The sequence below is a fragment of the Adiantum capillus-veneris genome, chromosome 7 (genome assembly GCF_014529385.1).
Source record: "Adiantum capillus-veneris isolate H3 chromosome 7, ASM1452938v2, whole genome shotgun sequence".
Lineage (NCBI taxonomy): Eukaryota > Viridiplantae > Streptophyta > Polypodiopsida > Polypodiales > Pteridaceae > Adiantum > Adiantum capillus-veneris.
Window position 1 is genome coordinate 81,890,168 of NC_140937.1, and position 144,179 is coordinate 82,034,346.

A 144,179-nucleotide genomic window follows, 5' to 3' on the forward strand; every position below is an offset into this window, starting at 1 on the left:
TACAAAAATGAATCAAAGACTTAGTCGTTTTTGTGCTAATCCTTGCCCTTTGCCTAAAGCCAGTTGTCTTTTGGACTGATATGTTCTTTTGTGTATAAGAACTAGTTTAAAAACAACAGCACACATGTCCTAAACACAAGGTTATCCCAACTTGCTGGGTAACTAGGAGTGGCTTTGGAGATTTTTTTGTCTAAAGGCTTGGATTGACCCATTGTCGTTATTTCCTTATTAGGTTGACAGGTGTTAGGAGGTCTTTCCTTTAGATTGGATTCCTGCTCATAGCTAATGTATTCTTTGACTTTTCTGGTTTCAAGATGCAGGTCAATCGATAAGTACTTACCGTTTTTCGTGTTGGCATCCCATACGCGGGCCATTTGTCCATATGACTGATACTTGGTGCAGTGAGGAGGTTCGATGAAGGAACATTTTACCTTTTAAACGAACTAATCTTGGTTGGACGTTTCGTTCGAGGACTATCCATTGAAACCAGTAAAAGCATGGAATACTTGTAGGACTAATCATGAACAACATCTATACTATTTTCTACTGGCTAACAATGCCTTAAAACTCCATCTGGAATATAATTCTCTTTGTTAACATTGTCACTTATCATTGAGTATGGTGCCTGTAGGGCGGACACACACACACACACACGCGCGCACACTTGGTCACTTTATCCGAATATGAATGCTTCACCCAGCTACACACTTACACCTGAGCTATTGATATAGCTAATGATTTTTTATGGGGGACTACCTTGAGCCTATATCTTGCAAAAATGTAAGTGAAAATGATGAGTATATTGTAGCTTTTCTTTTGGGCTAGTACCCTTCCTACAATAGCTTGGCTTAAGCTGTGGGTGTCGACTTGACTTGGTTTAATCACACTAGTGCATTTTTGTGTAACTTAACTTTTATCCTAGAATGTCTTGGCTATCCCTCAACTATATCAGAAGATACTACCAGTTGGCCTCGAATATTGTACCGGTATACACTAGGTGGAACTCGCTATACTTGACCCTTTGAGCCATTTGGTTTGGTGGGAATTCACCCTTTGATTACTTAATGAAATATGACTAGGTGGTGTGGATTCATACCCCTAAAAGCTTACTTAATGGGTTTTTAACCCTAGAACGTAGGGGTACACACTCTTAAAACATGGTTCTCTTCTCGAGCGTGAAATGAATGCATTGCAGCTCACCATCCCTATCTATTGCACTGCATCGCCCCCTATTCTCACTCTCTCTATCTCCCCTGCACCTTGGCCATAGTTACAGGCTAGCGTAGTAATGGTGTGGCACCGCCTGATCACCTACATACGGTGTAGATTTTACGGGCCAAGCTTGCAAGTAGTGCTATTGATATTCAGCTGATGGGGTTTCTATATCAAGGTGAGGGTGGCTCATCCCCCTCACTTAGCCTTGCTTTACATTTGTGTGGGTATCATAGAAAGATAGAGTAAGCTCTGTGTTTCCTTGCCAACTTTACTGTTATGCCTCGAATTTTAGTGCGTGGTGGGTGTCACTACTTCATGCACTTAAACATTACCACCTTGGTGATAACTGAGCAAGGCTCTTCTTCTCAAGTTGGTAAAACGTTTGCACTCTATCGTAATTGGTTTATTTTCAAGGTTTTGAGCTATAGCATTTATTTTATATTACTGATGGTTTTTATAAAAAGCCCCATTACTCTGAGCAGGCTGTCAACAAAAAATTTCTTTTTAAAACGGGTTTTGTCCAACCTCTTCCATGAGATTGATTGAGCAATATGTTAGCTTCTTCTCATTGGTTCTGATTAAATGATTGTTTTTTATCGATTGTTGGCCCCATTTTACTGCTCTTTCTAATCAAATACCGTGCATATGTAGGGCATATCGTTGTTACCACTCATGCATGATAACACTTAATTTACCTTGGGTTAGGTTAGCCTCCTTGAAAAACATGACATGGTTGGTCCCGGAGATTGGTTGGCTTGGTAGGCCTAAATACTCTGTGCATATTTTTTTGACTGGTCATACTCGTGGTTGTTAGGATGAAACTTAAACCTGATTCTTCCACTACCCACTTGATGTTGTTTTCAATAAGGTTATAAATCTCAGTTATCTTTTAGTACTGCACTTACTGTGACCTGGGGTTTGATGTTTTGATATACCCTGTCTCAGTGGTTCTGAATAAGAAAAAAAAATTGATATATTTTTCTCTCAAAATATGTTGATTGATTACGAGTTTGGAATGTTTCACCTGGTATCTAGCTTACCTAGCTTACTTATTGCATACCTCAGGGAACGACTATTTCATAACCTACCTTGGGATGGGCTCACTATAGGAGTCCACAAGGAGTATTGGGAACTAGCATTAGTATTGTTGTTTTTAGAAGGAGTGATGACCTTCAGATCACAAATTAAAACAAAATAAAAGGAATTTAAAATTGAAACACTTTACACTTGAATCAGGAGGGATAATGGCCTTCTGATACAAAACAAGTACAAGCTTCATATCAATTGATTTGAGATGGATATGTTCATCTGTGGTTTTCTGTTCTGAGACTGGATACTTGCTAATATTTAACACTACATGGATGGTAGGTATAAGTTAAAAAGGTTTTTAGTAGGACATGGATAACAACTTATAGGTTTGTTGACACCTGCAATACGTATTCAAAGCTGACAAATCTGTTGTCTTGTTTATATGGATGCAGGTGAGGACTCTATCTTTACTTAAGATCTTTTTGTCTTTGCTGCTTTCTGTCACCGTCAAACTTGGCCTCTGTCAGTTTAATATCTGTTGGTCTTAATTTTTATGTACAAATCACTAGAATGATACTTCATTCTCACTATGATGTACAAAAATGAATCAAAGACTGAGCCATTTTTGTGCTAATCCTTGTCCTTTGTCTAAAGCCAGCTGTATTTTGAACTGATATGTTCTTTTGTGTATAAGTATTAGTTTAAAAACAGCAACACACACACACACACACACACACACACACACACACACACACACACACACACAAATCATTTTTTTTTCAAAGCCTTGAAAAGGCGAAGGCTTATCTCACAACAAAGTTTCGTTATCAGCAACCGTTAGATAGTAGGTGGACCGCACCATTGGTTGGGCACCAAATACCGTGGTCAACTAGATTTAGAAATACCAAGTGCCAAGGAGGTGGACTATCACAGGAGCACTCAATAGCACTAGGTGGTCGACCAATAGTAGCACTAGGTGCCAAGGAGGTAGATATTGCTGGCCGTGAGCAAGCAATAGCACCAAGTGGGCTAGTAGTAGCACCACATACGAAGGAGCACGTGACAAATTGGGACGTGGGTGAGTAAAGCGATGAACTAGGAGCGCAGGTGATGAATCAAGCACATGTGAGAGTAGGTGAAAACCAGGAGTGAGGGTCGAGAGCTGCCTGCGAAGGAGAAATGGATTCAGACACCAACCGAAAGAGACGGTGATGAAGACCGGGGGGGGGGGCAACAAAGCAGTGGGGAGAGAGGCCATTAGAGTCGATGATGGCACGTGGAGAGAGAGAGAGAGAGAGAGAGAGAGAGAGAGAGAGAGAGAGAGAGAGAGAGAGAGAGAGAGAGAGAGAGAGAGAGAGTATAGAAAGAGTGAGGAGGGAACAAGTGAGGCAGTAACTACCCCCTCCTCCCCACCATTGCATTGCCTTGGTCTCCACTCCCACCTTGATGCATAAGGGCCTCCCTCCCCTGCATTGCCTTGGCCTCCATTTCCACCTCCAATCCCTCTCCTCCTACCACGTTTTGTAGATAGACTCTCATTTTTCACATATAGAAAAAATCCTAGAGCTCCTTTGCCCTGCCCATGTCGATGGACATTGCTTGCAATGAGTGTAGTCCAAGAGGCAACCTCTCTAATCAAAGGCTCGTCAATGACTTGTGCACTGGCAAGTCCCATCACATATCAACCAAGCTATTGCCTAGGTGTGGGCCATGATTAAGCCGAAGAAACTACCCCCTCCTCCCCATGACTGCATTGCGTTGGCCTCCACTCTCACCTCCTAGATGCATCACATTGCACAAGCCACTAGAAGGCACCTTCTATCACAAAAATTAATATTGTCCTCTTGTGGATGGGTGCAAAACCTTCTTTATTACTTTAGAGCTTTTATCTTTTTCTGCACGATGCTATTCTCTATGCACGATGTATCCTACAATCGATGCACTCTAAGAAATAACAATTAAAATCCACATGCCAAGAATTGGGGCCTTCAAAGGCTACCCAGTGTAGCCCCAAGATATTCCAAAATAGAACATTCTACAATTAAATCAGTGACTCCACATTTCATGAAAAGAGAATAGGCTGCCTTACCCATGTTGGGACATGCTCTACAAAAATTTGCATCCCAAAAGGCATTTCTGGCCAAGAAATCTTGAAGAACATTGTTCACCCCACACTTACCATTGCATTTTCAAATCATGGAGCACAACATATCCTCCAAGTGACAACAATCAAAACCTTGCCAAGCACTTTTCGTGTGTGCATGTGTTCAACCATGCTAGCTTCTTACTTCTTACATAATGCCACTAGCCTTCAAAACTAGCTTCTTACTTCTTACATAATGCCACTAGCCTTCAAAACTAGTTTCTGCATGAAGGGTTCAACTACCTTCAAGGTGTAAGCATATATGGTTGCACTCTGCAAGGGACCATCATTTTGCATCCATTGAAAACACTACAAAGCTTCTTAGCTCCTCCAACGTCAGTAGACATACCTTGTAATAGGTGCAATAAAAAAGATGACACCCCCTAACTCATCATAATTGGCATACAAATCAAAGCATAGCCAAGCACAATGCATACATTTTTTCAATAGGGCAAAAACAAACCTGAGCTAATGAGCCCTAGCCATGTTGGACACAGGCAAAGCACTACCAAGCATGAAATTTTTTCCATTCTCTCCCCGTGTGTGTGTGTGTGTGTGTGTGTGTGTGTGTGTGTGTGTGTGTGTGTGTGTGTGTGTGAGAGAGAGAGAGAGAGAGAGAGAGAGAGAGAGATTTGATTTGGTATTAACGTCCGTGGGGGGCCAGAAATGACCCATGGGACCTCAAAGTGATACATAGTCTCCCCTCACGGGGCTGTATGGTGTGGTGTCTGTTATTCTCTTTTTGTGTTCCTATGAGTGTCTTTTGATGCTCAAGTATGCGAGTGAGGTATGTTCCGAGAGTTGTAGGGGAGGTCTGTTTTGGATAATAGGTCCGCAAAGGTAGAGCAACCGCTTAGAAGTGGTTGAAAATTAGCCCGGATGTGAGCGTATTCTAGGCATTCCAATGTCACATGTGCTTCATCTTCGAGAGCTTGCATTGTACATGATGTGCATGTCCGTTTAGAAGCATCAATTTTCAGCCAGCCCTCTGTTTCTATTTTGAGCATATGTGACCTTGTGCGCATCAAAGAGATGGCTCTTCGTGCCATGTGGGGCATGGGTGTTCGTATGTGGGCCTGGGCTTCCATTGGGTTTGTGCTATAGCCTTCCCAATACTTTGTGTTGACATGCTTGCAATAGTATTCAAATTTCGAGCGGTGTTGCGTTGTCTTCCACTTGGTGTGGAGGCTATTTAGTAATGCAATTTCAAAATTCAGCATGTGTTCTCCCTCCTTGCCCTCCTCAATAAGCATTTCCACATATGCCTCTACATTCCATTTAACGAACCATTTCTTAATGTCCTGTATGAGGCTCGATGACAAAAATTTGCTTTTTTTTTTTGTCTTTTGCGGCGCACATCCGGTTTCCCATGCAATGCTGGGAAAAGGCCATGCCGGGATGTGCACAAAATGGAAAAAAATTGTCATACTTGGCATTGTTTTGTCTTTGTCCAACATGGGTAGGGCTCAAAAGTTTTAGTTTGTGTTTCAACAATTCATTCCGGGTTACTATATAGGGTCATGCTTGGCAATGCTTTGAGTTTTTTGTGTAGTGGTTATTGTGTACACGAATGTTTAAGTTTATTGTGTACATGAATGTTTACAAAGCATGCCTAAAGGCAAAAAAAAGGATGCTCTCTCTCTCTCTCTCTCTCTCACACACACACACACACACACACACAAAATCCAATTTTTTTGGTTCCAGAGGCTTACCTCATAGCACATGTATCCATTGGAGCACTAGTAGCAACACCAGGCGATTGACCGATAGAAGTATCAACATGTGCTAAGGAGGTGGACCACCCCTTGAGCGTGGACAATAGCACTAGGTTCTCGACTAACAGTAGTAGCACCACACCAGGTAGGTGATGAACCGACAACAAGTATTGAGAGTGGTGAAGAAGGTGGACCATGCCATGAGTGGGCAAGAGTACCAAATTGTCAATCAATAGTAGCAGCATCATCAAGTGAGAGCATTTGATGAACTAGGAGAAAGAGTCAAGGGTGGCGAAGACGTAGGGGTGGGGATTGGGGAAACAGAGTAACAAGGAGAGTCAGTGATGGCAGGTGGCAATAGAGTAGCGGGGAGGACTAAGTAATACCTATATTTAATGCGGGGCCAAGTAATGGGATCGATGACGCGAAAGTTCACGCACGGAGATCGAAAAGATCGCAACCGTAGATGTCTACTCAAAAACTAAACCTGGACACGCACTAAACCTGGACTGCTCAAAAACTAAACCTGGACAGGCGCTAAACCTGGACAACGTGGCCAATGCACCCCGAACTCACAATATTACAACGTCAAAACAGTTTGGGATACACAATGAGCGCGTGGGTGAGGTGGTTAGCCCGTTTGACCCTAAACGCGGACCCCCGAGGTCACGTGTTCAAATCGTGCCGGTGTGCCTCGTTTTTCGCGCTGGCCAAGTTTAGCGCCCCACGTTTTTTCGGCGGCGCGCCTTGTTTTTCATGCTGGCCAAGTTTAGTGTGCCTCGAGATCCCGCCCTCAACCCCGACCGTCGATCCGATTACTTTGCATAGGTGTTACTTAGTGTCAAGGCGGGGAGAGGGAGTGACACGAGAGAGAGAGAGAGAGAGAGAGAGAGAGAGAGAGAGAGAGAGAGAGAGAGAGAGAGAGAGAGAGAGAGGCATTAACTATCCCTAGTCCTCCCATCATTGCCTTGGTGTCCACTCCCACTGCTAGTCCCTCTCCTCTCATTGCATGCCCACTCCTAAGGCCATGGCCTCCTTGCATTACCTTGGCCCCCATTCCCATTTGGAGTCCCTCTCCTCCTGCCATGTTGCACAAGCCACTGTAGAGTGCTTTAGAAGTATAAAGATTAAGATAGAGATGAGAAGAGATAGAATAGAGTAGAGTTTATTATCATCCACAGGGGGACAAATATGACCAATGGGACTAGAAAGAACGTAGAATATGTATTTCCTTCCTCATGTGAAGGAAGGGATAGCTGTAGGGACTCATAAATCTATGTGTCTAGGAGAGAGGCAACTCTCGATGGCGTAGTTTGTGGGATGATATGAAATCTCTAGTTTTAGGGGGGTAGTGGTGACAAGGAGCAAGTGAAGTGGTCTTGTAAAGGAGATATCAAAGGCTGCACATATGTGTGCATACTCCGGGAAAATCATCAATGTATGCTCCTCATTTTCCACAAATGTCATCTTGCATACTTGACCCGGGGAGGTCACTTTTGAAAATGTAACCTTATCATGTGAGTTCAATAGAGGGGTGTTTAATTCTCTTTAAGCTTACAAAAAATATTCATAGAAGGGATTTTCTTTTACAATTTCCACCAAAAAAAATTGAGAGAAAAATGTCTATAAAATTCATAGTAAGGGCTTTTTAAAAAGGACCTTGAACGCACATTATACAATAGTATAACATAGAGTGACCTCCTCGAGATACTTGACATCTCTTGAAATCTCAGGGCATCACATTCCATGCACTCGTCTCAATTGCCAATGTGTGTGACTAAGTACGGAGGCGAGCAATACCAATCGTGATGTACATGAAAGCAGATTTGCTACTTATCTGTGTATGCTTCTTTTGTCACATAGTGCTCCTTGCATGTCGGGTTGATGTGTGTACAATTGTATTCCAATTTGCTCCCTTTTGACATACCTACTTAATTTCCGTGTCAAGATAAGCATCTACTCCCCATATCTGAAACCATTTGCGTATATTGGGTACCCATCCCGAAGAAAGCACCTTGATTTTCTTTGTCTTTTGTAGGTGTATACTAGCTTCCCATGCTTTCTTGGGTAGTATGTCCTTTGTCAATTGGTACACTTGAGTGACATATAGGAGGAGTCGAGTCAAAACATATATCTCTGTAGGTCTACATCCATTCTCTAGGAGGAAAAGTATGCACATTGTGGTAGCCTTCACTCCCAAATGGTGGCATATGAATGCCTTTTGTAACTTCTCAATGTCATCCCTTGTGGATGGTGAAATGATACCCCCATACCTCTATCCAGAAAGTACTGTTTGTATTACATAGGTATCAAAGATCATGCATCTCACTTTCCAATACTTAGTCTTAGTACACTTGAAGTCATTCTCAAAGTTGTAATACTTGCCTTCCCCATAGCCTCGTCGAATGGCGCATGTATGCCATCATGATTAGCGGGTATGTGCACCATCTGTACGGGTTGATTCTTATAGCATACCATTGGTGGTACTTGGCAGGGGCTTTGTGTGGACAGCCATGAGCTTTCTTTTTTCTACATTCAATGTGAGACCCCTCTCGCTACAAAAGCATTGACAAAACACATAAATTGTTGCATGTGTTTTGTCCTATAAGTGAAGAGCACTACATCGAAGGAGTATAGCATGAGTAGCATGGAAAACATACCAATGTGTGGGTGCAACACAATTTCCTCTCTCATTGCGTCAAGTAGTAATTCTTCCAATCTTATCAATGCATAAATCGAACATACTAGGAGAGAGCATACAATCTTGCTTGATGCCCATATTACTCTCAAAGGCTTGTGATAGCTCAATTTTTTCATTTGAGCTGTCACAATACCTTGTCATATACTCTGTATACCCCCAGGTGTAGATCATCTGGGACTCCTATTCTTACATGCACTTGCCATAGCCTTGCTCTAGGTATTGTGTCAAAAGCTTTCATGAAGTCCACAAAGTAGCAAAAAGGGTAGAAAACCATAAGCACAAGATGTTGTATGATGTGTAACATAGATTCCCTTGTCTCTTCATACGTCCATTGAAGCATTTCCTCAGTGATATGTATGGTATCACTAGCTTTCTCATTTTCAATCTTGGCTAAAGCTACCCCCCATTGTCTCTAGAGTGAGATATCCTCTAAGTCGTTCTGTGTGCAGCTCGCGTTCTATGTCTTTTGCTCCTTTATGCATGTAAAGATGAGAATAAGAGAGCATATCATCCGTTGTGAAATCTGTTTTACATTCTTTCATTTTTCTTGCAATGCTCTCCATGCTTTCCTAGGGTGTTCATATAAAGGTTGTCGACCAGCACTAGGTTGTTGACTAGCTTCATCACCACCACCACCACCACCACCACCACCACCACCACCACCACCACCACCAGGTGAAATCAAGTGACAAACCAAGAGTGTGGGTTGAGGATGGAGGGCAATAGAGCAGTGGTGGAGAGTCGGCAATGGTGGGTGGCAACACAGAAATGAGAGAGAGAGAGAGAGAGAGAGAGAGAGAGAGAGAGAGAGATTAACTACCGCCTCCTCCCCATAATTTCCTTGGTCTCCATTCCCACTACTAGTCCCTCTCTTGCCATGTGCCCACTACTAGGGCCTTGGCCTCCTTACATTGCCTTGGCCAACATTTCCACTCTGAGTCCCTCTCCTCCTACCACATGGCACAAGCCACTACAAGGTGCTTTAGAAGTATAGATAAGAGAAGATAGAGATGTTCATTTGGTGTCCATTACTAGACTAGTAGGATCAAGAAACCCCTCCCTACATAAGCAATGCTAATCTTGCTCTAGATATATGATGAGACTTTAATGTTCTCTTCATCAACTACTTGAACCTCCACATATTTTTTAAACACCAATTTTTGAAAGACTTTCCTTTCTATACTTACCAAAAGGACTCACTGACTTGGCCTCATGAAGACCAAATTCTCCCAAATTATTTAGGTTCTTGGTCTAGTTCTTGTCCCTTTGCTCGATGTTGTCCTCACCTTGGATGTTCACCGTCAATCGGCGATCCCACAAGTGACTCCGATCATAGGCATATTGGGCCACATGCCTAAATGAAAGGGCATGAAAGCCCAAACATGAGAGGATAAAGTTATTATTATCCTTGGTGCACTCTTCACCCCATACCCACCCAGTGCATGATATCCAACACTCTCATTTTGGTATGGGATGGATCTATCTATAGATATTCATATCATAATTGTATTCCCTAAGCATATAGCTAACGTCATACCCTTAAAGTTAGAGCTCCATCCTACAATCACTCACATACTCATGTATTACTTCTACCTTCCAGCATATGTTATACCTTTTATGTTGTTTCAAGAGAGCTATAGGGCATATAAATGTACATTTATCTACCTCATTAGCCGATTCCTCCCATAGAAGACGTTAGTAAAGCTTTCTATACACTCTCTCTCTCTCTCTCTCTCTCTTCCCCCCCCCCCCCCCCCCCCCCCCCCCTAACTCCCAAGATTCTAGGGTTGCCTTTGCATATACATATCTAAATACCATTGCTAGCACAATGGTGTATCTAACTTTCTTGGTAGCATCGCAACATTGGTGACGACAATGTTATATGAGTGAAAGATGCCACGTTGCTTGTAAATTTTTTGATGATTGATTCGAAAATGCTTTGGTGTTGAGGGGTAACAAGGACCCTTTGGATAGAATAGAAGAGGAGACGATTGCAATATAACCTTACCATCAACTTGGGTTTTGGCTTTGCATGGTTGAGAGAGTATCGATTGATTGAGAGTGGTTGGGCATGGGTATGCATGTTCATGAATTAAACAAGATAGAAGTAGGGGAAATGGTAGAATTTGCCAAGAGATAGCCTCTCAGATGTTTTTTGGATGAGTATGCAACAAGCTAAACAGTGTACTGGGAATGATTCTTGGATAGAGCTTTAATTAGTGGGAAGATCCACTCGATTGAGTTAAAATGAAAAGTCTAAAAAAATTTGTGAAAGGCAATGAAGTGAAGATCAAAGAAGTCACTTAAGATTAAAGGAGGTAGGTAGAAGTGGGTAGAGTCATGATGATGGATTGCTTATTGTTGGAAGAGACTTTACTCTTATGCAATGGAAGTTCAAGCATCAACATACCTAAGCTGTCTACTAGATAAAAGCCCCTTGGCCATGTCTTTAAGGGCAAATGAGTTTGACCACTAGGATTTACAACAAAATCTACTAGGCTTTTTATAACTGTAATTGGGAATGTGAGCACTAAACATAAGGCTACATGAGTAAGTGAGTGTGTGTGTACTTTGCAAAGACAACATGCTTGTATTTAAGGCACATACACGCTTACTTATGGGGAAACTTTTGTTACATGTTCACCTTACTAGTAAGTTTTCCTTTTTCTTTTTGTGGCAACACTCACAATTTGTGAGTGTATTGTATTAAGCATAGCATGAAATTACAAAACAACCTCAAGCTCCGGCCAAGCCTTGAGGTGTTGAAGATTACAAGTTGGATTTCTATCGCTTCTCATTGAGGCTTATTGTCGTTGGCTTAACGAAGAAGGTGAAATGTAGTCCTAGGCTTTATTTATTGCAAGTTTACAATATAGCATGGGTGGCCCTAAACCAATCTTCCGAGTCTTGCTTGCGTCCAAGTGTATAAATCACCAATCTTCTTTCTTGTATAATCTCTCTGAAGCTTGCCACATCTAAATTTCCTTCAAACACGCGGCGTTCCTCGCGTGCCATATATGATGGAAGAAGAAGTACCTAATAGTCTGAGTGCAAATGAGAAGAGCAAGACTTCCCAACTACGTAAGTGTTTCTATCTTAGATGCACTCGAGACACAAATAATTTTTACCATGGTAGTTTGGGGAGTGCAACACTTTAGGGGTCCTCTCTCTCTCTCTCTCCCTCTCTCTCTCTACACACACACACACATGCACATATTTATACACAAACACACACACACACACACACACACACATATGGTGCATATTATAAAATTGTCTCATAGGCCACTTTAGCATTCCATATCCCCCCCTTCTCCCTCTCCCTCCCTCCCTCCCTCCCTCTCTCCCTCTCTCTCTCTCTCTCTCTCACACACACACACACACACACACACACACACACACACACACACACACACAATTTGAGAGCTTGTAGCAAAGTTTTTGTGTCATCGGGATCTCACGCTGGCTTCAAGAAAAGATGGGTTCAACTTAGCCCAGGACTTGTTCACACAAGGAGAGATCCTTCTTCAATTTCTTGTGAAAGAAGGAAACAAAACCCTTATACCTTTAGAAGTTTCAGCGATTTTTAAAAAGGTATTTATGTTGAAAAATCTCTAAAAAATGGTAAGTTCCTTTTCAAATCTTGATGAAAAGGGTTCCCATAGTTGTTTTTCTAACTTGCATGTGTTCTAACTAGTGCACAATTGGTAGCCAGTTGGGCTTGCCGTTCGAGGCCTATGCAATGTGTTTCAAAGGCAGTTAGTTTGTTGCTCTCTCTCTCTCTCTCTCTCTCTCTCACACACACACACACACACACACACACACACACACACACACACACACACACACACAAGCATCTAGGTCCTTGTGACTTCCTTACACACATGCTCTCCTCCCCCGTCTCCCTCTCTCTCTCTCTCTCTCTCTCTCTCTCTCTCACACACACACACACACACACACACACACACACACACATTGTGCAACTAGGCCCTCGTAAGCTTCTCGCAAGTTCTTGACCTTGTTTGGTCATGTGCCAAATGCTCTCCATGGGGTCGATCAAATCAAGCACATTTTTACTAAATTAACGTGCCCCCCCCCCCCCCCCCCCCCCCCCCCCCCCCTTTCCCAACTGCTATGCACACACAACTATGAACATACATAAATTCATCATTATTATATATATATTAAGCAATGGTGAGGCGTCATTTTCTCATCGATCGTTTCAGACGGGTCACACACTCGTACATCTATAATATAATAAAAGGGGGAGAGATTCCCACCCCCTCCTCGGAAACATGACGAATCCTCCTCACTCCAACCATCTCCAATGGTGTGGCTTGCAACTGAGCGCGCGCAATGAGAGAGACAAAGACAGCACGAGAGAAGAGTTCAAGGTCTTTCAACACCAAGTGGATCAACTTGACTCCACAAGAGAAGCATCACTCTCTCTCTCTCTCTCTCTCTCTTTCTCTCTCTCTCTCTCTCTCACACACACACACACACACACACACCCCTTTATAGAGTCGCGAAGAGAACCTTGACTCGACAACGAAAAGGAAATATCAACTATTGACATTTTTGGGGAGGATTAACAAAAGATTAAAGACTACGTGCGTACTGGGCATGTGCCAAGACCTTCAATGAAACCCAAAATGTTTTGCCTATAATTGACTATTAACTAAGCTCTGGCGAAGGTGGATCTGTGAGAGAGGCCCGCCACCTTCGGCTTGCTGGCTATGGCCTCCTGATCACCCACTTTCGCTATTCGATCTTCACCATTTCTACAGGTATCTCCTCCTTCTCTTCCCTTTCCATCATTCTTTGCATGCATTTTCGCCCAAAATGATTTGATTTACTTGAATTAGCATCTCTGTTTCTTCCGAATTGCTGATTTAATCTTTCTTTTTTATTGAATTGTTCCACTTTTGCGTCAATTGAATCCCTTTTTTGCTAAGCAAGGAAATATTGGGTTCTCTTGTCTCTGCTTAATTCTTTTTTCTGATGTCGAAATTCTTTATGCCAATCATCATTTTGCAAAGCTACCCAATTTGTCTATGTATGTATCCAACAGCACAATTGCTCACATATGCATACAAAAAACTGCATGAATAGAATGCATTTATAGTATTCTTAAATGAATGCACACATGCATACAAAAACCTGCATGAATAGAATGCACTCATAGTATTCTTAAATGCGCACACATATGTGATATTTTCCCTTTCTTCATTTGAAATTGACAAATACATTCATAGAATTGTCACATGTCCACACATATCTGCTATTTGCCATTCTTCACTTAAAATACATACATAGTATGCGCACACACATGTGCTATTTGCAAATTTTTCATCTGAAATTGAAGAAATACAGTCACAGTATTCTTAAATCGCATATGTGATATTTTCAATTTCTTAATTCATGTTTTTTGCTATTTCTTCATCACGTCAATGGTGTTGCAGGATCAAAACATTGTTCTCTGTGCAGGACGGAAGTCAAGCTCAAGTTATTAAACACAATGGGCAGTGTTGCTTATAATCTGCTTCTGTGTTTGGCATGCTTCTTGATTGTGACTCCTTATGTGGAGGCACGCTTTGTAGTGGAAATGAATAGTTTGAGTGTAACGTCTCCAGAGGACCTTAAGGGAACATACACCAGTGCCATTGGCAACTTTGGTGTGCCCGACTATGGTGGTACGTTGGCTGGGACAGTTGCATACTCCAAGGATAACTCTGCGGCTTGCAGTGAGTTTGGTTCCACTGATAAGTTCAAGTCCAAACTAGGTGGCCTACCTACAATTGTTGTGGTGGATAGAGGCGGTAAGTCTGTTTAAGAAACATGGCATCAGTGTTTGTTGGAACCATACACAATTCATTTCTATGAATTTTATTTTTTTAAACTGGTTTTACACTATTTTTCTCAAAATCTACCAGGGTTTTTTTCCTTTTCACCTTGCTCTTAACTGACATTTTTGAATGCAAAGTGCCATGATTGAAAGCTGAGACACTTTTTTGTACATTGCATGGCATTCTACTTTTCAAGGGCATCATTGTTTCACAGATAGATAAAAAAATTCTTGCATTTCTTGCAAAATCAGCACGTGTCTGCCTGCTGTTCATGTTTATGACTTTAGTTTGTAGCTCAAATACATGGTATAGAGAAGGGATGCCCCTTGCACTTGGAGAAAGGCTTCTCAAATACATGGTATAGACAAGGGCTGCCCCTGCTAGCATGAGGCACACTTGTCTCAACTCTGAGAGGCCTGATACTTAGAAGCTTTTTGGTATACAAGGATACAAATGCTGTGCAGTGTGTTACCAAATGAGTTGAAACATAGGTGAAAGTATGAAAGGGAGGATCATGCCCATTGATGTTGCATTCTTTTGTGGCTAATGGTAGCATTGCTCTTTACCTAATGGAGTCTGATAGAAATTATCAAAGTGTTTGGGTTAATGATAATTTAGTTAATACATGATCTTGCATTAAGGATAATCAGTAAATGTAAAAAGTCACAATGGCCTAGGGCCTTAAGCTCTTTATTAACAAGTGTTCTGTTTTTGCAGACTGCTATTTTGCTCTGAAAGTTTGGAATGCTCAGAAGGCAGGAGCAGCAGCAGTTCTTGTTGCTGATGACAGAGATGAGCCACTTATTACAATGGACTCTCCGACAGAAGATACGGCTGCAGCTGACTATCTGGAGAACATCACAATTCCATCTGCATTGATTGAGAAGTCTCTGGGAGACAAGCTGAAGACAACAGTAGGCGACGGCAAGGTGGTTAGTTTGAAGCTAGACTGGAGGGAATCCGTCCCTCATCCAGACGAAAGAGTGGAATATGAATTCTGGACTAATAGTAATGATGAATGTGGCCCAAAGTGTCAAGCACAGATTGAGTTTGTGAAAAGCTTTAAGGGAGCAGCACAGATTTTGGAGAAGGGGGGCTATACGCTTTTCACCCCTCATTACATCACATGGTACTGCCCGGAGGCATTCATTACAAGTAGGCAATGTAAGTCACAGTGTATCAATCAGGGCCGGTATTGTGCTCCAGATCCAGAGCAAGATTTCGACCAGGGCTATGATGGCAAAGATGTTGTGTTAGAAAATCTGCGAGAGATTTGTGTGCATAAAGTTGCTAATGAAACCCTGGCAAGGCCTTGGCTGTGGTGGGATTATGTAACAGATTTTCAAATCAGATGCCCAATGTCAGCGAAGAAATATAATCAGGAGTGTGCGGAGGAAGTCATTTCATCACTTGGTAACCTCATCTGATCAGTTGCCAATTGATTGAAGACACGGGTTTTTCACTTGAATGAGAGAGGATGGAGTTTTGACACATATTTTCTGCATGTATCTGCAGGCCTTGATGCAAAGAAGATTCGTGAGTGCATGGGTGATTCAGAGACCGATTCCGAGAACAAGATACTGAAGGGGGAGCAAGAAGCACAGGTATTTTGATCAAATTTTTGTGCCTGTTCATCTACCAAAGGCTATCTTTATCTTTTTGGTGTCTAAAGGAATGCTTGTTAATATTCCTTTTAATTTCTTCTTGGCGTTAAGATTGGCCAAGGTTCAAGGGGAGATGTAACAATGTTGCCAACCCTTATCGTAAACAATGTTCAATATCGAGGTATGAGGATATTAATCTTTGCACTGAAAACACTTCGCCAGTTGGCTCGACCTAATGCAATGTTTGTAAATGCAGGTAAGTTAGACAGGGGGGCAGTTTTGAAGGCCATTTGTTCAGGGTTTGAAGAAAAAACGGAGCCACCAGTTTGCCTTTCTCCAGGTTTCTTGGAATTATAATTCCTGCTGATTGGTTGGTTTAAGTTCTCTTTGATTTAACGGAGATGGTCGTCTCCTCAGAGATGGAAACAAATGAATGCTTGACCAACAATGGTGGATGCTGGGAGGATGTGAAGGCAAACATAACAGCCTGCAAGGTAGCATTCGATATCAATCTGGGATTGTTGCTGAACTTGTATAAGTATTCAGGCTAGTTTTCTAAACTATTTCCAAATTTGCAGGATACTTTCAGGGGACGTGTTTGTGAGTGTCCTTTGGTGAATGGTGTGCAGTTTCAAGGAGATGGATACACTTCTTGTGAGGGTAGGATGTTCTAGAAAGTTTGCAGTTGCAATGTGTGCAAAGTCTATCAAATGTGAGAACCTAACATAGGCAAAGAAAGGACGCTGTTCTGAGAATTGTAAGTTTAAAGGGCAGGCATGTACTGTGTATCAAGCAGAATCTGGTTGTATCCAGCAACCTCATGATTTGGGCTTTGGATACATTTATAGTATTCAAAATATGTTACTAAGATATTAGCAAAGGAGAGGAGAGTATTCATCTAGATACTAGGCCACCTGATTTTCAGGTTAAACAAGGGGTTGTTTGTAGGGGTCAATCGCTTGTTTGTTTTTGCTAATAGCTAAAAATTGACACGTTGCATGCAACACTTGCACGTGTATGTGTGCGACTGTGTGCATGTGGGTGTATGCTTATGGCTTTTAACGTTTATGTCTTGTCATATGGGATACTAGGGCACCATGATTTTTCTTTTGGAACTCATCACAATCGACTATCGGTTTTTTTTTTTCCATCCAGCTAATGGACAAGGTCGATGCAAAATTCACAATGGAGGATGTTGGCAGGAGACAAAAGACAGCAAAACATTTTCAGCATGCTCAGTAAGTAATAGCCTTTGTTGCAAAGCTGGTAATGCCCTTCAAGTGGCAGTCTTGTTGTTATTGTTACTGATCTACTCTTTGATCAGGACTCAAAAGCGACAGGATGTGAGTGTCCAGCAGGCTTCAAAGGCGATGGTGTGAGTAAGTGTGAAGGTGAGATTTCTGTTAATGAAAAAAGGCTTTTTTGCATCTGGATCACGCAGACTTCTGAACAATGAATTGAATGCAGACATTGATGAATGCCAGTCAAAGACTGCTTGCCAATGTTCAGAGTGCAATTGCAAGAATACTTGGGGTAGTTATGACTGCGAATGCTCAGGCGATCTTTTGTACATACGGGAGAACGATGTCTGTATAAGTAAGAAGTTCATTTTTTCTTAGCATTGATGCTGTTCTTAGTGTTAAGATTCATTGTATGTTTAGCTGTCAGCAGGAGCTGAATTCAATGTATCTCCCCTTCTTTGTTTGTTGACAGGCAAGAAAGGTGGCACAGCAAGAGTAGGATGGGTTGTTTCAATGATAGTTCTTTTGGGCATAGCACTTGTTGCAGCTGGTGGCTATCTTGTATACAAGTACAGATTGCGGGTATGTAGAACAGTTTTTTTGTTCCCACATGAAATTTTCCACTTTCATGTATTGCAAATGTGCTTGTAAACTCATCCTTTGATTTTTGCTTTTCTATGTTCAGTCTTACATGGACTCTGAGATTCGAGCAATCATGGCACAGTATATGCCGCTAGACAGTCAGAACGAAGTCCATCATCACTTGAACGAGGAAACTTAGCATGGTACTCCCCCTCTTCTCTCTGAAAAAGTATCATTTATGAAACATGCATCTTGAGGGCACGTTTCTCCAGATAAAATATAGTAGAATGCCTATTATATCAGAGGGGTCATCCCAACTAATGATATAGTACATACCAGGTCAAAACCAAGTGAAAACCTTTCAGATGGGCCTTACATATACAGCGCTATGGATACAAGAGGCGGAAAATTCTCCTCATGCTGTGCCCTCAGCACAGCAAGAGGCTGTCTCATGAATATCAAGAGGACAAACTGTGGGTAAGCCCTTAGGCTCTGAAGATGAAGGTGGTGCTCTAGCTGAACAAGAGGAAATGTTTGAACAAGATGGAAGTGCAGCTTTGCGGCATGAAACATGGTGCATCTTACAGGCCATATGGCCTCGCCGATGTGGCAGGTTGGATGCTGAGTTGCTTTTGGGCGTTAGTATCGAAACCAGTCGACTTCTGAGCTTTTGGGGGGGCGCAAGCTTTTAGAAGCAGTTGAGTTTCATAGCTTTTAGCACATGTAAAAGCAAGAGGCCAAGAGCCTATAAATTAGTGGGTGGGGGAGTTCTTGTTTTAACTCAGGTTTTGGAGGAGTGCTCCTCATGGGAATTGTATTTGAGAAGATCATTATAAAGAAATACTGCCAAGGCGCCTAGTCGAGGGACTAGTGCATCCGGGAGTGGAACTCACCACTTTGCATCTCATCTCAAGTGTGAAGTTCTCTTGAAGTGTTGCAGATTTTCTGTCAGCACGCTGTTTCTTTAAGGAGGGTTTTGGCTCTATAGCTAGGGTAATGGATTATTGTCAAAAACTGATGATGTGGCATGTTTCTCACCAGACACGCTATTAGAGCCAACCTGGCAGGCCAAGTCCAAGCGTAGCTGCCCGTAAATCGCGGCACGACCATGGGGGCTGTACGATCTGATTATGCAGCAGCAGCCTACGGACTGGCTGATGTGGCTCATTTTATGCAAAAACTCGTCCACATCCTTCTCGAGTCTCGGCCAATAGAAATAACGCTCCACCCCCTTCAAGGTGGTATCGAAGCTGCGGTGACCCGTAAACGGTGGACAGTGGCACTCTGTCAAGACCTCTTCCCTCAAAGGCTGTGTGACACACAACATCGTTTTCTTCATCAAGTAGCCATCCCGTATGGAATACCCTGGAACTGTCTCCCCATTCTGAATCTGAGTAAAAATGTCGGTAAAGTCAGGATCTGCGGTGTAGTAGTCAACCATATCCTCGAAGCTTCTATGATGGATCATGGAAATAGCCAAGACGAGGGGCTTCTTAAACAATGCATCTGCCACTAAATTTTTTTGTCCTTGAACATGGACAATCTGGAAGTGAAACTGTGACAATGTAACAGACTTGGACACTCCAAGTCAAGAATCAATCGCGACAGCACCAAATAACCACTTCAATACAATTCACAGATCACAATAGATCTGCACTGGCCCTGCGGAGTTCCGTGCCTAGAGATATTGGCCCCAAAGACTGGCGCCCCTTTCGGTATTTCTTTATGTATTAAATCAATGTCAAAGAGCGGTTAGGGTTTCACTCTCAGACTCTGCGTCCAGATGCGTGAGCCCTAAACCGTGTATATAAAAGATTACAAGGGATGCCCAAAAGCAGAGCCCCAAAAGCTTTCAGTTCAAAAGCAGTTTCTCTCTCTCTCTCTCAATGAGAGCAAAATAAAGCAATTATGCCTTTCTCTTCCAAAGCGTAGCCAAAAGCTGGGATTTGCGTCGCTCAAATTTTATTTTTATTTTTTCGTTTTATTTTTTTCCACCTCCGTGATTTCCGAAAATATCCGTACATTGCTGCCGCGTGGCATGGCCGCCTGCTTTTAGGGTTTCCAGCCATTTTAGGGTTTCAGCCAGCAGTTAGGATTAGGGTTTCTAGAAATTAGGGTTTGTAGGAATTTTAGGGTTTTTGGCAGAAATTAGGGTTTCTGCTGTCGGTAGCCACGTCATCACTTTGTGACATACCCCCCTCTTGAAAGCATTGTAATCGACGGCGATTATGCCTGCAAAACCGACAAAAGCCATAAACCGTCTTAGCAGACACTGACTGTTAGTACCTACGTACTAGGAACACACATCTAGCACATGTACCAAATCAACAGTCACATCACACGACATCACGGGACATCACTAGACATCACTGGACATCACATGACATTCAACATTCATTCGGATCTTAGACCATGATTTATCGCAATGTAGCTAGCAATCACATCTAGGTCTAATCGGGACTCATCGATGTCCGATTGACTAACCCCTATTGCAACCATGTCTATTCGAGATCAATCAGACCAAAATGCTGCAGTCATTTCGTGCATCAGTTCCTGCACTTAAAAGAAGTCAAGAATAAATCAGTATCATAATCAGGAATTCCATTTCATAAAGTCATCCAGCAGAATACTGTCAGCTCTCAGTATCCCTGAAGCTCAAAGAGACATCAGTGACTTTAGTATCAAAATCAAGGAATCTGTTGACAAAGGAGTGGAGTGACTCCCCTCTTGTGCATCCCACTGCACTAGATCTCTGGCCAAGCTGAATTTCTGGGTTCCGTTTGGAGTAGACTATGCTAAACCAAAGCATCGAGGTAAAGTTTCACAATCCGAGGAGTATCTGCTAGGTCCTCCTCCTCCATCCGCTTCGCATCCAATGCAGGATAGTTCTTGAACTTAACCAAGAACCGCCTTCGGACTTTACCTTTAGTCTTCGTATCCTTATGTGCCAAAATCTGTCAAGGATCTCCTCGTTTTCTTCCACTTCGGGTTGCTCATCAGGCTCCCCATCATCAGGCACATCACCCTTAAAAGGTTTCAAGAGACCCACATGGAATGCATTGTCAATCCTCCAAGTATCTGGCAGTTTCAATCGGAAGGAGACATCATTTATCTTTTCAGTAATGTGGAAAGGGCCGTAGTATTGCATACTAAGCTTTGGAAAAAGCCTCTTCTTTCCCTTTTTCTTTCTTAGGCGTGCCTTCTCAAAACGTAAGAGCACCCAATCATCCTCCTTCAATTTCAAGTCGCGACGATGGCGATCCGCTGCCTTTTTCTGTCGTTCTTGAGACTTCTGCAAAGTCTCGTGAACCTTGGCAAAAGCCGTATCCAAATCTCGCGAATATTCATCCGCTTCAAATATCTAATCTTTCGTGCTCAGGAAGGATGGAACCTTCGCAACACTCAAATGGCGTCTTCCCCGTCGAAGAGTGTATCTTGTTATTGTAGGCAAATTCCACCAAAGGTAAGTTCTTTTTCTATTGAGTCTTCTGATCCGAGATACAAGACTTCAATAAATCTAAAACCACTGAATTGGCAATCTCAAATTGCCCGTCAGTCTGCAAGTGGAACGATGTCGAGAACTGCAACCGCGTGCCAATGTTCTCCCAAATTGCCTTCCAAAACAAACTCATAAATCTGGGGTCTCTGTCAGAGACAGTCGTCTCAGACGTGCCGTGTAATCGAAAAATCATCGTGATCATTCTGTGTTCTCGGGAGATCAAAAATGAAATCCATTGCAATACTTTCCCAGGGGTGGGTGGGTATGGGTAAAGGCTGTAACAATCCCTGTGCCTTATGCTTGTCAAACTTGACCTTTTGGCATACTGCGCACAAACTCTTCCACATCCTTTTTGAGTCTCGGCCAAAAGAAATATCTCTACCCCTTTCATGGTGGTAGCAATGCTGCGGTGACCCGTAAAAAGTTGGACAGTGGCATTCAGTCATAACCTTTTCCCTCAATGGCTGTGTAACGCACAACATGGTTTTTCTCATCAAGTAGCCTTCGCGAAGGGAGTATCCTGCTACTGTCTCCCCATCCTGTATCCGTGTGAAAATATCTGCAAAATCTGTATCTGTGGCATACTGGTCGACCATATCCTCGAAGCTCCTATGATGTTTCGCGGAAAAAGCCTGAATCAACGGCTTCCGAGACAAAGCATCTGCCACCAAATTCGTCTGTCCCTGCACATGGACAATCTGGAAGTGAAACTGTGACAAGATGTTCGCCCACCTCATCTGCTTTTCTGAAAGCTGCTTTTGTGACAAGTAGTAGCGCAAACTCTGATGGTCTGTATAGGCAGTAAAATCCGCTCCGAGTAGGTAATGCCACCACTGAGTAAGAGCATGGATAAACGCCAAAAGCTCTTTCTTATAAATCTGTGCTGTCATCTCCGGCCCAGAGAACAATCGGCTCTCATAAGCAATGACATGGCCTTCTTGCATCAAGAACGCACCCAGACTACGACCACAAGCATCACAATATACTTCAAATGACTTCTGCAAGTCCGGCAAAGTCAAATCTGGTCCTGTAGTCAATTTCTTAATCAATGTCTGAAAGGCAGTCACCTCTGTGGATCCCCACGAGAAAGGGACTCCTTTCTGTATCAAGATATGCAAAGGGGAAGCAATCTCTGCAAACTTTCGTACGAACCGCCTGTAGTACGAAGACATTCTTCAAATCGGGCCAATCACGTATAGTCTCTATCTTGGCCACTTGCACTCCTGCTGCTAAGACAGTGCCCCAAAAAGTCTCTGAAGCAGATGATCTCTGTGTTCTGCCTCATTCTTGGAGAAACAATGATATCATCAAAGAAAGTGCCAACAAATAGCCTGTACTCTCGAAAAATCCGTCCATCATCCGGTTAAATGTCGCAGGAGCATTGGTTAAGCCAAGGGGCATCACCAAAAACTCAAATAATCCAAAAAAGTAGTCCAGAAGGCTGTCTTGTAGACGTCTCCCCTCGCGATTCGAATTTGATGATATCTACTCTTCAGATCAATCCTGCTAAAGCACGAGGATCCGTGTAACTTGTCGAGCATATCATCGATCCTAGGAATCGGAAGTCTGTTCTTGATGGTGATTTTGTTGAGAGCTCTATAATTGATGCACATTGTCCAAGATCGGTCTTTCTTCAAATCTAGCAACAGTGGAGAGCAGTACGGTGAAGTACTAGGCTGGACAAGACCCTTTTCCAAGAGGTCTTTCACTTGGTTCATAATCTTTTCAATCTGTACTTGGCTCACACAGTAAGGTGGCCGGTTCGGTGACGTGCTTCCAGGTATCGAGTCAATGGTCTGATCTTCAGGCCCTCTAAAAAGCAATCGGCATGAGTGTGGATGAAACCGGCCCGTAGGGCGGTAGGCGTTGGCTTTCACCCGAAATTCTTTACTTTATACACACACACAGAGCACTTTGCAAAGAGAACCTGCGACGGGAGTTAACACTTGAATACACACACGGCTCGGTAGCTAAAATGCTCCGAGCAGACACCGACAACTTGTAGGCCCCAAAATTGGCGCCCCTTTCGGTATTTCTTTATTCTTTAGGAGGGTAAATTACAAGGTAAGGTCCTGGGAATCCTTCACGTGTATCCACCTAGATACCATTTGATTTGGCCAAATTTCGGCAGCATAACAGCCCCAAAACTTGCGCGAAACCAATTCCCCTGCTGGAACTCGCTTGCACTGTCGTATACCCTCTGATTCCTGTCCAAAAACAGTAAATTCAGCATGCTGTATTTACTGGTTTTTGCCCTGTTTTCAGCCCCAAACAGTCCCCTAACTGTCCTTTGCCAGTGGGGCACGATTCCCAATGATCCTGGCGTCCGTATGGCTGAAAAACAGTAAATATACAGCGCATACACAGCGCTGATTTTGCACCTGTATGGTGAGGTTATGACCCTCACCAGTGCCTGCTTTGGAGCAGCAGCTAGCTACCCCTGTTCCTGCTCAAGGAGGCTCTTGCCTCAACACAAAAGCATGAACCCACACAACTGTACATCAGTCAAATGAGGAGCCCTCTTGTGGGGCATCACATAACTGCACGTAGGGGAGAGAGAGAGCAGTGTGTAGTGTGCAGGGCATCACTCCTAGCACCACACTGTACATGAGAGGGAAAGGAAGCACTCCATAGCTCTTAACCTGTGACAGGTTGCAAATGAAGCCTCTCCCTTCTCTAAATTCAGCGCCAATTCTTCTGCAAGAGGAAAGTGCATGAAAAGTTGACACTTGGCGCATTTACAAGCATTTGCCCGTTTCGGGCTCGCCGCTTAAAAATATCCTGACCGGTTGCCCAGTTGACTTCGCGGCAGAGTTGTAAAATGTTCCCCTAGTCATACCGGAGGTAATGACGCGAACACATTTCACGGCCCAAAATAGCAGTTCCCTAAATTTTAGGAGATGCTTCCGTTGGGCTCCCACTGGTCTTCTGACCATCTATCCTCATTGGGACCGCATCCAAAAATGCAATGTGGCCAACTGTCGGATACTTTTTGTTGGTAGTCCCACCTTGACTTTACGCCTCAATTGAGTTCACTTCCTAGTATCCACCAACTTGCTAAGTGCGACGGGGGGACCTATATGATCTTGCTCTGAGCCGTACGAATTCCAGTGCCGACCACTTCCCGTCTGTGGGTGAATCTACCGTTCACATTGGCCATACAATGTCCGACCGTTTGCTACTTCAAAAAGAGGGTCTTAAACAAATAAAATAAACCCCATTGGAAAGAAACCAACAACCAAGGTTAGCAGTTGCCACATCTCTGTGACATGGTTAATAACTGCCACGTCCTCGTGACATACCCCCCTCTTGAAATCGCAAACGCCCTCGATTGCAATCCATAAATACACGCCACTGATGATCTTGTGCTATCAACACTCTTTTATCATCGCATGTATCCGCAAGAAAGGTCGTAACATACATAGATACAAATGACTTAATGAGGCCTTCATACTTTTGCCATTTCCATCTATGGCACTGAATTCATATGTACATTTGATGTACTAGCTCTATCATTACCCCTCCTTTGCACACGTTGGGTTGGGGCATAAGTAGGCTGTAACCCAAAGGCTTCAAGGTAGAGCTGCAATACATTTGGTGACTCTGACAGTTCATGCTCTTATCCACTTTGCATCCATAGGTGGATAGTTCTTGAACTTCACCAAATAACGTCTTGCAACTTGTCCTTAAACTTTTCTGTCCTTATGTGCCAAAACTTGCTCAGGTACCAGGATCTCATCAAGTTCCTCAACTTCTGGCTGATCCTCAACTGGCATATCTTCTGGCACATCACCCACGAAGGGTCTTAGAAGACTCACGTGAAACGCATTATGAATCTTCCACGCATCAGGCAATTTCAGCCTGTAAGCCACATCGCTGATCTTGTCAAGCACTTGAAAAGGCCCATAGTAACGCATGCTGAGCGTAGGAAACAGCCGTTCCTTGCCCTTCATCTTCTTTAACCTTGCCTTTTCGAACCTTAAGGGAACCCAATCACCAGGTGATAGTAGCAATTCACGACGGTGACGATCAGCAGCCTTTTTCTGTTTTGCCTGAGTCTTCTCCAAGGCAACTTTAATCTTCTTATACATCTCATCCATGTTCTCAACATATCGATCTGCCTCAAAGATCTTGTCCTTTGTGTGCAAAATGGGAGGAACCTTTTTGCCGCCTTCAACAATGTCAAAAGGTGCTTTGCCAGTAGACGAATGCACCGTATTATTGTACGCATACTCAAGCATAGGCAAATATTGTTCCCACTTGCCTTTATTATCTGACACAGCATTTCAGTAGATCTAAGACAGTAGAATTGGCCTCTTCTGACTGTCCATCAGTTTGTGGATGAAACGAAGACGAGAACTTGAGCGTAGTACCCATGTTCTCAAACAATCCTCTCCAAAACAAACTGGTCATGCGAGGATCACGATCACTGATAATCGATTGTGGCATACCATGGTACTTAAACACATTGTACATGAACAAGCGTGCCATCTGATCAGATTTTATCTTCTTCCTGACAGGGATAAAATGGGCCTGCTTGCTGAACCTGCAGATAATGGTCCATATACCATCATTCCCTGTTGGTGTCCTTGGAAGATCAAAGATAAAGTCCATAGCAATGCTTTCCCATGGCTTATCCGGAATCGGCAGTGGTTGTAACAACCCTGGTGCCTTTTGCCTGTCAAACTTGACCTTTTGGCAAACTATGCATGCTCGCACAAAGGCATCCACATCTCTCCTCAAGGTAGGCCAATAGAAGAACGTCTCTACCGCTTTAACTGTTGCATCAATGCCACGATGCCCTGCATACGGTGGGACATGACTCTCTTCCATGACCTTATGTCGCAGTGGCCTAGTGACACAAAGTCTGCCATGCATCATCATAAAACCATCTCTGAGGAGGTAGTGCTCATGATGTTGCCCCTCTTGTAACTGTTCAAAGATCCTTGCAAAATCTTCATCAGCAATATACTGTTCCTTCATGTCATCTAATTCATGATGATAAGGAATTGACACAGCTGAAATTTGTGGCTTTCTTGATAACGCATCAGCCACAACATTCTTCTTACCTTCCACATGCATAATCTGGAAGTGGAACATGGAAAGAATGTTTGCCCATCGCATATGCTTTTCGGATAACTTTGACAGTGTCAAGAAGTATCGCAAGGTCTGATGATCTGTTTGGACAACAAAATCAGCACCTAAGAGGTAGTGCTTCCAGCTAGAAAGCGCATGAATCACGGCCAAGAGCTCTTTCTCATAGACTTGCATAGTCCTCTCTGGCCCTTGCAAAATTCGGCTTTCATAGGCTACTACCCGTCCATCTTGCATTAGCACTGCTTCGATGCTACTGCCACACGCGTCACACTGGACCACAGATGACTTCCTGAGATCTTGCAAAACAATAACTGGATCTGAAGTCAACTTTTCCTTTAAGAGACTAAAAGCTGAAATCTCTTTATGGGTCCATCTGAAAGTGACCTCTTTCTTTTGCAATGCGTGAAGAGGCGATGCTATCTCTGCAAAATTTCTGATAAACCTTCTATAGTAGGAACACAATCCCAAGAAGCTTCTGACATCGTGCACAGTCTTCAAGTCTGGCCATGTCTTGATAGCTTCGACCTTTGCGGGATCCATTCTAACACCATCCTTTGAGACTATGTGGCCCAGAAAGTGGATCTCTTCGAGGAAGAATTCACTTTTCTTAGGATTGACAAGTAACCTGTGATTGCGCAGCTCTTCGAACACAATGGTCAAGTGACGCCTATGCTCCTCTTCATTCTTCGAATACACAATCATGTCATCGAAGAATGTTCCAACAAACTGTTGATGCGAGCGGAAAATCCGGTCCATCATTCTGTTGAACGTGGCAGGAGCATTTGTTAGCCCAAACGGCATCACTAGAAACTCATAAAGACCAAATGTCGTTCTAAACGCAGTCTTGTGCACATCCTCTGGGCTTATACGAATCTGATGGTACCCACTCTTAAGGTCTATCCTGCTGAAAATTGCAGCACCCTCTAAACGATCGAGAATATCATCAATGCGAGGAATAGGAAACCTATTCTTGATGGTATTCTTATTCAACGCACGGTAATCAATACACATGCGTCATGAGCCATCCTTCTTCTGCACTAGGAGCACTGGGGAGCAAAAAGGTGAAGAACTAGGTTGGATTAGCCCCTTCTCTAATAACTCCTCAATTTGGCCCATAATCTCTTTCTGCTGCGCCGCACTAACCCTGTAGGGAGGTTTATTTGGTGGGCTACACCCTGGCACCAAATCTATCCGATGGTCCTCAGGTCTCTCTGGCGGCAATTGCGACGGTAATGAATCAGAAAAACAGTCACTAAACTTTTGCAAAAATGCTGACCTTTCTTTATCTAACACAGATAAATTTGACTGATCCCTATCTGAGACATCACGTGCAAAAATCAAGTACACAGAAAGATGATTCTTTATTACAGAAGTGATAGCAGAAGCAGATACAATAGGGACTGACTCTCCTTTAAGCTTTACATCCAAGATGTGAGTTTTGCCCCTATGCTGTACAGTGATCTTTTTGTTGTAGGCATCCAAGACTCCATGCACTCGGAACATCCACGGGATCCCCAACAAGGCGTCACAACCTTCCAGCGGCATGATGTAAAACTCTTCAGTGTCCACATACGACTGAATATGCAGACGCAGTTTTCCAATGATGGGAGTAACACACTCTGAGTGGCCAGGACATGCCAACCCTGCCTTTGCGGTGTACCCCATCTCTTCAGCTCTGATGCCCAGCTTCATAGCTAACTCTGGTGAGATAAAGTTGGCTTTGGCACCTGGATCAAAGAAGATGAGTGCCGTCTGATCCCTAACTTTACCCCATGCCCTGCATAACTCACTGGCATCTGTGCTGGGCCTGTCACCCACCATGTCTGGCACTAAACCTGCCGTGGGTTTAGGCTTCTTGCCTTTTTGGTCTTCTTTATCCTCTGAGTCAGCTGGCCTTTTCCTTTGTGGACAATTGATAGAAATATGACCAGGCTGCTCGCATATAAAGCATTTGTTCTCAGCCATTAGGACCTTCTTTTCCTCGAGCGACTTGCGCACAAAAGGCTTCCTTTTCTGTTTCTTTGCCTGCGCTCGAGAAGTCCCAGCTGAATCCTTGTCTTTGGTGGCCTGTTTTGACCCCTGTGACGCATCAGGAGCCGTTTTCACAAAGGGCTTCTTCACTGAATTTTTCTTTTGCTGCCCTCCTTTATCACTGCTTGGAAATCCACTGTCCTCTCCTTTCAATAGGGCAAGACCAGTGTTCGCAACTTCCATAAGCTGAGTAAGGGTAGCCACTCTGTTCTTTGTACAGTAATCACGAAGCCCTTTAGGCAGCCCACAACAGTACTTCTCTATCTGCTCTGTCAGTGGCACAAATCTGTAGGAGGTCACTGAGAGTAACGCTTTACAAAACCTCCTATTGTACTCCAGCAAGCTCTTGCACGAAGCTGAAGTAAGCTGGTGCCAATCTGTTAGGACATCGGCTTCAAATTCATTTGATAGCCAAGCAGATGCAAACATTTTCTTGAAGTAAACCCAAGTGGCGGGTGCTTGTCCTTGCATTAACAATGTCGTCCACCATGTAAGCGCATTGTCCTTTAAGAAAGTGGCAGCTTTCCTGACCTTCGAGGCCTCTGTAAAATTCCCTCCCGCATAAGCTGTATCAAACTGCTGGAGGAAAGTGAGGGCCTTTGTCTTATCCTCGAAACCACTGAAGGTACTGAACTTTACTGTTGCACCACCTTCTTTGTAAGCCTTCGGCTTCTCTAGTGCCCCCAAGTTGTCATACGGAATGGTCTGCAACATGGGCACTGTACTAGGCATGATCGGCACGCCTTGGCCATTCACATTTTGCGTAAGAGGTGCGATATCTGGCTGCTGTCCATAAAAACCAGCCATGCCAAAATGACCATGTGGCACCCCAAACTGGCCCTGGTTGCCGTGGAAACCTTGCTGCATGCCGATAGTACCATACATGGGGTTTGGCATGATGCCTTGCATACCCCCGAACACTGTTCCTGGCATGTACGGCTGACTTCCAGACGCATAACCAGCCATACTTTGGAACACTGATCCACCCCCGAAATACCCAGGATGTACCGTGGGTGGTGGAAAAACTGAGTGCATAGCCTGGTATCCAGCTCCCTGTCCATTCAAGACAGCATGCTGGCTCTGAAAGGTGGCGGGCTGAACTGGCATAACCTGTGGAATAGGCGTTCTAGCCACCTGTTCAAGCACGGGGGGAACCTGCTTTGGAGCCCCCGACTCCGCAACATGCGAGTGTTCCCTTTCCTCCTGCGCCTCATGAAGTACCTGGGCTTGAGCTTCAACAAGCTCCGTACGCGGCGTAGGTTGCCTATTTTGCTGTTGCACTGGTGGCGCTTGCAAGAATTCCATAAACCTCGGATTCTGCACCAGCTGCGAAAAGACATTCACCGCGGCAACTAACTGAGTCTTAAAGGCATCATCCTCAAGTTGCCCTGTCATAAAGCCCTGTACTACTGGAGGGACATTCACGTTGACAGGAGGTACAGACTGACGTGGCTGTGAGCTCTCGCCAATCTCAAAAACCATAGGAATCTCCTGCGTGTCCTTTGGAGAGGAACCCTCTTCCATAATTCCCTTCCCCTTGTCGGCCATAGTGTAATCCCCACGTTCTTGCACTGTGTGTCTTTACCCTGAACAATCCAGGCTCACTCTTTGAGGAAAAAGTGATTGATATCCCGGCAATGGAACCTTGAAACGGGCCCGTAGGGCGGTAGGCGTTGGCTTTCACCCGAAATTCTTTACTTTATACACACACACAGAGCACTTTGCAAAGAGAACTTGCGACGGGAGTTAACACTTGAATACACACACGGCTCGGTAGCTAAAATGCTCCGAGCAGACACCGACAACCTGTAGGCCCCAAAATTGGCGCCCCTTTCGGTATTTCTTTATTCTTTAGGAGGGTAAATTACAAGGTAAGGTCCTGGGAATCCTTCACGTGTATCCACCTAGATACCATTTGATTTGGCCAAATTTCGGCAGCATAACAGCCCCAAAACTTGCGCGAAACCAATTCCCCTGCTGGAACTCGCTTGCAATGTCGTATACCCTCTGATTCCTGTCCAAAAACAGTAAATTCAGCATGCTGTATTTACTGGTTTTTGCCCTGTTTTCAGCCCCAAACAGTCCCCTAACTGTCCTTTGCCAGTGGGGCACGATTCCCAATGATCCTGGCGTCCGTATGGCTGAAAAACAGTAAATATACAGCGCATACACAGCGCTGATTTTGCACCTGTATGGTGAGGTTATGACCCTCACCAGTGCCTGCTTTGGAGCAGCAGCTAGCTACCCCTGTTCCTGCTCAAGGAGGCTCTTGCCTCAGCACAAAAGCATGAACCCACACAACTGTACATCAGTCAAATGAGGAGCCCTCTTGTGGGGCATCACATAACTGCACGTAGGGGAGAGAGAGAGCAGTGTGTAGTGTGCAGGGCATCACTCCTAGCACCACACTGTACATGAGAGGGAAAGGAAGCACTCCATAGCTCTTAACCTGTGACAGGTTGCAAATGAAGCCTCTCCCTTCTCTAAATTCAGCGCCAATTCTTCTGCAAAAGGAAAGTGCATGAAAAGTTGACACTTGGCGCATTTACAAGCATTTGCCCGTTTCGGGCTCGTCGCTTAAAAATATCCTGACCGGTTGCCCAGTTGACTTCGCGGCAGAGTTGTAAAATGTTCCCCTAGTCATACCGGAGGTAATGACGTGAACACATTTCACGGCCCAAAATAGCAGTTCCCTAAATTTTAGGAGATGCTTCCGTTGGGCTCCCACTGGTCTTCTGACCATCTATCCTCATTGGGACCGCATCCAAAAATGCAATGTGGCCCAACTGTTGGATACTTTTTGTTGGTAGTCCCACCTTGACTTTACGCCTCAATTGAGTTCACTTCCTAGTATCCACCAACTTGCTAAGTGCGACGGGGGGACCTATATGATCTTGCTCTGAGCCTAGACATCCTCTTACCATACGAATTCCAGTGCCGACCACTTCCCGTCTGCGGGTGAATCTACCGTTCACATTGGCCATACAATGTCCGACCGTTTGCTACTTCAAAAAGAGGGTCTTAAACAAATAAAATAAACCCCATTGGAAAGAAACCAACAACCAAGGTTAGCAGTTGCCACATCTCTGTGACATGGTTAATAACTGCCACGTCCTCGTGACAGTGGAGAAAAATCTTGGCGTTCTTTTGATCAGGTCAAAACATATTCAACCTTTATCCATCGTTCGATTCTCTCCCAAAAGAATGAGTAAAGAAACTTAAGTTCATCAAGTACAATTCTCTGAGCCCTTCATTTATCAAAGTCGCTTTCTCGGTCCGGTAGTCAACCACGGCGTAGTTCTTGTGGTACCAAGGGATCCTGAGTAGAACGTCACTCGCGTGCCCTGAACACCCCTGTCATTGCAAACGAAGTTTTCCAATGCTCGGTGTAATGGCAACATCCCATCCGGGTGCAAGTCGAACTACCTCCACCTGTGGCGTCAGTCTGTCGGGCGTAATTCCAAATCGAGTTGCCAATTCCCAGTGAAAAGAAGTTGGCCTTGGCTCCTTCAAAAGAGCTTCCCGATCTTTCACTTTGCCCCAAAAGCGGCAAGGTTTGTACTTTCATTCATTAGATTCGGTGCAGGTTCCACGCCATGTGGTACCAGTGCTGCTTTTCTATCTGTCTTTTCTGCCACGTTCCTCAGCTGCTCTCGAACTTTCATGCCTGTTCGTCGTCTTTATCATTCTGTCCTTTCTGTGCCTTATTAGGGCACTTTGCGGAGATATGTCCATGTTCCCCGCATCCAAAGCACTTCCCCTCTCTGATGAAGCGAGCTCTCTCCTCAGGAGTAAGCTTGGGTCGTGCATCCTTTTTCTCTGGATTGCCCTTTTTCTTTCTACTTTCATTCCCAGAAGTCTGTGCGGCTCGTTGTGTCATGGCCTCATCTGTGGGGTAAGACTGCCAGAGTGAATGGCAATGCTCCGCTTCGCATGACTCATCAACTCCTGAATAGAAGCTGACTTCTGTTCCAAGCAGTGATCTCAGATCTCTGTAGGTAGACCCAAGGTAAACCGCTCAATCTATTCTCTGAACGAGATCTTCTTGAATGAACAGGCGGGTAGAAAAGAGCTCCAGAATCTTTCACCGTAAGCATTGATTGTATCTTTCTTGGTCATCCGAAGATGGTTCCAAGCAGCTCGTATATCTCGTTTATATTCTTGCGTCAACCAAGAAGAAATAAAAAGCTTCTTAAATTTCAGCCATTTAACTGGCACAGTCTTGTTTAAAAGAGCGTGGATCACCAAGTACGAGCATTCCCCTTAAAGTAAGAGGTAGCTCTCCGAATCTTGGAGTGCTTTCAGTAGCATCCTCCCGCGAAAGTGATGTCAAACTGCTGTATAAAAGACAAAGCCTTCGAAGCATTTGAGTATCCTGAAAAAGTATCAAACTTGATCGAGTGGCCACCTTCCTTAAACTCTCGGACTTTCTTGCTTTTATCTTCGAGAAAGTCATACTGGTTGGCTTTGTAAAAATTCTTCTTGTTCGCATAAAAGTTTCCGTTATCGGAATCTGAGCTGTCTATAGACGAGTCCTCAGTAGAACTGTCAGTCTCTGGGCGAGATTTAGCCTTCTGTGCCTTTTTCTTGCCTTTTCTAAAGCTTTGTTTCTTGCTTCGCTTTTTACCTTTTCTGTCTTCTTCGCTCGAATCTGAAGAGCTAGAAGAACTGTCAGAAGAAGAAGAAGAGAAGAAGAAGAACCGGGTACTTCTTCAAATCAAACACGCTTCTTCTGTTTCTTTGCCTTGTCGAATGTCGACTGACGACCCAAATATCCCGGGAAGTGAGTGCCTTTCTTTTGCTTTTTGCCGTGCTTTTTGGCTTTCTTTTGCGCGTCAAAAAGCTGAGCAATCCGTGCATCAACCACCTCTTGTAATTCCTTCTCTGAATACTGTTTGTGATCAGAAGGTTTCTTGAGAGCGGGTTTCAGGGGTGGTGTAGTGTTGCTAATTGGACTACTTTCTTATTTTTAATGATTAATCTTTTTTTTAGGATATTTTTATTGTGTGCACTAAGAACTGTTAAAAGATTGTAGCTACAGGAACTGCCATCAAGAACGGACAACTCTGATGTGTCATTTGATGGGTGACGGTAAACATCGCGAAGGAGTTTCCGTAAGTTCGGTGGAAAGGGCCGGGTTACGAGTGCCCCTGATGCGTCACATGATGGGTGACGGGTGCATCAGTAAGGGGGCATCCCGTAGGCTAAGGAGGAAATCTGAACTGAGTAAGAAAATACGCGTAAGAACGCAAGCACAAGAATAAAGATGGGTTCAATGAAGCTTTTTACGAAAAGCAGGAACATTCGCGGGAGGGAAGATGTTTTTGTCACAAAACGGGAGCGTACACGAGCACTTAGAAAATTTGAAAATTATAATACTTTGCAAACGTGAGAGAAGGGAGAAGATAGACACAGTATTGGGGACCAGAAGATGGGCTGGTCCCCCCCGTTAAGAGTATTCTTTTATTCAGGGAGAATTCTTATACAAGCACGAGAACCCGAGGAAACCCCTCCGTTCTGTAATCTTAGACCCGAAGGTCATGCTTTCCCGTAAAGGGCTTGGGCACAAGGCCGTTCCTTCCCGTAAGGGACTTAGGCGCGAGGCCGTACTTTCCCGTAAGGGACTTAGGCGTAAAGCCGTACTTTCCCGTAAGACGGGAGGTTCCTGCAAAACAAACCACACAAAGCAACAATTCTCAATGCGTATCAACACTGTATACCTGTCGCTCCTTACTCGGAAAAGCGACCTCCGTACTCAGTCGTCACACGAACACTTGCAGTTTCCGTCGCCAGTCTCTGCTCCAGAATCTCAGCGCTAGTGCTTTCTGCTGCTTCCGGCATGTTGGAAACTGAACGCTTGCTGCCCTTTTATAGGCTCTGGTACCCGGCGGGAATAAAAGCCGAAAAAAACAGAGCCTGGCGCTCCTAGAGAGAGGAGAGAGAAATCGTTGTAGCTGGCGCTTTCTAGAGAGAGGAGAGAGAAATCGCAGATTTCAGCCCCCTACGTAGGTTTTAGCGCTGGCTTTTTTTAATAAGAGCCTTGCTTGCTTTATTTTATTAATAAAGGCCTGGTCACTTAAAAGTGACCGGCCACTTTAATAAAATAAAGTGTGAACATGTTCAAACTTTAAAAACTCACTTAGTTAATGAAAACAATGCTACACGAACACATTCCAGGCGTCCCCGGGTGCAGGACACGGCACAGATGCAATGCAGACACAGACTCCTCGCGGGAAAACATCTGCCCTACCGCGAATGTTCCTGCTTTTCGTAAAAAGCTTCATTGAACCCATCTTTATTCTTGTGCTTGCGTTCTTACGCGTATTTTCTTACTCAGTTCGGATTTCCTCCTTAGCCTACGGGATGCCTCCTTACTGATGCACCCGTCACCTATCATGTGACGCATCAGGGGCACTCGTAACCCGGCCCTTTCCACCGAACTTACGGAAAGTCCTTCGCGATGCTTACCGTCACCCATCAAATGACACATCAGAGTTGTCCGTTCTTGATGGCAGTTCCCGTAGCTACAATCTTTTAACAGTTCTTAGTGCACACAATAAAATATCCTAAAAAAAAGATTAATCATTAAAAATAAGAAAAAAGTCCAATTAGCAACATCCCTCTGGCTTCTAAACAGTTGACCTCAACTATAGTGCTTGGATATATACCTCCAGTATCTTGGGATAAGCTGCTAATTCCTCCTGTGTCATCCACTGAGCATCTAGATTCGAATAGTTCTGAAACTTAACCAAATACTTTTGTGTTATCTTTCCGGATTTGAGAGACCGCTCCTGATGACTTACTATCTGCTCCGGTTGGAGTATTTCTTCTGTTTCCTCAACCTCAAGAGGTTCCTCAACACTAGGCTGGCTTGGAGGTGGTCCCACATACGGCCGGAGAAAACTGACATGGAAAGCATTATGGATCTTCCAATTAGGCGGTAGCTCTAATCGGAAGGTGACATCATTTACTCGCTCAGTGATCCTAAACGGCCCATAATAACGGGTAGAAAGTTTTACCACCTTCCCCTTATGAGACGCTTGTTTCTTAAGTCTTGCCTTCTCAAACTTGAGTAAGACTAACTGTCCGACTGTTAAGTCGAGATTCCTCCTGTGCTTGTTTGCAGCTTTCTTATGCTTTTCCTGAGAGCGTAGAATAGCTCTCCTAACTTGCCCGTAGGCTGTGTCCAAATCTCGAACAAATTCATCTGCTGCAAAGATCTTATCCTTAGTTAAAAGGATGGGTGGAAGCAAAGGCTTACCATAGAGAATCTCAAAAGGTGCTTTCCCCGTCGATGAGTGTATGGTATTGTTATACGCATACTCGACAAGAGGCAAATATTTCTCCCAGTCAGATTGCTGGTCTGACACATAAGCTTTTAACATATCCAATACTGTGGAATTGGCTATCTCACTTTGCCCGTCCGTTTGAGGATGGTAGGCAGATGAAAAATTCAGCTTTGTACCAAGATTATCCATTAAGGCATGCCAGAAATTTCCTGTCATGCGAGGATCTCGATCACTCACAATAGACTTAGGCATTCCATGATGCTTAAAGATCTGTGCCAGGAAGACCCTAGCCATATGATCTGCTTTGATCGTTTTCTTGACTGGTATAAAGTGTGCTTGCTTGCTAAACCTGTCCACAATGGTCCAGATCGCGTCATTTCCAGTCTGAGTTCTAGGGAGGTCCATGATGAAGTCCATGGCAATACTTTCCCAAGGTTCATTAGGCACAGGCAAAGGTTGTAGCAACCCAGGCGTCTTATGCCAATCATACTTCACTTTTTGGCAAACCAAGCATTCCCTGACATATTTATCAATGTCTGCTTTAAGGCTAGGCCAAAAGAAATATCTTTCCATTGCTAAGGTCGTAGGGAGAATACCCCGATGACCCGCATAAGGCGAAGCGTGTGCTTCATCCATGATCTTCTTTCTTAATGGTTCCGCCACACATATGGCCTGATGGTGGTAGAGATAACCGTCCCGAATGGAATAGGGAAACTCATTCTCTCCGCGATGTAGCTTTCCCCAAATGGTGGAGAAATCTGGATCATTCGGATACAAATCTGGTAGTGCTTCTAATTCTTGGTGATACACCGAAGTGATAGCGTTCACCCTTGGCCGCCTAGACAATGCGTCCGCGACCACATTCTTACTCCCAGCCGTGTGAAGGATCTGGAAGTGAAACATAGACAAAAAGTTTGCCCATCTCATCTGCTTCTCAGATAGTTTCCTTTGCGTAAGAAAATACCGCAAACTCTGGTGATCAGTCTTGATCACAAAATCCGCTCCTAGAAGATAGCGCTTCCAGTTGGATAAGGCTTGAATCACAGCCGTGAGTTCCTTTTCGTAGATTGATGCATGCAACTCTGCATCCTTAAGCCGTCTGCTTTCGTAGGCCACTGCATGGCCTTCTTGGTTTAACACTGCTCCGATGCAATCGCCTGAAGCATCGCAGTGAACCTCAAATGGTTTCCTTAAGTCAGGCACTATCAAAATAGGTCCATGGCTTAGCAAGTACTTGAGCCGATCAAAAGCTCCTTGTTGTCTCGATCCCCATCTGAAAGGAATCTTCTTCTTTGTCAAATCATAAAGTGCTCCTGCTACATGAGAAAATCCTCGGACAAACCTTCGATAATACGAACATAATCCCAGGAAGCTACGTACATCATGTACCGTAGTGGGAATAGGCCAATCTTCTACCACTCGGATCTTGGCAGGATCCATACTCACTTGATTGTGAGAGACTATATGGCCGAGATAGTGTATCTCTGAGAGAAAGAACTCGCTCTTCTTTGCATTCACATGCAACTCATGCTTTCGCAATTCTTGAAACACTAAGTCCAAGTGCTTCCGATGTTCCTCTTCTGACTTAGAGAAGATGAGTATGTCGTCAAAGAATACTCCCGTAAAAGTTCGATACTGGCTGAAAATGCAGTCCATAATGCGATTGAACGTCGCAGGAGCATTGGTCAAGCCAAAAGGCATTACCAAAAATTCATATAGTCCAAAGGTTGTGCGGAAAGCAGTCTTATGGACATCCTCAGGGGCGATCCGTATCTGATGATACCCACTCTTTAAGTCTATGCGACTAAAGACACTTGCACCCTGCAACTTATAAGTATATCATCAATCCGAGGGATCGGAAAGCGATTCTTGATCGTGATCTTGTTTAAAGACCTATAGTCTATGCACATTCGAAACGTGCCATCTTTCTTTTGCACCAGTAAAACTGGAGAGCAGTACGGTGAAGCACTGGGCCGTACTAACCTTTTCTCTAGAAGCTCATTAACTTGCTTCAAAATTTCCTCTTGCTGAGCAAGACTCACCCAATAAGGGGGTTGATTGGGAGGCGAGCTACCCGGTATGAGATCTATGCGGTGATCTTCCGGGCGTACCGGAGGGAGTTCATCAGGAAGTGTTTCCGTGAAACAATCTTTGTACTTTTTCAATAATTGAAGACGCTTAATTTCCAAACTAGAGAGAGAGTCCCCACTAGTTTTATCCTTCTCACGTGCAAAAATCAAGTAAGCAGAAACACACTTCTTCATTTCTTTCTTAATGGAGATATGGCTTACCATTGGGAACTGCCAATCTCCTACATCAGCATGAATCTTTATTTTCTTACCCCCATGTTCGAAAGTGAGGGTCTTTTCCACATAATCGGGAATAGGTGTCATGTGGAAGTGCCATGGCATACCCAAGATGATATCACATCCCTCGATGGGTGCCATCAAAAATGATTCGCGGTCCTTGTACTCGCCAATCCGAAGATTGAGCTGTCCTTGCACGGGAGTTGCATTGGTTGTCAACCCCTCGAATGCCGATCCGGATGTAACCGGTGTGCCAAGCTGAGCCGGTGTGAGGCACAAACGTTCCGCAGTATCCAGGGAGATGAAGTTATCTGTGGATCCTGGATCATAAAGAATCAGTACTCGCTGGTTGTACAACACCCCAGCCCTTCAGAAGTTGACGCTTCCCTTTCTCCGTTTCTGTGTTTCCTTGAACATTTGGAATTGAGTTCGAGCTTGGCGGTGCGGGCTCCTTCCTTGCTTTCTCTTGCCTCGGAGAGGCTTGTTCTTGCCGTTGCTGCTTTAGCGGGCAATCCGGTTTTATATGTCCTTTCTCACCACAGTAGAAGCATCTTCCTTCCTCTCTGGAAGTTTGAAGTTGATCATCGTCCCTAGATGGAGGACGTTTTCTTCCTTGGCCCCATGCTCATCGTAGACCCCTCTTTGTCTTGCACGGTAAGTGCTATGCTCCATTTTTCTGGGCGTCCCAGTTGAGTGCAAATCCTCAGCAATGATTGCTGACTCCATCATCCTTTGAAGAGTATCATGTGGATACACCTTCATACTCTTTCGAAGCTGCGGTTTGAGACCTGCTTCGAACTTTCGTTTCTTTTCCTCGTCGGCAATCTTCATGAAGGGAGTGACCTTCAGAAGAACCGACCAATACTTGTCCACATAGGTCGTTACTCTTTCAGGTTCCTTCTGGGCAAGCCAGTCCCATTCCTTCCGTATGTCTTGCTCGAAGTCAGGTGGAAGAAATTGTTCATAAAATTCAGAGTTGAAGCTCTCCCAAGTTCTGGCCTGAGAACCTTCCAGAATCTTGGCTAACCACCAATTACTTGCCGTTTCCTTGAGGTGTATTCCCACATGGCGTAATTTGGATCTTTCTGCGAAGTGCCCATTGGTAAAGGCGACTTCAAACTGTCTGATGAAGGACAGTGCTTTGGAGATGTCTCTCCGTCCGTTGTAGGTTTCGAATTTGATGTCCTTGTCGCCCGATTTGAAGACTCTCATGCGATGTTGAGACTTGCGACCATGCTTCTTGAATCGAGGCTTATCTTTAGGTTGATGTAAGGTAGTAGTAGTAGCGGCCTCCTTCTTCTGACGAGATGATCGAGAAGTAGAAGTATAATCAGTAGAGTAAGATGGAGATGAGATAGAGATGTCCTTGCTCTCGTCTAGCAGAGAGAGCGCTTTTTCCTGGCCTTTCCTTGAAGTAGGCCGTTCATTCCGATCTGAAGATCCTTTGTGCACCTCGGCACGTTCTTCTTCTCTTGCCTCCCGTGGTCTCACGCCAACAGTGTTGTCTGGATGCTTGGCTGCATCAGTTCCATTCGTTTTCTTCATTCCGCCCAAAAGCTTTTGGATGTCTGGCAACAGTAAGATTTGTTGCAAATCCGCAAGCTGAGCTTGCACTTGTTGAAGCTCCTCTTCAACGCTTCTCCCTTGGCCCGACATGGTTCTTCCCGTTCTTCCCGGAATTGTCCTTCTTGGCAGAGAAAGAGAGGAGTCCGAGCTCTGATACCACTGTGTCAAAACGCGAGCGCCGACGGCCTCTAAAACATCGGGGACCGAATGGCGCGCTTGCAATCAACATGTCATCAACATACAACATTAAGATTATGAATTTCCCATCTCCCAAATTCTTCGAGGGGAGTCACTCCGCTCCTTTGTCAATTTATTACCCCGATTTTGAATAGAGTCACTAATGTCCACTTTAGGTTTCCCATAACAGATTTTGGCACACAAAGACAGAAAGATAAAAGGTAAACGATTAGGCGGTTCTTGGTTAAATTCAAGAACTATCCTGCATTGGATGCAAAGTGGATGGAGGAGGAGAACCTAGCAAATACTCCTCACATTTTGGAACCTAGCAAATACTCCTCACATTTTGGAACTTTACCTTGAAGCATTCGGTTTAGCCTAGTCTACTTTGATAGAGCCCAGATTTCAGCGAGAGTGAATCTAGTGCAGCACGTTTGCACAAGAGGGGAGTCACTCCGCTCCTTTGTCAATTTATTACCCCGATTTTGAATAGAGTCACTAATGTCCACTTTGGGTTTCAAGGATACTCATGGACTGAGTAGTATTCTGTTGTATGACTTTATGACAGGATCCCAAAAATGAATATGATTGATGTGTACTTGACTTGTTCGAGTGCCGGAACTGAAAGACGAAATGACTATAGCATTTCGGTCTCATAAATCTCTATAGACATGATTGCAATAAGGATTAGTTAATTGCGCATCGGTGAGGTCCGGAATGGATCTAGGTGCGATTACTAAATACATTGCCGATGGTTATGGTCTGAGATTTGGAATGAATTTGTCTGTGATTTGTCATGTGATGTCCTGTGATGTGACTGTTGTTTTGTACAAGTGCTAGATGTGTTGTTTCTGGTACGTCGGTACTAACAGTCAGTGTCTACTAAGACAGTTTATGGCCTATGTTTGTTTTGCAGGCGTAATCGAGGGCGATTACAATTCTTTCAAGAAGGGGGTATGTCACAAACTAGTGATGTGGCAGAGCCACCCGGTCATAACACACACCCCCTGCATATTTTCGAAAAATGCAATGACTGCTGATGTGGCAGTGTACGAATAGTGTACGGAATCCCGCAAAATGCGCTGACATGCTGACGTGGCAACGTATGGATTTTTCCGCAAATTGCGCCGACTGTTTTTAGCAGTTTTTGTAGACCGGTAGCTTTTGGAGATCAATTGCTTTATTTTTTAAAAGGTTTTGGGGCTCTGCTTTTAGCAACCCTATGTAACCTTTGTAAGTGGCCTTAGGGGCTCACTTCTCGGAGCATTTGGACGCAGAGACTGAGAGTGAGCACCCGCGGGCTCAATTGTACTTTGCACACAGACTAATATAAAAATAAATACCGAAAGGGGCGCCAGTCTTTGGGGCCAATACCTCTTAGCATGGAACTATGTCCGGCCGTGTCGTCTCTTGTGAATTGTTTTGAAGTAAATCTCTGCTGTGTCACGCCAGAATCTTGACTTGGGGTGTCCAAGTTTGTTACAAGTAAGCCTGGACATACTTTTACTGCTCGGATTCCAATGCCAATCAGCCCAACCAACTCGTGGCAACAAGGCCTTCCCATCTGCGTGTGAAACTCTCGGCCATCGATCATTTCACACTGGCCATATAGCGTCCGGCCATTTGCAACTTCAAAAAGAGGGTCCCACAAAAATCAATGGAAAGAAACCAACAACTAAGGTTAGTAGTTGCCACGTCCTCGTGACATCGGCCTACGCAATAATAGCTTATGGAGATGCAAGGTCAACAGCAGGTTGATGAGTGCGCAAAGCAGATGCTCCAGTTTGCAAAGGATCCACAATATGCAAAATTTTTGATCGGGCACCCAATTGACGAAGTACATACACATTGGCAAAAAGCCATTGATTCAGCGTTAAAACCAACCCTCAAGAAACCTCCTACTCCAAGGATGTTTACTGAAGAAGAACTTCATGAAGTCGTCGAAAAGCGAGTCAACCAGCTTTTGGGAGCAAAGAAACAATCGAAGAAGCGCAACAAGGGTACTGACTACCCGATTGGGCCGTCAATCTTCTTTTGCAAGTACACAAAAGCAGAAGAAGCATGTACCCTTCAAAGGACTGTCCAATTCTTCCTCTTCTGACAGTTTGGATAGCTCTTCCTCTTCCGATTCGAGTGAAGAGAACAAAAAGAGCAAGAAGCGAACCAAGAATCAAAGTTTTGGAAAGAACAAGAAGAAGGCAAAGAAGAGCAAATCCCGACCCGTTTCTGAGAGTTCTACTCTGAGAGTTCGAACTCCAATGATCACATGTTCTATGCAAAGAAGAAACACTTTTACAGAGCCAATCGATATGAGTTTCTCGAGGACAAGGACGAAAAGACCAAGGAATTTAAGGAAGGTGGACACTCAATAAAGGTTGAATTCTTTTCACGATTCCAAGATGCTCCCAAGGCTTTAGATTTTATTCAAGAGTTCGACATAGCATTCTTTGGAGGGCGCTATTCAGAGCGCTCCAAAATCAGGAGGGCAGCATCATTCTTGAAAGGAAATGCCTGGACGTGGTGGTCCACTCTTCTTTTACGGAAAGAAGCCCCTACCAAGTGGTTAAAATTCAAATGGCTCTTTATTTCTTCTTGGCTGACTCATGAGTGGGAGCGCGAAGTGATGACCGCTTGGAATCATCTTCGGATGACCAAGGCTGACACTTTGGATGCTTATTATGAGAGGTTTTGGGATGATTTTCTACCAACCTCTTCTTTCAAGAAGATCACTTTTAAGCAACAAATCGAGACTTCCCAAAGAATCCGAGAATACTGCCTTGAGCAGAAGTCCGAGTCCATACAACAATAGAAGAAAGAGGAAGTTTCAAAAAAAGAAGGATGCATGACCCCGATTGATCGAGAAACAGAGAAAAGGTTATCTCCACGAGGGGAAGTGCTTTGACTGCGTAGAACAAGCACACATCTTTGCAAGGTGCCCTAAAAAGGCACAACGAGGAGAATCAGAAGACAGGCCAGAGAGTTCCAGAGCGGCTGAAGAATGTGGCAGAAAAGGAAAGATGAAAGCAGGACTGGTACAAAATTGTATGGGGACCGACCCGAATTTGATGGATGAAAGCACAAAACTTTGCCACGCATGGGGCAAAGTAAAAGATCAGGAAGCCCTCATCTTCTTTGATATAGGAGCTAAGGCCAACTTCATTTCACCTGAATTGGCGGCTTGACTCGGAATCACGCCAGACACGATGGGACCACAGGTGGAGGCAGTTCTAGAGGCACCCAAATGGGATGTTGCCATTACACCCGTCATTGGCAAACTTCGTTTACATGTCAGAGATATTTAGGGCACAAGGACTTTTACATTATGCCTTTGGAAGGGTGTGACATCCTCCTAGGAATCCCTTGGTACCACAAGAACAACGCCATGGTTGACTCACTCTAAGAAAGCGACTTTGACGAATGAAAAGGGCAGGAAAATTGTGCTTCATGTGAAATTGAAGGGCGAGTCAGTCCCTATTGTATCGGCTTTGGCCATTTCGAAATTAATGAACTCTAGTCTTTTTGTTTACTTGATCTACTTGAAAGAATTGAATGATGAACAAAGAACCAATATGTTTGAATTGGATAAAGAACGACAAGAATTTTTGCACACACAGGTTGATTGCTTCTTTGAAGGCCTACCAGGTGAGTTACCTCCACCTTGTCCTGAGGACCATACGATTGATTTGATTCCTCGAAGTACACCACCAAACCGGCCACCTTATCAAGTTAGCCAAGCCCAATAATGAACCAAGTAAAAGAACTTCTAGAAAAGGGTCTCATTTAACCTAGCACATCACCTTACTGTTCTCCGGTTTCGCTAGTACTAAGAAAAAAGGATCTTGGAGAATGTGCATTGATTATAGAGCTCTCAATAAAATCACCATCAAGGACAGATTCCCTATCCCAAGGATCGATGATATACTCGACAGACTTCACGAATCCTCTTGTTTCAGTAGAATTGATTTGAAAAGTGGATATCATCATATCCGAATCGCTCCGGGAGATGTCTTCAAGACATCCTTTCGGACAACTTTTGGTTTATCTCAATAATCGGTGATGCCTTTTGGACTCACAAATGCTCCCGTCTTTACGCGCCCGATGCGCAATGAAGTAAGGGTAGGAGTGGCCACAAAGTCCATGGTCGAAACACGACGATACTTTAAATATAAGTCCAGTAGACTTTGGAAGCGCCCGTTTGCTCTGTCTGCTCTTTGGTAGGACTGGTATGCTTTGAGAAAAGCAGACGCCTGAAGCTCTGATACAACTATCATGAGACGGGCACCATGTGCTGTCACAAAATGGTGACGTGGGAGGTGCTAGCACATTGCTGACGTGGCACGATGTACGGATTCCCGTAAATCACGCTGATAGGCTGACGTGGCACAACGTACGGATTCCCGCTTTTTTGTGCTGACATGCTGACGTGGCCTGCTGTACAGAACTTGGAAATTGACATTGGCTGCTTTTGGCAGATTTTAGTGCCAGTTGCTTTTGGGACTCATTGTTTTTTATTTTCATTGCTTTTGGGGGCTTTGCTTTTGGCATCCCTTTGTAAGAATAAAAGAAGCCCAAGGGCCTCACTTCTTAGGGCATCTAGACGCAAAGTCCGAGAGCTGAGAACCCATGAAAGTTGTACTTTGCTCAAAGATTAATACAAAAAGAAATACGCAAAGGGACGCCAGTCTTTGGGGCCAATCTCTCTTGGCACGGAACTACGCCGGGCCGTGTCAACTCAATTAAATTGTGAAGTTTTTTATTGAATCTTTTTCTCGTGTCGCGACAAAATCTAGACTTGGGGTGTCCAAGTTTATCACAGTGGTATCAGAGCACGGCCAATTTCTCTTCTACCGAGAAATCCGACCCTTCTCGTGGCACCTATGGATTCCGAAAAGAATCGGACAACTCCATCTGCCACCTCTGAAGCAGGAGGCAGTACGGAAAATTCAAGAAAATTAGCAGAGAACAAGTATGGGCCACCTCGGCCCTCACAGTATCAACTCATGGAGATGCAACGTCAATAGCAGGTTGATGAGTGCGCAAAGTAGATGCTTCAGTTTGCCAAGGATCCACAGTATGCCAAATTTTTGACCAGGCACCCGATGGATGAATTGCACACTCATTGGCAGAAAGCCATTGAGACACCAATTATACCAGCAATCAAGAAACCTCCTACCCCACAAATGTTCACTAAAGAACTCAATAATGTTGTCGAAACCCGAATCAATCAACCTCTAGACACGAAGAAGCCATGGAAGAAGCAATTGAAGAAGCGCAACAAGGGGAGTAACTACCCCGGTTACTTGGGCCGTCAATCTTCTTTTGCAACTGCACAAAAACAAAAAAAGCAAGTGCGTTTCAAAGGACTACCCAGTTCTTCTTTCTCTTCTTTTGACAGTTCTTCTAGCTCTTCCTCTTCCGACTCAAGCTAGGAGGACAAAAAGGGCAAGAAGCGAAGCAAGAAACAGTTTTGGGAAGAACAAGAAAAAGGCAAAGAAGATCAAATTCGACCAGTTTTTGACGATTCTTTTGAGGAGTCATCCTCTGACAGTTCTGACTCTGACGATCACATGTTTTATGCTAAGAAGAAACATTTTGACAGAGCAAACCAATATGATTTCCTCGAAGAAGAGAACAAAAAGACTAAGGAATTTAAAGAGGGTAGACAGTCAGTGAAATTTGAATCTTTCTCCGGATTCCGAGATGCTCCCAAGGCTTTGGCCTTCAACAGTTCGATATAGCATTCTCTGAAGGGCACTACTTAGAGCACTCCAAGATCAAAGGGCAGCATCGTTCTTGAAGGGAAATGCACGAACATGGTGGTCCACTCTTCTTCTTCTGAGAGAAGCCCCGACCAAGTGGTTGAAATTCAAACGGCTCTTTATTTCTTCTTGGTTGACCCAGGCGTACGAACGAGATGTGAGAACCGCTTGAACCATCTTCGCATGACCAAGGGTGACACTTTGGACGCATATTGTGAAAGGTTTTGAGATTCTTTTCTACCGACCTCTTTGTTTGAGAAAGTCACTTTTAGAGAACAGATTGAGCGGTTTTGTTGCGGACTCCCTTAAGAGATCCAAGATTACTGCCTTGAGGAAAAGTCCGAGTCCATACGACAACTGATGGGATATGCTAAGCGGGGATTCTCGATACATTTGGGTAACTTGACCTACCCCACTGATGAAGTTTTGACACAAAGGGCCGGACAGAATTCGCAAACGACAATAGAAAGAAGAAGAACTCCAAGGATGCACGACCCGATTGACTGCGGAACAGAGAGCTGACTATCTCAAAGAGGGGAAGTGTTTTGATTGCGGGGAATAAGGACACGTCTCCACAAAGTGCGCCAAAAAGGCACAATGAGGACAAACTGAAGAAAGGCTCGAGAGTTCTAGAGCAATTGAAGAATGTGGCAGAGAAGGCAAGATGAAATCAAAACTGGTACCGGATTGCATAGGGACCGACCCAAGTCAGAACTTTGCCGCGCATGGGGCAAAGTAAAAGATCAAGAAGCCCTCATTTTCTTTGATGGAGGAGCCAAGGCCAACTTCATTTCACCTGAATTGGAAGCTCGACTTGAGATTACGCCGGACAGGATGGGACCACTACACTTGTCATTGGCAAACTTCGTTTGCAATGTCAGGGGTATTTAGGGCACGAGGACTTTTACATCATGCCTTTAGAAGGGTGTCACGTCCTCCTAGGAATCCCTTGGTACCACAAGAACAACGTCGTGGTCGACTATTGGGCCAAGAAAGCGACTTTGACCAATGAGAAGGGCAGGAAAATTGTACTTGATGTAAAATTGAAGGGCGAGTCTGTCCCTACTGTATCGGCTTCGGCCATTTCAAAATTAATGAAATCCAGTCTTTTTGTTTACTCGATCTATTTGAAAGAATTGAATGATGAACAACAAACCAACATGTCTAAATTGGATAAAGAACGATAAGAATTTCTGCACATACATGTTGACTGTTTCTCAGAAGGCCTACCAGGCAAGTTACCTCCACCTCATCCTGAGGAGCACACTATTGATTTGATCCCTGGAACTGCCACCCAACCGGCCACCTTACCGTGTTAGCCGAGTCCAGAATGAAGAAATCAAGAACCAAGTGAAAGACCTTCTTGAAAAGGGTCTCATCCAGCCTAGTACTTCACCTTACTGTTCTCCGGTTTTACTAGTACTAAAGAAAGACAGATCTTGGAGAATGTGCATTTATTATAGAGCTCTCAATAAAATCACCATCAAGAACAGATTCCCGATTCCAAGGATCGATGATATTCTTGACAAACTTCAGGGATCCTCTTGTTTCAGCAAGATTGATTTGAAAAGCGGATAAAAATTGCTCTGGGAGATGTTTTACAAGACAGCCTTTCAGACAAGTTTAGTTTATACAAATTTTTGGTAATGCCCTTTGGACTTACAAATGCTCCAGCAACTTTCAACCGAATGATGGATAGGATTTTCCGAGAGCAGCGATCTTTTGTGGGCACTTTCTTTGATGACATTATAGTTTTCTCCAAGAATGAAGCAGAGCACGGACACCATCTGCTAAGTTCTTTCAAGCATTGCGCGATATAGATTGGTTATTAATGCCAAAAAGAGCGAGTTTCTCTTTTTAGAGATACACTTCTTGGGACACATTGTCTCAACAGTAGGAGTACAGATGAAACCGACCAAAATTGAGACTATTCGCGATTGGCCTGCTGACTTGAAGAATGTTAATGAAGTTCGAAGCTTTTTGGGCTTGTGCTCTTACTATCGGCGGTTTATTAGGAAGTTTGCAGAGATAGCTTCACCTTTGCACTTATTGACTCAAAAAGGAGTCCCTTTCTCGCAGAGACCGACAGAGGTGACTGCTTTTCAGATACTTAAGGAAAAATTGACGACTCGACCAGTGTTGGCTTTGCCAGATGTGCAAAAGCCATTCGAAGTTTATTGTGACGCTTCTGGTCGTAGTCTGGAAGCAGTCTTGTTGCAAGAAGGCCATGTGATTGCTTATGAAAGTAGAATGTTTTCAAGGCCAGAATTGGAAGCCCAGATTTATGAGAAAGAGCTATTGGCAATGATCCATGCTCTTACACAGTGGCGACATTATCTACTCGGAGCCGATTTCACAATTTTTACAGATCATCAGAGTCTACGCTACTTCTTGTCACAGAAGCAGCTTTCGGAAAAGCAAATGCGGTGGGCTAAGTTCTAACATCTTGTCTATCACAAAGTGATGACGTGGCTACCGACAACAGAAACCCTAATTTCTGTCAGAAACCCTAAAATTCCTGCAAACCCTAATTTCTACCAAAACCCTAATTTCTAGAAATCCTAATCCTAACTGCTGGCTGAAACCCTAAAATGGCTGGAAACCCTAAAAGCAGGCGGCCATGCCACGTGGCAGCAGTGTACGGATATTTTCGGAAATCACGGAGGTGGAAAAAAAAATTTAAATAAAATAAAATTTTGAGCGACGCAAATCCCAGCTTTTGGCTACGCTTTGGAAGAGAAAGGCATAATTGCTTTATTTTTCTCTCATTGAGAGAGAGAGAGAGAGAGAAACTGCTTTTGAACTGAAAGCTTTTGGGGCTCTGCTTTTGGGCATCACCTTTAATCTTTTATAAACACGGTTTAGGGCTCACTCTGCAGAGCATCTGGACGCAGAGTCTGAGAGTGAAACCCTAACCGCTCTTTGTACTTTGACATTGATTTAATACATAAGAAATACCGAAAGGGGCGCCAGTCTTTGGGGCCAATATCTCTAGGCACGGAACTCCGCCGGGCTAGTGCAAATCTATTGTGATCTGTGAATTGTTTTGAAGTGGTTATTTGGTGCTGTCGCGATTGAATCTTGACTTCGAGTGTCCAAGTCTGTTACAGTGGTATCAGAGCACGGCCGATTTCTCTTCTACGGGAAATCTGATCCCCAATTTTTTTTTTCCGCGGCACCTATGGCTTCACGCAAGGATCAATCGACTCCCTCTACATCTGGAGATGCCGGCAGGGATCACAACGAAGATTCTGGCAGAGAGTATGGCCCGCCTCGGCCTACTCAGGCGGAGCAAAGAGAGATGAAGCGTCGTCAATTGATCGGCGATGCAACAAAGATGATGCTCAGTTTTGCGAAGGATCCGAAATTGGCAAAATATATGAGCAAGACTTCTTTTTAGGAAGTGCATACGCAGTGGCAGAAAACCACTACATGTCACCAAACGGGAGCGTACACGAGCAGTTAGAAAATCTGAAAATTATAATACTTTGCAAACATGAGAGAAGGGAGAAGATCGACACAGTATTGGGGACCAAAAGATGGGCTAGTCCCCCCCCCCGTTAAGAGTATTCTTTTATTCAGGGAGAATTCTTATACAAGCACGAGAACCCGAGGAAACCCCTCCGTTCTGTAATCTTAGACCCGAAGGTCGTGCTTTCCCGTAAAGGGCTTGGGCACAAGGCCGTTCCTTCCCGTAAGGGACTTAGGCGCGAGGCCGTACTTTCCCGTAAGGGACTTAGGCGTAAAGCCGTACTTTCCCGTAAGATGGGAGGTTCCTGCAAAACAAACCACACAAAGCAACAATTCTCAATGCGTATCAACACTGTATACCTGTCGCTCCTTACTCGGAAAAACGACCTCCGTACTCAGTCGTCACACGAACACTTGCAGTTTCCGTCGCCAGTCTCTGCTCCAGAATCCCAATGCTAGCACTTTGCTTCCGGCATCTTGGAAACTGAACGCTTGTTGCCCTTTTATAGGCTCTGGTACCCGGCGGGAATAGCAGCCGAAAAAACAGAGCCCTGGCGCCCTAGGGAGAGGAGGGAGAGAGATCGTTGGTGCTGGCGTTTTTTTAGAGAGAGGAGAGAGAGAGATCGCAGATTTCAGCCTGCGTAGCCTATTAGCGCTGGCTTTTTAGAGGGACTTGCTTTATTTTATTAATAAAGGGCTGGTCACTTAAAAGTGACCGGCCACTTAATAAAATAAAGTGTGAACCTGTTCAAACATTAAAAACTCATTCCGTTAGTGAAAACCATTCTACACGAACACATTCCAGGCGTCCCCAGGTGCAGGACACGGCACAGATGCAATGCAGACACACACCTTGCGGGAAAACTGTTGCTAATTGGACTATTTTTCTTATTTTTAATGATTAATCTTTTTTTTAGGATATTTTATTGTGTGCACTAAGAACTGTTAAAAGATTGCAGCTACAAGAATTGGCATCAAGAACAGACAACTCTGATGTGTCATTTGATGGGTGACGGTAAACATCGCGAAGAAGTTTCCGTAAGTTCGGTGGAAAGGGCCGGGTTACGAGTGCCCCTGATGCGTCACATGATGGGTGACGGGTGCATCAGTAAGGGGGCATCCCGTAGGCTAAGGAGGAAATCCGAATTGAGTAAGAAAATACGCGTAAGAACGCAAGCACAAGAATAAAGATGGGTTCAATGAAGCTTTTTACGAAAAGCAGGAACATTCGCGGTAGGGCAGATGTTTTCCCGCGAGGAGTCTGTGTCTGCATTGCATCTGTGCCGTGTCCTGCACCCGGGGACGCCTGGAATGTGTTCGTGTAGCATTGTTTTCATTAACTAAGTGAGTTTTTAAAGTTTGAACAGGTTCACACTTTATTTTATTAAAGTGGCCGGTCACTTTTAAGTGACCAGGCCTTTATTAATAAAATAAAGCAAGCAAGGCTCTTATTAAAAAAAGCCAGCGCTAAAACCTACGCAGGGGGCTGAAATCTGTGATTTCTCTCTCCTCTCTCTAGAAAGCGCCAGCTACAACGATTTCTCTCTCTCCTCTCTCTAGGAGCGCCAGGCTCTGTTTTTTTCGGCTTCTATTCCCGCCGGGTACCAGAGCCTATAAAAGGGCAGCAAGCGTTCAGTTTCCAACATGCCGGAAGCAGCAGAAAGCACTAGCGCTGGGATTCTGGAGCAGAGACTGGCGACAGAAACTGCTAGTGTTCGTGTGACGACTGAGTACGGAGGTCGCTTTTCCGAGTAAGGAGCGACAGGTATACAGTGTTGATACGCATTGAGAATTGTTGCTTTGTGTGGTTTGTTTTGCAGGAACCTCTCGTCTTACGGGAAAGTACGGCTTTACGCCTAAGTCCCTTACGGGAAAGTACGGCCTCGCGCCTAAGTCCCTTCCGGGAAGGAACGGCCTTGTGCCCAAGCCCTTTACGGGAAAGCACGACCTTCGGGTCTAAGATTACAGAACGGAGGGGTTTCCTCGGGTTCTCGTGCTTGTATAAGAATTCTCCCTGAATAAAAGAATACTCTTAACGGGGAGGGACCAGCCCATCTTCTGGTCCCCAATACTGTGTCGATCTTCTCCCTTCTCGCATCCAATGCAGGATAGTTCTTGAATTTAACGAAGAACCGCCTAATCGTTTACCTTTTATCTTTCTGTCTTTGTGTGCCAAAATCTGTTATGGAACGAGTATCTCCTCGCGTTCCTCCACTTTGGGTTGCTCATCAGGCTCCCCATCATCGGGCACATCACCTTTAAAAGGCTTCAATAGACTCACATGAAATGCATTGTGAATCTTCCAAGTATCGGGCAGCTTTGAGTCTAAAAGAAACATCATTTATCTTTTCTTTTATCTGGAAAGGACCATAATACCTCATGCTAAGCTTTGGAAAAAGCCACTCTTTTCCCTTTTTCTTTCTTAGTCGTGCCTTCTCAAAACGTAAGAGCACCCAATTGTCTTCCTTTAATTTCAAATCTCGTCGATGTCGATTTGCTGACCTTTTATGCCGTTCTTGAAATTTCGCTAAAGCCTTCTGGACCTTGGCAAATGCATTGTCCAAGTCCCTCGTGTACTGGTCGGCTTCAAAAATCTTAGCATAAACTTCAAAAAATCTTATCTTTATGCTAAGGAAGGGTGGAACCTTCGGAGCATCTTCAATGATCTCAAATGGTGCCTTCCTTGTCGAATAGTGGATCGTGTTATTGTAGGAAAATTCCACCAAGGGTAAATTTTTTTCCCTTTGAGTCTTCTGATCAGAAATGTAAGACTCCGATTAATTTAGTACAACTAAATTTGCAATCTCAGATTGCCCATCCGTTTGCGGGTGGAATGATGATGAGAACTACAACCATGTGCCGATGTTCTCTCCCAAATAGCCCTCCAAAACAAACTCGTGAATCGGGAATCTCTGTCGGAGACTATTTTCTCAGGCATGCCATGTAGTCTGAAAATCTGTGCAATGATCAGTCTTGCTAAATGATCTGGCTTGACTGTTTTCTTCACTGGAATGAAGTGAGCTTGCTTGCTGAATCTGTCGATGAGAGTCCGAATGCCATCATACCCATTCTATGTCTTCGGGAGATCAAAAATGAAATCCATTGCAATACTTTCCCAGGGGTGGGTGGGAATGGGTAAAGGCTGTAGCAATCCCTGTGCCTTATATCTGTCAAACTTGACCTTCTGGCATACTAAACAATTGCGTACAAAGTCGTCCACATCTTTTTTGAGTCTCGGCCACAAGAAGTAATGCTCCACACCTTTCAAGATGATGTCAATGCCGCGGTGACCCGTAAAAGGTGGACAATGGCGCTCAGTCAGAACCTTTTCCCTCAACGGCTATGTGACACACAACATCGTTTTCTTCAGCAAGTAGCCATCCCGTATGGAATATCCCTCTACTACCTCCCCATTCTGTATTCGAGTGTATATCGGAAAAATTCGGATCTGTGACGTACTGATCAACCATGTCCTCGAAGCTTCTATGATGAATCGTGGAAATAGTCGAGACTAGCGGCTTCCGAGACAAAGCATTTTCCACCAAGTTTTTTTGTCCCTGAACATGGACAATTTGGAAGCGAAATTGTGACAAGATGTTAGCCCACCGCATCTGCTTTTTTGAAAGCTTCTTTTGTGACAAGAAGTAGCGTAAACTCTGATGATCAGTGAAGACCGTGAAATCGGCTCTGAGTAGGTAATGTGGCCAATGAGTAAGAGCATGGATCACCGCCAAAAGCTCTGTCTCATAAATCAGTGCTATCAATTCTGGCCTTGAAAACAATCGGCTTTCGTAGGCAATAACATGGCCTTCTTGCAGACCGCTCCCAGACTACAACCACAAGCATCACAATATACTTGTCAGGTGCAACGGAAGAGAATAAGGATTTTGCTCGGATCTAGTACTCTGCACACAAACACAAGGGACACTTTACTTCACTTGAAAGAATTGGATTGAAAGAAAGAGAGAGACAAGAGAGAGAAAAGAGACGACACAAGGATGTCGGGTCCCAACCCTCAAGGGCCCCCTTGCTTTGTTGCCAGAGCAAGTGTCACAAGACGGGCACCATAAGAAGTCCTACCAACTTATGGGACCCCGTCCGATGGGGCCCAAGTGACAAAGGATTAAAATAAAGCACGACCCACACACACAACACTAAAAGACTTGCGTAGCAGTTGATGACGTGGCAGCTGTACGGAAAACCCCATAAATTGCGCTAACATGATGATGTGGCAGACTATGGATTTCCCGTTTTGCACTGACTGTTGACGAGGCAGTTGTACGGAATTTCGTGATTTACGTTGACAGCTTTTTGGCATTGCTTTTGGATCAGAAGCTTTTGAGTTTGAAGGATTTTCATGTAAACTGCTTTTGGGGCCTAGGGCCTTTAAATATGAGGCCATGGGCTCATTCTCTGGCATGCTTCCTGGAGAAGGTGTAGAGTCTGGAGTACCGGCTTGTACTGTATTGATACAATATAAAGAAATACCGAAAGGGCCGTGTAACTAAGTCAGACTTTGTAAATAATTAATTTATTTACGAGAAAAGAATTATCTAATTAGTTGTGTGCACATCATAATAGATTTAGCAGTTCTGGGGCCTCAGGTGCGCCCACGTTTGGGCCAGTGCACCTCAGGGAGACCCTAGCAGAAAATACCCTGAAGCCCTAGCGATTGGGAAATCGGGTCTTCAATGAAGGGGTAGATAGTAGCCTCAGATTTTAGGCTCAGAAAATTACCCGCGCTAGTGCAAGCACAGGAATGAGATGGGGTCCTTAGAATAATAACCCTAAGGCCTAAATCATTTTACGGCCTTAGGATAAGTCAGTTAAGGTATTTTTAAATTGTCTATGCCGGACCAAATGACCAGACAAGTGCGAACAGGTAATGCCAGAGCAGTGTCGGTACGGCATTGCGCTGGGGAGCAGCTAACAATTTCATTAGTAGCATCTGTGTGCGCAGTTGTGAGTTAATTGGCACATGTCATTAAGCGCCTAGGGATTTTTAAAAGTGAAAGTTGAAGGGTTTTTAAAGTTATTAAGTAAGTGTGCCAAGTGGCACACTTACCAATGCAAACTCACTCTCTCTCACTCTCACTCTCACCCTCTCTCTCTTCCTAGCGCCCCCTCTCCCTGATGGCTATTTAGGAGGCCCTACTCCCCCATTTTCAGTGTTGGCAGTGCTCCTACCCCCCTATTGTGAGTATGCCCTACGCATTGGAGCCCTCCATGGAAGCTTGAGAGCAGTCCCTTGTGACATATGTGGTGGCCTCGTGCTCCCATTGTCTAGAACAAGGGCTCTCATAGCCATAGCCAGCTTTTGGTGAGGTTTCATCGCGAGAAGTTGCAGCAGGCACTCTCTTCGTAGAGTGTGGTGGCTGTAATTCTCTGTTTTCAGCCCCTAATCACCTCGATTAGGGCTGTTTTCAGCAGATCAACCATAGAAATTCTCTTCTCTCTCCTTATCCTAAGCCTACATCAAGTTTGGTGCGATTCCATCGCGAAGAAGACCTCTGTTTCAGCGTAGGGGTGTGCACATGTAAGAATTTCAGGTTATGTGCAGAAAATTATAGCAAGCATGTGCGTGTGCATTTTGCTTGTTTCTCTTTTGTGTTCGATGCATGAATGAATGAGCATGAAGGCAACACATAACGGAAGATGGACTCTCCTCTGTGAGAGCTTCCGATGAGCTGTTTTGGAAGATAGACTCTCTTTTCGAGAGCTTCCAACTAGTCTCACAGAAGAGGGGAAACCCCCTAAGCAGAAAGAAAGTGGAAACACTTTCTCAGTCAGTAGTCAGAACAGAACAGAAGAAAGAATAGAGGACGGGCGTATGCCCCGTTCCTGTGCTTGTAAAGATTCTCCCTTAGTAATAAAGATATTCTCTTTATGGGGGGGGGACCAGCCCATCTTCTGGTCCCCAATGAAGTGTCAAGTTTTCTCTCTCCCTCTCTTGAGTATTTGAAGTGCAATTAAACGTCAGTTTACGCTTTCGTATTTTTGTGACAGGCCGCCAAGGTTTGGGGCCAATACTCTCTAGGGTGGAATTCCGCCACTCCGTGTTGCATGTTGTCTCTCTCTCTCTCAGTTCAATTGTTAATGAAGTGCTAAAAGTCTGTTCAGTCTGTTCTTTTCTATTGGCCCGTGTTGCTTGTTCTTCTTAGGGTTTAGGCCCCTCAGCCGTGATCTGAAGGTTGGCTCTGCTCTTTATCGACTTGACACGTCAGCAGTTTGTGACAGCAAGTACTTTCTTTATCCTTGCACAATGCTACTACAATGATGCTGATGCTAATGGGTACTGATGCTTTTGATGCTGGGGACTAGGTACTTGTCACAAAACAGGCACCACGTGTCCATAGAAAAGAACAGACTGAACAGACTTTTAGCACTTCAATAACAACTGAACTGAAAGAGAGAGACGACACATGACACGGAGTGGCGGAATTCCACCCCAGAGAGTATTGGCCCCAAACCTTGGCGCCCCTTTCGGTATTTCTTTATATTGCATCAACACAGTACAAGCCGGTACTCCAGACTCTGCACCTCTCCAGGAAGCATGCTAGAGAATGAGCCCTTAGCCCTTATTTAAAGGCCCTTGGCCTATGAAAAGCAGTTTTCATAAAAAGCCTTCAAACTCTAAAGCTTGTGGTCCAAAAAGCAATGCGAAAAAGCTGCCAGCGTAATTCACGAAAATATGTACAGCCTGCCACGTCTTCAGCCAGAGTAATTTTCGGAAATCTACCACGTCATCAGCAGCTACGCAATTTCTTGTGTGTGTGTGTGTGGGTCCTGCTTTATTTCCTTTAAGTCACTTGGGGCCCCATCGGACGGGGTTCCCATAAGTTGGTAGGACTTCTTCTTCTGTTATTTGTTCTTCTTAGGGTTTAGGTCCCTCAGCCGACATCTACAAGTTGACTTCCTTCTTCAAGGCTTTGACACGTCAGTAGTTTGTGACATCTCCCCTTCTTGAAAGAGAGTATCGTTCACGATTACGGCATATCTGCAAAACAACTCAAGTTAGCTCAAAAATTTCCGAGGGACATTTCGAGGGACAATCAGTTTGCTCTTTTTGTTAAGGAGTAAGCTTCTCCTTTCTTCTCTTTTGATCAAGAGTTAGCTTCTCCTTTGGTCTAGATCGGAACTCTTGATATTCCAGCGTAGTAAAAGCCATCACACCCATACCGTACTTATCTTCCACGGGTGTCTTGATGCACTAAAATTACATACCCAGGCAATCTCATCCAATTAGGAATATTCAGTGGTTGGCACATCACAATGCAACACAAATGCTCACATATGCATGTTACAAGACATAGAAACGTAAAGCCGCCCATGAACGCTCCGCTCCCCCCGCAAATAACCATCCAGGTTCTGGCCATGAGCTGTTCAACGACTCCTCCCACAAATAACCTAAAAAGGTCCGGGCCATGAGATATAGAGGCCTTTTACAACCAAACGCCCCCCAGACCGTAGCCTACGTCGTTTGGAGGTGCTGAGAGTGACCACTACTCAGACTTGTTAATACTCCCCCTGTAAATAACCATGTAGGTCCGGGCCATGAGTAAAAACAACACTTTTCAATCATTCAATACTCCCCCCGCAAATAACCACTAGGGTCTGGGCCATGAGTATGAACAAGCATTCTCAAACATCATTTCTCACTGCTCCACCTGGGAGTAAAATCACCAATCATTCAAATCTGGCCAATCACGTATAGTATCAATCTTGGCCGGGTCCATTTGTACTCCTGCTGCTGAGATGATGTGTCCCAAAAAGTGTATCTCCGGCAAAAAAAATTAACTCTTTTTGACATTGATAACTAACTTGTGATCCCACAGTGCCTGAAAGACCTTAGCAGATGGTGGCTATGTTCTGCTCCATCCTTGGAGAAGACTATAATGTCATCAAAGAAAGTGCCGACAAATGATCTATACTCTCGGAAAATCCTGTCCATCATTCGGTTGAAAGTTGCTTGAGCATTGTTAGGGCCAAAAGGCATCACTAAAAATTCCATATAAACTGAAGCTTGTCCAGAAGGCTGTTTTGTAGACATCTCCTGGAGCGATTCTGATGTAATGATATCCACTTTTCAAATCAATGCTGCTGGAACAAGAGGATCCCTGAAGTCTATCAAGAATACCATCGATCCTTGGAATCGGAATCTGTTCTTGATAGTGATTTTATTGAGAGCTTTGTAATCAATGCACATTCTCCAAGATCCCTCTTTCTTTTAAACTAACAACACCGGAGAGCAATAGGGTGAAGTACTCTGCTAGATAAAACCCTTTTCAAGAAGGTCTTTTACTTGGTTCATGATCTCTTCATTCTGGGCTCAGCTAACACGGTAAGGTGACCGGTTCGGTGGTGTGCTTCCTAGAATCAGATCAATGGTGTCATCCAGGACGAGATGGGGGTAACTCGCCGGCAGGCCCTCAGAGAAACAATCAACATGTGTGTGGAGAAAATCTTGGCGTTCTTTATCAAGTTCAGATATATTCTCTTTCAAGTAGATCGAGTAAACAAAGAGACTGGATTTTATTAATCTGGAAATGGCCGAAGCTGATACAATAGGGACGGACTTGCCCTTCAGTTTTACATCGAGTCCAATTTTCGGCCCTTTTCATTCGTCAAGGTCTTTTCCCGATAGTCTACCACGGCGTTGTTCTTATGGTACCAAGGGACTCCTAGGAGGACGTCACAGCCTTCCAAAGGCATGATGTAGAAGTCCTCGTGTCCTAAATACCCCTGACAATGCAACCGAAGTTTGCCAATGACAGGTGTAATGGCTATGTCCCATCCGGGTGCCGCTAGAACTGCCTCTACTAATGGGCCATCCTGTCTGTTGTAATCTTGAGCCGCGCCGCCAATTCAGGTGAAATGAAGTTAGCCTTGGCTCCTCCATCGAAGAAAATGAGGGCTTCTTGATCTTTCACTTTGCCCCAAGCTCGGCAAAGTTCTGTACTTTCATCAATCAGGCTTGGTCAGGGAGTGAGGCCTGTTTTATGTTTGTGCAGGCCTATGTGAGGTAGCTTTCTCATTTTTGGCATGTTTCCACCATTGTATTGTCCACCCTATACGGCTGGCACTGTAATTTAGTTTGTCTCTTAGTGCCTCCAAGCCTAGGATAATTTTCCTAGATACCCTGTCCCCGGTTTCCATCTACGGGCCTTGTTATTATTTTTTCTCAGTTTTTGATCCCTATTATTTAGGTTGTGGGTTTTTAGGGGAGGGCAAGCAACATAACAGATCTATGTATATAGGGAGGGGGTTGCCCACCCCAATTGTATCTTTTTTGTGCATTGCAATTAGAGCCAACGTTTTGGGTCTCTAGCATTTTCTCTTTCTAGCAGTGTTCTCTTGTTACAGGCTTGGACACTCCAAGTGAGAAACCAATAGCAACACGCAAACAAAAACTGCAAAATCACTAAACTTGACTAGAGAGAGAGAGAGAGAGAGAGAGAGAGAGAGAGAGAGAGAGAGAGAGAGAGAGAGAGAGTCGACACGGCACGACATAGTTCCACGCCCAAATGCACTGGCCCCAAAGACTCGCGCCCCTTCCGATATTTCTTTACTCTTGAATTGCAACAATACAACTCTCGAGTGTCCTCTGCTCTCAGACTTTGCGTCCAGATGCTTGCAAAGTGAGGGCCCCAAGGGTCCTTATAAACAGTACAAGGGATAAAAGAAGAGCCCCAAAAGCACTTCACCCAAAAGCATCTACTCACAAAAGCTAGCGACAAAAATTGGCATGTCAGCAGCCAACGCCAAACGCGGAAATCTGTACATCCTGCCGCGTGTCATGGTCAGTGCGATTTACGAAAGTCAATCTCAGAGTTCAAGCTTTCGGTTTTTAGGGTTTTAGGCCCCTTGGCTGGTGCTCCACAAGTCTTTAAGTCACTAGGGGGTAGGTTTTTAATTCCTAACCCCTCTTAGGCCTATCGACCGCATTTTCTCGATTCAGACTTCTTTTGTTCTTCAGTTTCTCTTGTCCTTTTGGCCATTTCTCTTCCAGTTGGGCACGCCACATCACCACTTAGTGACATTCCCACCTCTTGAAAGAATTGTAATCGCCCTCAATTACGCCTGCAAAACAACCCTATGACACAAACTTTCTTTACTCATGCAGTAGACTCGACCACCAGCACTTTTACAAAGACATTCGTCACTAATCAATCACATTTCTGTCATGGGTCTCAGATAAAAATCATGATCATTGTAACCTATCTAGCAATGACATCGAGACCGCGTTGATCTTTTCACGGATGTCTTGATGTCACAAACTGTTGATGTGTCAAAGCCCTGAAGAAGGAAGCCAACTTGCAGATGTCGGCCGAGGGGCCTAAACCCTAAGAAGAACAAGTAACAGAAGAAGACGTCCTACCAACTTATGGGGACCCCGTCCGATGGGGCCCCAAGTGACATAAAGGATTAAAATAAAGCAGGACTCTCACACACACACAAAAGAGATTTGCGGCAGATTTCCGAAGATTGCGCTGACATGATGATGTGTGGCAAGCTGTACGGAATTCCGCGTTTTGTGTTGGTTGATGAGTCGATGACGTGGCAGCCTGTATGGATTTTCGTAATTACGCTGGCATCTTTTTGGCATTGTTTTTGGACCAGAAGCTTTTGAGTTTTGAAGGCTTTTCACTGTAACTGCTTTTCAAGCCAACGGCCTTTAAATATGAGGTTAGGGCTCATTCTCTAGCATGCTTCCTGGCGAAGGTGCAGAGTCTGGAGTACCGGCTTGTACCGTGTTGATGCAATATAAAGAAATACCGAAAGGGGCGCCAAGGTTTGGGGCCAATACTCTCCGGGGTGGAATTCCGCCACTCTGTGCCACGTGTCGTCTCTCTCTCTCTCAGTTCTGTATTTATTGAAGTGCTAAAAGTCTATTCAGTCTGTTCTTTTCTATTGACACGTGGTGCCCGCCTTGTGACAGAGGTATCAAAGCATCAGGCGTGTGCTTTTCTGAAAGCATACTAGTCCTACCAAAGAGCAGACAGAGCAAGATCGCACTTCCAAAGTTCATTGGAAATTTTGGCTTCGTGCTTCGATCCCGAACTTACTAGCCACTCCCACCCTTACTACATCGTGCATCGGGCGCACTCCTGTCTTCACTGCTCATGTCTTACAGGGCATAAGCCATTAAGATCACTTGCAAAAGAAGGATCCAAGATTTGTTTCGAGTCACTGTTTTTCTCAAAAGCAGTGCCATGCAGATGTTGATGTCTATAGCTACCAGCCACACACTTCCAAGGACTTGGCAAGCTTTCAAGAAAATTTTTGCCCGAAGTTTTATGCTTTCTGACATCTTCTTTCGGAGTGCAACTTCTGGCAGAGCGGGGTATCCTAAAATGCTTGCCATGAAAACCCTAGCAGATTATAACTTGAAATTTCTCGACGTCTCCTAGTAGATGTCTCTTCACGAGCAGATGACCTTGGAGGTCCAATGCGATTGCTATCTTGGGACTACCATCACCGCCAAAGAAACACTGTCTGTCCAAGAGCTGATGGACCATACTGTGCTCGGCTACGACCTTATGGAATGAACCTAACCCTAATTTTTGGTGCAGGTTCCAGGATGGAAAGTCAGTCGACTTTTCGAGCTTGACTAATGTCGAGATTGCTTTTTAAGATTGACTTCTGTTTGAGAACTTGTTTGGCGATCTTGTTTGAAATTTGTTTAAAATGGATGGTATCTGTTTTGAAACTGTCTTAGTGCCGACTTGAAATGTTTGACTCTGGTTTTAATACTAGTTTCAATGATTGGTGAATTTACTCCCGGGTGGAGTAGTGAGAAATGATGATTGAAAAGTGTTGTTGTGACTCTAGGCCCGGACCTGGATGGTTATGCAGGAGGAGTATTAAGAAGTCTGAGCAGTGGTTACTCTCAGCACCTCCAAACGACGCAGGCTGCGGTCTGGGGGGCTTTTGGTTGTAAAAGGCCTCTATATCTCCCGGCCCGGACCTTTCTAGGTTATGCGGGAGGAGTGATGAGGGTGTCGTTGAATATCTCCCGGCCCGGACCTTGTTAGGTTATGCGGGAGGAGTGTTCATCGGTGGCTTTATGTTTCTATGTCTTGTAACATGCATATGTGAGCATTTGTGTTGCATTGTGATGTGCCAATCAGTGAATATTCATAATTGGATGAGATTGCTTGGGTATGTAATTTTAGTGCATCAAGACACCCGTGGAAGATCAGTACGGTCTGGGTGTGATGGCTAATTTTACTACGCCGGAATATCAAGAGTTCCGATCTAGACAAAAGGAGAAGCTAACTCTTGATCAAAAGAGCCGAAAGGAGAACCTAACTCCTTAACAAAAAGAGCAAACTGATTGTCCCTAGGAATGACCCTCGGATATTTTTGAGCTAACTTGAGTTTTGCAGATATGCTGTAATCGCGGACGATTACTCTCTTTCAAGAAGGGGAGATGTCACAAATTGCTGACGTGTCAAAGCCCTGAAGAAGGAAGCCAACTTACAGATGTTGGCCGAGGGGCCTAAACCCTAAGAAGAACAAGTAACAGAAGAAGAAGTCCTACCAACTTATGGGGACCCCGTCCGATGGGGCCCCAAGTGACATAAAGGATTAAAATAAAGCAGGACTCTCTCACACACACAAAAGAGACTTGCGGCAGGTTTCCGAAAATTGCGCTGGCATGATGACGTAGCAAGCTATATGGAATTCCGCGTTTTGCGCTGGCTGATGACATGGCAGACTATATGAATTTTCTTAAATTATGCTGGCAGCTTTTTGGCATTGTTTTTGGACCAGAAGCTTTGGAGTTTTGAAGGCTTTTCACTGTAACTTCTTTTTAGGACAAGGGCCTTTAAATATGAGGTTAGGGCTCATTCTCTGGCATGCTTCTCTGTAAAGGTGCAGAGTCTGGGGTACCGGCTTGTACTGTGTTGATGCAATATAAAGAAATACCGAAAGGGGCGCCAAGGTTTGGGGCCAATACCCTTTGGGGTGGAATTCCGTCACTCCGTGCCGCGTGTCGTCTCTCTCTCTCTCTCTCTCTCTCTCTCTCTCTCTCTCTCTCAGTTCTGTATTTACTGAAGTGCTAAAAATCTGTTCAATCTGTTCGTTTCTATTGGCACGTGGTGCCCGTTTTGTGACACTTGTTGTACTAAATCTTGTGATTATCAGATCCATATCCTTTCTTTTCACATTTCAATTACACAAACCATGCCCATGACCATCCCCACCAGACAGTACATCCACAGCATGCGGTTCACAAAAGCATACACTTAGTTCACACTGAACACTGTGTTGCAATCATTCGATCTAGCCATCTCATTCTGTCCAGAATTCTTGATGCACCTAGATCACCGTGCAGCCATCTCATCCTCCGGAACTCTTGATACAATATCCAATCATCTCATCCAGATAGACATCTTGATGCACTAGAATCTCATTCACTTAGCCTGTCACAAATTGATGCACTAGAATCTCTTGATACAGTATCCAGTCATCTCATCCATATAGACATCTTGATGCGCTAGAATCTCATTCACTAAGCAGTAGGGTGAAGCACTTGGCCGTACTAACCCTTTCTCTAGAAGCTCGTTGACTTGCTTCAAAATTTCCTCTTGCTGAGCAAGACTTACCCGATAAGGGGGTTGATTAGGAGGCGAGCTCCCCGGTATGAGATCTATGCGGTGATCTTCCGGGCGTACCGGAGGTAGTTCATCAGGGAGTGTTTCCGTGAAACAATCTTTGTACTTTTCAATAAATTGAAAACGTTTAATGTCCAGACTAGAGAGTGAATCCCCACTAGTTTTATTCTTCTCATGTGCAAAAATCAAGTAAGCAGAAACACACTTCTTCATTTCTTTCTTAATGGAGATATGGCTTACAATTGGGAACTGCCAATCTCCTGCATCAGCATGAATGTTTATTTTCTTACCCCCATGATCAAAAGTGAGGGTCTTTTCCACATAATCGGGAATAGGTGTCATGTGGAAGTGCCATGGCATACCCAAGATGATATCACATCCCTCGATGGGTGCCATCAAAAATGATTCGCGGTCCTTGTACTCGCCGATCCGAAGATTGAGCTGTCCTTGCACGGGAGTTGCATTGGTTGTCAACCCCTCGAATGCCGATCCGGATGTAACCGGTGTGCCAAGCTGAGCTGGTGTGAGGCACAATCGTTCCGTAGTATCCAGGGAGATGAAGTTATTCGTGGATCCTGGATCATAAAGAATCAGTACTCGCTAGTTGTTCAAAGACCCCCAGCCCTTCAGAAGTTGACGCTTCCCTTTCTCCGTTTCTGTGTTTCCTTGAACATCTGGAATTGAGTTCGAGCTTGGTGGTGCGGGTTCCTTCCTTGCTTTCTCTTGCCTCGTAGAGGCTTGTTCTTGCCGTTGCTGCTTTAGCGGGCAATCCGGTTTCATATGTCCTTTCTCGCCACAGTAGAAGCATCTTCCTTCCTCTCTAAAAGTTTGAAGTTGAGTAGGAGAAAGATACTTAGTTCGCTTGCCATTGCCCTCTGGCTTCTTAGAATGATCATCGTCCCTAGATGGAGGACGTTTTCTTCCTTGGCCCCCATGATCATCGTAGACCCCTCTTTGTCTTGCACGGTAAGTGCTATGCTCCATTTTTCTGGGCGTCCCAGTTCAGTGCAAATCCTTAGCAATGATTGCTGACTCCATCATCCTTTGAAGAGTATCATGCGGATACACCTTCATACTCTTTCGAAGCTGCGGTTGGAGACCCGCTTCGAACTTTCTTTTCTTTTCCTCGTCGGCAATCTTCATGAAGGGAGTGACCTTCAGAAGAACCGACCAATACTTGTCCACATAAGTCGTTACTCTTTCATGTTCCTTCTGGGCAAGCCAGTCCCATTCCTTCCGTATGTCCTGCTCGAAGTCAGGTGGCAGAAATTGTTCATAAAATTAAGATTTGAAGCTCTCCCAAGTTCTGGCCTGTGAACCTTCTAGAATCTTGGCTAACCACCAATTACTTGCCGTTTCCTTGAGGTGCATCCCCACATGGCGTAATTTGGATCTTTTTGTGAAGTGCCCATTGGTAAAGGCGACTTCAAACTGTCTGATGAAGGACAGTGCTTTGGAGATGTCTCTCCGTCCGTTGTAGGTTTCGAACTTGATGTCCTTGTCGCCCGATTTGAAGACTCTCATGCGATGTTGAGACTTGCGACCATGCTTCTTGAATCGAGGCTTATCTTTAGGTTGATGTAGGGTAGTGGCAGTAGTAACGGCTTCCTTCTTCTGACGAGATGATCGAGAAGTAGAAGTATAGTTAGGAGAGTAAGATGGAGATGAGATAGAGATGTCCTTGCTCTCCTCTAGCAAAGAGAGCGCTTTTTCCTGGCCTTTCCTTGGAGTAGGCCGTTCATTCCGATCCGAAGATCCTTTGTGCACTTCGGCACATTCTTCTTCTCTTGCCTCCTGTGGTCTCACGCCAACAGTGTTGTCTGGATGCTTGGCTGCATCAGTTCCATTCGTTTTCTTCATTCCGCCCAAAAGCTTTTGGACGTCTGGCAACAGTAAGATTTGTTGCAAATCCGCAAGCTGAGCTTGCACTTGTTGAAGCTCCTCTTGAACGCTTCTCCCTTGGCCCGACATGGTTCTTCCCGTTCTTCCTGGAATCGTCCTTCTTTGCAGAGAAAGAGAGGAGTCCGAGCTCTGATACCACTGTCACAAAATGGGAGCATACACGAGCACTTAGAAATCTGAAAATTATAATACTTTGCAAACATGAGAGAAGGGAGAAGATCGACACAGTATTGGGGACCAGAAGTTGGCCTGGTCCCCCCCCCGTTAAGAGTATTCTTTTATTCAGGGAGAATTCTTATACAAGCACGAGAACCCGAGGAAACGCCTCCGTTCTGTAACCTTAGACCCGAAGGTCGTGCTTTCCCGTAAAGGGCTTGGGCACAAGGCCGTTCCTTCCCGTAAGGGACTTAGGCGCGAAGCCGTACTTTCCCGTAAGGGACTTAGGCATGAAGCCGTGTTTTCTCGTGAAGGACCTTCCCGTAAGACGGGAGATTCTTGCAAAACAAACCACACAAAGCAACAATTCTCAATGCGTATCAACACCTTATACCTGTCGCTCCTTGCTCGGAGAATGGACCTCCGTTTTCAGTCGTCACGCGAACACTTGCAGTTTCCGTCGCCAGCCTCTGCTCCAGAATCCCAGCGCTTGCACTTTCTGGTGCTTCTGGTCTGTCCCAAAACTGGAACGCTGGCTACCCTTTTATAGGGTCTCGCACCCAGCGGGAATAGAAGCCGAAAAAAGCAGAGCCCTGGCGCCCTAGAGAGAGGAGAGAGAGAGATCGCAGATTTCAGCGTGCGTAACCTATTAGCGCTGGCTTTTTAGAGGGACTTGCTTTATTTTATTAATAAAGGGCTGGTCAGTTAAAAGTGACCGGCCACTTAATAAAATAAAGTGTGAACCTATGCAAACATTAAAACTCACTTAGTTAGTGAAAACAATGCTACACGAACACATTCCAGGCGTCCCCGGGTGCAGGACACGACACAGATGCAATGCAGACACAGACTCCTCGCGGGAAAGCATTTGCCCTCCCGCGACTGTTCTTGCTTTTCGTAAAAAGCTTCATTGAACCCATCTTTATTCTTGTGCTTGCGTTCTTACGCGTATTTTCTTACTCAGTTCGGATTTCCTCCTTAGCCTACGGAATGCCCCCTTACTGATGCACCCGTCACCCATCATGTGACGTATCAGGGGCACTCGTAACCCGGCCCTTTCCATCGAACTTACGGAAACTCCTTCGCGATGTTTACCGTCACCCATCAAATGGCACATCAGAGTTTGTCCGTTCTTGATGGCAGTTCCTGTAGCTACAATCTTTTAACAGTTCTTAGTGCACATAATAAAATATCCTAAAAAAGAGATTAATCATTAAAAATAAGAAAATAGTCCAATTAGCAACAGCCAAGGGCCTTTAAATAAGTCCCTTGGGCTCTCTCTAGCTACTTTTTGTGTTGACGAGCCAGTGAGCAGAGACGACCCAAGGACAATTGTACTTTGCTAATTTATTAATACAAAAGAAATATCGAAAGGGGCGCCACTCTTTGGGGTCAATCTCTCTAGGCACGGAACTACGCCGGGCCGTGTTGACTCAATTGAATTGTGATTTTAAAGTGTGAAGTGTTTAAGGTGATTCTCTCTCGTGTCGTGACAGATTCGAGACTTGGGGTATCCAAGTTTGTTACAATGGTATCAGAGCTCAGTCGATTTCTCTTCTACTTGGAAATCCGATCCCTTTTCTCACGACAAACATGGATTCAGGCGAGAATCAGGCGACTCATCCTGCCACCTCAAGAATGGGAGGCAACACGGAAAATTTAGCAGATCACGAATATGGGCCACCTCGACTGAACCGGCCCGTAGGGCGGTAGACTTTGGCTTTCACCGGGAACTTTACTTAAAACTTTAAAACACAGAGAAACTTTACCGATCCCTTTTCTCGCGACAAACATGGATTCAGGCAAGAATGAGGCGACGACTCCTGCCACCTCAGGAACTCAGCCCTCCCTCTGCATCTCTCATCGAAGACATGGCTCACTTTGTCCAACCTTTTGTTTCCCTTTGGGATTTGCAGCCCAAGTCGAGGATTCTGAGTGTTTGGCGGGTGATCTTCATAGCAAACTCCAATGGTCCTTTCATAAGTTTGTAATTAGCCGTAGCATGGTCCATTAGTTCGTGCATAGTGGCAACTTGTTTAGACAAACAACACTCTTGTAAAGGTGATGACAGTCCAATGGTATAGTGTTTCTCGGTCCTCCAAGGGTATCAACTTGAAGAAAGACACCGATTGGTAAACATTAAGGAACTTTTGGTTGTAGTCTTTCATGGTCTCTGTGGCAAGCATTTTCAGGTTACCACATTGTGCGAGAAGCTATACTTCAAAGGGGGATGTCATATTGCGGGCAAAAATATTCTTGAAAGCTTGCCTAGTCCTTGGAGCATGCAGCTTGGTACTTTAAACAGGGATGTCACATGGCTTGAGACAAAAATATTGTAACTAAGTCAGACTTTGTAAATAATTAATTTATTTACGAGAAAAAAAATTATCTAATTAGTTGTGTGCACATCATAATAGATTTAGCAGTTCTGGGGCCTTAGGTGCGCCCAAGTTTGGGCCAGTACACCTCAGGGAGACCCTAGGAGAAAATACCCTGAAGCCCTAGCGATTGAGAAATCGGGTCTTCAATGAAGGGGTAGATAGTAGCCTCAGATTTCAGGCTCAGAAAATTACGCACGCTAGTGCAAGCACAAGAATGAGATGGGGTCCTTAGACTATTAACCCTAAGGCTTGATTATTTTACGGCCTTAGGATAAGTTAGTTAAAAGTATTCTTAAGTGATTTTGCACTGGACCAAATGGCCGGACAAGTGCGAACAGGTAATGCCAGAGCATTGCTAGTACGGCAATGCGCTAGGGAGCAGATAAAGTTTTCATTTGTTGCATCTATGTGTGCAGTTGTGCACTTAATCGCACATTTCATTAACTAGCATAGGATTTTTAAAGTCAAAAGTTGAATGATTTTTAAATTTTAAAGTAAGTGTGCCACTTGGCACACTTTCCCATGCAATCTCTCACTCCCTCTCTTCATGCTAGCGCCCCCTCTTCTGGGAGGCTATAAGAGAGCAGCCCCTCCCCCTCTTGCCAGGTTGGCAGTGCACTACCCCCCCCCCCCCCCCCCCAAGTTGACCATCCTCTACGTAGTGAAGCTCTCCATTGAAGCTTGAGAGCAGCACCTTGTGGTGTATGTGGAGCCTCTGAGCACCCATCACCTAGAACAAGACCTCTCATGGTTGCTTGCAGCTTTGGGAGAAGTTTCATCGCGTAAAGTAGTAGAAAACTCTCTTTCTCCCTTGTCTAGCTGCTGCAAATTCCCTGTTTTCAGCCCCTAATTACTTGTATTAGGGTGAATTTCAGCAAAGTCTTAATAGAATCTCATTCCCCACTACCTACTCTACACATACACCAAGTTTGGAGCATTCCTATCGCGAAAAGGACCTCCAATTTGGCATTAGAACACTCTCAGGTAACAATTTCTGGTTATGTGCAGAAAATTACAGCAAGCGCGCGCGCGCGCGTGTGTGTGTGTGTGTGTGTGTGTGTGTGTGTGTGTTTTGCATGTTTCTGTGGTTGGTTAATTGCAGGAATGATTACGTCCAAAGTGGCACAGTTAGCGGCAGATAGACCCTCATTCGTGAGAGCTTCCGATGAGTTTTGTGGAAGGTAGACTCTCCCCTACGAGAGCTTCCCAAAATCTCGCAGAAGAGGATAGATCCTCTCAGTAGTCAGAGAGCAGTTCTTCTACTCTCTCAGTCAGAAGCAGAAAAAGGACAAGAAAGAATAGAGGACGGGCTTTCGCCCCGTTCCTGTGCTTGTAAAGATTCTCCCTTAGTAATAAAGATATTCTCTTTATGGGGGGGGGACCAGCCCATCTTCTGGTCCCCAATGAAGTGTCAAGCTTTCTCTCTCTCTCTAATTCTCTTGAGTATTTGAAGTGCAATTAAACGTCAATTTACGCTTCCGTATTTTTGTGATAGTGGTATCAGAGCAAGGTCATCTCTCTCTTCCTTAAGGGATTGACAACTCTTGGCAGATTGCAGAAATGGGAGGACGCGAGATAGAGTTCTCTCTCCTTCAACAGGAGGTGGAAGAGTTGCAAAAAGCTCTCTCCCATCCAGAAGTCCAAAAGATTCTCCATACTCTTGAGAAAGGGAAGGAGAAAATGCCGATGGGGTCGGGAGAAATCCCGCAGAACCCAAAGGCGCCAGAACCAAGGAAAGATTGTCACAAACGGGAGCGCATAACAATATAAAATACATTCGGATAAATAGGATTTATCACTTATTACTGAAGCCAGAGGATATAGAGAGAAATAAATAGAGAGAGAGATAGAGAGTGAGAAGATCGACACAGTACTGGGGACCAGAGGGACTGGTCCCCCCCCGTAATAGTATCTTTATTACTGAGGAGAAGTCTATACAAGCACTTGAACCGAACGTATTACCACGTTCATTCTAGAATAAGACTTGATGGTTCCCGGAAGCCTTAGCTTCCGATTCCTAGGGCAAAACCCTATTCCAAGGAACTTCCGTTCCTTATTCCAATTCCTCGAGAATCAAGGTTCTCTCCTCTGGATCCCACCTTCCAGACTTAGGGCATGGCATCCCTGCAACTCTTTTCCAACTCTCTTTCCAGAGTCCTCTTCCCGCAAAACAACTCTGCTTTCCCGGACACGAAGTCCTTACTTGGGAATCCTAATTGCCGGATCACAACTTGAGAGACTACCTCTCTCCGATCCGTGGATCTACTTCCCAAACTCGGGTACGAAACCCTTGGGCTGATCTGGCTCTAGTTCCTCAGAGCGCTTTTCTCCTGCAGAGGCTCATGCCTTCCTCTGCTCCTACTCCCTCACGAAGAGGAAGTACACCTGCAATCAAACACTCAAAGATCATAACATGAAAATCGTTACCTTCAAAGTCTCGACGCTCGAAACGCAACTCGATTCTCGAAAAGCAATTCCCCGAAAGAGATCTCTACATAGAAAATTCCTCTCTTCCAATCCTACACACAAAAGAGGTGTGTTCTCGGGTTCCTTCTCATAAATCAGCCCCGTCTACGACGTTTATGGGCTGAAAACAGAGAAAAACAGCAACTTGTCGCGATGGAAACACGCTTCGTAGGCACTTCTTCGCGAGGGAACTCGCGCACTGGGTCTTGGCGACATCTGGTACACTTGGGGCAGCCATGGGCATCACCGGCAACGTCTTCTTTACGGCTGAAATTTGCAGCAGCATCTCCTCCTTGCAAAGATTGGTCCTCCTCCTGAGTAAGGGCATGTGATGCTTTTATAGCTCCTATCCACGGGCACGAATAGCTGCTCGCGTAGAGATCGCAGCAGTTTTTTTTTCCCAAAATTTTCATTTTTTCTTCGCTGCTCTGTCAGAAAAAGAGAGAGAGAAAACGTTGGCTGATTTGTTGCCTTATTTATCAGATGGCTGCCCACTTAATAAGTGGGCGGTCGGTCACCTTTAAAAATGATCTGAATCTGTCCAAAAACTCAATAAAACCTTATAAGTTACAAACAAAGCTTTCACAGCACTTCCCAGGCGTCCCTGGATGCAATCACATGCACAGTTGCAATGCAGACATAGACTTCCTCGCGAGAAAGCATCTGCTTTCCCGAAAGGCAATCCCGCTTTCTCAAAAAGCATCTGTTTTTCCTCAAAGTTTCCTCTGAACCCATCTTCATTCAAGTGCTTGCTTTTTCCTTGTGCACAATTCTAACACAGTTCGGAATTTCCTCCCGACTATGGATATTCCCTTTCCGATGCACCCGTCACCCACCTTGTGACGCATCAGGAATACCCATCACCTAGTCCTTTCCTACCGAACTTACGGTACAATCTCCTTCACGATGCTCTCTGTCACCCATCCTATGACGCATCAAAGATGTCTGTTCCCGGATGGTCGGATACTTCTTTCCGATGCTCCGTGTCACCCATCCGATGTGACGCATCAGAAGTACCCGTTCCTGGTGGCCTTACAGATATTCCCGTTCTCAGTGTTCCCGTCATTACTTTAAATGACGCACTAGGAATACTCTATACTCGGATGTCTCCAGTGAGAAAAGCCCTCTCACTTAAAATTCCAATAATTCATTTAGAATTATTTTTCCTTGGTGTTCCAAGCGAGAAAACCCTCTCGCTTATAAATCCAATAATTCATTTAGAATTATTTTTCTATAAGATAAAGCCAATTTAGCAACAAAGATCCTTTGATTGGAACCTCCCGCATGCACGAGAGGCACAGGAAACCTCCAGAACGTCATGTGCGGTTTAACCCAAAGGTTCAAGAGCAGGATCCCCGTGATTCCCCTCAGTTCTCTTTCATGAAGGATGGATGACATCGTTGCTCCGGAAGACATGTTTCTTGACGATCCGTCGTAGCAAGAAGTGCATTCAAGGGAAAAGACTCCTATCCATAAGGAGTCTAAGCATAGAAAGAAGGAGCACCATAAGAAGAAGCACCACAGGCAGAAAACATTCAAGTCGGAGACAAAGATGTGAAATTCGACATTTACAATGGACGGCGTGATAATGACAAAGCTTTGGCTTTCATCCGCCAATTCGAAGTTGCATTTGCTGAAGGGAATTTTAAAGAAAGATCCAAGGTTCGCCATGTTAGTATGTACCTAAAAGGCACCTCCAGCAGTTGGTGGTTAATCCTTATCCTGGAAGATCGTAAACCCCAAGATTGGACTGCTTTCAAGGAGGAGTTCTATGCACAGTTCCTTCCTCCAGACTATGAGGAAGAGGTAAAGAAAGAATGGGATCGACTTTCACAGTTAGAGAACGAAATTGTTCCACACTATGTGGATAGGTTTTGGGACGTTCTCTTGAAAGTCACTCCATTCAAGAAGATTGACGATTCGGAGAAGATGCGCAAGTTTGAAGCAGGTTTGCATGAAGCCTTGCAAAAGGCTATGATGCTTTACCCTCGAGGCAACTTACAGATACTTATGGAATCAGCCCGCATAGCTGATGGAATACATGACAAGGGTACTCCCAGGAAGATGGAGCAAAGCACTTACCATGCCAAGCAGAAGGCTCTCCATGAGCAGCCTACCTCTACTTCTTCTTCTCAAAAGAAGAAAAGAACCGCCTCCGAAGCAAAAGCAAAGCCAAATGAGCCCAAGAAAGGGAGATATCTCTCTCCTGCTGAGTTGCGAACTTACATTAGTGAAGGAAGATGCTTCAAGTGTGGACAAGTTGGTCATATGAAGGGTGACTGTTCTACCAAACCTCCACAACCACCCTCTTCCAATGCAGTTCCAGATGTACAGGGAAATACAACCAAGGATGGAAAAGAAAGAGCTCTTCTTAAAGCATGGGGTAATATCAACAACCAATGGGCTCTCATTTTGTTTGACCCTGGCAGTACAGACAACTTCATCTCTACCAAGCTAGCTGATGACCTGAACTTGCAGCCCAATCGTTTTGGAGTTTCTATTTAAGCACAATCCGCTTTCAAAGGGCAGAACTCAAACTCTACTCCAATCATAGGGAAGTTGAATCTAAAGGTCGACGACTACAAAGATCAAGAGTCTTTCTTACTAGCTTCACTTGAAGGATGCGATGTTATCTTGGGAATGCCTTGGCACTACAAGATGTATCCCATTCCGGACTATGTTTAGAAAACCTTATCCTTTGCTCATAAAGGAAAGGAGTATCTTGTACTTGCAGATGCAGGTGATTGGCGTATTCCTATCGCCAATCACATTGCCATCAAGAAAGAAATGAAAAAGTGTGTTTCAACGTACTTGATTTTTGCAAGAGAGAGAGACGTGTCTGTTTCACAACTTTCTTCCTCTTTAGAGCAAAAAAGACTTAAGTTATTAGAAAGTTATAAAGATTGCTTTGCAGATGAACTTCCAAATGCACTCCCACCTTCGTGACTTGAGGATCATACAATTGATTTGATCCCAGGAAGTTCTCCTCCAAATCAGTCCCCTTATCGAGTTAGTCTAATGCAGCAAGAGGAAATTCTCAAACAGGTTAACGAACTTTTGGAAAAGGGCTTAATAAGGCCTAGTACTTCTCCATATTGTTCACCTGTCTTGCTAGTACAGAAAAAGGATGGCACATTCCGCATGTGCATAGACTATAGATCTCTAAACAAGATCACAATCAAGAATAGATTTCCAATCCCTCGGATTGACGACATTCTTGACAAGTTACAAAGAGCAAGTGTCTTTAGTCGTATAGACTCGAAGAGCGGTTATCATCAAATCCACATAGCTCCTCAAGATGTGCATAAGACTTCATTTAGAACAACCTTCGGGTTGTATGAATTTCTAGTGATGCCTTTTGGACTCACTAATGCACCAGCTACATTCAACAGAATGATGGATAGAATCTTCCACTCATATAGAAGTTTTACAGGCGTTTTCTTTGATGACGTCTTAATCTTCTCAGAGTCGGAAGACGAAGACTATAAGCATCTTGCCTTAGTGTTTGAAGAATTACGCAAACACAAATTATTTGTGAAAGCTAAGAAGAGTGAGTTCTTTTTAAAAGAAATCCACTATTTGGGCCATATAGTGTCTCACAATCAGGTGAGAATGGACCCTGATAAGATTCAAGTAGTTGTAGAATGGCCTACGCCAACTACAATACATGATGTACGAACTTTCCTTGGCCTCTGTTCCTATTATCGGCGTTTCATTCAAGCTTTTGCCGCGATAGCAGGTCCCCTCCATGACCTGACAAAGAAGCGGACTCCATTTCATTGGGGGTCTGGACAAAAACAAGCTTTCGAAAAGCTTAAGTATCTTCTCAGTCACGGACCTGTTCTCACCGTCCCTGACCTTCGCAAACCTTTCGAGGTATACTGCGATGCATCTGGAGATTGTGTAGGAGCAGTTTTGAACCAAGAGGGTCACGCGGTAGCCTATGAAAGTCGGCGCCTTAAAGATGCAGAGTTGCATGTCTCCATATACGAGAAAGAGCTAATGGCAGTAATTCATGCTCTTTCCATTTGGAAACACTATCTATTAGGAGCTGATTTTATTATCAAGACAGATCATCAAAGTCTTCGCTACTTTCTCACAAAGAGAAAGTTATCAGAAAAGCAGATGAGATGGGCCAACTTTCTTTCAATGTTCCATTTTCAGATTTTACACACTTCTGGAACGAAGAATGCAGTTGCAGATGCTCTCTCCAGGCGTCCAAAGATCAATGCACTAACAACAATTTATCATGAGGAACTAGAATCTCTCAGCGAGATGTATCCTCAAGATCCAGACTTCGCCACAATTTGGACAGATCTTCAAGCTGGTTACTCAAGGCCACCTTATTCCATTAGGGATAATACACTCTATCGTCAACAAGCAATATGCATAGCTCAGCCCTTACGACAGAAGGTGATGGATGAAGCACATAATTCTCCTTATGCCGGGCATCGGGGAATTGCTTCCACCACTAGTGCCCTCGAAAGGTATTTCTTTTGGCCAACACTCCGTGCGGACATTGAAAAACATGTACGTGAGTGTTTAGTCTACCAAAAAGTAAAATATGACAGACATAAAGTTTATGGCAAGCTTCAGCCGCTCCTTGTGCCTAACACGCCATGGGAAAGTATTGCCATGGATTTTATTACGGATCTTCCTCGATCAAAGAATGGAAATATGCAATCTTGACTTAGTAGACAGATTCAGTAAGCAAGTACATTTTCTTCCAGTAAAGACGATCAAAGCTGATCACATGGCTAGAATATTTCTAGCTGAGATTTTTAAACACCATGGATTGCCAAAGACTATTGTCAGCGATAGAGATCCCCGCATGACTAGTCTATTTTGGCAGGCATTGTTCGAAAACTTGGGAACTAAGCTTGATTTTTCATCAGCTTATCATCCTCAAACAGATGGTCAAAGCGAAATCGCTAATGCCACTGTTTTAGATCTCCTCAAGTGCTATGTTTCGGAACGACAATCCGAATGGGAACAGTACTTACCAATAGTTGAGTTTGCATATGATAATACCATACATTCCTCAAGTGGTAAAGCTCCCTTCGAAATTATTTATGGGAAGCCACTCTTACTTCCTATTATGGTGACCAAAGAAAACATCTTCGCCGCAGTTGAATTTGTGCGCAATATTGATATTGCCCATCAACAAGTAAAGCAAGCGATTCTTCGTACTCAAGAGCAACAGAAGAGAAAAGCAGACAAGCACAGAAGGAATCTCAATCTTGAAAAAGGACAATAGGTCATGCTTCGGTTTGAGAAAGCTAGATTGAAAAAGCGGGTCGGCAAAGGGAAAGTTGTCAAACTTTCCCATAGATTTTACGGCCCTTTCAAAATTACAGATAAAGTCAATGACGTGACTTTCAGATTGGATTTGCCTTCTAACTGGCGCATCCATAATGCTTTTCATGTCAGTCTCCTCCGACCATATGTTGGACCTCCTCCAGTGGCGCCAGTACAAGAAGATCCTCCAAAAGTCGAAGAGACTGAGGAAATCTATAACCGGCCTATACAACGCAGAGGGCGGTACTATTTCAATTACCTGTTAACTTTACACAGAGCACTGAGAAGGGAAGAGAACACAGTTGCGTCGAGCGACTAGAATGTCACTGCGCACACGAGACCGACACCCTGTAGGCCCCAAAGACTGGCCCCCCTTTCGGTATTTCTTTATTCAAATTAAGGTAGACGATCCGACCACTTAGCACAAGCTTTCACAAAGCTGTCCAAACCTGGCGAGGGCTGAAAACGCAGGTTTTCGACCGGATTTCGACAGCATAACGGCACAAAAACCCCTGTAGGTCAAAAACACCTGTCTAGGACGGATTCCCTCGATATCTGGAAGCTTTCTGGTGAGCTGTCACAGAAATTCAGCGGGCTGTAATTCTCTGTTTTTCACTGCCGGGAGCCCAAAAGCCTGTACACGCATCCCAAGGCTCTCACGAGGCTCCCCTGATGTTCCCTTGCAGTTTAGGTGCGAAACCCTAAACCTGCAAAAAAACACAGCAGGCTGTAATTCCCTGTTTCGGATCGTTTTTAGCGGAGCGAACACGCCTACGCGTGTCCCAAGGGCTCCCGCACGCAATGGGACAGTTCCCCTGTGAATTGGACGAGTTTTCACGCGAGAAAACTCTCCAAACTCGCAATCTTTCGTGATGGAACTGTGCGTACCTGTGGGGGATTAGCAATTGGCTAATCCGGTTCCTGTTCAGAAGGCTCTTGCCTTGGCAAACGCGCATAAACCCCAGAACTGTACATAGGTCAAATGAGAAGCCCACTAGTGGGGCATAACATAATGTACGTAGGGGAGAAAGAGAGCAGTATGTAGCGTGCAGGGCATCACTCCCGTCACCATACTGTGCATAGAGGGCAAGGTAAGCATTCCATAGCTTCTGTACCTGCTGCAATCCACCTGAGGCTGAAAATGGCGCCCCCTTTGTTGATATGCAGCTCGTTTTTGCCTCCCAGAGTGGCAGAATCGCTCACAGGCTGACACGTCACCCAGTTTCCGAGTTTGGGCTTTCCTTGCTAAAAATATCTCAACTGGTGCGTCAGTTGACTTGGCAGCAGAGCAATAAAATGTTCCTCTTGTCATTCCAGAGCTAATGACGCGAACACATTTTCTGGTCAAAAATAGCAGTTCCCTAAATTTTAGGAGATGCTTCCATGGCGTCCCTATCGGTCTCCTGACCATCATTGAAGACTACCATTTGACCACCATCTACAATGTGGGTTAATTTACTTACAATGTGGGTTAATTTACTGGCCCCTTTCAACTTATAAAGTTGCAGTGACTTGACGAGTGGCCCAAATTCCAGTTTGGCGCACACGAGCTTCCATACTCATCAGAATTCAGTGCTAACTGGCCCAGGCAGTCCTTGTCTGACCGACCTAGATCCCCGATGTGAGAAACCCATTTGGCTGCAGCCGTTTCACACTGGCCATGCAATGTCCACTTGCACCTTTTCAAGGGTTCCGGGGAAAACAAGTAAAAATAAAATAAATAAAAATATCTAGTACTTATTTACGAAAGGCAACAGGAAAAATACACCTCCTGGTGACAAAATCCTTCAACCTGAACAGATAATACACGACTCGGAGAGACAACTCAAGTCGGGGAGTCTATATCGAAAGTATTTCGTCAAGTTCAAGAATTACACTCCTTTAGATGCAAAGTGGATGACTGAGTCCAATCTTAAGGACTACCCAGACATCTTGCACAGTTATGTTGATGCTCTACAGTTGAGGTCAACTGTTTAGTACCAAGAGGGATGTAACTAAGTCAGACTTTGTAAATAATTAATTTATTTACGAGAAAAAAAAATATCTAATTAGTTGTGTGCACATCAGAATAGATTTAGCTGTTCTTGGGCCTCAGGTGCGTCCAAGTTTGGGCCAGTGCACCTCAGGGAGACAATACCTTGAAGCCCTAGCGATTGGGAAATCGGGTCTTTAATGAAGAGGTAGATAGTAGCCTCAGATTTCAGGCTCAGAAAATTACGCGCGCTAGTGCAAGCACAAGAATGAGATGGGGTCCTTAGACTATTAACCCTAAGGCTTGATTAATTTACTGCCTTACGATAAGTTAGTTAAAAGTATTCTTAAGTGATTTTGCACTGGACCAAATGGCCGGACAAGTGCGAACAGGTAATGCCAGAGCATTGCTGGTACGGCAATGCGCTAGGAACCAGATAAAGTTTTCATTTGTTGCATCTATGTGTGCAGTTGTGCACTTAATTGCACATTTTATTAACTAGCATAGGATTTTTAAAGTCAAAAGTTGAATGGTTTTTAAATTTTAAAGTAAGTGTGCCACTTGGCACACTTTCCCATGCAATCTCACTCCCTCTCTTCATGCTAGCGCCCCCTCTTCTGGGAGGCTATAAGAGAGCAGCCCCTCCCCCTCTTGCCAGGTTGGCAGTGCACTACCCCCCCCCCCCCCCCCCCCCCCCCCCCAAGTTGACCATCCTCTACGTAGTGAAGCTCTCCATTGAAGCTTGAGAGCAGCACCTTGTGGTGTATGTGGAGCCTCTGAGCACCCATCACCTAGAACAAGGCCTCTCATGGTTGCTTGCAGCTTTGGGAGAAGTTTCATCGCGTAAAGTAGTAGAAAACTCTCTTTCTCCCTTGTCTAGCTGCTGCAAATTCCCTGTTTTCAGCCCCTAATTACTTGTATTAGGGTGAATTTCAGCAAAGTCTTAATAGAATCTCATTCCCCACTACCTACTCTACACATACACCAAGTTTGGAGCATTCCTATCGCGAAAAGGACCTCCAATTTGGCATTAGAACACTCTCAGGTAACAATTTCTGGTTATGTGCAGAAAATTACAGCAAGCGTGTGTGTGTGTGTGTGTGTGTGTTGTGTGTGTGTGTGTGTGTGTGTGTGTGTGTGTGTTTTGCATGTTTCTGTGGCTGGTTAATTGCAGGAATGATTACGTCCAAAGTGGCACAGTTAGCGGCAGATAGACCCTCATTCGTGAGAGCTTCCGATGAGTTTTGTGGAAGGTAGACTCTCCCCTACGAGAGCTTCCCAAAATCTCGCAGAAGAGGATAGATCCTCTCAGTAGTCAGAGAGCAGTTCTTCTACTCTCTCAGTCAGAAGCAGAAAAAGGACAAGAAAGAATAGAGGACGGGCTTTCGCCCCGTTCCTGTGCTTGTAAAGATTCTCCCTTAGTAATAAAGATATTCTCTTTATGGGGGGGGGACCAGCCCATCTTCTGGTCCCCAATGAAGTGTCAAGCTTCCTCTCTCTCTCTAATTCTCTTGAGTATTTGAAGTGCAATTAAACGTCAATTTACGCTTCCGTATTTTTGTGACAAATATTCTTGAAAGCTTGCCAAGTCCATGGAGCTATAGAACTCCACCATTGCATAGCATTATTTTTGAGAAAACCGGCAGCTCAAGAGATCTTTGACTCTTCAGTGTAGTTCCCAAGGGCATAGATGTTGTCAAACTGCTACAAAAACTGTAAGGCTTTCTTTCTATCTTTCACGCTTGAAAAGTTTTTTTTGTTTTTTTGGATCCACCATCCCTGAAGTCCTTTGGCTAATTCGATGCAAATCCAGGATGTGGATAATAAGGATAGGCATACGGTCTCCAAGCGAGGTAAACATCTGATGGTTGCACCAAACTCCCCCAATCAGAATAGAGGACTGAGTAGGTTGTCGGTTAGAAGCCTTTGTGCTTTCTGGTGCCGGAGGAGGAGGAACAGCCTGAGGCAGTAGAGGAGGCAACATGTAGTTCAAAAACTGTTGAGAGCTCTGTAGAATCAAGAGGTTGTGTTGAGGATGCGTCGAGAGTATGTCGCAAAGGAACTGCAGATACTCTGTAGAATCCAAAAGCACCATCTTGCTCTCTCTGTTCTTGGAGAGACCGGTATGCTTTCAGTAAAGCACACGCTTGAAGCTTTGATACCACTGTAACGGGATTGCACCACATGCCAACTGAAAGAACAAACTGGAACTAGCTTTTAGCACCTCAATGCATTTGGACCGGATATGTTTCTTCATGTGGATGATAGCGCATGCAGGATTGCCTGTTGGTACTTGGTCGGCAGTCACTGGTCATGATCCGACTTGTGAGAGATGTACTTCAGAGCCCGAGTCTTTAAGGCAGTGTTTCTAGGTTTGTCCTTTTGCTAGGTTTGTCCTTTTGCGCAGCCAATGTGGATGACAATTTGTTGTTTGCTGATTAGAGTGGGCATCCAAGATGTGTTTGTGACGTGGAGGGCAGTTGCATTGCTTTTGCAATTTCTGGGGTCTCACACCTTTTTTCAGGGCTTGCCGACAGATCGAGTCTTCCTGCTTACTTCCAAGAGTGATGAGAGCCATGTGCTGAGGGCTGCCAGTGACATAGAGCTCTCTGACGATATGATTTTCAACGGGACGATATGCAGCATCACGCTTCGGACCATGTGGAAGGCTCGATGTGCCCACATTCTTGGCTCACAGTCCTCCCCTACGTCCACCATTTTGACAACCATCTAGATAGAGCTACTGCATACTCTTCGCAGTAGTGGGATTCTTCAGCCGGCTCCTCCAGGACAGCGGAGTAGCGTCGATGCATCTTTCTTCACAGATGGGCACGATCGTCAATTCCTTTCCATCGGGATCAGGGTCACATCACATGGCATTATGCACCCCCACAGTGGTTCATTCTACATTCATCGTACAGACCACCTTGATGCTTACATAGCCTACACATCGTCACTCCTCTTTGGTACTTCCTCTGGGTGATAGGCCATTGAGCATCTCTGGAAAAATGGCATTGGCCCCAAACCCTTGCACCCCTTTCGGTATTCCTTTATATTGCTCCAATAAGGTACAAGCTCTAGGGGCTCTTCTCTGATTCCCTGCAAGGTGCAATGCTAGAGAGAGTGCCCTTTTGGCCTATGGCCTCTCCAAAAGCAAGTACATGAAAAGCAAAACTTCTAAAGCTTTAAGTCCAAAATCTGGCGCCCCAAATGTTGTCAGCGCAAATTACGAAAATCCGTATAGCCAGCCAACATAAATTCTGAACTGTACGTACAACGTGCCACATCATCATCTTTTGTGTGGATTGTCTGCTGGGGTCTTTTTAGTGGGTTAGGCCCCTCGGCCACTGATCTGCAAGTTGTTTAGGGTTAGGATTTTAACCCTGACCCCTTTTGTCTTCAGTTTGGAGTTTTAGGCCACTCGGCTGTCTTCAGTAAGTTGGAACTTCTTCTTTTCTTCTGCTTCTAGGGTTTAGGCCCCTCGACCGGGATCTGCAAGCTGGCTAGGGCTAAGGTCATTGAGTCCTAACCTTCTTCGTCTTCAGTGGTTGACACGTCAGCAGTTTGTGACATTCTCCACCTCCAAATTTGGGTCTATATTCGATCAAAATGACTGCTCAGTGCAGCCAATAGACCACCTCTTTGCCAAACTCGTACCATATCCTCAAAAACTCGCATCGGATACGAAAATACTAGATGTGAATCTTGAAAAACAGCAAGCCAACTCCTCTTCCAAACAAAGCACCCGAACAGACCCCAAAAATGCTCCAAGGTCGATCTTAACATGGAAGATGGACGGATATAGCTGAAAACAGTGGCAATAGGTGTACAACCTTTGGTATCCGATGGCAGACAGCAGCAACCTCCCGATGTGGAACCTCAGAGCAACCCCGTCGCGGTGATGTCCTAGATCTGCAAGGTACACACATTTGGAGAGTGCCTAGGGCAAGAGAGGCCGCTGATGGAGAGAGATCTGCAATAATGCAAGGGATCTAAAGAGAGGGAGGGCGATTGGGAAAAAATGTAGTGATAAAAACATTGGAGAGAGAATGCTAGAGAGTGTAAGCACCCACGCAAAACTTGAAAAAATATAACAAGCACCAAGGAGAGTAGAGACACAATGAGGGTTGAAGATGGGTGAACTCCAAAGGCAGAGAGGTCCATTTTTGTGCTCCAGTTTGTGACAAGTAGCACATACAAAAAATGCATGCCATGTATTCTCAAGGCTTGTTTATAGAGATGGCAAAGTGATCATCACGAAGAAAAAGAGTGCATGGCGGTGCACGATCTATGGGACCATGCTAAGGTTTGGGTTATGGAATTGTATTGGATCTTGTTGATTGGATGCAGATGCTTTTAAGGAGGCTTTTAAAGGACGAGATATTGGATTATTATCAGAAACTCATCAGTGTGAGGCGAGGACCTTGCCCGAAGTCTCAGGGTATGTGGGGGATCAGTGGCTAAGAAAGAAGCTTGTGGGGGATACTAGGATTAGAAAGAGGTGGTCGTGCTTTACAAGGAGTCACATCCCTCTATATAGGTGGTATAGAGGGAGGAGCATGCTCGCTGTATGTGGATTGGAGTTTAGAGAGAGGATTGTTATCCTTTTTTTTATTGGAAGTGCTACTTTGCACCTTCTATCTTTGAATTCACTATCCCAATGGGCAATTTCCTTATGTGATCACGGATGATGATCTAGAGTACTTGAAAGTGGGGGACTTCAATACACGGTCACACACACACACATGCGTGCGCGTGCATGCATGTGAGCCTTTGGGACAGATCAAAAAGCTCACATGGGATAGTTTGCACGATTTGAAACTCTCTCTCTCTCTCTCTCTCTCTCTCTCTCTCTCTCTCTCATGGATTACCCCCTCCCCACTTACCACAGGACCACATTTGTTACTTAGTACTTTTGTCCTTTCTCGATAGATGTGTAATGTTTGATTTGTCTCATAGGCCGATTTTGGCCTCTAATAGACGCAAAAATATCTTTTTCTCTTTCTTTATCACATCTGTTCCATGTTTCAGGAATCAAATCGAATGTCATCTTGTAAAGCATATACGGGGCGGGATAAGAGTTTAAAGAATATTCTTACAAATGTGCCAAGGTAGATGGTGCAGATTCGTGTTATTAAAAAAAACAATCCTGACAAAAGGGATTTAGCTACATGAATTGTACAGTACAGAGCCTATGCTGGTTGAATGGGAGCTGATGGAGACGAATACATGTCACAAAGGCTCTTGTTGATAAACAGTCTTAAGATGAGAAGGCATTTTTGTAGTTGCAAGACAGCAAGATAGGTTTCTATTCTTGTGGTGTGGTCATTCTCCAGTCTACATTGTGATATATTGTCCAACTTGATAAATGTTAACACTTCGAAGTGTGCACCATTACATTTGTTAATTTTATCAAACTAAGACAAGAGTTTCTAATAAGCAATCGGTCTCACAACGAAGGGGGACATGAGACAACAAAAGAGGAGAGCCATGGCCCACACAACGAGTGGAAGACCATGCAAGAAGCTCTAGATTTGAGGACAGGATGAGAGCTCTAGATTCAATCACGATTTTCTAGCTTTTTTTTATGATCTCCATACTCTTTTCACTTATAAGTAGATTTTTTATTTTTCTGAGATTACTACTAGGATAGCCCTACTGGCTGGCATCTTAGTTTATCCATTACTTTCTCAGATTCCTTTGACTTGAGTCTCACCTCTTAGGCTCCTACCTCGAGATGCCTACCCTTCAAAAGGGAAATTCGGGATTCAAACCCGCAACCGCCACCTCTCGTGAAGGCCCCATAACCAAGCAAGCAAACGTGCACAGTTACAATCAGCGGCGATCCTAAAAAAAAGTAATGTTGAACACCCCCCCCCCCCCCCCCCCCCCCCCCCCCCGCCCCGGCTACCGGCTTCGTCCAATGCCAGCCTGCGTCCTCCTGGACATCGCCTTCACCTTCGCACGGTGCCATCTGCCTGCCTTGCCTTCCCTTCCTCGTTGGTCGCCACCTGCTTGCGAGCCTGCCTACTTCCCTTTTCGTCTTGGTTGATTGCCAGCGGGGATCTTCCCTGATTCTCAATAATAAAACAATAATAATGATCGGGTACCCCCTACAAGGATAGCCTTATACAATCTTGCTGCATCAATGCTTATCTCGCAACATTGGCACGAATTATGGCCCCCTCTTCAATGTTGTTATGTGCTTGTTTTGAGTTTGTATCCATGATGTTGCAGAAAGGGTCATTGGCTCTTCTAGAAGAGTTGATTTGTTCTTTTGGACGTATAGGCTTATTAATTCATGCAATTCAATTTAGAGCTCAATAGGATGTTAGAAATTGTCCTCTTTGGTCACAAGCGACCTTATCTTGTGAATTTCACGTAGGATTCAGGAAGATATGGCTTGCCTTTTTCTAATTTTGATGCATACTAGTATGTCGTACCCATTTTGGAAAAAGGCTTAATAAGCCGAATCTCAGAAAATACTGGTCGCAAGTGGCGTAGCAGCATGGAAATGCGCGACCAGCACCCAGATGGTTGTGCAACAGTCAAACAGGTGGGCGTGCGAGCAAGGCGAGACAAGCATGGCATGGGACGCACATTTCAGTGTTGTGGGCAGAGCAGAAGGAAGACCACTTGCAAGATTTTTTTCATACATGAATTGCCGTTTTGGAACACCTCGACATAGCTGCTTGGTTGGTTACGTGATATCATCAGCAGGGTAATTGTGTGGTGGTGATGAGTTCGAGTCCACTGTCTCCCCTCTTCCTTTTTATGAGGATATGACAACAATCTCCTAAGTGGTAAGCAACGCGGAATCTTGGCAGGTATCAAGGTAGTTTATTATCAAGCCTACCAGTATGTACTCCTCACATATGTGACCCACTATGTGACCCACGCGATGCTGTGGTCAAGAAAGCATGTCAATTGGATCTCTCTCTCTCTCTCTCTCTCTCTCTCTCTCTCTCTAACACACACACACACACACACACACACACACACACATACGAAGTCATGTAGGTATGTGAGTGTGTGTGTGTGTGTGTGTGTGTGTATCTACGCAGCCACATGTGAGGAGAATGGAACTCTAGTCTAAAAAGATAATAATATATAGGTTTACCTTCTCTCTCTCTCTCTCTCTCTCTCTCTCTCTCTCTCTCTCTCTCTTTATCTCTCTCGTATTAGATCTTGAGATCAAGACTCATCTAGCAGATCTTTACTATCTCTTTCTCCACCTTCTTTTCTCCCTGTCTATTCTTTTGAGTTGAAGACTTGCTAGGTAGCTCTCTCTCTCTCTCTCTCTCTCTCTCTCTCTCTCACATAATGAGCACATGGAGTGCTTTTAGCTGATTGGTTGCGACTGACTCATCCTTCACACGACTTCTAATAAATTCAAACTACCCATATCTCCCTACTCATCAACCAATGATAAAGTACCAGATTTCTACCAGCTTGCGATTGTTGCACCATGCTATCAAAACCATGACTTGCCCAAAGATGGGCTTCTCACGACCTTGAGTTGTTTGAAGCAAGACAAGTTTTGGTTAGTGCCACACTCCATGTCACTTTTGGAGGGCTACCAAGTTGCCAAGGAAACTCTCTCTCTCTCTCTCTCTCTCTCTCTCTCTCTCTCTCTCTCTCTCACACACACACACACACACACACACACACACACACACACACACACACACACACACACACACATACCAAGTCTTGAGTTCAAGACTTTCTTGCTAGATTTTCATTGTCCATTTGAATTCTTCCTATGCTGTTAAAAATCATGTTCTCTCTCTCTCTCTCTCTCTCTCTCTCTCTCTCTCTCTCTCTCTCACACACACACACACACACACACACACACACACACACACACGTGTGCGCATGCGCACACATATCTTGGAATAGATGTAAAACGTCTACATGGTCTTAAATATGTGCATCTTAAGTAGTCAGAGGCGGTGTCTCCCAAAATATTAAACAACATTGCTAGCCACAGAAAATGCCCAAATGCATCCAATGCTAGGACGCTTTGCATCGTTGCATCCCCATTAAGGTCTTTTCGTATTCAATATTATAGGAAAAGAACCCATTTTGACTTTTCACTTCAATTACTTCCCTGATGATTTGAGGATGGGAGAGTGCATGGAGAAGAATGTGTGCCTAGGTTTGGACAGGCGAATGGGCTCCTCTCTCTCTCTCTCTCTCTCTCTCTCTCTCTCTCTCTCTCTCTCTCTACGGTGCTTATCCCCTATTTGCCTTTGCTTCACAACTGAGTTATTGTTGTTGAACGTTGCACGCCATCGCTTGGCCAAACATAAAAAAATACAATATCTCCATGCTCCAAAAGAGCCATAGTAGCAAAAAAATCTACGAAGTACAAAAACCTTCAAATATAGTAAATTTTTCTCTAAATGTTTTGGGAAAAAGCAAGTATAGCGAATTGTTAAAAAAACCTTCTTTTAGTGTGATCCCACCTACAAATTTTAAAGATTATCTTGAAATTCTAGATTTGAAGGTGAGGAAACCTACAAAGTATAGAGAAATTGAGTGTAAAAGCCAGCAAATATAATAAAGTTGCCCCTAAAATTTCTCATATATAAGTTTTTAAAGTTTTTGAGAGAACCATTCTGCCTCAACTCGATTTAGTGTAACCCCCCTTACAAAATTTTGAGATTTGCCTCGAAATTTTTAATTTTCCTTTAAGCACTCAAAAAAACTTAGGGTTAGAGCAATCCCACCTATGAATTTTGAGATTCACCTTTAAATTCCAAGTCAATTCCATTTGAAGGCGAGATCACCCGCCAAGCTCAAAGAAATCTACTATAAAAACCTTCAAAAATAGCCGAGTGTTGCAAGAGTTGCCTCCCGTTGTCCGCCTTTCCATCTCTTGAGCTCCGTTCCGACCTTGGGCTTGCCTGCCTTTACCTTGGACTAGTCGGATCAAACTTTTCCAATTACGTCAATTTTCGATTTTGTCGATTCTGGATTCTATAGATGTCACTTTGTCGATTGCTAATTGCAAGACCAATGCTTATTCTCCCTCCTCTCTCTCTAGTGTTGGTGTGAAAACCCTCTTACCCCCCCCTCCCCCTCTCTCTCTCTCTCTCTCTCTCTCTCTCTCTCATACACACACACACACACACTCACTCACTTGCATAGGTTGTAGCGAATGGCGCTCTCTCTTACTCACTCACACATGCTCTCTCTCTCTCTCTCTCTCTCTCTCTCTCACACACACACACACACACACACACACACATACACACACACTCACACTCACACGTGCTCTCTCTCTCTCTCTCTCTCTCTCTCTCTCTCTCTCTCTCTCTCTCACACACACACACACACACACACACACACACACACACACACAAGATGAATCAAATGGACCACTCTCTATTTCTCAACAATCTCACTCGCACACAAAAGCTTGTAATCAGCAACATCGTTCTCTCTCTCTCTCTCTCTCTCTCTCTCTCTCTCTCTCTCTCTCTCTCTCACACACACACACACACACACACACACACACACACACACACATATACGTGCGCGCAATGTGTGGAATATCTACAACAAATCGCTAGACTTCCATTGCTGAATCGCCGAGCTCGTTGTGCTTCATTAGTGCAATGCAAAAGTGGAACGCCTTCGTGCAACGTTTTAACACCTCAACAAATGGCACGTCGACTCTGTCTCTCTCTCTCTCTCTCTCTCACACACACACACACACAGGTAGCGGGTCTCTCTCTCTCTCTCTCTCTCTCTCTCTCTCTCTCTCACACACACACACACACACACACACACAAAACACAAACATGTGTTTGCAATTGTTGACCTTCAAGGGTTGTGAGATCGAAGATCACTTACAACATGGAAGATTCGTGCAAGCCTCCAACGAGAGGTTTATTGGGTGACATAGAGGGAAGTTCTTTATAGCCTCAAAATGAAAAGTGAAGCCACTCTTCAAATGGCTTTTAAAAGTAAAAGTAGTCTGAGTGGTTAGTGTTGAAATTTGAGGCTCGAGTGAAACTCCATGGCCTTCCCATAAATATGATAAATATAGTACTAAGTTCTTTTGACTTAACATTGTCAAGAATGAGAAGCCTTTTCATTTTCTACCATCTTATTACTTACCCTTTACTTTTGAATTTCAAATTAAAATTTTTAAAAGGTTCTCTTTGAAATGAAGTGAAGTGTGACATGTGGAGGGTCTTTCCTTCTTTGAAAATTTTAAGCTCCATTATAAAGAGTATAGATGGCCTTCCCATAAATATGATAAATATAGTACTAAGTTCTTTTGACTTAACATTGTCAAGAATGAGAAGCCTTTTCATTTTCTACCATCTTAGTACTTATCCTTTACTTTTGGATTTCAAATTAAATTTTTTAAAAGGTTCTCTTTGAAATGAAGTGAAGTGTGACATGTGGAGGGTCTTTTCTTCCTTGAAAATTTTAAGCTCCATTATAAAGAGTATAGATTACTAAAGTTTTAATAAACCTAACATCATCTTTTTGGAAAAAATAGTCGACTCAATGCTTTGTACTCTTGACCGCTACCTTTGGGCATAGCATCCATCCTTTACCCTTGTCCCTCTGTCAAAACAGATTCAAATTTCAATTGCAAGATTATATGATTTCACAAATGACATTTGGGTGTACTCCTCGTGATTTGACTCTTTTTGCCACTCTTCTCACCTTTGTAGGCATCATGAAGTATGGAAGTTTTTACTTCTCTTATGTATATTCCTAACAAATAGACACATTCGCAAAAATAGCAAAGTTGTCAATTACATACATCCTTATGCTTTGTGAAGCTTGAACTATACTTTGAGCTCTGTATAGGGGCGGTCTGTGTCTTTGAGAAGTCTAGCTCTAATAAGGCAATGCCATCTCTCATGAACTCGAATAAAAACTGCAAGGTCATTCGTAGGGTGTGTAACATACTTGGGGACCCCAAGTCAAGAATCTCGCATGACAAACAAGAGAGAATCACTTTAAAAATACTTCACACTTAAATCACAGTTCAATTGAGTCGACACGGCCCAGCGTAGTTCCATGCCCAGAGAGATTGGCCCCAAATATTGGCATCCCTTTTGGTTTTTTTTTTTTGTATTAATGCTTCAGAAAAGTAGAGATGCCGACGGTCCTCTCTACTCACAGGCTTGTCAGTACGAATGAGCCAAAGAAAGACCCAGGGATCTTATTTAAAGGCCCTTGGCCATGGAAAAGCAGAAACATGAAAAGCTTTCAACTCAAAAACATTGACTCCCCATTGAAAGATGGCGCTATATCAGCCAGCGAAATTTGCAAAAATCCTTATGCTGCCACATTAGCTCAGCTTGTGCAATATTCAAAATTTTGTACGGCCTGTCTCAACGCGATTTGCGGGTTTTCGTATAGCAAGCCCACCACCAGCTTCTTTATTATTTTAATGTCCCTAGGGGCCCATCAGACGGGACTCTAGTGGTTGAAACAAATCATAAGAGAGAATAAAGCACTCATAAAGCTATAAAAGCAAGGGACACAAGAAAAAGAAGAAAAGAAAAACTAAATCACTTTATTTCCTATGAAAGAAAACTAGATAAAACAAAACATTAATAAGTTAAAAATGTTTTTAGAAAAGTCATACGCAAAATAAGTTGACGGAGCTTACTTGGCTAAACCTAAAAACGTAAGCTATCTACGAAATCAAAAAATGATTACTACTACAAACCTACAAAGAAGAGGTTGCAAATAACCAAAGAAGTACAAAGATCTAAACTTGACAATATGCAACCTCAACTCTTCATTGCTTTTCCAAAGAGAAAGAATAAGATTATATCATCCATAGCTTGGACAACAACTTTGACATCCCTACTCATGTCGTCAGTGCCCAAGAGTAGGTGCAAGTTTGTATAGAGGTCATTCATGCTTTGAACGTACTCTACAAAACCAACGAGGTGAGTTTCTATCACCCTTCGGAGGTGATGGGAATACTCAGCCATGATAAAGGCTAGCGTTTGTCAAGCTAGAGTAAAAATACTAGAAGCGCTAGAGATCAAAACAACAAAATAGTGTGTTACTAAGTCAAACAACAAGTGGGCTTTTAAGCTCCCCACTTTTATTGAATGTACTACTATTATCTTGAACATTCCAAAGGAAGAAATATTAAAAATAAACTTACTATGATGTAAAATTGAACAAAAGTTTTTCATGATTCTTTTGAATGAGTATCCTTCTTCAACAAGTAAAGAAATAAGATGGCACGATTGAGCAACAAATGCAGATTTATTAGAGCAAAAATGAGAAAATCTAAATAATTGAGAGCAAATGACATCGTACTTAGCTAAAAGAGAAATTTTCGAAGAAGGCATACAGATGATATTAAGATTGACATATTCTAGTAAGGCGCTTATCATAGATATATACTTCTAATCCCAAGGGAGTCTGAAAAATCTTAAGGTCTAAAAAGGTGCAACAATCACTATTTGTGGTACATTTAAGTTCACAAAACTCTTTAGAATAAATTCCTCCACCTATAGAACTTGAATTCAAGTACATAAAATCTTGAAAAAAAGGAACGTCAGGAACAAAAAGATCATCTACAAAGCGTCTTATATTGCATAACTTGTGCAAAAATATTGGGCAAGTGCTAGCAAGGTTCTTGTTCAGATCCACCTTCTATCCCTGAAATCAATCAAGTTGTCTTGCACAACACTATTTCTAGTAGAGTACAAGGTCTCCCTAGGGCTTCAACCTCTAGAATTGAGAGTGATGGCCCTTCTAACCATAGAGTTTTTGCATATAGGGATTTCAAACGGAGATTGATTTACCTATCTAGAGCCATGGAATTGGGTTATTTTTTTTATAAATGATTTGAGAGGTATAATATAAGGATCCTATTTAAGCTCTTGTATACCCTTGAGAACTACTCTTATGAAGATTTGGAGCTAAGAGAGTCTCATAGTACTCAACTTCGAGTATTGTTAGGAAAATTTATGAAGTCCAAGTGTCTTAGTTTAAAAAATCCCTTGGTTGGAAAGAAAAATTTGTTGATAGCTATCTTTACCTCCCCTGACTTAGCCAAGATTGGATTAAGCTCTATTTTGAGATCTTAAGAAGCTTTGGATGGTCTCTCTCCTTATGTGAGAAAGGTATGGAACCATCCCGTCGTAGCTTTCACATATGTGAAAACTTTAGGACAAAAATCTTTCAACTATAGTGATATCGAACGTAATCTTATAAAGCAAGAAAGGCCAGCAATCTCAAGTATTGATTGCCCTTGTAGTAAAACTACCTTTTCTTCTTACGTAAATGGAGCTTTGGGTCATGTAGTTACTACTGATTGTTCTATTCTTCCTTCGGATTCCTTGAAAGACCTTTTCTCATGAGGTACTAAATATAGGCTCCCTTCCTCGATTGACTCTTGCCTTCTCATGTAGTTACTACCCATTGTTCTATTCTTCCTTCGGATTCCTTGAAAGACCTTTTCTCAAGAGGTACTAAATATAGGCTCCCTTCCTCAATTGACACTTGCCTTCTCAAAGCCATAGAGAAAGGAATTTCTAGTTTCGTAGTAAAGCTTGAGGAGTCTTTAGGAGTTCCAAGGTGTTTTTACTCATTGGAAGTCTGTAGTCCTTAAGAAAGCTTCTTTGAAATTAGCATCTTGCTCTAGGAACATTTCTTCAGGAAGGAATAGCTTATCTTCTTCTGATCGTGATACTCTTAGGAATTTACATCGTGATTTTGCAATCTCTTACGTAGATAAGTGCTCTAATAACTTTGTTGTTACGTGCAAAAAGTTCTATTTAGAATGCTTGTTAGGTGAAGTAAACTCTCAGACTTACAATGGTTATGATCTTTAGATACAAGAGGTTATCTTGAAACATCAAGACTTTTGTTAGTCTTTTGGTTTCAAGTTCTAGCCTAAATTCCTATTTTATATGATGGTTGGAAGTTCCACAAAAACCCTATAAAGCCTAGATTTATATATTGTTTCAAAGCCAGTAGGGGGTACCCAATCTTTTTAAATGGGAAAATGGGCTCAATAACTCACAAGGGAAGCGAAAGGTAATTAAAGGGAAGGGTGGGAATAAGAAGGGGGGAGGCAAGGCACGTGGATGCCATGCATTTCGTCTCCTCCTCCTCCTCCTCTCTCTCTCTCTCTCTCTCTCTCTATCTATCTATATATATATATATATATATATATATATATATACATATATATACACATATATATATATATATATATATATATATATATATATATATATATATATATATATATATATATATATATATATATATATACACACACACACATATATATATATATATATATATGCGGGCTTGTGTAGGTAATAGAGCTCTCTATCTCTCGTCGAAGCACCTCGCTGAGGTGGTTGAGTCTCTCTCTCTCTCTCTCTCTCTCTCTCTCTCTCTCTCTCTCTCTCTCTCTCTCTCTCTCTCTCTCTCTCTCTCCCCCCCCCCGTCTGCACAAGGCAAGGCCCCACCCCTCAGGGCATCGGTTTGTTGGCTCCTTCTGCAGCCCATAGGGTGCCTCTTTGTCTCGATATATGCAAGGCAGGGGCAATAGAGTGTAAGGTACTGCTGCAACCCCGTAGGGCGCTCTGTGTCCATGTATGTGAGGCAGGGGTAGGACGAGAAGGGGTGTAGAGAGAGAGGGGAGATGGTCACATGTTTCTCTTCGTCTGCGCAAGGCAGGGGCAAGAAGGGGGGGGGGGGGGGGGGGGGGGCTGGCAGGTTGAGGAAAGGGAAAGCGAGGGAAGAGGGAATATTCCCATGTATTGGCTTTTCTTTTAAGTCTTCACAATAGTAGGAGCCTTTTTTACCTAGCGTGAATAAATTGTTTCAAAGGCATTTTACCTAGCGTGAATTGTTGGAATTAGGGTTGCAAAAAAACACACACAGCTTGGAGAAGACGAAAGAAGCTCGAGGCACACAATAGAGAGAGTGTTACTTGGTGTGAAATGGAAAGATAGATAGACCTAGAGTGATGGGTGAAAATACAATGGACAGGGGAAAAAACCTCCTAAAGAGGGAAAAAATGCCTCGGCGGTCCTACTATGGTCACACATATCACTACCACATGTATATGCCACAGTAGGTTGCTTCTTGCTCAACCATGATATACATGAACTGCCAAGCATGAAACAAAAACCACTTGTGGACACTCGCATGTCAAAACAACTAGCCCAATCTGAATCCAAAAAATCATGTAAATCTGGTGGCAATGATTCCCCCTTGGGATAAAACAAGCCAAGATGCAAACTCCCACTAAGGTAGCAAAAAATCCTCTTGACAGCCTGCCAATGCTTAAAGCATGGGCTATGCATAAATCTGCTGACCTGTGAGACTGCAAACTGAATATCTGGCCTCATGTTGCATACATAAATGAGGCAGCCATCAGCAGTTTGGTAAAGAGTGACATCAGCAAGATCGCCAGCATCATGTAGACTCAACTTCAAACCTGTTTACATGGGAGTGGCAATATGTTTGCAATCCTCAAGTCCAAACTTACATAGTAACGTCTCTATGTAACTTTTCAGACACAAGGAAATACCACCATCACACTACTTAAATTGTATGCCCAAATAATGATGCAACAACCCCAAATCTTTCATCTTGAAAGTAGCATTCAAATTAGCCTTAAATTTAGCAATATGTCTCTCATTTGGTCCAGTGATCAGCAAATCATCTACATAAAGAACCACAATGAGAAGTACTTCACCCTCACGCTTTACATACAATGTGCTTTCTGTTGGACTATTACAAAAGCCTTGTTTGACCAAATGAGTGTCAGCTTTCTCATACCAAGCATGAGGAGATTGCTTCAACCCATACAAAGCCTTGTGACATTTGCACACTTTGTCCTCTTGTCCTTTCTTGACAAAACCGCGAGGCTGTGTTTCATAAACTTCCACAAATATGTCACCATTCAAGAAATCAATAACAATGTCTAATTGATGTACATCCCAACCAAAATGCACTGCCAATGCACATAGAAAACGCACAGTAGTCATACGACAAGTGGGAGCAAAGGTCTCTTCATAATCTATGCCGTGCATAACCCTTTGCAACAACTCAAGCCTTATGGCGATCGATCTCACCATCCGGCTTGCGTTTCAACTTGTAAACCCACTTCGTACCAATGGCCTTTTTTCCAGGAGGCAAATCACATAAAGTCCATGTGATTTTCTATAAGTGCATCATATTCTGATTGCATGGCAACCATCCAATTTTCTGAATTCTGTGCTTCATCAAAAGACAGAGGCTCCTCAACATCATGTAAGCTAGACACATCCAAAGCATAACAATCTGATGCATAAGTTGCATTGGGAGAGCCTGAACGAGTACGACTAGACAAAGGTGCATCCAATTTACTGTCACGCAAAGTGTGCACCAACCATTTTGGCATAGCTCTAGCCTACTCATTTTCAGCCCTTTCCTCATCAAGTACATCATGTACATCTGCTCAATAATAGGCTGATTTGTAACATTTTCAGGAACCCCCATAGGCTGTACATTTGCCTCATTGGAACTTACATTTGTATTTCCACCACTGAAAAGAGGCAACAAAGTGTCATAAATGTCCTGTGAGCTTACATTACTGTCTCTAGTACATGACAACAAGGGCTAAATAGAATCTTCCACAAACACTACATCCCGTGAAACCAGAATACGTTTTGTTTGCGGATAATGCAACCTGTAAATTTTTCTTTCAGCACTATAACCAACAAAAAATACATTTGACAGCCTTATCATCCAATTTTCTGCGCTGTGTTTGTGGCACCAAATCATATGTCAAAGAGCCAAAAACATGCTTGTGCTCAATAGAAGGCTTTCTATCATGCCATGCTTCATATGGAGTAATAGATTGCAAAGCTTTCATAGGGACTTGTTTAGTACATAAGTGGCACAGATGATGGCCTCAAGCCAAAAAGAATGCAGCAAAGCTTGACTTTTGACTATACATCGTGCCATTTCCGTAAGTGACCTCTTTTTCGTCTCAGCAACACCATTTTGCTGAGGTGTATAAGGCACTGTTCATTGGTGTTTTATCCCACGTCTAGCAAGAAATGCATTGAATTCATGAGACATATACTCCCCCCCTCGATCGGAACGAAGGGTGCCCATAGTACATTTTGAGACATTTTCAGCCAGAGCCAGAAAGTGTTTGAAGCACATAAAAACTTCGGACTTTGCTTTAAGCGCAAATACCCATGCATGCCTAGAGTAATCATAAATGAAAGTCACGAAGTAAAGGTAATTGCCCAAGGACGGAGTTTGCATGGGCCCACAAATATCACTATGCACAAGCTGCAACCTGCATGTGGCCCGAACTGAACCATGCTTTGGAAACTTAGAACGCTGCATCTTACCCAAAATACAGGACCTTCACAAACATGTTTGACAGGTGCTTCAAGAGGCGGCAAAGAAGCAACCATATCAGATTTTTGCAAATGCAGCAAACTGGCAAAAATTCAGATGACCAAAACGTGCATGCCAAAGTTTTGTATTTGAAATAGCCCTTGAATCTAATTTTGCAACTACATTTGCAAAGTTTTGTCCACACTTGTCATACAAAGTGAGCTTATACAGCCCACTGCACAAAAGCCCAGATGAAACGATTTCATCATCAAAACTGAGATCATGAATTGTACATCTGTCATCCACAAATTTGACTACAAGTCCAAGTCTAGCAAGTGCAAATACAGACAAAAGATTCTTCTTGATCCCAAGTACATAAAGTGCATCAACAAGTGTGAAAGAACTGCCATTAGCAGCAGTAAGCATAATTTTTCCAACTCCTTGAACCGGATAAGAGGCATGGTTGGCACAAGTGACTGAATTCCCATGAGGGACAGACTCGAGAGAGGTGAACAATTCACGATGTGAGGTAATGTGCGTTGTAGCACCACTGTCGAAATACCACACATGTGAATGTGCAGCAACTGACATGCATGCATCATGGACAACAGGATTGTAAGTGCACTCTGCACTAAAAGCCCATTCTACATCAACATCAATATTACAGTGTCCTTTTATAAAAGACTCAACAATGGCTGCATTTGTAGTGGAACCAGCAGTTGCAGTGGAACCACCCTCTTTCTTCTTAGCCTCTTTGGCCTTTAACTTAGGACACTGCCTTATCAAGTAATCATTAGCTTTACAATAATGGCAACGCATATTCTTTTTTTCTTTATCACCAGAATTGCCAGACAATGTGCTGCCAGCAGAAGCATTGGAAACAGAAGTTTTGCCACTCGCAGCAGAACCATAAGAAGTGGCTGCATTGCTGTTACCACCCTTTCTTTGAGAAGCAATAAAACCCTGTTCAAATGGACGCTGTCTAATCCTATTTTTTGTGGAAAGTGACTCTTGCAACGGCAATGTGCATAATGCATCAAACTTGACAACTTCTGGATTTCCTTGGGTCATAAGTCTCCAAGTATTAGCCAAACTCTGGTAAGAACCTGGTAAGGCATCAAACAATCTGCACAAGGGAACTGTCTGAAATGACTTCACCTACAAAAATAAGTTGCTCATTGATATCCTTGACACTAGCAAGGAAAGTGTCCATATCATCTTCCTCGTGCATAATCTTCGACTATAGCTCTTTACGCAACAAAGCAATTTTAGCCTCATTGCGACTTGCATAAAGACTAGTCAAAATATCCCAAGCCTGTTTTGCAGATTTTGTTGAATGGATGTGAGGAACAATGGTGCGCTTCACAGACAATGCAATCAATGCATGAGCCTGCGCATCCTTTACATCCCAAGGAGCTTGTTCTGCCATAGGCAAAACAACTCTAATAACAGCAATCCTTGCAGCAAGACCTGCAACACCCTCAACATCACCTACATCGTCAGAACTAGGACGTACATCAATTCCCTGCACAATATTCCAGACGCCCTTTGACACAAGAATGTGTTGCATCATATAAGCCCACATAGGGTAATTGTCCCCATCCAACCTGTCCTCAGCAACAAACATCTTGAAGACAACTGTGTTGTTGTCAGCCATGGTAAATGTTGCACCTCATGTGAAAAGTGCCCGAAAATAGGAGAAACAGAGCGGGAACAACACGTGCTATATATCACAAACCGTAGAAGATTGTAAGGCACCTATTATGTAGAAAACGGCACTAACAAAAAATTTGCACAAAATGATGAAATTGCCTGTGCAGACCAACCTGTAGTGGAAACAGAGGCCGAAATATTTTCTGACCTGGGAACACTCGCCAAACCTCCTTGTAATCGGAGAAAGTGAGCAGGCGTGTGCTGGAGCAGCTGGCAACTAAGCCCGGGAGGACGTAACCTGCTCTGATACCAATTGTTGGAATTAGGGTTGCAGAGAAACACACACAGCTTGGAGAAGACGAAGGAAGCTCAAGGCACACAATAGAGAGAGTGTTACTTGGTGTGCAATGGAAAGATAGATAGCCCTATAGTGATGGGCGTATATACAATGCACAGGGGAAAAAACCTCCTAAAGAGGGAAAAAATGCCCCGACAGTCCTAGTGTGTTCACACACATCACTACCGCATGCATATGGTAACATGAATGAATTGTGGAAAAATTTGCTAAAGGAAGGAAACGTACCTACCGATTCAGGTTGGATTCAATGACTCAATAGGTGTGATTTCTTTTATAAAGTTTTTGAACTCTTCAAGAAGCCTTAAGGATAAATCTTCTCCTTCGTGTCTCCAAACTTTTGACTTTACAACGCTATACAAAAGCAAAATTTGGAGGACCTTAAATTGAGAGTCAAGTCTCTTATTTCAAAAAAAAATTGCGTACAAGCTTGAGAAGGATAGGTACAAGGCATTGCTAGTAGAAAAGAAAGCCTTGAACTTTGACTTCTTATGGTTAAATAACGCCTCAAACGATTAAGGGATTTTATCGAAGAACTTGTGTAATGAGTATTAACTAAGACATTCTTGAAAGAAGCCCAACGAATAGGACCATCTCCAAAAACATGCAAATTCTTCAAATTAAAAACTTAAATCGTTCTTGATACAAATTATGACTACTTCTAGCTACTGAAAAGAAAGAAGGGTCGAAGAGACGTACCTGAGAGTCATCAACATTGCTGGTTAAAGCTGAACAAGTAAAAGTGTTTTTCATTTTTGTAGTAAGGTTAGTGTTTCAGATCAATGGCCGCCTCAAGGCTAAAGATCCTAAGGCTAGATTGGTGCTAACCACACCCTCATTTGTATGGCAGGGCTGCTACCAAGCAGTGGGGTCCTTAAATAAGGTTGCTTGCTACACTCAAAAGATCATTAACAATAGCGTGAAATCGAGTACCCATGATCTCTTGCTAGAATCAATACTCAACCTCTCCTCCCACAAGAGATATTTCATGACACCGCACAAGAAACCCTTGATCCAAAGGACCCAAATTAAAATGTTATTTTTGTTTTTTATGAGTTTTACGAGAAACAATTTTAAAAAAAAACATGCACTCTATAAAGGTAAATTTTATAACTTTCTCACAACCAAAAACAAACAAACAAGCGCGCGCGCACACACACACACACACACACACAAAGTCAAAAGCAAAAAACAACAAACAAATAAATCAAGACAATTTTTTTAAAAAAAAGACAAATATCACTCACATAACAAAAAACAAACCAAAATCAAGATGAAAAGAAACGCTACACAATCAATCATGATACAACCAAAATTACAAAAAGACCCATTACTTCTTTAAAAAAGATTTATTTGAATAAAAGTAATACACACATAAAATCACATTGACACATGAATATAAGATCGGTAGTTGTTGGGGTATGCACACCCGCCCAATATATTTTACCTTCATAAGTTCAAAATAGTATGAACTCACAAATTATAAGAGGGAATTAAGCACTCATAAAACTATAAAAGCAAGGGACACAAGAAAAAGAAGAAGAAAAAAAAACTAAATCGCTTTATTTTCTACGAAACTAGATAAAACAAAACATTATTAACTTAAAAATGTTTTCGGAGATGTCATGCGAAAAATAAGTTGACGCAGCTTACTTGGTGAAAACTTAAAACAAGTACTCAACTTTTTAAAAAAAAGGATAAGACATCTTAAAAACTTAATCCTAGAAACCAAATTTCATACAACAACTTCTAAAGAAACAAATTACTAAGTCCTTACGTAAGCTAAATACAAAATTAAAAAATGAATACTACTACAAACCTATAAAGAAGAGTCTGCAAATAACCAAAGAAGTAGAAAGATCCAAAGTTGACAGTATGTGACGTCAACTTCGTTGCTTGTCTAAACAGGAAAAATAAGATTATATCATGCATAGCTTGGACAACAGCTATGACATCCCTACTCACGTCGTCAGTGCCCAAGAGTAGGTGCATGTTTGTATAGAGGTCATTCATGCTTTGAACATACTCTACAAAACCAACGAGTTGAGTTTCTATCACCCTTCGGAGGTGATGGGCATACTCGGCCATGATTAGGTTAGCTTTTGTCAAGCTAGAGTAAATACTAGAAGCGCTAGAGATCAAAACAACAAAATAGTGTGTTACTAAGTCAAGCAGCAAGTGGGCTTTTAAGCTCCCCACTTTTATTGAATTTACTATTGATTATCTTGAACAATCCAAAGGAAGAAAAATTAAAAATAAACTTACAACGATGCAAAATTTAACGAATGTTTTTCATGATTCTTTTGAATGAGTATCCTTTCTCAACGAGTAAAGAAATAAAATGGCACAATTAAACAACAAAAGCAAATTTACTAGAACAAAGACGAGAAAATCTAAATAATTGAGAGCAAATGACATCGTACTTAGCTAAAAGAGAAATGTTCGAAGAAATGTGAGGCATGCGGATGATATTAAGATTGACATATTCTGGTTCAAGGCACTTATCATAGATATCTACTTCTAATCCCAAGGGAGTCTAAAAAATCTTAAGGTCTAAAAAGGCGCAACAATCACTATTTGTGGTCCAATTAAGTTCACAAAACTCCTTAGGATAAATTCCTCCACCTATAGAACTTGAATTCAAGTACATAAAATCTTGAAAAGAAGGAACGCTAGGAACAAAAATATCATCTACAAAGCGTCTCACATTGCATAACTTGTGACAAAATATTGGGCAAGTGTCAGCAATGTTGGGGTATAAAGCCCAATGTGGTCGCCCAGGTAAGTGGGCGGGCCGCCAGGTATGTACACATATTCTTTTGTAAAAACCTAATAAGAACTCACTATGCTCTACACATTACAGTAGAGCGAGTTCACCATATCGTCGTGCTCTTCTTCTCGCACTCTCTCTCGCGTCGCACTTCCGCTCGTACTTCTTCAAGTGGTATCAGAGCTCAGATCGAGGCTCGGGCAGCACTGCAGGAGGCTAGAGTCACCAGCTCAGATTGGAGTGAAATTCGACAGGCAAAGACACGGCCCCAAATCTTGTGGGGAAACCCGAAGGGCTTGGTGTTGTCAGAATTTCATTCTGAGGTCATCTCGGCCACCGTTCGGCTTCGACAAAGGTCTGCGCAGGCCATTTTCGACTACGTGGTCTCGGCGTGTGCAGATCCGACTCTGCAAATTTGGGGTTTTTGGCCTACGACTGTAGGTGCTGAGGATATCGACACTCCCAGAGTGTTGATTTGTGGCTGTCTACACATCGAAGGACGGCTCACAGTTCTTGGAGGCGTGTCACATACGACATGGGCGCATCTACACACAGACTGTAGGTGACATCCACTAGTTCATCAGGTAGCTTGTGTTTGCTGCTTGATATTCCAGATTTCATCCTGACATTGCAGGTACTTCCACATGGGATGTATTGTCAGAGATGATGTATGTCTGTTGAGGGTTTGCTGGCTGTGAGTCACACAGCAAACAACCGCCGCAGCGGTTACAACATACAGTGGGAAATTTGTGGATGTATGACTTTGTGGGAAGTCTATGTACTGTCAGATTTACTGCAGCCTTTGTTGAGGGTCGAGTGAGGTTTTATTGAGCTGGGGGATTCTCGAATGTTGAGATCCTTTCGGTGATACAGGTCTTGGAACGATCCCTCGAGCACCCTTAGATAGGCAGCTAGGATGTATTGACTGTGAGTTAGACAGTTGGGATTGCATCTTTGCTTTACTGCTGTTGAGGCATTGTCGTAGTCTATGCTTACAGGATAGTGATAGGACAGTCAGAGACAGTACAGGTGCAGGACAGGTTTACCCACAGCTTACAGTGTCAGAGAGACAGTGTTTTTTGAGCTGTTTTTTGGTCTGTTTTTTGAGTGCACCAGAGCCATTTTACAAAGGAGACTCTGCCAAAATTTATGCAGAATCTGAAGCTTTCTTGGTTCATTTGACAGGTTGATATTGGTTCAGAGGTCAGTTTACAGGGGAAACTCTGCCGAATTTTCCAAGGAAAGTAAACTATTGTGAAGCGTAGCTATGGCTGGATCACAGGACACTGCTCTTTACAATATCAAGAAGCTGGATGGAACCAATTTCCCATTGTGGAAGAAGCAGATTTGGCACGTGTTGGTACAAAAGAAGCAGATAAAACCTATAAAGCTCAAGGGGATAAAACCAGAAGATATGGACGAAGATGAATGGAGCGAAATGGATGAATTGGCACTTTCTACCATTATGCTGACTTTGGCAGAAAGCGTTTACTTCAATGTAGCAGACGAGATGTCGGCTTATCAAGCATGGTTAAAGCTGAGTGATCTTTATGAGAGGCAGAGTGCAGCTTCACAGGTATACTGGCTTAAGAAGCTTGTTGACTTGAAGATGAAAGAAGGGACACCTATGTCCAATCATCTGAATGAATTCAACACAATCTATAGTCAGTTGTCAGCTCAAGGTGTCAAGTTTGATGAACCTGTTAGAGCTATGTTCCTGTTGATCACATTGCCGGAAAGTTGAGACACTTTTCACACAGCTTTGAGTAATTCTGCACCTCCAGATGGTTTGAACATAGCAGGTGTAGAAGGAAGTCTGCTTACTGAAGAAACCAATAGAAAGACAATGGACAAAGGCAAAGGAACAGCCTTAGTTGTCAGGGGAAGGACCAAAGAAAAGTACAAAGGTGGAAAGAGGAATCAGTCTCGTAGCAAGTCCCGCAGTGCTAAAGGCAAGAGTGACATAGAATGCTACCATTGTGGCAAGAAGGGTCACATGAAAAGAGACTGCAGAGAATGGAAAGCAGAAAAAGGCAAAGAGAAAGCTGAAGATCATGGTGAGAAGAACAAGTCCTCAGTGAAGATTCAAGAAATAAATGTGACAAACACTGTTGCAGAGGATGACAGTCTAGTGTAACATTTAATGGCCTAAAATCTTATGTGTAGCGGAATTTAGCATGAACATAGTGGGCATTTCATTAGAATAAATTCCTAATGAGAATTACAAGAGTGCTTGGGGGGAGAGAGCAACAAAAAGCATAACACCTAGTTAGATAGCATCGACAATACTTTCAAAAGAGAGAGCAATTAAGCTATTGACAACAGTTGAGGACCGGATTTGCATGGAGCCGGTCCCCCCTCCAAAAGGCTTTGTATTATGGTTTCTCCCATTAAGAGAGACATTGTACAATACAATTCTTTGTGTTCCTTCAAGACTAGCTAGTGCAATGAAGATGGAAGCTTCATACACCAAGCAAAACACTTAATCAAACACAACTTGAATTATCCCCGTTCTCAGACCCAAGACCTCACACACCTTCGAAGATGGTGAGAGCTAGCAGGGTATGAGAGTAGATTGAGAGGAAAAAGAAGTATCTTACGAGAAAGAAGTACATCTCCTCACATAATCACTCATATTAGCATAGCTTAGCTTAGTAATTAGCTTGGTAGAGAAGATGAGCATGCATTGAAGCTTGGCTCTTGGTTGGATTTGCATCCACATGCCAAGAGAGTGTTGATGTAGGCTTCTATCTCACAAGCTTGGAGTAGGTGATGAGCTCTCCATTAAAGCTTGGGAGGAGATAGAGTATTTTTCCCTTCACACATGGTCAAGTGTGAGAGTGTGAGAGTGAATGCCAAGCAAAAATCAGCCCCCCCTCTCTCTTGGGCGAGCCCTAGCTGCTAAGTTAGGCTGGCTTTTTCCTCATTGGACCTCCCCAGGTCAAGCCAATAGGAATTAAGCAGCATAAGTGATAGCCTTCTGACATGTGTCCCCCTTTCCCCTTTTGTGAGAGCTTTAGATAATTAAATAATTAAACTAAACTCTCATTGGACCCCTTTGCCTCCTGGCCAATAGGAATCAGGCAAGCCATGGGGCTTCTGAATGCTCATTGGACCCCTTGGGAGACTGCCCAATAGTCTTCTAGGACACTTAATTCTTATTGGTTTCTTTTATTAAATGTTTTTAAATTAATTAAACTAGATTTACTCTAGCTTAATTCTCATTGGTCCACTTCTAGGGTCTTCCAATAGGAATTGGGCACACCTTGTGGGCATCTGGCCTAGGGAGCTGACATGTGTCCCTCATTCCCTTTGTGTAAAGGGAGCCTGTGTGTGTGTGTGTGGCTTTCTCTCTCATCCCCTAGCTTTGGGGCTCGCCCCCTCCCATGTAGGGATGCAGAAAGACTTTTTGGGCACACACTAAGCATCCAATTTTCCCTAAGGTTGACCTTTGGACACAACCTTTGAATTTTGGAACCTTAGCATTTTGGAAGTCTTAATGGGCTGAACCTTAGGGTCTTTTTAGCCCATTGTTTCACATGGCTCTTTTGCAGATGGCCCCCCCTTTGGATCCCTATTTTCCCTCCTTTGGATCCCTACTGTGGCCGGTCTGCTAACTTAACCAATATTCTAGCTTTTTCTCCCTTGGCACTTCCCCACATTAAATGATCAGTTTAATATGAGAAAATCATTTAGGAGAATTAGATATTGATTATTATGACATTACCTCTCTCTTGAAATCATAGTCGTCCTCGACTATGGTGTAGAGAAGTTAAAGCATATGCATGAGTCCTTTTCTTAGCGGGTAGAGGATCCCTATGTTACCCTACGACATCATTCCATAATGGATGACTAGTCCATTTGGTGCTTGAGAGCCTGAGGCTGCCGCAAGCATGTCTGCACATTAGTCCTATCAGTCTTCCATAGTAGAGTGACAAGCTCTACTTGGTGTTCGGGAGACGTCGTCTCCGCAAACTTGATCTAAGCATGCATACTACTTCATTTTTGTGCACAAATAAAGAAAAGAGAGTCTTATAAGACAAAAATTTTTGTTCATTTTTAACATTTTGTACATTTGCTTACTCTTGGGAAGCATTGTAAGCATTGACAAGGTTTAGGTTATCCTTTAATTGTATGCCTTGCATCCATCTAGCATCTTCAAAAGGATAATTCTTAAACTTAATAAGATATCGTCGGATAGTCTTACCGCCTCTTAATACCTTGTCTTCATGTCGGAGAATGGACTCGGGCTGCAGCACCTCCTCGTGGTCCTCGATCTCCGGTGGGTCTTCAATAGTTGGTTCTTGAGGTGGCTCTCCTTTGTAAGGCTTTAAGAGGCTCACATGAAAAGCATTGTGTATGAGCCAATGATTGGGCAACTTAAGTTGATAGGCCATCTCATTGATTGGCCTAAGAATCTGGAAGGGACCATAGTACCTTTTTGCTAGTTTAGCATAGTACTTTTGGTGGCCCGTAGGATTCTTGCCCGTCGTGTGCCTTAATCGAGCCTTAGGAAACTTTAACAAGACCCAATCGTTTTCTTTAAAGGCTTGGGCTCTTCTGTGCTTGTCAGCAGCAGCCTTTTGCCTTTGCTGTGAGATAGAGATAGCCTCCTTAATCTTTTGGAAAGATTCTTGTAGATCTCGGCTATACTCATCTGCAGCGAAGATCTTCCCATGTACCTTAAGTAGCAAGGGACTTTTTGATCTTCCCTCAATTACCTCGAAAGGTGCTTTTCCTGTAGAAGTATGTACAGTGTTATTGTAAGCATACTCTACTAAGGGTAAGTACTTCTCCCATTGGGATCTTTGATCTACTTCCGTTACATAGGCTTTTAGTAGATCGAGAATAGTTAGGTTACCTATTTCACTTTGGCCATCAGTTTGTGGATGATAGGCCGAAGAGAAGTTTAGCCTTGTTCCTAAATTCTCAAAGAGACCCTTCCAGAAATTACTGGTCATTCTAGGATCTCTATCCGACACTATGGACATTGGCAAGCCATGGTACTTGAAAATTTGCGAAATGAAGAGGGTTGCCATTTGATGGGCTTTGATAGTCTTTTTGACAGGTATAAAATGAGCTTGTTTACTGAACCTGTCTACTATCGTCCATATTCCCGTATTCCCATGGATAGACTTAGGCAATCCAAAGATAAAATCCATGGATATGCTCTCCCAAGGTGAATTAGGGATTGGCAAGGGTTGAAGCAATCCAAGTTGCTTCCCTCTATCAAATTTTGTCTTTTGACATACCACACATTTGGAAACATACTCATGTATGTTCACTTTCATGGTAGGCCAATAGAAATATGTTTCAATTCCCTTTAGGGTAGACTGAATCCCTCTATGCCCCGCATATGGGGGAGCATGAGATTCATACATTACTTTCTCACGTAGTGAGTTAGTAACGCATAGTCTATTGCCATAGAGAAGATAACCATCTTGTAAAGTAAATGGTTCTTCTTTCTTCCCTAATGCAAGGGCTGAAATCACATCTCTAAAATCGGGATCAATAGCATACTCATCTATCATTAAAGATAGATCATTGTGAGTTGCTATGGAAACCGCATTCACTCTCGGTCGTCTTGAGAGTGCATCGGCTACTTGATTATGCTTGCCAGCAATGTGAGCAATATGAAAATGAAATTGCGAAAGGAAATTTGCCCACCTCATTTGTTTGTCGGAGAGCTTGGTCTGTGTCATGAAGTACTTAAGACTTTGGTGATCCGTTCGCAGAATGAAAGGAGTCCCCAATAAATAGTGCTTCCATGAGTCTAAGGCATGTAGAACTGCAAGGAGTTCTTTTTCGTATTTGCCTAGAGCTTGCTCAACAAGGTCGAGCCTTCGACTCTCATAGCCTATGGCGTGCCCTTCTTGGAGCAAAACAGCCCCAAGGCAATCACCACAAGCATCACATTGAACCTCAAATGGTTTTGAGAGATCCGGTAGTGTAAGCACAGGTTGAGAGATAAGCTTTTCTTTAAGCTTTTCGAAAGCATTGTTCTCCTTAGCAGACCACGTATACCTAACATTTTCCTTTGTTAGGTCATGTAATGGTCCCGCAATTTGTGAGAACTTTTCTATGAAGCGTCTATAGTATGCACACATACCTATAAAGCTTCTTAGTTCATGAAGATTCCTTGGTTTAGGCCATCCTTTTATTACCTCTAACTTGGATGGATCCATTTGGATTCCATCTTGAGAGATAATGTGACCTAAATATTGAATCTCTTGCAAGAAAAATTCACTTTTCTTTCGATTAACATAAAGTTTATTCTCTCTTAAAACTTGAAATATTACCTGGAGGTGTTGCTTGTGTTCCTCTAATGAATTAGAGTAGATGATAATATCATCAAAGAACACTCCAGTGAAGGTTCGATGAGGTCTGAACAGCTTCTCCATCAAGCGATTAAATGTGGCTGGTGCATTAGTCAAGCCAAAAGGCATGACAATGTATTCGTAAAGACCAAATGTAGTACGAAATGCGGTCTTTACAATGTCTTGATCAACTATCCTTATTTGATGATAGCCACTTTTTAGGTCAATCCTACTGAAGTAGGTCGATCCTTGTAGCTTATCAAATAGGTCTTCTACCCGTGGAACGGGAAACCTATTCTTGATAGTGATCCTATTTAGTGCTCTATAGTCGACACACATACGATATGTGCCGTCTTTCTTTTGCACTAATAGCACAGGTGAGCAAAATGGAGATGAGCTAGGCCTAACCATGCCCTTCTCAATTAACTCATGCACTTGCCGCATAATCTCCTCTTGTTGAGCTTGAGAAACTCTATAAGGAGGTTTGTTAGGCGGTGAACTTCCTGGAAGAAGTTCAATTGCATGGTCGTCATTACCTCGTTTAGGAGGTAGCTCACAAGGGATGTCGTCAATAAAGACATCTTGAAACCCCTTGAGAAAATTGGATAACTCTAATTCCTTTTGGTTGCTTTTATTTTCTTTTGCTAAAGCATTAGGTTCATTTTGAGAATCTTTAACAAAAATCATGTACACGGAAATAGAGCTCTTTATTGACTTGTTGAAAGCTGGTGTATGTACAATGGGGATGGTGTTACCCATCTCCCTAGCATCTATATACATGTCCTTTTCCCTGAACTTAAAGGAGATTCTCCTTTCAGGAAATTTAACATGGGCAGCCAGACGGTCAAACCATGGTGCCCCTAGGATTACATCCTCATGCTTGAGAGGAGAGATAAAGAAATCCTCTTTGTCCACATAGCCTTGGACATGAAGCCTCAATTTCCCGATTAAGGGAGTGACTGAAGCTTCTTGCCCCTTGAAGGCACTGTCTGCGGGTAGGATATCTCCCATCTCGTAGGATTGTATGCCTAGCTTGGTGGCTAACTCCATAGATATGAAATTGTGAGTAGAACCAGGGTCAAAGAGAATAAAAGCATCATGTTCTCTTACCTTTCCCCAAGCATGGCATAGAGGAGATCCTTTGTGGTGAGTTTGGTGAATCTCCTCCTCTTGGATTTCAACCAAAGAAGCTCTAGGAGGATCTTGGCGGTTGTTCTTTTGGGGACAAGCGCGGTACGCATGCCCTTGTTCGCCGCACTTGAAACACCGTTATCTTTACGATAACGCTCAAGCTCTTCAGGAGAGAGTTTATTCTTTCCTTTGTAAACTCCCTTCTCTTTAGCTTTGTTGGAATTGCCCTTAGGAGACTTTTGGACATTGTCCTTCCCCTTAGGCTCATTGGAACCTTTGTTTTCCGGGGGCTTATTATTTCTTTTACCCCCCGTTTGGAAATTGATTCGCGAGGCCACCATAGTATGGTGTATTACCGCCGATATGGTACGTGGCCTTTGGGAGTTGACATACTCCGCCATTTCTTCGGTTAAGCCCGCACAAAATTGTTGCTTTTGCTCTCCAAAATCCAACTTTTTGAAGACAGTGGCTTTGAGTTGTAGGTCCCAAAACTTGTCTACATATTTGTGGATGGATTCATTGGGAGAGAGCTTTAAGCTTCGCCATTCGGTGAGTACTTTGTCTTTGGCATCGGTGGCCAAAAACTGCTTCATAATGGAAGCTCTTAAAGCCTTCCATGTTCGTGGAGCTTCACCGTTGGCTCTTAGGCTAGACCACCATTGTCTGGCGGACTTTTGAAAGTGCATAGCTACATGGCGTAGCTTAGAGGACTCCGTGAAGCCCTCATCTCCAAACGCCGCATCGAATTGCTGGATAAAGGCCAAAACTTTGTCTATAGCACCGACGGTGCCATCATAGGTAAGGAAAGAGATGCTCTTCCCTCCCTCTTTGAATTTCTTCAGCTTGGAGGACCTCTTCCATGCGGCATAGGATTTTCTATGGCCTCTTCTTTTTGATGGTTCAAAAGTTGCACCATCACTTTCTTCAGAAGATGAAGAATTTGAAGAAGGTGGAGAAGAGGGTGACCTCTTTCTCGCCTTTTTCTTGTCTTGATCTTTGTCGTCTTCACCATAGCTTTCATAAGAGGAAGAGGATGAAGAAGATGGAGAAGAGGGTGTCCTCTTTCTCGCCTTTTTCTTCTCTTGCTTTTTATCATCCCTCTTTGAATTATGACGTGGAGAAGAGTGTGATGGTCTTCTCCGCTTTGGTGGTGATGGAGAGCGTTTAGCCCGCCGTCTTCGTGGAGCCATCTCCGCCGAGGTGGCGGGAGACTCGCTTCTTTCTCGTTCCTTCGGTGGAGGCTCTTGAGTTCTCCTTTGGGAAGGAGATGCATCATCAAGAAGTAAGTTCTTGAGCCCTTCATATGGATTCTCTTCTTCTTCCCGAATCGGAGAGAGACCTCTTTTGGTAGTCTCACAAGGAGGCTTCCTAGGTGTTCTCTCGTCATGGTGATGAGCTTGGAGAATCCCGTGAGCACGGAGCTGCCGTTGCACTTCACTTTGGAGAGATGGATTGCCCATGGCTTGTTGAAGCCTAGAAACAAGATAATTAACAAGCATTGAAGCATCATTAGTAGCTTGCTCATGAGCAAAATCAAAGTTATCAACATTAATTTCACTCTCTTTAATATTGTCAGCCATTCTAACAATTTTTAGGTGTAAACTTTTTAGGTGTACTTTGGCACTTCAAGCCCTAGTTGCTACTCCTCTTTACCCCTTTAGAAAAAGCACTCAAGCTACTGTACCCGCGGCTCGAATACCATTAATTGCAAGGAATAGAAGAGAGGGTCTTTCGACACCAAAACAGCACCGGCTCCTGTCAAGCTTCTAATAGCTCAATAGTGGTTAAGCCGTAGGCAAGCCCCGTAGGACTCCACTATTAAGACCATAGCTCTCGACGGTGATGCCCCGTTAACTGCACAAAGGCAGGCGCACTGCAAGGCTGAAAAATCCCTATTCTACTTACTCACAGGCAATTAATAATACCAACCATTTGTAGCTAGCTTGAGGACCTCCCTTCTTGAGCAAGAAAAGAGAAACCTTGAGCTCTGATACCAATGTAACATTTAATGGCCTAAAATCTTATGTGTAGCGGAATTTAGCATGAACATAGTGGGCATTTCATTAGAATAAATTCCTAATGAGAATTACAAGAGTGCTTGGGTGGAGAGAGCAACAAAAAGCATAACACCTAGTTAGATAGCATCGACAATACTTTCAAAAGAGAGAGCAATTAAGCTATTGACAACAGTTGAGGACCGGATTTGCATGGAGCCGGTCCCCCCTCCAAAAGGCTTTGTATTATGGTTTCTCCCATTAAGAGAGACATTGTACAATACAATTCTTTGTGTTCCTTCAAGACTAGCTAGTGCAATGAAGATGGAAGCTTCATACACCAAGCAAAACACTTAATCAAACACAACTTGAATTATCCCCGTTCTCAGACCCAAGACCTCACACACCTTCGAAGATGGTGAGAGCTAGCAGGGTATGAGAGTAGATTGAGAGGAAAAAGAAGTATCTTACGAGAAAGAAGTACATCTCCTCACATAATCACTCATATTAGCATAGCTTAGCTTAGTAATTAGCTTGGTAGAGAAGATGAGCATGCATTGAAGCTTGGCTCTTGGTTGGATTTGCATCCACATGCCAAGAGAGTGTTGATGTAGGCTTCTATCTCACAAGCTTGGAGTAGGTGATGAGCTCTCCATTAAAGCTTGGGAGGAGATAGAGTATTTTTCCCTTCACACATGGTCAAGTGTGAGAGTGTGAGAGTGAATGCCAAGCAAAAATCAGCCCCCCCTCTCTCTTGGGCGAGCCCTAGCTGCTAAGTTAGGCTGGCTTTTTCCTCATTGGACCTCCCCAGGTCAAGCCAATAGGAATTAAGCAGCATAAGTGATAGCCTTCTGACATGTGTCCCCCTTTCCCCTTTTGTGAGAGCTTTAGATAATTAAATAATTAAACTAAACTCTCATTGGACCCCTTTGCCTCCTGGCCAATAGGAATCAGGCAAGCCATGGGGCTTCTGAATGCTCATTGGACCCCTTGGGAGACTGCCCAATAGTCTTCTAGGACACTTAATTCTTATTGGTTTCTTTTATTAAATGTTTTTAAATTAATTAAACTAGATTTACTCTAGCTTAATTCTCATTGGTCCACTTCTAGGGTCTTCCAATAGGAATTGGGCACACCTTGTGGGCATCTGGCCTAGGGAGCTGACATGTGTCCCTCATTCCCTTTGTGTAAAGGGAGCCTGTGTGTGTGTGTGTGGCTTTCTCTCTCATCCCCTAGCTTTGGGGCTCGCCCCCTCCCATGTAGGGATGCAGAAAGACTTTTTGGGCACACACTAAGCATCCAATTTTCCCTAAGGTTGACCTTTGGACACAACCTTTGAATTTTGGAACCTTAGCATTTTGGAAGTCTTAATGGGCTGAACCTTAGGGTCTTTTTAGCCCATTGTTTCACATGGCTCTTTTGCAGATGGCCCCCCCTTTGGATCCCTATTTTCCCTCCTTTGGATCCCTACTGTGGCCGGTCTGCTAACTTAACCAATATTCTAGCTTTTTCTCCCTTGGCACTTCCCCACATTAAATGATCAGTTTAATATGAGAAAATCATTTAGGAGAATTAGATATTGATTATTATGACATTACCTCTCTCTTGAAATCATAGTCGTCCTCGACTATGGTGTAGAGAAGTTAAAGCATATGCATGAGTCCTTTTCTTAGCGGGTAGAGGATCCCTATGTTACCCTACGACATCATTCCATAATGGATGACTAGTCCATTTGGTGCTTGAGAGCCTGAGGCTGCCGCAAGCATGTCTGCACATTAGTCCTATCAGTCTTCCATAGTAGAGTGACAAGCTCTACTTGGTGTTCGGGAGACGTCGTCTCCGCAAACTTGATCTAAGCATGCATACTACTTCATTTTTGTGCACAAATAAAGAGAAAGAGAGTCTTATAAGACAAAAATTTTTGTTCATTTTTAACATTTTGTACATTTGCTTACTCTTGGGAAGCATTGTAAGCATTGACAAGGTTTAGGTTATCCTTTAATTGTATGCCTTGCATCCATCTAGCATCTTCAAAAGGATAATTCTTAAACTTAATAAGATATCGTCGGATAGTCTTACCGCCTCTTAATACCTTGTCTTCATGTCGGAGAATGGACTCGGGCTGCAGCACCTCCTCGTGGTCCTCGATCTCCGGTGGGTCTTCAATAGTTGGTTCTTGAGGTGGCTCTCCTTTGTAAGGCTTTAAGAGGCTCACATGAAAAGCATTGTGTATGAGCCAATGATTGGGCAACTTAAGTTGATAGGCCATCTCATTGATAGGCCATCTCATAGGTTATTTGCCTGGCTTTTCATTTAATGATTTTGAATTCTGTGAACATTGTCTGTATGGTAAGCAAACACAGCAGCCACATAAGCATAGAAGCAGTAGAAGAGATACACAGTTGGCACTTGTTCATAGTGATTTGTGTGGACCTATGCCTAACCTATCTCTAGGAGGAGCTTCTTACTTTATGACATTTATAGATGATTACTCGAGGAAAGTATGGGTTTACTTTCTCAAGCACAAGGATGAAGCGTTTAGTGTTTTCAAAACGTTTGTGACACTTGTGGAGAATCAGAGTGGCAAGAAGCTTAAATGCTTACGCACTGACAATGGTGGAGAGTATGTTTCAAAGGCCTTTCAGGACTTTTGTGAGTCAAAAGGTATAAAACGTGAACTTACTGCTCCTTACAATCCTCCTCAAAATGGTGTTGCTGAGAGGATGAATAGGACCATACAAGAGAAGGTCAGAAGTATGTTGTCTAATGCACAACTGCCAAATGGGTTTTGGGCTGAAGTTGTATCAACAACTGTTCATCTTGTAAATAGATCTCCTAGCAAGGTTTTGCAGAAGGATTCAGTGCCAGAGATGGTATGGTCAGGCAAAATGCCCTCATACAAGCATCTCAGAGTCTTTGGCTGTGAGGCATATACTCACGTTCCAAAGGAATTTAGGAACAAACTTGAGCCAAAGAGTAGAAAGTGCATCTTTCTAGGCTATGGTAATTCTGGTGAGATGGGGTACATACTTGGGGATCCCGAATCCAGAAAGGTTGTCCATAGCAATGATGTTCACTTTAATGAATCCAAATATCATTCTAAACCAGAGAGGGTTGAGGAGATTAGAAGAGTTGTCTTCCAAGAAGATGGACCTGCACGTGCAAGACAAAATGTCAGGGCTCAAGAGGAGCAAGGACAGGATAGATTGAAACCACAGGTTGTGGCTGAGCCTGAGCCACCTATTGTGCGTAGATCTGGACGTGTCACGCGACCTCCTGATAGGTTTGTTCCATCTATGAACTATGTCATGTTGACTGATTGCAATGAGCCTTCATGTTACAAGGAAGCAGTGCAAATGAAGGACTCCGGGAATTGGCAATTGGCCATGCAGTCAGAGATGACAGCTCTGCATAAAAACCAGACATGGAAGCTAGTTAAATTACCACGGGGCAAAAAGGCTCTACCCTGTAAATGGGTTTACAGGTATAAGATCACCGCTCATGATAGTCAGCCAAAGTACAAAGCAAGGCTTGTTGCCAAGGGCTTTAAGCAAGAACGAGGCATTGACTTTGATGAAGTCTTCTCTCCGGTGGTCAAGATGACTACATTGAGATGCTTTCTTGCATTGGTTGCCATATTAGATTTGGTGTTGCACCAAATGGATGTCAAGACAGCGTTCTTGCATGGTGATTTAGATGTGGAAATTTACATGCAGCAGCCAGAAGGGTTTTTTGAGAAAGGCAAGGAAGATTGGGTATGCCAGTTGTTAAAGAGTCTTTATGGCTTAAAACAATCATCGAGGGCATGGTACCATAAGTTCCACAAGTTTATGCTTTCTCAAGGCTACAAACGTAGTGAGTTCGATTACTGTCTGTATACAAAGAAGGCTAAGGATGGCAGTTGGCTGATCCTTATTTTGTATGTAGATGACATGTTGATTGCTGGCAAGCACTTGGAAGAAATTTCAGCTTTGAAGTCAAAGATGGCAAAATCGTTTGACATGAAAGACATGGGTGAGGCAAGTCATATACTTGGTATGCGCATTGAGAGAGACAGATCAAAGAAGTTGATTTGGTTATCTCAAACAGAGTATATTGACAAGGTTTTGCAACGTTTCAATATGGAGAAGGGAAAGGCATTGAGTGTTCCATTGCCACCATATGTGAAACTTAGCAAACAAGATTGTCCTGTGTCTGAGGAAGAACAGGCTGAAATGGATAAGATTCCATATGCATCTACAGTGGGTAGTTTGATGTATGCAATGATTGCTACTCGCCCAGACATTGCATTTGCAGTGGGAGTAGTAAGTCGATACATGTCAAACCCAGGCAAGAAACATTGGGAGGCAGTGAAAGGAATATTGAGATACCTGAAAGCTACAAAGAGTATGCGTATATGCTATGGGAGTTAGGAGCTAAGTGTAAAGGGTTTTACAGACTCAGATTATGCAGGTGACTTAGACAACCAAAGGTCTACGTCAGGGTATGTCTTTACATTGGCTGGTGGAGCAGTATCATGGCGTTCTAGATTACAAGATTGTGTTACTCAGTCTACTACAGAGGCTGAATATGTTGCAGCATCAGAGGCATGCAAAGAATCAATTTGGCTTAATCGACTAGTAACAGATTTGGGAATCAAAGAAGAGATGCCTGTGTTATATTGTGATAGTCAAAGTGCTATACAATTGGCTCGCAATCCAGTTTATCACTCAAAGACAAAGCATGTGGATGTGAAGTATCATTTCATCATGGAAATGCTCGAGGATAAGGAACTTCAGCTTGTCAAAGTTCACACCACAGAAAATCCTGCTGATCTACTTACAAAAGGACTTCCCTCAGAGAGCTTTGCGCATTTTCGCAAGCAGTTAGGTGTAGGGTAGTACATCACTTCTCTACATCTCTTGTATATTAGCTTGTATAGTAGCTTCTCTCACACTTAAAGTACCACATTGGACTTTAAGTGGGAGGTTGTTGGGGTATAAAGCCCAATGTGGTCGCCCAGGTAAGTGGGCGGGCCGCCAGGTATGTACACATATTCTTTTGTAAAAACCTAATAAGAACTCACTATGCTCTACACATTACAGTAGAGCGAGTTCACCATATCGTCGTGCTCTTCTTCTCGCACTCTCTCTCGCGTCGCAGTTCCGCTCGTACTCCTTCAAGCAAGTACAAGACGCTCCATAAAATCAATCTCATAAGTAGAAAGATAGAAATTAGCAAGAAAAACATCACAATTGGTGCCCATAGGGATACCAATTGTTTGCTTGGAAAGAGAGTCACCGATGGTTATATATAAATTGCCCAAAAGAAAATCTAACCAAGATATGATATCAATGTCATCTACAATCCTGGTGAATCTCTTTCTTCCTTTGTCTACATCTACATTCTTACTTTTTAAGCATAAAAAGTCAAAGTTCAAGGCTGACTTTTCTACTAGCAAAGCCTTGTACCTATCCTTCTCAAGCTTGTATGTGAAAACTTTTGAAATAAGAGACTTGACTCTGAATTTAAGGTCCTCCAAATTTAGCTTCCTATATAGAGTTGTAAAGTCAAAAGTTTGGAGACATAAAAGAGAAGATTTTTCCTTAAGGCTTCTTGAAGAGTTCAAAAACTTTATAACTGGAATCACACCTACTCCAACTTGAATCGGTAGGTACGTCTCCTTCCTTTAGCAGATTTTTCCACAATTTATTCATGCTAGGTAAAATGGCTTGAAACAATAGCTAAGCCATTTGGAAACCTCGATCAAAAAGTGTTACAAGAAGCAGCTATAAATCTAGGCTTTATAGGGTAATTGTGGAACTTCCAAACCGTATATAAAACAGGTAATTTAGGCTAGCACTTGAAACCAAAAGACTTACAAAAGTCTTGATGTTTCAAGATAACCTTTCGTATCTAAAGATCACAACCATTGTAAGTCTGAGAGTTTATTTCACCTAACAAGCATTCTAAATAGGACCATTTGCACGTAACAACAAAGTTATTAGAGCACTTATCTACCTAAGAGATTACAAAATCACGGTGAAATTTCTTAAGAGCATCACGATCAAAAGAATATAAGCTATTTCTTCTTGAAGAAATGCTCCTAGAGCAAGATGCTAAATTTAAAGAAGCTTTCTTGAGGACTACAGACTTCCAATGAGTAAAAACACCTTGAACTCCTAAAGACTTGTCAAGCTTTACTACGAAACTAGAAATTCCTTTCTCTATGGCTTTGAGAAGGCAAGAGTCATTTGAGGAAGGGAGTCTATTTTTAGTACCTCTTGAGAAAAGGTCTGTCAAGGAATCCGAAGGAAGAATAGAACAATCAGCAATAATTACATGACCCAAAGCTTCATTTGCATAAGAAGAAAAGGCAATTTTATGTCAAGAGCAATCAATTCTTGAGATTGCTAGCCTTTCTTGCTTTTTAAGTGTTGGAATTAGGGTTGCAAGAAAACACACACAACTTGGAGAAGACGAAGGAAGCTCAAGGCACACAACAGAGAGATTTTTACTTAGTGTGCAATGGAAAGAGAGATAGCCATAGAGTGATTGGCGTATATACATTGCATGGGAGAAAAAACCTCCTAGTGAGGGAAAATTTTATCGGCGGTCCTAAGTGTGTTCACACACATCACTACCACATACGTATGGTAACAAATCCCCCCTGGGAGTGATGTGGTGAATGAGAGCTGGCACATAGATTATAGGGAAGTGACATGCCCTGAGGACATGATCAATCCACAAAGGAGAGTAAGCCCAAAGCTTTGCAGAAAGCTTCAAACTTCTCAAAAGACAATGCCTTTGTGAAAAGATCTGCAAGGTTGTCCTGCGTTGGCACATAAGCCAAGCTGATCTCTCTTGTTAAGAGCCTCTCCTTGACATAGTGGTAATGCACCTCAATGTGCTTTGTGGGAGTATGAAAAATTTGGTTCCTTGCAACTGCCAATACACTTTGACTATCGCTGTAGATAGTGTTGGCAGTGTCCTATCCAACACCTGAATTAGCAATAAGGCGTCTGAGCCATACACACTCAACTATAGCCAACAAGACTGCCTTGTACTTAGATTCTCAAGTATAAGTGCCCATAGTAGGTTGCTTCTTGCTCAACCATGACATACATTAACTGCCAAGCATGAAACAAAAACCACTTGTGGACACTCGCATGTCAAAACAACCAACCCAATCTGAGTCCAAAAAAGCATGTAAGTTTGACGACAATGATTCCCCTTGGGATAAAACAATCCAAGATGTAAAGTGGCACTCAAGTAGCAAAACATCCTCTTGACAGCCTGCCAATGCTTAGACCCTGGGCTATGCATGAATCTGTTGACCTGTGAGAATGCAAACTGAATATCCAACCTTGTGTTGAATACATAAATAAGGTAACCAACAATAGTTTGGTAAAGAGTGACATTGGCAGGATCATTAGCATCATGAAGACTCAATTTCAAACATGTTTCCATGGGAGTGGCAATAGGTTTTCAATCCTCAAGTCCAAACTTACATAGTAATGTATCTATGTAACTTGTTTGACACAAGGCAATACCACCATCACACTGCTTAAACTGTTTGCCCTAATAATGATGCAATAGCCCCAAATCTTTCATCTTGAAAGTATCATTTAAATCAGCCTTAACTCAGCAATATGTCTCTCATTTGGTCCAGTGATCAGCAAATCATCCACATAGAGAATGACAATCAGAAGTGCATTACCGTCACGCTTTGCATACAATGTGCTTTTTCTTGGACTGTTACGAAAGCTTCATTTGACCAAATGAGTGTCAGCTTCTCATACCAAGCACGAGGAGATTACTTCAACCCATACAAAGCTTTGTTACATTTCCACACTTTATCCTCTTGTTCTTTCTTGACAAAATCTCAAGGTTACGTTACATAAACTTCCTCAAATATGTCACCATTCAAGAAAGCAGTAACAATGTCTGACTGATGTACATCCCAACCATGCACATAGAAAATGCACAGTAGGCATACGACAAGTGGGAGCAAAAGTCTCTTCATAATTTATGCCTTTTTGCTCTGCATAACCCTTTGCAAAACATCGAGCCTTATAGCAGTCAATCTCACCATCTGGCTTGCGTTTCAACTTGTAAACCCACTTTGTACCAATGGCCTTTTTGCTAGGAGGAAAATCACATAAAGTCCATGTGTCATTTTCTATAACTACATCATATTATGATTGCATGGCACCCATCCAATTTTTTGAATTTTGTGCTTCATCAAAAGATAGAGGTTCCTCAACATCACAAAAGCTAGACACAACCAAAGCATAACAATCGGATGCATAAGATGCATGGCAAGAAACTGAACGAGTACGACCAGAAAAAGGTACATCCCATTTACTATCAGCAAAGTATTCACCAGCTATTTAGGCATACCTCTAGCCTGCTCATTCTCAGTCCTTTCCTTATCAAGTATATCAACATCAATAATAGGCTGATCTATAACATTTTCAGAAACCCCCATAGGTTGTACATTTGCTTCATTGAAATTTACATTCAAATTTCCACCACTGAAAAGAGGCAACAAAGTTTCATAAATGGCATGTGATCTTACATTACTGTCTCTAGTACATGACGGCAAGGGCTAAACAGAATCTTCCACAAACACAATATCTTGTGAAACCAAGATACACTTTGTTTGTGGATGGTACAACCTGTAACCTTTGCTTTCGGCACTATAACCAACAAAAATACATTTGATAGCCTTATCATCCAATTTTCTATGTTGTGTTTGTGGCATCAAAGCATATGCCAAATAGCCAAAAACACACATGTGCTCAATAGAAGGCTTTCTATCACGCCATGCTTCATAAGGAGTCATAGACGGCAAAGCTTTTGTAGGACACCTGTTTAGTACATAAGTGGCACACATGATGGCCTCAAGCCAAAACGAATGCGGAAAAGCTTGACTTTTGACCATACATCGTGCCACTTTTGAGTGACCTGTTTTTCCTCTCTTCAGTAACACCATTTTGTTGAGGCGTATAAGGCACTGTAAATTGGTGTTTTATCCCACCACTTGCCAAAAATACATTAAATTCAAGAGACATATACTCCCCCCCTCGATCTGAACAGAGGTGCCCATAGTACATTTCAAGACATTTTCAGCCATAGCCAAAAATTGTTTGAAGCACATAAACACTTCAGACTAACCGGATACACCCAAGCATTCCTGGAGTAATCATTAATGGAAGTCATGAAGTAAAGGTAATTGCCCAAGGACGGAGTTTGCATGGGTCCACAAACACCATTGTGCACAAGCTGCAGCCTGCATGTGGCCCTAATTGAACCATCCTTTGGAAACTTCAAACGCTACGTCTTATCCAAAATACAACCCTCACAAACATGTTTGACAGGTGCTTCAAGAGGCGGCAAATAAGCAACCATATCAGATTTCAACAAACGCAGCAAACTGGCAAAATTCAGATGCCCAAAATGTGCATGCCAAAGTTTTGCATATGAAATAGCCTTAGAATGCACAACAGCATTTGCAAAATTCTACCCACATTTTTCATACAGAGTGAGCTTACACAACCCACGGCATAAAATTCTAGTGCAATAATTTCATCACCAAAGCTGAGATTATGTATTGTATATTTTTCATCCACAAATTTGACTACAAGACCAAGTCTAGCAAGTGTAGATACAGACAAAGGATTCTTCTTGATCCCAAGTATATAAAGTGCATCAACAAGTGTGAAAGAATTGCCATTTTCAGCAGTTAGCACAATCTTTCCAACTCCCTTGACCGAATAAGAAGCATTGTTGGCACAAGTGATTGAATTCCCATGAGGGACATCCTCGAAAGAGGTAAACAAGTCACGATGAGAGGTAATGTGCTTTGTAGCACATCTGTCAAAGTACAACACATGAGCATCTGTAGCAACTGACAAACATGCATCATGGACAAAAGGATCATAAGTGCACTCTGCACTAAAATCCCATTCTGCATTAACATCAACATCACAATCTCCTTTAATAGAAGACTCAACAATAGCTTCATTTGTAGTGGAACCAACCTTTTCTTCTTAGCCTCTTTTGCCTTTAACTTAGGACACTGCTTGGTCAAGTGATCATTAGCTTAACAATAATGACAACGCATCTTCTTTTTGCCCTTATCACCAAAATTCCTAGACAAATTGCTGCCAGTAGAAGCAGAAGAACCATGATAAGTGGCAATATTTCTGTTATCACCTTTTCTTTGAGCAGCAATAAAGGCATGTTCAACTACACATATTCTAGTCCTTTTTTTTTTGGAAAGTGTCTCTTGCAACAGCAATGTGGACAATGCATCAAACTTGACAACTTTGGGATTTCCTTGGGTCATGAGTCTCCAAGTACTAGCAAAAGTCTCGTAAGAATCTGGCAAAGCATCATCAAGAAGGCTCTTGAGTTCTCCTTTGGGAAGGAGATGCATCATCAAGAAGTAAATTCTTGAGCCCTTCGTACGGATTCTCTTCTTCTTCCCGATTTGGAAAGAGACCTCTTTTGGGAGTCTCACAAGGAGGCTTCCTAGGTGTTCTCTTGTCATGGTGATGAGCTTGGAGAATCCCGTGAGCACGGAGCTGCCGTTTCACTTTGCTTTGGAGAGATGGATTGCCCATGGCTTGTTGAATCCTAGAAACAAGATAGTTAACAAGCATCGGAGCATCATTAGTAGCTTGCTCATGAGCAAAATCAAAGTTATCAACATTAATTTCACTCTCTTTACTATTGTCAGCCATTCTAACAACTTTTAGGTGTAAACTTTTTAGGTGTACTTTGGCACTTCAAGCCCTAGTTGCTACTCCTCTTTACCCCTTTAGAAAAAGCACTCAAGCTACTATACCCGGGGCTCGAATACCATTAATTGCAAGGAATAGAAGAGAGGGTCTTTCAACACCAAAATAGCACTGGCTCCTGTCAAGCTTCTAATAGCTCAATAGTGGTTAAGCCATAGGCAAGCCCCGTAGGACTCCACTATTAAGACCATAGCTCTCGACGGTGATGCCCCGTTAACTGCACGAAGGCAGGCGCACTGCAAGGCTGAAAAATCCCTATTCTACTTACTCACAAGCAATTAATAATACCAACCATTTATAGCTAGCTTGAGGACATCCCTTCTTGAGCAAGAAAAGAGAAACCTTGTGCTCTGATACCAATGTAACATTTAATGGCCCAATAACTTGTGTGTAGCGGAAATTAGCATGAGCATAGTGGGCATTTCATTAGAATAGATTCCTAATGAGAATTACAAGAGTGCTTGGGTGGAGAGAGCAACAAAAAGCATAACACCTAGTTAGATAGCATGAACAATACTTTCAAAAGAGAGAGAAATTAAGCAATTGACAACAGTTGAGGACCAGATTTGCATGGAGCCGGTCCCCCCTCCAAAAGGCTTTGTATTATGGTTTCTCCCATCAAGAGAGACATTGTACAATACAATTCTTTGTGCTCCTTCAAGACTAGCTAGTGCAATGAAGATGAAAGCTTCATGCATCAAGCAAAACACTTAGCAAACACAACTTTAATTATCCCCGATCTCAGACCCAAGACCTCACACACCTTTGAAGATGGTGAGAGCTAGCAGGGTATGAGAGTAGATTGAGAGGAAGAAGGAGTATATTACGAGAAAGATGTACATATCCTCACATAATCACTCATATTAGCATAGCTTAGCTTAGTAATTAGCATGGTAGAGGAGATGAGCATGCATTGAAGCTTGGCTCTTGGTTGGATTTGCATCCACATGCCAAGAGTGTGTCGATGTAGGCTTCTATTTCACAAGCTTGGAGTAGGTAATGAGCTCTCCATTAAAGCTTGGGAAGAGATAGTCTTCTTTACTTCTCACATAGGCTGTGTGAGAGTGTGTGTGTGATAATGCCTTGCTAAAGTCAGCCCCCTCTCTCTCTTGGGCGAGCCCTCTTGCTATTTGCTCTTGCAGGCTCCCCATTGGACCTCCCCAGGGCTAGCCTATCACAATTAAGCAGCATAAGTGATAGCCTTCTGACATGTGTCCCCCTTTCCCCTTTTGTGAGAGCTTAATCAATTAAACTTAATTGATTTAAATGAATTAAATCCCCATCGGACCTTTTCCCATTCTGACCAATAGGAATTAAGTAGCCCATTAGGCTGCTCAATTCCTATTGGACCCCTTCATGGGATGTCCAATAATCATCCAGGAGACTTAATTTTCATTAGTTCTTTTTATTAAGTGTTTTAAAATTAATTAGGCTAAATTTACTCTAGCCTAATTCTCATTGGTCCACTTCAAGGGTCATCCAATAGGAATTGAGCACACTTTGGGAGCAACTAGCGACATCATTCCACAATGGGCGCTTGAGAGCCTGAGGCTGCCGCAAGCATGTCTGCACATTAGTCCTATCAATCTTCCATAGTAGAGTGACAAGCTCTACTTGGTGTTTGGGAGACGTCGTCTCCACAAACTTGATCTAAGCATGCATACTACTTAATTTTTGTGTACAATAAGGAAAAAGAAAGTTTTATAAGACAAAAACTTTGTTCATTTTTAACATTTTGTACATTTGCTTACTCTTGGAAAGCATTGTAAGCATTGACAAGGTTTAGGTTATCATTTAATTGTATGCCTTGCATCCATCTAGCATCTTCAAAAGGATAATTCTTAAACTTAATAAGATATCGTCGGATAGTCTTACCGCCTCTTAATACCTTGTCTTCATGTCGGAGAATGGACTCGGGCTGCAGCACCTCCTCGTGGTCCTCGATCTCCGGTGGGTCTTCAATAGTTGGTTCTTGAGGTGGCTCTCCTTTGTAAGGCTTTAATAGGCTCACATGGAAAGCATTGTGTATGAGCCAATGATTGGGCAACTTGAGTTGATAGGCCATCTCATTGATTGGCCTAAGAATCTGGAAGGGACCATAGTACCTTTTTGCTAGTTTAGCATAGTACTTTTGGTGGCCCGTAGGATTCTTGCTCGTCTTGTGCCTTAATCGAGCCTTGGGAAACTTTAATAAGACCCAATCGTTTTCTTTAAAGGTTTGGGCTCTTCTGTGCTTGTCAGCAGTAGCCTTTTGCCTTTGCTGTGAGATACAGATAGCATCCTTAATCTTTTAAAAAGATTCTTGTAGGTCTCCGCTATACTCATCTGCAGTGAAGATCTTCCCATGTACCTTAAGTAGAAAGGGACTTTTTGATCTTCCCTCAATTACCTCGAAAGGTGCTTTTCTCATGGAAGTATGTACAATGTTATTGTAAGCATACTCCACTAAGGGTAAGTACTTCTCCCATTGGGATCTTTGATCTACTTCCGTTACATAGGCTTTTAGTAGATCGAGAATGGTTAGGTTAGCTATTTCACTTTGGCCATCTGTTTGTGGATGATAGGCCGAAGAGAAGTTTAGCCTTGTCCCTAAATTCTCAAGGAGACCCTTCCAGAAATTACTGGTCATTCTAGGATCTCTATCCGACACTATGGACATTGGCAAGCCGTAGTACTTGAAAATTTGTGAAATGAAGAGGGTTGCCATTTGATGGGCTTTGATAGTCTTTTTGACAGGTATAAAATGAGCTTGTTTACTGAACCTGTCTACTATCGTCCATATTCCCGTATTCCCATGGATATAGACTTAGGCAATCCAAAGATGAAATCCATGGATATGCTCTCCCATGGTGAATTAGGGATTGGCAAGGGTTGAAGCAATCCAAGTTGCTTCCCTCTATCAAATTTTGTCTTTTGGCATACCACACATTTAGAAACATACTCTTGTATGTTCACTTTCATGGTAGGCCAATAGAAATATGTTTCAATTCCCTTTAAGGTAGACTGAATCCCTCTATGCCCCGCATACGGTGGAGCATGAGATTCATACATTACTTTCTCACGTAGTGAGTTAGTAACACATAGTCTATTGCCATAGAGAAGATAACCATCTTGTAAAGTAAATGGTTCTTCTTTCTTCCCTAATGCAAGGGCTGAAATCACATCTCTAAAATCGGGATCAATAGCATACTCATCTATCATTGAAGATAGATCATTGTGAGTTGCTATGGAAACCGCATTCACTCTCGGCCGTCTTGAGAGTGCATCAGCTACTTGATTATGCTTGCCAGCAATGTGAGCAATATGAAAATGAAATTGCGAAAGGAAATTTGCCCACCTCATTTGTTTGTCGAAGAAATTGGTCTGCGTCATGAAGTACTTAAGACTTTGGTGATCCATTCGCACAATGAAAGGAGTCCCCAATAAATAGTGCTTCCATGAGTCTAAGGCATGTAGAACTGCAAGGAGTTCCTTTTCGTATATGCCTAGAGCTTGCTCAACAGGGTTGAGCCTTCGACTCTCATAGCCCATGGCGTGCCCTTCTTGGAGCAAAACAGCTCCAAGGCAATCACCACAAGCATCACATTGGACCTCAAATGGTTTTGAGAGATCCGGTAGTGTAAGCACAGGTTGAGAGATAAGATTTTCTTGAAGCTTTTCGAAAGCATTCTTCTCCTTAGCATACCATGTATACCTAACGCTTTTCTTTGTTAGGTCATGTAATGGTCCCGCAATTTGTGAGAACTTTTCTATGAAGCGTCTATAGTATGCACACATACCTATAAAGCTTCTTAGTTCATGAAGATTCCTTGGTTTAGGCCATCCTTTTATTACCTCTAACTTTGATGGATCCATTTGGATGCCATCTTGAGAGATAATGTGACCTAAATACTGAACCTCCTGCAAGAAAAATTCACTTTTCTTTCGATTAACATAAAGTTTATTCTCTCTTAAAACTTGAAATATTACCTCTCTTAAAACTTGAAATATTACCCGGAGGTGTTGCTTGTGTTCGTCTAATGAATTAGAGTAGATGATAATATCATCAAAGAACACTCCAGTGAAGGTTTGATGAGGCCTGAACAGCTTCTCCACCAAGCGGTTGAATGTGGCTGGTGCATTGGTCAAGCCAAAAGGCATGACAATGTATTCGTAAAGACCAAATGTGGTGCGAAATGCGGTCTTTACAATGTCTTGATCAACTATCCTTATTTGATGATAGCCACTTTTTAGGTCAATCCTACTGAAGTAGATCGATCTTTGTAGCTTATCAAATAGTTCTTCTACCCGTGGAACGGGAAACCTATTCTTGATAGTGATCCTATTTAGTGCTCTATAGTCGACACACATACGATATGTGCCGTCTTTCTTTTGCACTAATAGCACAGGTGAGCAAAATGGAGATGAGCTAGGCCTAACCATGCCCTTCTCAACTAAATCATGCACTTGCCGCATAATCTCCTCTTGTTGAGCTTGAGAAACTCTATAAGGAGGTTTGTTAGGCGGTGAACTTCCTGGAAGAAGTTCAATTGCATGGTCATCATTACCTCGTTTAGGAGGTAGCTCACAAGGGATGTCGTCAATAAAAACATCTTGAAACCCCTTGAGAAAATTGGATAACTCTAATTCCTTTTGGTTGCTTTTATTTTCTTTTGCTAAAGCATTAGGTTCATTTTGAGAATCTTTAACAAAAATCATGTACACGGAAATAGAGCTCTTTATTGACTTGTTGAAAGCTGGTGTATGTACAATGGGGATAGTGTTACCCATTTCCTTAGCATCTATAAACATGTCCTTTTCCCTGAACTTAAAGGAGATTCTCCTTTCAGGAAATTTAATATTGGCAGCCAGGCGGTCAAACCATGGTGCCCCTAGGATTACATCCTCATGCTTGAGAGGAGGGATAAAAAAGTCCTCTTTGTCCACATAGCTTTGAACATGAAGCCTCAATTTCCCGATTAAGGGAGTGACTGAAGCTTCTAGCTCCTTGAAAGCACTGTCTGCGGGTAGGACATCTCCCATCTCGTAGGCTTGTATGCCTAGCTTGGTGGCCAACTCTATAGATATAAAATTGTGAGTAGAACCAGGGTCAAAGAGAATAAAAGCATCATGTTCTCTTACCTTTCCCCAAGCATGGCATAGAGGATATCCTTTGTGATGAGTTTGGTGAGTCTCCTCCTCTTGGCTTTCAACCAAAGAAGCTCTAGGAGGATCTTGGCGGTTGTTCTTTTGGGGACAAGCGTGATACGCATGCCCTTGTTCGCCGCACTTGAAACACCGGTTATCCTTGCGATAACGCTCAAGCTCTTCAGGAGAGAGTTTGTTCTTACCTTTGTAAACTCCCTTCTCTTTAGCTTTGTTGGAGTTGCCCTTAGGAGAATTTTGGACATCGTCCTTCCCTTTAGGCTCATTGGAACCCTTGTTTTCTGGGGGCTTATTATTTCTTTTAGCCCCCGTTTGGAAATTGATTTGTGAGGCCACCATAGTATGGTGTATTACCGCCGATATGGTACATGGCCTTTGGGAGTTGACATACTCCGCCATTTCTTCGGTTAAGCCCGCACAAAATTGTTGCTTTTGCTCTCCAAAATCCAACTTTTTGAAGACAGTGGCTTTGAGTTGTAGGTCCCAAAACTTGTCTACATATTTGTGGATGGATTCATTGGGAGAGAGCTTTAAGCTTCGCCATTCGGTGAGTACTTTGTCTTTGGCATCGGTGGCCAAAAACTGCTTCATAATGGAAGCTCTTAAAGCCTTCCATGTTCGTGGAGCTTCACCGTTGGCTCTTAGGCTAGACTTGTCTACATATTTGTCATTCGCCATTCGGTGAGTACTTTGTCTTTGGCATCGGTGGCCAAAAACTGCTTCATAATGGAAGCTCTTAAAGCTTTCCATGGTCGTGGAGCTTCACCGTTGGCTCGTAGGCTAGACCACCATTGCCTGGCGGACTTTTGAAAGTGCATAGCTACATGGCGTAGCTTAGAGGACTCCGTGAAGCCCTCATCTCCAAACGCCGCATCGAATTGCTGGATAAAGGCCAAGACTTTGTCCGTAGCACCAAAGGTACCATCATAGGTAAGGAAAGACATGCTCTTCCCTCCCTCTTTGAATTTCTTCAACTTGGATGACCTCTTCCATGCGACATAGGATTTCCTATGGCCTCTTATTTTTGATGGTTCAAAGGTTGCACCATCACTTTCTTCAGAAGGTGAAGAATTTGAAGAAGGTGGAGAAGAGGGTGACCTCTTTCTCGCCTTTTTCTTGTCTTGATCTTCGTTGTCTTCACCATCACTTTCATAAGAGGAAGAGGATGAAGAAGATGGAGAAGAGGGTGTCCTCTTTCTCGCCTTTTTCTTATCTTGCTTTTTATCATCCCTCTTTGAATTATGGCGTGGAGAAGAGTGTGATGGTCTTCTCCGCTTTGGTGGTGATGGAGAGCGTTTAGCCCGCCGTCTTCGTGGAGCCATCTCCGCCGAGGTGGCGGGAGACTCACTTCTTTCTCGTTCCTTCGGTGGAGGCTCTTGAGTTCTCCTTTGGGAAGGAGATGCATCATCAAGAAGTAAATTCTTGAGCCCTTCGTACAGATTCTCTTCTTCTTCCCGAATCGGAGAGACCTCTTTTGGGAGTCTCACAAGGAGGCTTCCTAGGTGTTCTCTCTTCATGGTGATGAGCTTGGTGAATCCCGTGAGCACGGAGCTGCCGTTTCACATTGCTTTGGAGAGATGGATTGCCCATGGCTTGTTGAAGCCTAGAAACAATATAGTTAACAAGCATCGGAGCATCATTAGTAGCTTGCTCATGAGAAAAATCAAAGTTATCAACATTAATTTCACTCTCTTTACTATTGTCATCCATTCTAACAACTTTTAGGTGTAAACTTTTTAGGTGTACTTTGGCACTTCAAGCCCTAGTTGCTACTCCTCTTTACCCCTTTAGAAAAAGCACTCAAGCTACTGTACCCGCGGCTCAAATACCATTAATTGCAAGGAATAGAAGAGAGGGTCATTTGACACCAAAACAGCACCGGCTCCTGTCAAGCTTCTAATACCTCAATAGTGGTTAAGCCGTAGGCAAGCCGTAGGCAAGCCCCGTAGGACTCCACTATTAAGACCATAGCTCTCGACGGTGATGCCCCGTTAACTGCACGAAGGCAGGCGCACTGCAAGGCTGAAAAATCCCTATTCTACTTACTCACAAGCAATTAATAATACCAACCATTTATAGCTAGCTTGAGGACCTCCCTTCTTGAGCAAGAAAAGAGAAACCTTGTGATCTGATACCAATGTAACATTTAATGGCCTAATAACTTGTGTGTAGCAGAAATTAGCATGAGCATAGTGGGCATTTCATTAGAATAGATTCCTAATGAGAATTACAAGAGTGCTTGGGTGGAGAGAGCAACAAAAATCATAACACCTAGTTAGATAGCATGAATGGTACTTTCAAAAGAGAGAGAAATTAAGCAATTGACAACAGTTGAGGACCGGATTTGCATGGAGTCGTTCCCCCTTCCAAAAGGCTTTGTATTATGGTTTCTCCCATCAAGAGAGACATTGTACAATACAATTCTTTGTGCTCCTTCAAGACTAGCTAGTGCAATGAAGATGAAAGCTTCATGCACCAAGCAAAACACTTAGCAAAACAACTTTAATTATCCCCGGTCTCAGACCCAAGACCTCACACACCTTCAAAGATGGTGAGAGCTAGCAGGGTAGATTGAGAGGAAGAAGGAGTATCTTACGAGAAAGATGTACATCTCCTCACATAATCACTCATATTAGCATAGCTTAGCTTAGTAATTAGCATGGTAGAGGAGATGAGCATGCATTGAAGCTTGGCTCTTGGTTGGATTTGCATCCACATGCCAAGAGTGTGTCGATGTAGGCTTCTATTTCACAAGCTTGGAGTAGGTGACGAGCTCTCCCTTAAAGCTTGGGAAGAGATAGTCTTCTTTACTTCTCACATAGGCTATGTGAGTGTGTGTGTGTGTGATAATGCCTTGCAAAAATCAGCCCCCTCTCTCTCTTGGGCGAGCCCTCTTGCTATTTGCTCTTGCAGGCTCCCCATTGGACCTCCCCAGGCCTATCCTATCACAATTAAGCAGCATAAGTGATAGCCTTCTGACATGTGTCCCCCTTTCCCCTTTTGTGAGAGCTTAATCAATTAAACTTAATTGATTTAAATGAATTAAATCCCCATTGGACCTTTTCCCATTCTGACCAATAGGAATTAAGCACACTTTGGGAGCAACTAGCTTAGGCATCTGACATGTGTCCTTCATTCCCTTTGTGTAAAGGGGGCTTGTGTGTGTGTGTGTGTGTGTGTGTGGCTTTCTCTCTCATCCCCTACTTGCTAGGATCTCCCCCCTCCTATGTAGGGATATGCAAGACTTTTTTGGTCACACACAAAGCATCCAATTCCTTAAGGTTGACCTTTGGACATAACCTTTGAATTTTGGAACCTTAGCAGTTTGGAAGTCTTAATGGGTTGAACCTTAGGGTCTTTTTAGCCCATTGTTTCACATGGCTCTTTTGCAGATGGCCCCCCCTTTGGATCCCTATTTTCCCTCCTTTGGATCCCTACTGTGGCCGGTCTGCTAGCTTAACCAATATTCTAGCTTTTTCTCCCCTGGCACTTCCCCATATTAAATGATCAGTTTAACATGAGAAAATCATTTAGGAGAATTAGATATTGATTATTATGACAGGGTTGCAGGAAAACACACACATCTTGGGAGAGGACGAAGGAAGATCTAGGCATACAACAGAGAGAGTTTTACTTAGTGTGCAATAAAAAGATAGATAGCCCTAGAGTGATGGGTGTATATACAATGCACGGGGGGAAAACCTCCTAGTGAGGGGAAAAATGCCACATGTTTATGGTCCTAAGTGTGTTCACACACATCAGTAACACATAAATATGGTAATATTAAGATTATGTTCAATGTCACTATAGTTGGAAGCTTTTTGTCCTAAAGTTTTCACATATTCGAAAGCTACGATGGGATGGTTCCATACCTTTCTCACACAAGGAGGGAGAGCATCCAAAGCCTCTTGAGATCTCAAAATAAAGCTTAATCCAATCTTGTCTAAGTCAGTGGAGTTAAAGATAGTTATCAACAAATCTTTCTTTCCAAACCAAGGGATTTTTCAGACTAAGACACTTGGACTTCAAAATTTTGCCTAACAATACTCAAAGTTGAGTAATTGAGACTCTCTTAGCTCCAAATCTTCATAGGAGTAGTTCTCAAGGGTATAGAAGAGCTTAAATAGAATCCTTATATTATACCTCTCAAATAATTTATAAGAAAAATAACCCAACTCCATGGCTCTAGATAGGTAAATCAATCTCCATTTGAAATCCCTATATGCAAAAACTCTATGGTTAGAAGGGCCATTTTATTTCTTTACTTGTTGAGAAAGGATACTCATTCAAAATAATCATGAAAAAAGTTCATTCATATTTGCATCATAGTAAGTTTATTTTTTATGTTTCTTCCTTTGGAATGTTCAAGATAATCAGTAGAGTAAATTTAAGAAAGCTTAAAATCCCACTTATTGTTTGACTTAGTAACACACTAATTTGTTGTTTTGATCTCTAGTGCTTCTAGTATTTTTACTCTAGCTTGACAAATGCTAGCCCTTATCATGGTTGAGTATGCCCATTACCTTCAGAGGGTGATAGAAACTGAGCTCATTTGTTTTGTAGAGTATATTCAAAGCATGAATGATCTCTATACAAACCTGCACCTACTCTTGGGCACTGACGACATGAGTAGGGATGTCATAGCTGTTGTCCAAGCTATGCATAATAAAGGTGATAATCTTATCCTTCTTGTTTGGACAAAGCAGCAAAGTTGAGGTCACATATTGTCAAGTTTGGATCTTTGTACGTCTTTGGTTATTTGCAACCTCTTCTTCGTAGGTTTGTAGTAGTATTCATTTTTTGATTTCGTATTTAGCTTACGTTAGGACTTAATAATTTGTTTCTTTAGGAGTTGTTGTGTGAAGTTTGATTTCTAGGATTAATTTTTTAAGATGTCTTATCCTTTTTTGTTTAAAATTGAGTACTTGTTTTTAAGTTTTAGCAAAGTAAGCTGCGTCAACTTATTTTGCGCATGACTTTTCTAAAAACATTTTTAAGTTAATAATGTTTTGTTTTGTCTAGTTTTGTTTTGTAGAGTGATTTAGTTTTTTTTCCTTCTTTTCTTCTTTTTCTTGTTTTCCCTTGCTTTTATAGTATGTTGAGTGTTTTATTCCTCTTCTAATTCGTGAGTTCAAACTATTCTGAACTTATGAAGGTATATAAACTTATCACTCTAGGTCTCTTTTCTTTGGGCATGCCACATCATCAGCTTGTGACATACCCCCCTCTTGAAAGAATTGTAATCGCTCTCATTACACCTACAAAACAGACAGAGGCCATAAAACAGTTCTGTAGACACTGACTCTAAGTACCGATGCACTAGAAAACACAAATCGAACACTTGCACAAAGAAGACTCGGTTAGTGCACATTCAGATCATATTGAAATTAGTCACATAAAAATTCCATCAAGATCTCATACTATGATTCTTGGCAATGTACTTAGCAATCGCATCTAGATCCACACTGGACCTCACTGATGTCGGATTAGCTAATTCTTATTGCAATCATGTCTATAGATTCTCAAGATCGAAATGCTGCAGTCATTTTGTCTTTCAATCCTGCACTCAAACAAAATCACATGAGAGAGTACACATTTATCTAATTCAAGTTTGGCCCATTCCCATTTTCAATTTCCTTATTCATAAAGTCATATAGTAGAATAATGTCAGCCCAGCAGTATCCCTAAAATCCAAAGGGAAATCAATGAGTTTATTCTGCCAAGGTAACCAGTGACAAAGGAGCGGAGTGACTCCCCTCTCGTGCAGTCCCGTCTACACTAGATTCAACCTTGCTGATCTGTGAGATCTTTCGGAATAGACACAGCTCAATCGAAAGCCTCAAGGTAAAGTTCCAAAATCTGAGGAGTATCTGCCAAGATCCTCCTCCTACATCCACTTCACATCCAATGCCTGATAGCTCTTGAATTTCACTAAGAACCTTCAAATCACTTTACATTTCACTTTCCTCTCTTTATGGGCTAGTATTTATTCTGGAACGAGTATCTCCTCACTCTCTTCCACTTCAGGTTACTCATCAGACTCCCTGTCAACTAGCACCTCACCATTTAAAGGTTTCAAGAGACTCACGTGAAAAGCATTGTGAATCTTCCCAGTGTCTGGCAACTTGAGTCTGAAGGATACATCATTTATCTTTTCTTGGATCTGGAAAGGTCCATAATACCTCATGCTGAGCTTTGAAAAAAAAAAGGCCACTCCATTCCCTTTCATTTCCTTAGGTGTGCCTTCTCAAAACATAAGAGCACCCAATCATCTTCCTTCAACTTCAAGTCGCGTCTATGTTTATCTGTTGCCTTCTTGTGTCGTGCTTGAGACTTCTCTAGAGCCTCGCATACCTTTGGCAAAAGCAGTGTCCAAATTCCTCGTGTACTAATCTGCTTCAAAAATATTGTCCTTGGTGCTTAAAAATGGAGAGACCTTCTTAGCACCTTCAATTACCTCAAATGACGCCTTCTCCGTCGAGGAGTGAACCGTGTTATTGTAGGCAAATTCACCAAAGGCGAGTACTTTTCTCATTGAGTCTTCTGATTGGCGATGTAAGACTTCAATAAATTCAAAACCACTGAATTGCCTATCTTAGATTGCCCATCTATCGATAGGTGGAATGATGATGAGGACTGCAACCACGTGCCAATGTTCTCCCAATTGACCTCCAAAATGTGAATCGGGCATCTCTCTCTGACTCTATTGTCTTAGGCATGCCATGTAACCAAAAAATATGTGCAATGAATAGTCTTGCCAAATGATCAAGCTTGACCGTCTTCTTTATTGGAATAGAGTGAGCTTGCTTGCTCAATCTGTCGATGACTGTCCAAATGCCATCGTGCCCACTTTGAGTCTTGAGAAGATCAAAGATGAAGTTCATAGCAATGCTTTCCAAGGGATGAGAGGGAATGGGTAAAGATTGTAGAAGTCCTAGTGCCTTATGCCTTTCAAATTTGACCTTTTGGCATACTAAACAACTACGGACAAAGTCATCCACATCCTTTTTGAGCCTCGGCTAAATAAAGTAACGGTCAATACACTTCAAGGTGGTATCTATGCCACGGAGTCCCGTAAAAGGTGGACAATGACACTTTGTCAAAACCTTTTTCCTCAAAGACTATGTAACACACAATATTGTTTTCCGCATCAAATAGCCATCCTGTATGGAATAGCCTGAAATTGTCTCCTTGTTCTGTATCTAGGTAAAAATGTTAGGAAAGTCAGGATCTGTGGCATAGTAGTCAAGCATATCCTTAAAGCTTCACTAATGAATCGTGGAAATAGCTAGAACCAAGGGCTTCCAAGACAATGCATTTGTCACCAAGTTCTTATGTCCCTGAACATAGGCAATCTGGAAGTGAAATTGTGACAAGAGGTTAGCCCATCGCATTTGCTTTTTTAAAAGCTACTTCTATGACAAGAAGTAGCGTAAACTCTGATGATTCATAAAGACTGTGAAATCAGCTCTGAGTAAATAGTGTCGCCACTGTGTACGAGCATGGATAACTGTTAATAGCTCTTTTTCATAAATTTGTGCTACCAATTCTGGCCGTGAAAACATCCTGCTCTCCAAAATGCTCCCAGCCTACAACCACAAGCATCACAATGGACTTTGAATGGCTTTTGCAAGTCTGGCAAAGCCAACACTAGTCCGTAGTCAATTTTCTTTGAGCGTTTGAAAAGCGATAACCTCTGTCAAACCCCACGTGAAAGGGACTCCTTTCTGAGTCACTAAATGCAAAGGAGGAGCAATCTCTGCAAACTTTTGAATGAACCGCCAATAATAAGAGCACAAGCCCAAAAAGCTTCAGACTTCATGAACATTCTTTACGTCATGCCAATCACGAATATTCTCAATTTTGGTTGGGTCCATCTGCACTTCTTACTGAGACAATATGCCCCAAGAAATGTATCTTGGGCAAGGAAAATTCACTCTTTTTTGTGTTGATAACCAATATATTCTTCCACAATGCTTGAAAGACCTGTAACAGATGATGTATGTGCTCTGCTTCATTCTTGGAGAAAACCAGAAAGTGCCCACAAAAGATCGATACTCTCTAAAAATCCTATCCATCATTTGATTAAATGTCGTTGGAGCATTCGTTGGCCTAAAAGGCATAACCAAATATTTGTATAAACCAAAGGTTGTTCAAAAAGATGCCTTGTAGACATCCCCGAAGCAATCCCTTGAAACATGGGAGTTGGTTGAGCTGCCTAAAGGTAAGCGGGCACTTCAAAACAAGCGGGCTTCACAGATTCTTAGAAGAGCTTGGATACAAACAAGACAATTGTGTCTTGTACAGTGATAGCCAAAGCGCTATCCATCTTGCAAAGAACTCGGACTTTCATACAAGGAAAAAGCACATTGAGGTGAGATATCACTTCATACGCACTCTTTTGGAAGAGGGACATCTAAAGCTAGGAAAGGTCCATACAAGTGAAAATCTTGCAGACATGTTTACAAAGGTGGTCAACAAGGAGAAGTTGAGCTTTTTCTCATCTTCAGTTGGCATTCAAGGATAAGAAGCCAGGATGGAAAGCAGTCACAATTTTGGTTTGGAGATCAGTCTCCAAGTGGGAGATTGTTAAGTATGGAGCCTGATTTACCCCTTGTAATTTTCTATGTTAAAAACGCACATTTGTAAGGCGCCCATTATGAGGAGAAGCCATTGTGTGTGAAGAAAAATAACTCGTCGAAAAATAAAATCACTCGCCGGAAACCAAAATTTTCACGCCCAGTCTCGAGCCCAAGCTAGAATATTCCTTTTTGCCGGAATATTATGGCCAAACGGCGGCCAGAAAGTGGTGAGAAAACTATCGATCGGTTGGCCGGTGGCCGATAGTCAATGGCTGATGGCCAATGGTCGGAATTCAATGGCCAGTGGCCGATTTCAAAGGAGGACTTGTCCTCTCAAGGGCGGCCACACATGGGCAGATTGGAGGGTCCAATTACACAAGGGCGGCTACACATGGCTGCCTCCCATGAGAGAGGGCAACCCTTTTGGCCTATAAAAGGAGGCCATTTCTACACACATTTATAGTGTGAAGTTGATGCAACAAGGTGGGTGTGAGGTGGTGAGAGTGGAGCAAGGTGGGAGCTCCAAAAGGGTATAATCCCTTTGTAACATACTTCTTGTTTTGAAGTACTAAAGCCATTGAGTGGCTACTTTCCCGTGGACGTAGCCCACATTGGGTGAACCACGTATATCGTGTGCTCTCTCTCTCTCTCTCTCTCTCTCTCTCTCTCTCTACTCTATAATCTCTTGTGTGTGAAAATTATCTCTCTCCCATTAAGTAATCTACTCAATTATCTACTAAGCTACGTCATATTTCCTAACAGTAAAAGTGCTCGTGCCCTAAATACCCCTGACAATGCAAACGGAGTTTGCCAATGACAGGTGTAATGGCAACATCTCGTCTGGGTGTCGCTAGAACTGCCTCCACCTGTGGCCCCATTCTATCGGGTGTAATTCCAAGTCGAGCCACAATTCCTGTGAAATGAAGTTGACCTTGGCTCCTCTGTCAAAGAAGATGAGAGCTTCTTGGTCTCATACTTTGTCCCATATGTGGCAAAGTTTTGTTCTTTCATCCATCTAATTTCGGTTGGTCGCCATACAATCTGGTACCATTCGTGCTTTCATCTTTTCTTTTTTGCAAGTTCTTCAGCTGCTCTGGAGCTCTCTGGCCTACCTTTTGATTGTCCTCAATGTGCCTTTTTGGGGCACCTTTCCCCTCCTTGAGATAGTATGTTCTCTGTTACTAGGTCAATCGGGGTCGTGCATCCTTCTTTTTTAGAAACTTGTTTCTTCTTCTATTATCATTTGTTGAATTATGTCTAGTCCTTGATGTCAAAACTTGATCGGTGGAGTAAGTCAAGTCACCCAAATACATAGAAAATCCCCGCTTAGCATGTCCCATTAGTTGTTGTATGGATTGGGACTTCTGTTAAAGGCAATAATCTCAGATCTCTTTGAGAAGTCCACAACAAAATTGCTCGATTTGTTGCTTAAAAGTGACCTTCTTGAAAGAAGAGGTAGGTAGAAAAGCATCCCAAAATCTCTCACAATAAGCATCCAAAGTGTCGGCCTTGGTCATCCGAAGATAGTTCCTAGCAGTTACCACTATCGTTTGTACTCTTGAGTCAGCCAAGAGGAATAAAGAACCATTTGAATTTTAACCACTTTGTCGGGGCTTCTTTCCTTAAGAGAAGAGTGGACCACCACATTCGTGTATTCTCTTTCAAAAATGATGTTGACCTATTTTGATTTTGGAGTTCTCTTAGTAGCGCCCTTGTTGGATCCCAACAGTTGTATAAAGCCCCTTTATAATGACTATCAAATTTTCTTTGTAATGATGTCTACCGTCTTTATCCAATTGTCTGGATTATGTATAGATTTATTAGTTGGCCGGGACGCAATGTGTTTCCACTTTGTAATTATGATGAGTAGAACTCAATTAAAACCCCATGTACATTTTGAGCTAAGGTGACTAAAGTATAAAGGTCACCTTAGAATCATTTTTGAATAACATTTTGAATCATAAATTCTGTGTCGTACGAGTCTGAGAGAGAGAGAGTGTGTGTGTGATCTTATCCTCTTCGCTACGCGCATCTCCCTCATCGGATTCACGAAGCGACCACACCATCGCGGTAGCCTCTCCGAGAGCTACGCGCCCACGCCACGCATTCGCATCTTTGAGCTGTTCACGAGCGATCTTCCCACGAGCTTGTTTTGCTTGTAAGTAGCACAAACGGTGTTTGTTTTCAACAATCAAGTACTTTATGGAACGAGGGCGAGATTAGCTACGCATAGATGTTCATAGACTTAGGTTTCGCACACTTTTAGGTTATGACCCGTGAGTCTATCGCGACTGTATTTGAGGTAGCTCGGGTTATAATCTGGTGGATTGGACTTATAGGTAAGTGTATCCTAGTGAGGGGATGGTGCCTATCAAGTTTGAAGTGATTCCGAGTTCATTTGATGTGTAAAAGGTGTTATGAGTGTTTAGGGATAGAGTGGGTTGGAGTTAACAAGGATTAGTGATTGATGCATCATAGAAGTGCGTATGTGTAGGCTGGTCTCAGCCTCAGCCTGACAAGCTAACGAGATTGCCTCCGTGCACCTATGGGTTAGTCGTGTCATCGGATGACAAGTATGTTGTCTGTGTCGTGCTTGTGAGCATGAACAGGGGAGTAGTTTGCCCTAAAACATTGGCGCCACTGTTGGGGACACAAGACCTTAAGTAGGAAGATCTACGTCACTCGTGTGATGCTTAGTTTACTTTAGTTTCGACTAGAGAGAGCTTAAATTTTAAGAGAAGATCCAAGAGAGGGTATCCTGATGTCTAGTGGATAGTGAGGAAGCCTGTGACTTGCCGAGGGTCTACGACTAGTTAGAGTTAGTTAGGTAGGATAATGTGGAGTTATGGTTTTATGGTTTTGAGTGCTTGTTATGGTTGTGTAGAAATAGTGTAGACAAACACTGTAAAAACGCAAAACAAACAAAGAGAAGAAACAACGAGGTTGTTTGCTTGCCTTGAAAGCAAAACCCACACCATACACTCTTTAAGGGTGTGAATAGAGTAGACATTTGGATTTATGATCCAGCGCTTCAGAAAACGTTAAAATTGCAACTAAAACCAGCAAAAAGAAACAATGGATTGCCATAAGAAAACACTAAGTGAACCTAAAGAGGCCAAAAAGAGATATAACCACTAGCCTTGGATAAACTTATTGTGTCATGATGTACAACTGATATTCACAAGGTTAAGTTTGAATTGTCATCAAATTGGCATCACTTCAAGTGCATCTGAGCTGTGAATTTGCCATAGAAAAGTAAAAGTGCTTGAGTCCAAGGTCAAAAGGAGTCCAAATTGAATGAAATTTGAGGGATAGACTTCTAAGGGCACAGGAAACCAAACTGTCCAAAAACAGTTTAAAAATCACATCCCAGTTGCCCTCTGCTGAGTCTATCACGATAGACTACTACTTGGGGATAGACTAACATTCAGGCAAAACCCCTTGGACCATTGGCTCAATACATCAAAATAAGAGTGATCACAAAATTTGAGGATATTTGGATATCTGCTTGACCACCAAACCCCAAGTCTGGTGTTATGAGTCTGAACTCAGAGATTATTGGCAAAAAAGCCTTGACCTATTGTCCAAACACTGCACAAATGTGTAAATACACCATACAGAGGGTGGGAATTCAAGCTATGGAGAGAACTTTGTAAAAAGACCAAGTTTGGAGAAGATTATGAGTCTATCGCGATAGACTAAGGAAGTTGGGCTGTAGACCTTATTTTGCAAAACCCTCCTAGGGTTAGCTTAAACAGGACCTAAAGAGCTCACATACCAAGTTTCAAGGTGTTTGGATCACTAGAAGTGAGTCTAAGGTCCAGATAGAGATTCAGTGTCTGACAAAAACACTAGATTTGGCCTAAAACACAAACCAAGAGTCCAAATTGTATGAAATTCAAGCGATAGACTCTAGAGAGTAAGGGGAACCCAAAGGTGAAGTCATAGTTCTAAATTGACTTGTACTAATGTATATGCCTAGTCTATCGCGATAGACAAGGAATTCATGAGTCATACATTTTTTGCAAATTGTGACTACACAGCAGGGATAAGCTCTTCACCTAGATCCCAACCTTCATTTCAAATCTGAAATTTGACTACCAGAAGACCCTGATTGAGACATTCAGTGGGGAGAAAATGCAAAATTGCTCAGTGACCAGTGTCATAGAAAATTGCTATTTGCTATACATAATTGAAAAATTTATTCAACGGTTCAAAGACAACCCTTGTGAATATACTAACCATACACGTGTAGATTCCAGAAGGAGATCATCACATAGCTGCACAGGCAGGAGAAGTCCAGGTAAGCTTTAAGTTTGCAATACAGCTTTGAGTCTTATGTATTTAAGGTCAGGAGCCTTTTTTAAGTCAGGAGCTAAAAGTGTCAAAATTCAAGTAAGCACCACGTCCACTGAGGAGAGTGTAACTCAGACAAGGCTAGACCCATTAGCACCGATCATTGAGGAGGGTAGTGATACTGACACTTCATCAAAAAAGTCCTTCTTCATGATGGGGAGTCAACAGCCAGGAGGTTTCTCCGGTGAAGGACCAATGCTAGGAGGAAGTACCTCCCAGAACCCTTTGAACGATGCCAAGTTCACTATAATCTTCTTAGAAGGAACAAACTCTAGGGGAGCCCTAGTTTATTCTGACTATCGGGGACGCAAGTGTATTTGTATAGAAGAAAGAAAGTCTCAGAGACTAGAGATAATTCAAGTCTATGATGATGGGGATAGATTTCGAGATGAAAAGGGGAACCACTATCTGATAGTTAGCAACCTTGAGGATTACAACAAATATGGAGATAATATGGCAAAAGGAAAAATGGTCTCAGAAACTCAAGAACCGCCTCAAAAAATTGATAGACCTGGAGCTCTTTTTATGTATGATAAAGAAACAACCAGGGTCTCTACCTATAATGAGAATGCGGGAATTTACAAGCATGACAGCGAGGGAGTAGTCTCTTATTTTTGATGCAAACAACCCTACCCAAATGAATTAAGCAAAGACAAGGTTCTCTACTTATTCTCTTATGAAATTTCTATGGGGAAGGATATCATTTTTGTTGACAGGTATGGGCGAGAATACAAACGAATCCTCCCAAAGGAGGTAGAAAAGGCAACAGGTTGAGAAACATCAACATATGCCCCCGAGGAAGTACCAAGGTCCACCTATACCCCTAGCAAGTCAACAAATCCATTTTCAGAAGAGTACGACGCAACATCACATTCTAACCGACAACAGACGTTCAACTACCAGAACCAACAAGCAACCCAACCATCATTGCAGGCATGGCTTCAACAAAGTGCGACATAGAGAAAAACCGAAACAGAGATGGTTATCCAGCTGCAAGAGGGCTAAGAGATTTACAAGAACCACCACTCTATTCACAATATCAAGGTGAGAGTAAGCCAAAAACTCAAGATTCGGCACAGCCTAGAAGACAACCCATAGAACGAGTTCGAAGAGATGGACCACCTCTTACAAAAACCATCAGAAATTATGGCTTAGGGGCACCTCTGGGAGAGGAACCCTCCCACTACCGAAGGCCAGAGGAGGTATATCAAGTAGGACGAGGAGAACCAATGATGAGATTTGTAGAACATCGTAGAATTAGACCTTCACAGGTGCAAAAATGGGTAAACAAGAAATACACGGGAAACAGAGATCCTAGGGATCATGTAGCAGCCTTTGTGCGTGTCATTAGAGCTGAAGAAGTGTTGGACTTCCCTACTCAATTTGCAGGGTGTTTGGGCTTACTCTAGAGGAGGATGCGGCCACTTGGTTTGACTTTGTAGAGCGTAGAGATTTCGAGGCTATGGAGGAGGTTTATGACGAGTTTATTGAGGAATTCTCACAAAGGGGGATAGCTCATAATACATTCTCACAAATCCATAAGTTCAAACAGAAAGAAGGGGAATCTCTGCGAAAGGCAGCCCTACCACTAAAAAGATATGTGTAGTTCTGCCCTGTGGAAGAACTGCCAACTCAGTCCAGACTTATGCTTATATTTATTCAAGGACTAAGGAACACAGATCTCCAGAAGGACTTACATATGAAGAGGAGCACGACATTAAATGAGTTAACTAAGGAATCTCTTTACCTTGTAGACAATTTTGCGGTCTACAAGGAGGGTGAATTCAAGGATCTTGATGACGATTCATCCTCACAACAAAGTGGAAGCAAGTCCGCTAAGATAGCACCAAAAGGAGAAGTAGTTGTAAGCCAGGAGCAGCTTGTAAAGGAAGTGCTAAAAAAAATTAATATGTATGGCAAGCCTCAGGCTAAACAGCCGAAGTGGTGTGCTATTGAAAAAAAATGGACAAACCATGTGACGGAGGAATGTTATTATAACAAGGGATATGTGAGAGAGCGACCATATGCTCCCCAAGTTCAGGCAGCATCTCCTCAACTCCCACTGATGCCTAGGTATCAAGCAGGCAACCTACCTGGACATGTAGGTGTTGAAAGACTACAACCAGTATTGGGGCAACAACCACCCCTACCAGGAGTAAGATCGGTAGGCATAAGATACACAACAACGGTAAACGAACTAGAAGAGAAGGCTTTGGTACCTATGCATGCATATTATGATGATTCCAATGGATATGCAGCAAATCCTGTCTATTATACACCAGAAGAACCCCCAACGCCAGAACCTTGGAGCATGATTGAAAGTAGAGGACCACCAACAGCTGCACATGCAGCAGGAGAAGGAAGATACATCTTGGATGAACGAACACTATTGTTCATAGACAACGGAGGCATGGGCGGGCAAAGGCATGCATACCAACAAAGAGGAGCTCAAGGAGCACCTCAATAGCCTAAGGGACCCTGCTACAAGTGTAGTGGAGACCATTGGCTAAGAGACTGTCCTCATGATGAAATCATTAGGGTCAACGCATATTGCACCGAGTGTGGAATTACTCACTTGATTCCTGATTGCCCTGAGAACCTGAGCAAAGGAGCAAAGACTACTTTGAACATGCTGGAAGCAATGCCTTCCAGTGGAGGGTCAAAAAACGAAACTACAATTCCTGTTAAGGTCTTGACGAGAGCCCAAACAAGGAAAGATGACAATCAGCCCAAGAGTAGGGATGAAAATCAAGAGGAAATCAAGATTGACAAGTCTAGCGTCAGTCATGATAATCCTTAGAAAGAACGAAGAGCGAAAATGAAAGGTAGACGTGAACGAAAATAGAAGGCTGTAGAAGCTGAGCTAACAATGGCTCGAGAGCAACTTAAACAGCAGAGAGAGTCTGACTCTCTAAAATCGACGGAGGGACCTAGGAGTGCAAGCTCGGGAGGGTCTGTATTGGTAAATAAGGTCATGAATCCTTGGATGCAATCTTGCAAGCCTATGAAGCAAGATTGAAAAACAGACAGACTCTAGAGCAAAGGTGGATGACATATTTATATCCAAAGATAGAAAAACAGAGACTAGAGATGTGCAAGCAGTTGAATGAAATTGCACAAGCCTTACTAGAGCCTCCACCTGTGGAAGTGAGGGATAGAATAATCAAACCACCAAGCAATGAAACACCTATCAAAATTGAACAAAGGGTACCTAACAAGATAGAAAACGTTAAATCCTTGCCTGATATAGAGGATGCAAGAGTCGGGCCTATTAGCACTGATGAATCACTGAAGGGTTTTCCACCATATGCACCCATTGTGGAAGAAAAATGGCATGAAGAGCTATGGAAAACGGTGAGAAAAGCTCAAGAAAAATATGAGACAAAAACAGTCGAGTCAGCACCTTTCTCGGAGTTGGACTTGAATAAATCACCATGGGATTTAGACGCTAAATCATTTCAAGGGGATGATGGTTCAGTTGCATCAGAATATAGTAGACCAGCATCACTCAAAACTTTGCCACCATACATGGGGGACTACGAGGCAAAGTCGGAAATTCGAAGGGTACCTTCTCAAAGAATAGGAGGGTCAAATCAATTGGACACTAAAATTTTGATAGACTTGTTGTCTACTCCGGTCAAGTGTACAATCACATTGGCAGAATTGTTACAAATTAGGCCAAGCATGTGGACGAAAGTGGGCAAATGTCTTGAGAAATTTGCTATAAGGACGCCTCTTAAGTTCTTCGAAACTGAGCTTAATGACACAGAACCGAATAGAGTCAACACTAAACCAGTGCCTCTCAACAAAGTTGGAGAGTATTGTGAGGGTGAAGACGACAACACTACTCTAGCATTCGAGTATAACTACATAGAGACTAAGGCCATACTTGATAGTGGAGCTGGCATTGCCATTGCTACAGAATTGCTATGGGAAAAATGGGGAAAACCGGAAATACGAAGAACTAGAATGAAATTACAACTAGCGGATGGGCACGTAGAAAGACCTATAGGATTGCTTGAGGCAATTGTGGTATCTTCATGTGGCATAGAGTATGAACATACATTTGCCATAGTAGATTTCAACAAGAAAAACAATTCTAAAATTATCCTTGGTAGGCTGTTCATGAGGCAACTCAAGATGGTGCAGGACTGGGGGTATGATTATTTGTATCTAAGACATGTTGAAACCACTACACGTGTAAATATGAGGAATCACAGCTACCATGATGTCAAGAGAACACTTGTGGAAGATTTCGACTCAACCACCATTAGTGGATCAGAAGTCCCAGCGTGGTTCTGTAAGAAAAAGGAGATATGGATATGCGGAGCATCTCAATGTAGTGAATTCGACCACAATGAAAGGACACTATAGAGGGTATTGGAAGACGATGCCTATATACGAGAGCCCTTCCTTGAAGAGAAGCTCAAACCCCTAGAATGGTCTCAAATTTTGGCTACTTTGGATGTGTGCGTCAATGAAGTCACTCCCACAAAATTTTGTGACGAGAATGGCTACGATATCGTACCATACTACATGTTGAGAAAAATTGTGGAGGAAGACAAGAATGAAGGAGACACCGAGAATGCGAGGGTCAATCAAATGGAAACGAAACTTGATATTAAGATAGTGGGTTATGTGGACATCCCCACTAAAAACATCGAGCAGGATGGAGAAGAATTTTATGATTCTTCTGATCGATGTGAAAACGAAGATAATGCGGATGACGAGAAGTCAAAAAGTACGGAAGAAGATGACCATTAGGATCAAGACAATGACGTCTTTTACAACTTCCCGAACCAGAGTGTGAGACGCCAAAAAAGATACAAGAGTAGGCGACACCATAAAAGTCTACCAACAACTAGGTTTAGACCTATGCCTGATTTCAGGAGTAAAACACATTTCCTTATGAACATTCATGTTGTTGATTGTGCTAAGGATAAAGTGTCAGGAAGGTTTCTTAAGATTGGTGAAGACCCAGGTTTCAAGGCAAGACTGTTGAAATTTAAGAAAACTAGCAAGGCAAAAAAGAGAGTTGCGAGGGAAATATTGGATGTCTTTGGAGATCCAATTATAACAAAAGTTGAGCGGAAAAAGAAATACCATGATTTGAAACAAAAGCTAAAAAATGTATGGACAACTGAGATGGAAAGTAGCGATGGATTGAACGCTAGTGATGGGAGTAAAGAGATAGATGTACCTCCTCACTATTGTAAGTACACCATTCAGGAGAGAAAATTGGTGGTCCAGCAACCAATGAGAGAGCCTAAACCCAACGAGTCCTATGATGGGCCAGAGAACGCCAAGAAAATAGACCTAGCAGAGCCGGGAGAAATTCCTCGACTTGCTTACATTGCCACTGATCTAAGCCAGGAAGAAGAGGACTTACTGATCAAAACGCTTAAAGAATTTCGTGATGTATTTGCCTGGTCATACAAAGATCTGAAGGGGGTGGATCCTAACATTTGTGAACATTCAATCCCTCTGAAGTCGGATGCAAATCCAAGCAAACAACGTCCGTACACATACAATGAGACATTCACCAAAAGGATCAAGGACGAGATAGACAAACTTATGGATGTTGAATTTATTTCTGAGATAGAGCACACTGACTGGGTGTCGCCAATCATGGTGGTACCTAAGAAAAATGGGAAATTACGGGTGTGTGTGAATCTCAAGAAGGTAAATGCAGCAACAATAAGGGACAACTATCCTCTTCCTATCACGAAACACGTCCTAGAACGAGTAGCAGGCAAGCAGGCCTATAGCTTCATGGACGGATTCTCTGGTTATAACCAATTGGGGGTTAAACTAGGAGATCAGTACAAAACAGCGTTTGCAATTGAATGGGGCATATATGCGTTTAGGGTAATGCCATTTGGCTTGACCAATGCTCCAGCCACATTTCAGAGATTAATGACACATGCTTTCAAAGAATACTTGCGAATATTTTTGGATATTTACATGGATGACTTGTGTGTCTATTCTCTATTGAGAAAAGACCATATAGATCATCTTAGAAAGGTATTCGAAAAATGCAGAACATATAGGATTTGCCTCAACCCAGAAAAATGTGTATTCATGGTTAGACAAGGTAAGATCCTAGGCCACATAGTATCGGCTAATGGAATTACCACTGATGGAGACAAGGTAAAGGTGATCATAGAATTGCCAAGACCAAACACTGTACGAGAGGTACAATCATTTATGGGACATTGTGGATACTACCGGCGTTTTATCTACATGTATGCTGCAATAGCAAAACCCTTGTATAGTTTGATCACGATCTTCATATGGACCGACGAATGTGAGGAGTCATTCCAGAAATCAAAAGATGCACTGGTATCTGCACCAATTCTAAAAGCACCGGATTGGTCAAATATTTTCCATGTACATGTAGATGCTTCGGCATTTGCAATAGGATGTATATTAGCACAACCAGGAGAGGGTAATACAGATTTTCCCATCAGTTATGCTAGTAGACAAATCAACAGTGCAGAGAAGAATTATACCACCACTGAAAGAGAAGGATTAGGTATGATATACGCCATAAAGAAATTTCGTCATTATTTGCTTGCGAACAAATTCACATTTTTTGTGGATTATCAGGCACTTTTGTACTTAGTAAACAAACCTTGTAACACGGGATGAATT

General features: G+C 43.0%; 1 protein-coding gene across 2 annotated transcripts; it reads left to right on the forward strand.

Annotated features, from left to right (window-relative positions):
• Window positions 1-13,363: 13,363 nt before the first annotated feature.
• LOC147454120 (vacuolar-sorting receptor 3-like) lies at window positions 13,364-82,462 on the forward strand. Of its 2 annotated transcripts, none has more exons than XM_086516125.1 (14): window positions 13,364-13,590; window positions 14,266-14,622; window positions 15,367-16,062; window positions 16,165-16,253; window positions 16,365-16,434; window positions 16,510-16,593; window positions 16,671-16,747; window positions 16,832-16,913; window positions 17,409-17,491; window positions 17,578-17,644; window positions 17,721-17,849; window positions 17,967-18,076; window positions 18,180-18,279; window positions 82,100-82,462. In XM_086516125.1, the coding sequence occupies exons 2-13, from the start codon at window positions 14,322-14,324 to the stop codon at window positions 18,273-18,275; spliced, it is 1,884 nt and encodes a 627-aa protein (XP_086372251.1). In that variant the 5' UTR covers window positions 13,364-13,590; window positions 14,266-14,321; the 3' UTR covers window positions 18,276-18,279; window positions 82,100-82,462. The 2 variants fall into 2 exon arrangements, with proteins under 2 accessions (XP_086372251.1, XP_086372252.1); XM_086516126.1 differs by having other exon boundaries at window positions 14,291-14,622.
• Window positions 82,463-144,179: the final 61,717 nt, after the last annotated feature.

Bases quoted from the DNA above. Each gene is read 5' to 3' on its own strand.
- LOC147454120 (XM_086516125.1), top strand. From the start codon at position 14,322: ATGGGCAGTGTTGCTTATAATCTGCTTCTGTGTTTGGCATGCTTCTTG. The intron at 16,063-16,164 runs GTAACCTCATCT...ATGTATCTGCAG, and splicing joins GGAAGTCATTTCATCACTTG to GCCTTGATGCAAAGAAGATT. The intron at 16,914-17,408 runs GTAGGATGTTCT...TTTTCCATCCAG, and splicing joins TGGATACACTTCTTGTGAGG to CTAATGGACAAGGTCGATGC.